General features: G+C 44.7%; 1 long non-coding RNA gene across 1 annotated transcript; it reads right to left on the reverse strand.

Annotated features, from left to right (window-relative positions):
* Positions 1-64,778: 64,778 nt before the first annotated feature.
* Positions 64,779-108,958, reverse strand: LOC144817952 (uncharacterized). Its single transcript, XR_013607009.1, has 2 exons — positions 108,822-108,958; positions 64,779-65,136 (listed from the first exon to the last, which is right to left on the reverse strand). It is a non-coding gene; the product is annotated as an uncharacterized LOC144817952 (long non-coding RNA).
* Positions 108,959-121,896: the final 12,938 nt, after the last annotated feature.

Genomic DNA, 121,896 nt, shown 5'->3' on the forward strand with positions numbered 1-121,896 from the left:
ACACATGACAGGTGATCGTCTTAACTCCTTCGATGCTGATTACGGAACCGCTCCGTCATCAGCTGCGGTGGCGCTGTGCTGATGACGGAGCGGTTCCGTCATGGCCCGCTCGGCACGCCTGCGCGGCGTGGATTCCGCGCCTGCGCTGAGCGTTCTATTGAGCGGGGCGGGCCATGACGGAACCGCTCTGTCATCAGCATAGCTCAACCGAGGCTGGTGACGGAGCGGTTCTGTCACCAGCATGCGGCCGCCGCGCGGCCGCCCCGCCCCCTTAGCGCTGCGGCGGAATAGCCGCCGCAGCGAAGGAGTTAAGGAATAAAAGACTGTTAAGGCTGCTACATCACTCCAATTCAAATGGGGAGAAAAAATCTGTCTATTTATTGCGGAAAAGTTGCTACACTGTAGGAAAAGTGACGCGCTGTACGTGAAATGCCATACAGTTTATCTAATATGGGGAAGTGATCTCATGTGTTAAAAATGTATGAAATGCTCTGAGGTGGAGAGACCAGGGCCTTGCAATGGCATTAGTTCATAAGACAATACTCTTGCAAATACTTGTTATCGCCGTTATGGCGAGTCTCGGTTCCCGTTTGGGAAAAACAACAGCGCCTGATAGTGAAAACAGTTCAAATGCGAGATGTTACATGATACAGGGATAGTTGTTTACGTTACATTGAAATCTTTTCTTGAAACCGCACATGTTACAGAGATAAGCAGTCATTATTTGGTGGAGTGACACACAACATAGTTCATATCCGGAGGGAAACATTACAAAAAGGATTGAGACAATGTTTCTGATTAAAATAAAATAAAGACATATCGTAACGGAGGCATGTTTCGTATCTCGGAAACAATTGCTCATTGTTGCCAGAGCTGGTAGTGTATCTTTACAAGAGAAATTACGCATTGCTGTGTATGTCATTGACCCAATGTAGATGTATGTTACAGTGGAACTGGTAAGTTTATTTAAGCGTGAGACAGGCTAATTGGGGGTGACTGACCTCAGATTTGTTAAGGCCGTTCTGTATGGAGTCTAGGAGGGACATCCATTTGCATTCCCTTTTGTTGAGAACTGCTGAAATGTTTACTTAAGCGTGAGACAGGCTAATTGGGGGTGACTGACCTCAGATTTGTTAAGGCCGTTCTGTATGGAGTCTTGGAGGGACATCCATTTGCATTCCCTTGTGTTGAGAACTGCTGAAATGTTGCCCCCCCTAGGGCCAAGGGATGCCTTCTCTAGTACCACCCATTGCATGTCATCTGGGCTGTGGTCTGCAGTCTTAAAATGTTCCACTAAAGGTGTCCCTTGCACCTCACATCTTATTCGGCTGCAATGTTGGAGAATGCGTGCCTTAATTTTCTGCTGTGTTTGACCTATGTATATGAGCCTGCAAGGACATATGATACCATAGATCACATTGTTCTTCTTACAGTTTGTAAAGGATTTCAAAGTAATCTCATGCTGTTTTGTATGTGAATTCTTTGGTTTGGATAGTAGTTTGGCATGCCTTGCATTGGCCACACTTGAAATGGTCTAGTGTTGGTGGTAGATTCCATAGAGATTGAATCGATGGCGCATCAGGATTATCAAGAAAGGAACATACTACATGGTCTTAATACTCTTAGCCTTCTTGTAGGAATGCATGGGAGGATTGTTTTGTTCAATGTCATCTGATACCAGTGTCCAATGTCTATTGATCACTTTCTTGATGGCGTGGCTTTGTGTTGAGAAAGTGATGGCGTATATCATCCTTTGTACAAAACCATCACCTTTTTCTTGCTTTGTCAGTAAATTCTCACGGGAGCTGAACCAAGCCCTTTTCTGTGCCCTCTTGATCAACCTCCCTGGGTAACCTCTCTCCAACAAGCAGCAGAGTGGAGGCTCTCCCCGCACCCATGGCAGAAAACCAAGATTAGCGCTTAATTGCTTAAAACTGGACTCCTGGAGCCTTCTGCGAATTGAAAATTGAAAAGATCTCTGACCTGGCATAATAACGAGCACGGATGAATGGACGAACGGATGTGGCGGCTTCTCAACATTCGGATCGGTTGGTTGCTGCAGGCAGCGCGGTTGCCTTCATGGAGATTGGTTGGCCGGTCGGCGTTTGACTGGTTGGGTCTGCTGCTTGCGGTCGCTCCGGCCGTGGCTCCGGTGCTGGAGGCTGAGACTGAGGCTGTAGTACAGAGGAGGATGGCGCCACCAAAAACTGCCCCGAGAAACACCCGCACCGGCATGAATGCCACCACAGGAGAAGCAGGTACTGAGGGGATATGGTGGAGAAACCAGGTCAGACGATCAGTAAGCCGCTAACACACATGCTACAGTAAGGGAAAGTAGCAGAGCTCCTTGCTAGTAATTCGGGGAAAGATCTTACTGGCAACAAAATTACTGAGGCTCTACTCGCAGCGATCCCATCTTGCAACATTGTCGCTACTGACATTGAGACTGCTAGGGCTGATATGACTTAAGAGGCAGATGAAGCTTCAAATAATGGCAGTATAGATTTGGGGGATCGGAATGGCGCTGTAGTGGCAGAGACTCTTACCCTCACATTAGCTCAGACAGTGGTTATGTTGGATATACCTGGCAGGAGCCCGTCTAGCTTACCTGATCCTTCCGACATACTTAATGCATCTAGCCATATAAATTTGCCAAATCTGGGAGTTTGTTCCATTGATACTCTGAGAGCTGATGAAGTGGCGAATTTGGGGGCAAAGGTCTGCGTGGCTATAGATGGCATGCTGGAAGAAGCAGGTGCAGGTGATGAATCGGGCTCAAACCAAGATTTTGAGGCGCTAACGGAGATTGCAACTCAAACCCCTGTGGACATGGGCAAAACAACTGGGGGTAAGAAATGGAGCGGGAAGTCCAAAAATAAAATAAAAAAACAATTGGTGGGCAGAACACTACAACTCCACGTGGGAAAGCCATCTCTGATAATAGCCCTATAGGTAAATGGGTGCAGGCAAAGGGCGGTGTCAAGACTATGGCATTATGGCTCTCGGGTACTAGTCCTACGGATGGAAATCTAACGAAGGCTCATCTCCCGCCCATAACAGTAGCTGACAGCTCTAAGTTGGGCTCCCCAGATGGGAATTAATCCATACTTTCAGTTTCCAGAGTGGTTCATACTATAGAAAGCATTAATTCGACTCAAGTGGCAACACAATCAAGAGATGGGGCTACGGATAATCAGGAAGATACGACATCATCATTGTGTCTGATATTACAGTCTCTAAACGGGCAAAGACAGGAAGCCCAACAGCATTATCTGCAGGTACGAGAAGATAACAGCAGAATGCAATATTCCCTGCAGGAGATGGCGGGTAAACTTGGAGGACTAACTCAAGAGATCTCAAAGCTGCAGCAGAGAGTCGCGGGCACTGAACAACTGTCGGCTTGTACAGAGGTTCTTGCGAAGAAACACGAGGCTCAGATTTCAAGCATACAGGATAAGCTGGAGGAAATGGAAAATCGCAAGCGGCGACAAAATCTTAGACTTTTCGGAATCCCTGAAGGCGCAGAAGGGTCAGATCCGAGGGCTTATATAGTCCAATTATTCCAGAAGGCATTTCCTGACCTCGCCGACTCGGACTGGGATTCGTAGCTGCAAAGGGTCCACAGATCACCGTTAGTGCAGAGGAATAAGGGGGGTCAATACCCTCCGCCATTTTTGATCTACTTAGGAAACTTTTTATTGAGGCAGGCTGTTTCATTGAAGGCCTGACCTGACTCTCCAGTCTCAGTAGAATCTGTTACCTTTTTTGTGAGGTCAGACTTAAGCAAAGCCACAATGGAAAGGCGTTAGAAGTTGCGCCAGTTTATAAATCCAATTAAAGCCCTTGGTGGTCAAGTTTTTCTGCAAGAACCAGCACGTTTAAAAGTATTTAAGAGTGGCCACACATATCTCTTCACAGATGAAAAAGAAGCTGAACAGTTAGTGGCCAAGTGACACGTAGAAGCTGTGAAGTTGTAAAACAGTGGCCTGTAATAATTACGGACATGGTTAAAAGATTACTTAATGTCTGAGGGGTTTTAGTCAAATCAAGTGGAGTTGCTAGTGATTTCTTTCTTATCGTATATATCTTATATACTTTATTAGGAATAGGTTACATTAAGTGCAATCTTTAAAACTGGTAATGTAGAACGAAGAGGTGTGGGTCAGACCACCATGGCTGTGACTCTGTATGGCTGCCCAGACAGCGGCATCTGGTTAAAGAGGGGAGTCCTCCTCTATGGGACAGGGGAAGTAGGGTGTGAAGGCGTGGGGGGTCAGGGGTCAGGTGGGTTCACGGGCGGGGGAAAACATTAAAAAAAATAACATGAGGATAATGCGCATCAAGAGCACCAATAGTAAGATTATCTTGGATTTAATGAACAAGGAAGGAAGGAAAAAATTACTAAAATGGATCGGTTGAGATGCTTAGCCTGGAATGTGGCAGGTTTGAATAATAGAAATAAGACAGAACTATGAACTCAAGAAGGAAACAGAAAAAACGATTGCAAATATACTTAAAGTAAAGAATCAAATGGCTGAGGTGCTACTCAGATGTAGAGGATCTGGGATACACTTTGGTTGACCTTAAGTCTGCTCTAAAAAACACACTCAGGGAAAAAAGTATTACTAAGTTAAACAAATATCATCTATCCCAGTATGAGAGTGGGGGAAAAATAGGGAAGATCCTGGCATACAAAGTAGCAGACGACAAGGCTAAAACTAATAACTTGGTCTATGATCATCCCAATCAGATACTGGAATATTTTCTAACTATTATCGAGAACTCTATTCCCCGAAGAATCGGCCTGAATTGGCGCTATACATAGATACTTGCAAACTAGCTCACTAAAACGTATGGAGGATGAAAAATCTGACTCACTAATTGGGGATATCACAATGGCAGAAATTAAACTTGCAATTACTGCCTTGCCGTCGGGCAAGGCATCGGGAGAGGACTCAATACCCCTGGAGGTATATAAGACATGCATGGATGAGTTACTCCCACTGTTCAGTCAGGTAGTTAGATTCATTGGAGCAGGAGGAAAGGCCCCTAATTCATGGAATACTACACAGATCGTTTTCTTTAAAAAAAAAAAAAAAACAGCTGACGAATGTGGGTCATATCGACCCATATCGCTCATAAACACTGACGCAAAAATATTTGCAAAAATATTGGTGACTCGAGGGGGCGTGGCTTCGCGAGCGGCGATGGCGGTTGCAGCTTACTAGAGCTCCCGCCGGCCCGTTATCCATCCGGCAGATTATCCTGGCCCCCGAGCCCATACACCACAGCCCATGTGAGGCAAATATTGCTGAGGGTGCCAGGGATCTTCCGGTGCAGTCAGCGGAGCTCCCGAATTGTCGGGCACGACTGGGCAGCGGTGAGAAGAGTGCGGCCTAGTGCGCGGCAGAGAAGCAGGGGCCTTGATTTTGGCGCCTCCCGGCCGGAGGGTGTCTGCGTGGGTCGGCCGACCCGTCGATCGCCTTGCACCTGGACTGCCCTGAGGGCCGGAGGGCGGCTAGCGCTTTCCTCCAAGAACCCCGCTGGAGGTGTAGAGATCCTTGATGCCGTGAGCCCGTCCGGCCGGAAGCGGCGGCCTTGTGGACCCTGCGCAGCCGGGGCCTCGAGTTTCGTGGTACCCGCCCGGGGATCACCACTGGCCGTTGCCACAGCTGGGCCTCGACGGTGTTTGGGAGCTGCGATCGTTTGGAGGAGGTCCCGGCGTGGAGTGCAGGGTCTTCCCTGCTGATCATCTATAGGTGGAAGACCGGAGTGTGGCTGGACGGTACCCTGTGGGCCGACCCGGTTCTGGCTCTGCCCCGTGACTGACGGCGAACTGTGAGTACCTCCGCCTGGGTCCTGGACATTTGCAGGAGTGGTGGCTGGTGCTGGGGGCGGGTGACCGGCGCTGCCAGGCCAGCAGCACACGGAGGAGAGGCACGGTCCGGCTAGTGGAGTGTGAGACACGAAGGCCGCCGACGACTGGGGTGTGGATCCCGGGGCCTGCCTCGGCCTGCCCGAGGGACAGTGCCAGGCCAAGGATACAGGCGTCCGAACCCCGCGGCGGGGGGAGAACTGCTGTGTGGGTCCCTACTGGACTTTGCAGATGGAATAGAGGACCCCGTACTGCCGCGACTGTCTCTACTATCAGTGGCCCACGGGCGGTCTGCAACCATGACCAGAGGAGGAGGTGGCGGCCTCACCAAACAGCCGACCATCGATAAATTCACAGGACCCGGTGGGGGCCCCGGACCCTCGGGAGGAGGACAAGGAGGGGGGCCGGACAGCGCAGCGCTTATGGCAGCCATCACCCAGTCCAGGGATATGCTAGACGCCAAAATAGGCGCGGTGGGCGCAGATGTCACCTTGTTACGCCAGGACTTGCGGAATGCAGTGGCGCGGATTACGGAGGCAGAATCCAGAATTTCGGTGGTAGAAGACGACGTGGGCTCCCTAAAGAAGAGGATGGCGGCAATGGAAACTGCGCAAAAGGGCCTGGCGCTCCGGGCCGAGGATGCGGAGGGGCGCGCATGTCGAAACAACCTCCGTTTCATCGGCTTTCCGGAACGATGTGAGAAGGGGAACATGGAACAGTTTCTCACTCAGTGGCTGGTGAGCTGGCTGCCCCCGGGGGCTCTATCCAACTGCTTCGTAGTTGAACGCGCACATCGTGCCCTGACACAGAGGCCGCCGGAGGGTGAACGGCCCAGGGCAGTGATAGCAAGACTATTGAATTATCATGATCGGGACGTCATTTTGAAGGAAGCAAGAACCAGGGATGCTATTCTCTACGAGAACCGAAAGATCATGATTTTTCCGGACTATACCAAGCTCGTACAGCAACAGCGCCAATCCTTCATGAACGCAAAGGCGAAGCTGCGAGGCCTGAATCTTCAATACTCTCTGCTGTACCCGGCTCGTCTCAGGGTGATCTTCCAGTCAAGAACGCTATTTTTCGACTCTCCGGAGGACCTCTTTAAATGGACTGATGAAACGGTGAGGATCAGGCCGAATGCCCAGCCGGGACTGAACCCGGGCCCTTCGAGTGGGTCATCGCAGGAACGAGGAGACCGAACGGCCGAGAGCAGGAGGAACCGGAGGTCTAAATCACGGAAGCGGTCAGCCTCTGTCACCGGTACGCAAGATAGCGGCAGAACTGAGGACTCGGACCAATCTGGGAAAGATCACTGAAGGCCTCAGGAACTCTGTGCTCCTCGTTTGGTGGTGTAGATCCCGATTGTTGGGGACGGTGCGCTTGAGACCCAGCGAACTGAATGCATTATCGATGCCTCGGCGTCAATTCAAGACTGAGTTATTGAACATGAGTGGGGTGGTGGAGTGTGGCTCGGGGACGGCCTATTAGGGGCTGCCATTCTCCTACTAATGTGGGAGTTGTTAGGGGAGGGGGATGAGATTACTGGGTTTCGGGGAGTTGGGATCCATTGGCATGGTTGGTCTTGGACCCTCCGTTTTGGGCTCGGGGCTGCCCATGCCGCGACAGGTACTTCATAGTTCCATGAGGTATAGGGGGGGGGGGGTGGGGTGCGCGTAGCGGGGGAGGGGAAGGTTGAGGTGGGGGGGATTTGGGGGGTGTGGGGGAAAGCAGATGTTGCCTTTCTTGTTGTGTTCGGGTCCTGGGGTAGGTGGGGGGGAATGCACGTGTTGTTTACAAAGGTGCTGAAGTTGGTGCGCAATGGGTGGTGTTGGCGCAGAAGGCCTCCTGGTGGGTCCCACTTGATTATGGCTGATATGATTCATAGACTCCCTGAGGAGTCCCTGCGAGTGATTACATGGAATGTCAGGGGGATGCTGGACAAGGTTAAACGTGGGGCAGTCTTGCGCTGGGGGAAGAGGGAGGTCGCAGATGTGCTCTTGCTCCAAGAAACTCATATGATGGGATCAAAGGTGCTCAGTCTGCAGAGGTTTGGTTATCATCAGGCTTTCCACGCCGGGTTTTCCAGGGGGTCCAGAGGGGTTGCTATTTTAATTCATCGCAGGGTGGCCTACGTCCATGAGAAGCAGTGGGTGGACCCGCAGGGTCGTTATCTCTTTGTCAAGGGAATGGTGGGCACCGAGCCCGTGGTCTTTGGGAGTGTCTATGCCCCCCCCCCCTCTGCAGTGGGCCCTGGCCGAGAGGCTGTTCACGGTGTGGGAGGACGTCCCGGAGTCCTTAGCGGTGGTTGGGGGGGATTGGAACGGGGTGATGGATGTATGTATGGACCGTCAGAGGCGCCAGGAGATGCTTGGACTCCCCCCCCCACTAGGTTGCATGCTATGAGTGAAGGAATGGGCTGGGTGGATACGTGGCGACATATGCACCCTACAGCGCGCGAGTACACGTTTGTATCTGCTGTGCATGGCTCCTTCTCACGATTGGATTATGTGTTTGTGCCCAGAGTATGCCTATGCAGGGTGAGAGCGGCAGAGATCTTACCGAGGGGACTGTCCGATCACTCCCCGGTGTCGGTCAGGGTGGAACTCCTTAGAAAACGTCAACCCTTCAGGTGGAGGATGTCCTCGTGGCATCTCCAGCAGCCTGGCTATATCCGACATCTTCGGGAGGCAATAGACCATTATTGGCGAGAAAACCCAGTAGATGACGCCGACGCAGTGGTGGTGTGGGAGGCCTTGAAGCCCACTATACGGGGGGTAGACATCGCGTGGTGTACTGCGGCCCTTCGAGGGCGTCGGGAGACAATCAAGGCGGCCGCGCTGGTAGAAACCTTAGAACGGCAGAGTCGGGGAGGAGGAGATGAAGTTGTGATTCGGTTGCTTCTCCAGGCACAGCAATCCTATGCGTCGGTCTTAATGGATGAGGCCAAACAGGCGTGGCTGGCCACGCGGAGTAGAATATACCAGTGGGGGGATAAATCATGCACAATGCTCCATAGACTTTGTCAACGCAGCCTTCAACCCATCACGCTGCCAGGCCTTACTGCTGAAAACGGGGTGGTTATTACTGACCCGAACGAATTAGCGGCGAGCTTTGCTAGCTACTTCACGACACAATATGCCCCGTGTGACCGTCTATCTGTAGACGAAGTGGCTAAATTCATAGATGATTTGCCGCCTAAAGCGGTGTCCGATGAGACCAGGAAGGCCCTTGATGCTCCCCTCACAGCGGAGGAACTGGGGGAGGCCCTAGGACAGCTCAATGTAGGTAAGGCCCCTGGGCCGAGCGGCTACCCATGTGAGTTCTACAAGAAATTCCATGTACAACTAGGATCCCATTATCGTTGTGCACTTGAGACGGCGCGTACACGGGGCAAGCTGCCCCGGATTGGCGTCATGCCGAAGTGGTGGGTTTTCAGAAACCAGGTAGACCCCCAGATAGACATGACTCCTATCGCCCCATCTTCTTACTTAATATAGAGGCCAAAATACTGGCAAAGGCCCTGGCGAATCGATTGCTCCCATATGTAACAGACCTGGTCCACCCGGACCAAGCTGGCTTCATGCCTCACAGGGCAACGCGACATAATATCCGGCACGCACAGGCCGCGGTAGATGCCATGGGGGCCACGGGCGAACAGGCGGCTTTGTTGCTAGCCGATATAAACAAAGCCTTTGATTCGGTGAGCTGGACATACCTTTTTGCGCTCCTGCCCCGCCTCAATCTAGGCCCGATATTTCTGTCATATGTCAGGCTACTCTATACTGATATCACGGCTGCGGTGCGAGTCGCGGGGGCGGTGTCAGAGACGTTTCACATTGGACGGGGGACCCGGCAGGGGTGTCCACTATCCCCTTACTTGTTCGCCCTCGCCATGGAGCCTCTGGCCACTTGGGTGCGCATTGATGCACAGATGCGAGGCTTTGTGTGGACCGGGGACCTCTCTGATAGAATCGCGTTGTACGCGGACGATGTCCTCTTCTTTCTTACTGACCTGCGACGCTCGGGGCCACGGGTGTTTGAAATAATGCGGGTCTTTGGGGAGGTCTCGGGCCTTTACCTGAACCTACGCAAGTCCACCCTGTGGGTCCTTGGGGGTGGACCTGTGACGGACCCCTGGACGTCGGGACTGCAGGTAGCTGCCGGCGGTTTGAAATATCTGGGGGTGTTCCTGTCGGAATCGGTGAGCCTTACCTGGGAACGCAACATAATGCCTGTTTGGGAGCGGGTTCAGGCAGATGTGAAAACGTGGTCTCGGATGCCCCTCACTATCTTTGGTAGGTCCGCGATTTTCAAAATGGTAGCGCTTCCACGCCTCCTATATCAGTTGCAGAATTATCCCCACCCCATCACACCCCAGTGGTTTCGGCAGGTCAACTCTGTCTTGGGACGCTTCCTGTGGGCTGGGGGAGCTGCCAGGGTAGCGCTGCGTACGTGCTTCTTATCTACATATTGCGGAGGACTTGCCACCTCGGTCCTCCTGTCCTATTATCAAGCTTCCCACCTGCTCATCCTAAATGACTGGTGGTACAGTGACAGCAGCGATCCGGCTTACGCCCTAGAGCGCGCATTATTGGGCGACAATACGCTCCACACGATCCTCTACTCAGCCCGGCTGCGGCGGACATTGCCTAGTGTTACAAAAACTGTCTTTGCTGTGTGGCGACAGGCGTTACGTCGCATGGGCTGGTGGGGTAGACTAACTGCAGAAACACCGCTGTGGCATAATGGACGGCTCCCCGAACTTGCCTCGTTGTCAGGATTTGACGGCTGGGACACAATCGGGATCTCGTTGCTGGGACATGTGATGTCCGGGGCTACGCTCAAATTGTTCCAGGAGCTCAGTGCAGAGTTCCGCATGCCCCAGACCCAGTTCTTTCGCTATCTGCAATTTAGACATGCACTGGCACCCAGCATTGCCAATCTAGACTCACTTCCTGAATTTAGTCCAATTGAGGCGAAGGTCTTCATGGGCGACCTCGGGGATAAAAAGGTCTCCCTTATATACCAAACGATGGTCACTCACTGCTCCTCCACCCTTCTTCCCCTGAGGGTGGCCTGGGAGGCTGACATTGGCCCCCTGGATGAGGATGATTGGAGGGAGGCCCTGGAGTCCCCGCGGGGGACTGCCATTGCAATACGGCTCAGGTTAATCCAATTCAAAATTCTCCCTAGGGCTTACTATACCCGTGAGCGGCTGTGGAAGGCGGGACTGATTGAGTCGCCGGAATGTCTGCGCTGTGGGGCGGCGGTGGGTACACTGCTCCATACGGTATGGTCGTGCCCTAGAATAGTTGGTTTCTGGAGGGGTGTATGGAGCTGCCTGTCTGAAGTACTGGGTTGGGACCTTCCACGCACTCCTCACCTAGGGCTACTCCACATCCTTGAAGGGGTTGGTGGGAACATATATAAACGCCACTTGTTGCTGTTGGGGCTAGTAGTGGCCAAAAGGGATCTGGCCCGTGCTTGGAAGGACGAGAGGGCCCCTCCCCTGTGTGCATGGAGAGCCGGGTTAGACTTTTGTATGGGTCTAGAACGACCAGTATTTGAGGCACGAGGATGCCCCCGTAAGCACTTCAAGATATGGAAGAGGTGGGCTGACTATAGGGAATTGACACTGGATCCCCCAGCGGAACCTGAGGAAGATCCCTAGGCACACACTATCAAATGGGCCTGTGAACTGCGTCATATCTGCCATACCACGACCGAGCACTGATGCTCTTTATACACACGTGCACAGGGTTAGGGAGGGATAACGGGGAGGTAGCAGGGAGGTTGGGTAGTGGGAGTTTGGGGGGGTAGGGGTGGGGGGGGGAAGTTCCCATTGTTCGTGTTTTTCTATAACTCTTGATTGGACTCTGGCCCTGTGATGTAAACTGTATCAAGATGCCTGGTGGTTTTCTCCTGATTGTGGGGTGCCACATTTATTGCTCTGCCTAATTCAATCAATAAAAATCTGTTGTGAAAAAAAACAAAATGTTGGCGACTCGTCTGGCACCGATAATGCCTGGCTTGGTGTCCCCTCAGCAACATGGGTTCATCTAAAGAAGGGATACCACGGCCCATGTAAATATGGCTGTGAAAGCATTCGATGTTGCTAGGACTAAGTCAACCCCACTCAGTATGATATTATTAGACGCTGAAAAAGCTTTTGACCGAGTGGGGTGGGACTTTCTTCGGGCTATGTTATCAGCATTCGGTTTTAAAGACCAGTTCTTACAATGGATACAAGCTTTATAGGACCACCCCAGCGCCAAAATCAGCTATGCGGGGCTGCAATCTTCTACGTTTTTAATATCTCGTGGCACTCGTCAAGGGTGCCCTTTGTCACCTTTATTATTTGCACTATCAATGGGGCCATTTCTTTCGGCTCTGCAAACCCAACACCGAATAATCCCTTTTGTCTCTGGCTTGAATTCTCTTAAAATCACTGTATATGCAGATGACATTGCAATATACTCAACAGGCATTGTGGAAGCAATGAAGGGGATAATTCAGGAGGCAAGGAGATTTGGGGCTATCTCAGGCTACAGACTGAATACTAATAAAACCCAAGTATTGATGAATTATAAATCTCCGGCTCCAATACAGGGAGTTTGTAGTGTTGCTACTTACTTAGGGGTTAGAGTTTCTGCAAAAATAGATGAGATAGTTTAGTTAAATTATGAGGTATTATTGAAAGAAACAGTTATGTCACGAAAAAAAGTGGCACAAGGTGCCCCTAGGTATTAGCGGGCGAATAAATCTAATAAAAATGAAGATTTTGCCTACATTTCTTAATTTGTTCCGGTCCATCCCTTTGCGTGTGAATAATTCCTTCTTTAAACGTCTAATGGGATTTTTAGCAGTTTTATTTGGGGCTATAAAAAAGCACGTCGAGCAATCGTTTTATTAAAGCTTCCATTTAATCATGGGGGGCTTGATTTCCCAGATTTCAAATTATATTTTTAGTCAGGTTCTCTTGGTCGTCTTCGCAGTCTACTAAACCTTAGTAATATTTTTTTCTCATATATTTATGCTAGGGGAAGATTCTAATACGTTTCTTTTTAGAACTAACGACCCAAACTACTAAAAGCGGGTCAAATTCAAGACCGCGCGGGATAGTGCCACCATTTGGCGTGCTATTCTTACTAAGTGCGAGACATCATTTTATCATGCTAAACTTCCCTTGTGGGATAATCAAGGCCTCCCAGAAATCTTCCATGATGGGGTTGGTAAGCGATGGTCTAGTTCGGGCATAAAAATCCTTGGGGATCTGTATGATTTTAGTGGGCTTATGACATTTGAAAGACTGAAGATTTTATATAATCTCTCAGAAGGCATGCGGTTCAAGTACTATCAGATTCGCTATTATTTTATACGTAGTATGAATCTTACAGCTGTTCTGGATTCTGATATATGGAATTGCTTATACGCGGTCAAGGATAAATCATTGATTAGTATCGGATATAAAAGCTTAAACTCCTATAAGGAGGATGATTGTACGAGATTAGCTGAGTGCTGGAGCCAAAGAATGGGGGCTACTATCACAGCTAATATTATCTCGTCAGCTCTCAGCAGTATTAGTGAGTCGGTACATTCATCTAATCTGAGATTGCAGCAATATAGAACAATATGTTCGTTATATTACTCACCCGAAAGGATAGCAAAATGGTCTCCAAATAATTCTACTAGTGACCGGACAAAGTGCCCAAAATGTGATTTATTGGCAGCTGACCTGAAACATATGTTTTTTCTCTGTCCGGAATTAGCAGAGTTCTGGCGAAGGGTCGCTTAAATTCTGACTCAGAAACTTGGGAGATCTATATCACTTACAGTATTGGATGTAATGTTGGGCGGACAGAATAGGAATTCTAGCTAGAAAGATCTAATAACGATCTTATTGGCCTGTGCCAGACTGACAATAGCTTGGGTCTGGATCTCGTGGGGTCCACCATTGGTTCTGGAGTGGTGGGTACTGGTTAAAGAAACATATGATATGGAATTTGCACTAGTTAAAATGAGGGGGATTCGTTCATTATGTAAATTAAAAAAAATCTGGGGTTCATTTATTTAAAAAAAAAATTGGGGGACATTCATGTATAGCTAAAATGATTTTTGGTTATTTTCCTATTTATTGAGCTTTAGAAAAGTATTTTTTTTTATCTATACTGATGATATGTATTTGCTTATTGCTATTTCCTCATGTTGTCAATAAAAAACAATTTTTAAAAAAAAGAAACATTGTCACAATCCATTTTGTAATGTTTCCCTCCAGATATGAACTGTGTTGTGTGTCACTCCAACAAATAACGACTGTTTATCTCTGTAACATGTGCGGTATCAAGAAATGCTTTCAATGTAACACCAACAACTATCCCTGTAACATGTAAGATCTCGCATTTGAACTGTTTTCACAATCAGGCGCTGTGTGTTTTTCCCAAACAGGAACCTAGACTCGACATAACGGCAATTACAAGTATTTGCAAGAATAATGTCTTATGAACTAATGCCATTGAGAGGCCCTGGTCTCTCCACCCCCGGAAAATTTCATAAATTTTATAACACATGGGATCACTTTACCATACTAGATAAACTGTATGGCGTTTCACATAAAGCGCGTCACTTTTGCTACAGTGTAGCGACTTTTTGGCAAAAAATAGATTTTTTCCTCCCCATTTGAGTTGGAGTGATGTAGCAGCCTTTACAGTCTTTTTTCGCTTACGACAATCATCTGTCATGTCTGACAGGCAGCGAGGGTCTGCACAGTGACGTCACGCTCGTGGCCAGGAGGTTTTTAGGTCGAGCGACCTATCTCAATGCGCATGCGCATTGAGCGGGAGCTCGATATATAGTGGCTTAAATAAGCTTTACCTAGACTGGCGATTGACTGGCAATTTGATGCTGTGCCCCTGCGCTTTTAGGTCAATGCGCAAGCGCATTGACCTAAAATGCGCGTGCACATCATTAAATCGCCAGTCAATCACCATCAGCACTCCTCCCACACCTTTGAAGTGAAGCTTAGCTTCACTTCAAAGGCCCCTGCTGCTTCACACCCTCATGCCGCTCTCCCCGCTCGGCCCCCTCCCACCGTGTCGCATTTCTCCTCCCCACAGCAATGCCCTCCGCCGTACTTTCACTTTGACGGCCGCAGGCCGTCTCTCGTGTCTCTCCTTGTTTTATTTACTGACCCCCTCCAACCCCATATCCCATTTTTGCTATTCTTTTTCTCCTCTGTTTCTCTTTTTCACCTTTCCCTCTCATTTTCCACATTTCCCCCTTCATCTCAATCAGTCCTCACTGTTCAATCACCTCTCCTTCTTATTTACTCTTATTACTATTTTCCAGTGTTCTTCACTTTTTCTTTATTGTTCAAACTCTCCGAGCTATGTGTTCTGATTACTCTTCTGACACCTTCTCTTTCCATCACGTTCTCTTTCCCATGTTTCTTTTTCGTCTCTCACATACGATCTCCTTATTTCCTTCTTTCCTTTTTCTTCTGCCAGTCCCTTTTTAATGCCCGCATTTTTGTCGCTCTCTCTCCCGTGCTCTGTCCCCTTTGTTGCACTGTCACTCTCTTTATCTGACGTCCTTTATCTGTTGTCCTCTCTAACTACATCTCTCTCTGACTTCGGATCTCTTGCTGCCTCTGTATTCTTTTTCTCACTCTCGCTTTTTTCAATTTGTATAGCCTCTTCCTTCTTTTTCCTTCCCGATTTCTCTCGTCTTCTCGCCTCAGCATTTCCTTTCCTGTCGTTCTCCTTTATTTGCCATCTCCACCCGTCCCTCATTTTCCTCTTCTCTCTCTTTCACGTCTCTCCTCTTACATGCCTGCTCTTTATTTTATATGTCAGAAATAATCTCTTCTCTTTTAATTTTTTTCATTGTGTACCTCAATTCGTCCGTTTGCAGTCCCTCACCTTGCATGTCTTCCCGTACTCCAGTATTACGTAAACAATACTTGAAATTCCTTCTCCCGCTTTCTCCCTGGTGTTCTTTTTCTGTGTCCCCATTCCTGCCTTACCCAGTTCCCATCTCATTGCCTCCTCTACTACCTGTTCATATGCCCCTCGTTTCCTGAAACATTTACTCCCTCCTCCCCCTTCCCGCCATCTCTCGCTCTTGCATATGCAGATTTGTCACCGTCAGCTGTGATGAATACCATTATTTCCCCCCTGTCAGTGTACAGTTGGCGCGCACACAAGTCCCTTCATGCCTTTGCCTCTCAGGGGGAACGCTGGAGCCAGCCTGGGAATGGCATCTTTAATAATGACAGAAGTTCCTATTGAAATATAGCTTGCCACGTCGCCATGGCTTTATATCCTGGGCTGGCCCACTGAATTAAAAGTAATATAACACAATTGCCAAGGCTGCAAAAACAGAAGTGGCAGAGGGGAATGGATCTTTTAAATAACGCGAAGGGAAAAGAGATTAATCTTGCCCATTAGTGCCCAGGACACAAAAGGATGGTTTAATACCCTGATTGCCACAATCCTCTCCTCAGAACAGCCTGTTATTAAGGACCGGGTGTAACCTGCCCCTTATATACCAGTGGGAGAGTGAAACCATGCAGGCAAGCAAAACAAGTAATTTAATGTAATCGTTCATGATTATAATTGCCGAGAAAAAGAGAATTGTCAGTGCTCACAGTGTCTCCTACAGCGTGCGGTTGCAGTCGCCATCTCTCATCAATTTACTGGCAGCTCGTATGGGACTTTAAATTGTTTTACCAGGAGTCCTTAATAAAGCATAAGGCGTCCAAGGATCAAAGGCCTAAATGCCCCGGTTACTTACCGGTAATCTTCATTACTCCGAGTCCATGTCTTCCTCGCCACAGTAATATACATATGAGCCTCCGGCTCCACACAGAACTCCAAGTAAATTAAAAGAGCAGCGCTCTAGTCTCCCCTCCCTCCTCCAATATGGCCCCAGAGGCTTCCTCCAATCACATAAAAGGACACATAACAAGCAACTCAGCCTGAAAACCAAGCCGCAGACATGAAGCCACCACCAGGGCCGGGAGGGAAGGGAAACTATACTGTGGCGAGGAAGACATGGACTCGGAGTAATGAAGATTACCGGTAAGTAACCGGGGCATTACCTCCTCGTCCTGTCTTCCTCGCCACAGTAATATACATATGAGCCGATACCAAAGCAATCAGCTTCATGTAAGGAAAACAGACCACACCAACAGTGCAGCGAAACATATTTTAATATACAGAGGCACAACAACCCAAAAAATGGACAACCTCTTAAGGCACCCCAGCAGTCAAAACAGAAGAGGCAAACGAAACAGAACCCCCACCCCCAATCTGGAGGCGGTAATGGGACATGAAGGTATGCGGAGAAGACCACGTAGCAGCCCTGCAAACATCCTCCATAGACACCCCTTTGAAAGAAGCCCAGGATACAGCAACAGACCTGGTGGAACGACCCTGAACAGGAAGAGATGGAACCACAGAGACCGAAGCATAAGCCAAAAGAATGGCTTCCTTAATCCACCGACTGATCGTGGACAGGGATGGCTTCATACCCTGACGCGACAAACCATAATTTACAAACAAGCAGTCAACCTTACAAAAGGAAGAAGTGCGAGATAAGTAAATCATCAAGGCACGCCGAACATCTAAGAGGTGCAAAAGGGACTCCTCAGCCGAGGAGGGATCAGGACACAGAACCGGAAGAACCACCTCGGCAGACCGGTGAAAAAAAGAATCCACTTTAGGAACAAAAGTGGGATGAGGGCGCAAGACCACACGGTCCGCCAAAACCAACAAAAACGGGGCAGAACGAAGGAAAGCACCCAACTCCCCCATACGCCTGGCAGAGGCAATCGCCACCAGAAACACCACCTTGAGAGTCAAAAACTTCAGGTCCACAGACTCCAAAGGCTCGAAAGGAGCCAACTGCAAGGAACGCAAAACTAAAGGAAGGTCCCAAGGAGGAGGACACATGATAGGACGTGGGCGCTGGAAAGAAAGAGACTTAAAAAGTCGAGCAACCAACGGAGAAATGGAAACCAAAGGCAGGACATGAAATGCCCGAATGGCGGCCCACTGAGCCCGAAGGGTCGAAATGGCCAATCCCAACACAAACCCATCGTTCAGAAAGTCCAGAATGCGAGCCGGATCCAAAGAATCCAACGACAGCCCATGATCAACACACCAAGAAGCAAAATGATCCCAATGCTTGGCGTAAGACTTAAGCGTAGAAGGCCTCCGGGACTGCTGAATGACACCAGCCACAGCCACCGAACAACCCTCACGCATCAGAGACTCCCTCTCAAGAGCCAGGCCCGCAGACCCAGGGAACGGAACACAGGCAGAGGAAGAAGAGGACCCATCAGAGGATACGGCACGAACGGCAAGGGCCACCCCGGAGACACAGCCAAGGGGAAACCAAGGGCGACGCTTCCAACAAGGAGCAATCAGAAGCACCAACGACCCCTCCCTCTTGATCTTCTGTAACACAGCTGGAAGCAGGGGAACAGGGGGAAATGCATACAGCAGACCCTCCGGCCAAGGGAACGAAAGGGCGTCCACCCTCCAGGCGTCCCGGCAAGGCATAATCGTGCAAAAACAACGGGTCTGGGCATTGTCCTGGGAGGCAAACAGGTCCACAATCGGAAAGCCAAACATCATCTGCAACCTCCTGAACATCCACCTCGTGAGAGACAAGGATCCCATGGAAGGAAACACCCGGCTCAGACAATCCGCCACAGTGTTCTCCGCACCAGGCAGGTAGATGGCAGACAGGGACTCCAGATGCACCTCCGCCCAAGAACCAATCCGACGAGCCAGGCAACTGAGGGAGCGAACCCTGCACCCCCCTTGATGGTTCACATAAGACATCACAACCTGATTGTCCGTCCGGATTTGCACGTGGTGACCCTGAACAAGATCTGAGAAGTCCAACAGACCCAGAAGGACGGCCTTCAGTTCCTTGTAGTTGGAGGAACATGACAAAACTGACTGAGGCCAAATCCCTTGAGTCGCCGAAACCCCCAGAGTAGCACCCCATCCCAGCAGGCTGGCATCGGTAGTGACCACGCGGGTGGGAACAATCAGAAAAGGGCGGCCCTTGGACAGATGACCCACGTCCAACCACCAACCCAGGACCACCCGAACCTCCTCCGACATAGGAACCAGAACATCCATATCGAGGGAACAGGGGTCCCAATGCGATAAAATGTGGGACACCACCGGGTACATATGGAGGCGAGCCCACGGCACCGTCAACAATGAAGCCGACATCAGACCCTGAACTCGTAACCACAGGCTCACAGGATGAGAAACCCCCACCAACAGGGAACGAACAGCAGACATCAGGGACAAAACACGGGGAGGGGGCAGGAACACCATCCCCAACTGAGTCTTGAACAGAGCCCCAATGAAAGTCAATTCTTGTGCAGGAACCAGGGAGGACTTCGGCACATTCACGAGGAACCCATGATGCGTCAGGACATGGCACACCTTCTGGACATGTAACTCCGCCTTAGGAAGAGAAGAAGCAGAAATTAGAATGTCGTCCAGATAAGGAAAAACACCAACTCCCTCTCCATGCAAATGTCCAATAAGAGGAGCCAGAATCTCAGTAAAGATCCGGGGAGCAGAGCAGAGCCCAAAAGGCAATACCTGGAATTGGTAATGACGACCCTGCACACAAAACCGGAAAAACTTCTGAAAGTCCGGATGAAGAGGAACATGAAGGTAAGCATCCCTCAGGTCGATTGATGCAAGGAAATCCCCCAGAGAGATCAGAGGAAGGATCAAGGGAAGGGAAACCATCTTGAACCGTTGGTGAGGGATGAAAGTATTCACCCACTTCAGGTCCATCACCGGCCGAAGATCCCCGGTGCGCTTGGACACTAGGAAAAGTATCGAATACACCCCTTTCCCCAACTGATCGCTGGGCACAGGAACGATCGCCTTCTTGACCAACAGGGACGTAATGCCGTCCAAAAGCGCCAATCGTTTCACAGGATCTCTTGGACAAGGAGTGGCCCTGAAACAGTCTGGGGGTGTCCGGGCAAATCCAATGCGCAAACCCTCCGAGACCACCTGAAGCACCCATTGGTCCGACACAGTCTCCCGCCAAGAGTCCAGGAAGCAAGTGAGTCGACCCCCAACCGGACCCACACCAGGAGCGACCCAGTCAGGATTTGGAAGCAGGAGCGGGGGAGGCAGAAGCGCCGGAGAACCGGGATTTATCAAAGGAGGGAGCACCCCGGCCACGGCCCCGTCCACGAAAGGGCTGACCAGCCCGACCCCTCTTCGAGGCACCAAAAGACCGCTGGGAACCAAAGGCACGGAATCTGCCAGGACGGTCAGGAGCAAGCAGTTTACGGTCCTCTGCCGTCTTCTTCACCATGTCGTCAAGAGAAGAACCAAAAAGCTTAACCCCAGAAAAAGGTATTTTCATGAGCAAGTTTTTCTGTGCAGCATCAGCCTTCCAGGAACGGAGCCACAACTGACGCCTCGCAGCCACAGAGGATCCAGCCGCAGAAGCAGCAGCCCCCAGCGAATCAAAGGAGACATCAGACAGCAGACGAACCTGCTGCTCCATCATCGCCAGGGTAGAAGAAACAACCTCCCCCTGGTCCAACAACTCCGACAGAGACTGAAAATCCTTGAGCAAGGACTGGATAGTGTAAGACGAATAGGCCGCAGCCCTGATAGAAAAATTGGCAGCCGCAAAAGTGCGTTTCACAGCACCATCCACCTTACGGTCAACCGGGTCAGCAGGAGAAGAGTCCTCCGAGACAACGGACCCATGTGAAGACATGCTCGCCAACAAAGAGTCAACCTTCACGGAGGCAGGGTACTTCACCGCAAAATCCTGAAGAGGGTACCTCTTACTCAAGAAACGAGGAAAGGAACCTTTGTCCACATCTTTCCATTCATACTCCAGGACCTTCAAGACAGAGGAATGGAGAGGCAAAGAATCAGGCTCGGGACGACGATATTGCGAGAACAGATCGTCTTCCAGAGGCACCACAGAAGCAGGGAACACCAAGTTTTCGCGAATGTGGCCCAGCACCTCCTTCAGGTCGGCACCTTGCACAAAGCGACCCCTGACATCAACCTCCTCCTCATTATCAGAATCAGCATCAGCAGCAGCGCCATCAACCCTCGCCTTCTTAGGAGGAGGGACAGGAACATGATCCTGCAAAGCAGCAGAAACAGCAGTATTAATCATCTGCTGCAAAAGTTCCATAGAGGGAACATGCACCCCCGAACCGGAAGCCACATCCAAAGGATCAGGAATATTCATATTAGAAGAATCCATGACCGACAGCCAAGTGAAAGCAAACCAACACAGGCATCACGAAGAACAGCCAGGTAAAATAGGACCCCAGGTTGCTAGGCAACGTAATAAACCCCACCCGGACCGAAGCCGAAGGTAATAAAGCAACCGGAAGAGCCGCGCGCCGCAGTAGGAGGAGGTCCAGACCGCAGCGCGCCAAGCTCAATCAGCCCCAAACGCGCCTCCCGCTCAGCAGGAAACGAAGAGGCAAGAAAACGCCGCCGCCGCGAAGACCGGCATCAGGTAAGGCCGTAGACCGGCAAAATTACTCACGGAAGCCTTCGGCTCCCATAGATCCCGCACCCGGCCGTGCAACGTCCGCTCAGCAGGACGCGCGGCCGGGAAAGGAAAGCAAAAAATGAAACGGCAAATGGGCAAACACAAGCGTCCCGCATAGGAGAAAAAACATACAAAACCAGCCGACAAACCAAACCACGGAAGTCCGCTTAAGCAGGACAGGAGGTAGCCAGGCAATAGCAGGGGGAAACAAAACTTAATAAAACGAAGGTGACAAAGTATGTAAAAACCAACATTAGGCAGCACACAGCAAACTAACAACCCCCAACTAGATACCACAGGACAAGGGGAACCGCTAAAGCAGGAACCCCGTCCCACTCACCTGACCAGCAGGGAAACCACAGCACTCGGAGAAGTGCAGAAAAAAAGAACAGGCTGAGTTGCTTGTTATGTGTCCTTTTATGTGATTGGAGGAAGCCTCTGGGGCCATATTGGAGGAGGGAGGGGAGACTAGAGCGCTGCTCTTTTAATTTACTTGGAGTTCTGTGTGGAGCCGGAGGCTCATATGTATATTACTGTGGCGAGGAAGACAGGACGAGGAGGTAATGTAATATTACCATCAGGTATCGTTTCATTTTTTTATTTGGCAACAGTGCGTGTAGATTGAATCAATAGCGAGTATGTATTACTAATAAACCTCTGGGTGTGATTTTTTTAACATTTCAACCGTTTGCACGTTGTGTATCAGGTGCTTGTACAGCAGGCACCCAGGCGGACTTGCAACACTCTGTTTTGCATAAGTGCCTCGTGCAGCCTCACACACAGTTGCACACTGTACTATTTGTGTAATGTGCTTAGTGCAGCAATGCAGATATAAATACATAGGGAAGTCAGCCTCACAGAGTGATCACCGCTCCCTTGTAAGGATCATGTGATTAGGGTAAACAAGATACAGAGCTAGCACTGCACTATGTGTAACCTGATGAGCGTGGGCAGGCTGCAAACACTGCAGGGTTTGTAGCATGTGATTGACGTAGACGAACACGCAGCATTATGTTTGCATCATGTTAGAATAAACGCAGCTTAACTATTAGTATCATGACGTTAGTGTAAACACATCACTGTGTGTCTCACGTGCTTAGTGCAGCAAGGCACATAGACATACTTAAGTCAAGCAATCACACACACTCAGTGCGGGCAACCTCACAGCCTGTGTACGGTTCATTATGTCTACCCTGTGGTTATGGAAAGCAAACACGTAGGTCACCCCAAGGACAACATGTTTGTAGCATGTGATCACATAGACTGATACACAGACAGAATGTTAACACCGCACTACTCGCAGAAGGAGATATATAAAAGCACTCTTCATAGCATTGGCATGTGGTCCGCTGACAGATTCTAAATTATCTGCTATGTGTGTCCATACTGTGCTCAGGTTGGGTAGACCTACAGGCCTCCTCCTAAAACGGCATCATTTATGCCATATGCATAATGGAGACTGGCTCACAGACCTACATTTAACACTGCCCTGTTTGTATTATGTTCTCTGCTCATGCAGACACACAGACAGGCTGTAGGCTGCAAGCAGTAGACTATTAGATCATGCACTTTTCATATCGAAGCAGCACCTGCCACAGCCACTGGGCTGAGGCGGTAGCAATAGAAACAGAACAAGCATTGGCATAGCCAATAGGTCTTGCCTTTGGGACCTTATAAGTATTTAATTCTGCAGAACAATATCCTTGGTGCAGCATTAACTGTTGCATGGCTAAACACTTATAATGTCCCACAAGCGAGACCTATTGGCTATGCCAATGCTTGTTTCCATGAGTCAGCCTATTTAAACCATTTGGTTCAGAGCCTCTTCCCCCTTCCAACATACAGGAAGACGTTTTTCACGCTTTGCTTTATACCACGGACTGAAATGTTTCACAAATAACGGTGAGAACCTTTGTGGTGTGCTGACACAACACTTCTACAAACCCAGAGCGTGTTACGGTTCGGTTTACTAACCGCAACTTTGTTTTTATTCTTTTTAGATCAGAAGACATACAGAGTTGTTTCACCCAAGTAGCATAACTTTCCAGATATCTTGCCGCTTCCTTAGTGGATAATTTACAATATAACCCTGCATTGTGGCCACACCGGTACTTTCACTGCTTTCCCAGTAGATGGCTTTAATTTTAATTTTGCAACCAATCTAACAATGCAGCCATAATGGTGGCTTTTAGATCGTACTGAACACCCCGCATTCCTCTTTCCATTTAGAACAGATTTATTCCGAGGCTCATCGGCTGCGCCGGGCAGGACTTTCCCACTCGGAACATTTTCTCATACAAGTGAGTGATGTTCCTCTGCCTATTTGGTCTACGATTTTACGGAATTCTAAAGGGTCCTTTCTGAATTTGCACCTTACTTCCACAGGTGCACTCGCTCCTGCCTTGATTTGGTGCCTATGTGCCCACACCAATCCCTCCAACATCTGTGGAGTGATTTTTCATGGTAAATTTTGAGGCTCTTGCCCCCGCGTTTCTCAAAAAGACCCCAATGCAGAATCCAACACTAAGGTCATTTTATGTTTTATCCCCAACACATAAAAACGTCACCTCCCTTTCTCCCCTCTCTACTCTAGGGGCACTTTGGAAAACAATTGAATAATACTATATACGTATATACGCCCAGTGTGATTAAATAACACTGTGTCAACTAAAATATGTGTTTTTGAATAATTGCCTTTGATTGATATACTTTGTGTATTAAACAAAGCACAGGTGCACCACAACAGATCATTATCACAAAAAACCTACTGGGGCATTTGCCAGGGGTCGGGGGGTTCAGAGAGGAAGAAAAACCGGAGTATGTCCTCCCTAGAAATATATTTACACAAAAGATACTCCAATTACACTATGATAATGCGTGTTGCTAAATAGTGTGTACTCTAAAGAAAAAGATGTCAGTAGTGGTATGGATTACGCACTTTCCTACCTAGGGTATGGGGATCATGCTAATCATGCCCGTGTTTGTTAAGGGGGGAAAAACCAGTTCCTATTAGTTACCCTCACACACCCTAGTGGTGTCATGCTTCATCATCGGGTCACCACGACTCCTAAAAGTCGAGGTGGGCTCAACCACAGTGTTGGGTAGCTCTTTAGATAGATGAAGGGCGGGGACTTAAAGATAAAATACCTGGAGCTGACCCCTGGTTTCCCTTTATTTTTGGGTCAGATCCGGTTGTTAAAATATAAATAAAACGGGTCTTTTCTGGATTTTAATGGTTCTAAGACCCTAGTGCCGACATGTTTCAGTCCACGGGGACCGTAAAGGTCCAGGACTTTCTTCAGGGCGGTTGACAAGATCCCACTTTTATGTGTGGAAAATTACAGGATGGAAGTCCCTATCCTATTCGTGTTAAGAGGGAAGAGTAGCTTCTCCTCATGAGTATTAAAATGTCTTGGTATTGCCAGGCTCCATCTGTAGGGCAAAAAAATACACAAAGGAACAAATTATGTATCCACATGGTGATAGTGAATAGGCGCGTAACCCATGTATGTGCATGCTACATTCTGTGTGCATGCCATGAAGGTGGGGTGCTTGACCCCACTCAGTGCCAGTCATCCATACGTGATTGTGACAGGCTCCAAATAAAACGATGTTTTCATTGAATTATATTCTGTGTTCTATTGTAACATCGTATCTAACAATTAGAGATTTGTGAATAAACCGTGAATTAAAACCAGTGGTCGCAGTCTCAATTGCAAAAAAGACACATTCCTTGTAATAAGCGTACAGGTAATACTATACTTTCACCAGGGCTCTCATACATACATGCCACGTGCACGCTCGAATGTTAACTGTGCTGTCAATAATACATTCATGCAGGTATGCCATGCATACTTTAGTGCTATTGTTGGCACTTACCCAAACTATGGGGGCTTCGTGCGTCTCAACGGACCAGGATGGGCAGTGTGGTCCTAAGAGTTTGACAATTACAAGGGATGATTGCCGATAATCGTATTCCCAGATTACTAAGACGGAGATCCGTCAAAAGAGCAGGAAAGCCGGGGTAAGTGTAGGCATCCGGCTGACCATGCTCATGTCAGGGGGAAAAAGGATGTTGCGATGACTTACTCAGTTAGACGTCTCACCAGTCTGCTGCATCTAGCGGTATCCCGGTCCCCGGCTCTTCGAGAAAAGAATGACCGGGATATCGGACTTAAAAGTTCTATTTGCTAGGTGTGTTCACTTCCGGGAGTGACGCTGTCAGAGTGCGTGAACCGGATGTGGTCGGCGCATTTAATGATAGTTTAACCCTGAATTTCCGGTTCTGAAGTGAAGATTCAAGGGATAAGTAGTTCCACAATCACATCGTTGAAGAACCATATAACTTTATGCATAAATGTGATGACCGGAACGGATAGTTAATCTCACGTGCAGTCATTCATGATTAAATTTACAGTTTGATGTACTTGGTCTCTATTTTTAAGGTATCGAAAAAAAGAGAAGGAATTGATAATGACACTAGTCATGTGATGTCATGGGTCATCATCAAAAAGTGATCATGGTGATGGCTAGGACTACCATGCAGATTGTGTTGTAACACTGTTATGATATAATCATCTTTTTATCTGGCCCCAAGTTATGGAGTCATTTAATCCAACTTCATGAGTCTTTAACCGGTAAACCCATTGTTGTTCTTTCTCCAATAGTGTTTTCTGTAAGTTGTTGGTTACCTTCACTTTTTCAATTACAGTCCATCTGATATCAGTGTCCTTGTGGTGTTTTTCGACATAGTGGGCTGTCAGCCTGGTCGCTGTAATAGCTCTTCTGATGGTGCTCCTATGCTCACAGATGCGGGTTTTTACTTTTCGTGAGGTCATCCCTATGTATAGTAGGTTGCACGGGCATCTGATGAGGTAGATCACACCACAACAGATGTCAGAACAGTTTAAATAACGCTGTGATGAGAAAGTGGAGACACCTGTGTCCTACGACCCTAGGACACTCCTTCTAAGTCATGTGATCTTTCGAGCACAAACGGCGGCCATCTTAGAAGGGCTAACGTATTGTATACAATAATAGGGGATAAGGAGTCTTAATCTTTGTAAGTCATTGCCCATGTATTTTACCTGAATGACAATCCATTTAATGTCCGGTTTACGATCAATCACAATAAGCAATCAATTTATTTTCTGGATGTCACCTTCTTCAGATCTAACTGAGGAACCTCTACTGCGGTGACTTATTGGAATCTGGACTTTATATTGATCTTTATTGAGCTATATTTTGTGGTGCACCTGTGCTTTTTTGTTTAATTGACTGAGTTCCCGAGGGAACAGGCATTGTAACAGTGGGTGCTAGTCGGTGTGCACACGGACCACTGTGAAATCAGTTGGGGTAATATTACTATTTGGGGCTATTTTATGTTAGGTGCTGACTGTGAGAAGGCCCCACTGTTAGGTCTAGTTTTGTTTGTATATTTTTCCCTTCATCAGCACTAACAGACTCTATATTTGTAATTTGGATGAACAAGGTTGGGTATCGACAAACCAGATTGCAACTCAACCATGGCTAGATTTAAAGACAGACGGCAAAACCAGCCCAGGACCTCTTTGCAACCGGTTCAAAACCAGTTGGCATAAATATTCCAAACACAGAGGGCCTGAAAGCAAAATTTCAAAAACTAGAAAAATTGAAAAAACATGAAATGTCCAGATGGTGGGATGGTACCACCCTGGAAAAATATATAGAAAATTAAAAGACACCTTGTGCCCTCAGAATTCTAATTTTCCCCACTTTTGAGGATCTTGATAAAGATCAATTAGAGGACTGGGAAGGAAATCTTCGGAACGCCTCTTTTAATATGATGTGAATCCTAATAAAGAATGCAGAGAAAAAGGGGGCTAAATTGCAACAGGAAATTGAGGAGCTTGAGAAGGAAATAGAGATGTCAGAACTTAAGGAAACTGTTAAGAACAATTATGCCATTTTAGATGAGATTCTTGAAAGTTATCAAACATACCTAAGGGACAAGAAGGTCAAGAAAATTAAAAGAGATGACAAGGACTACAGAGATGGGAGGGTTTATACTTTCTCCCACAGGTATGACAATGTCAGGATACCTGGCTAAGGCAAAAGGCCAAGAGATAATACTCTGGAATTAACCTCAGCCAGTAGTTTAATTTCACTTTCGTCCGCCGTTAGCTTAATAGCTACGGAAGACTCTGTCGGAACAGTAGAGACTGAAAATAGGCCCAATCATTTTTTATTGGAAATGGAGAGATTGAGATTAGGTGCACGACCAACACCCAAAGACCATCAAAAACAAGAAGGGGGGGAGGAGATGGCAGGAACGTAAACAAACACAAAAAAACAAACGCAGAACCAGTGGGACAAATGACCACATCCAAGAAAACAGGGAATCAGTAGGCCTTGATCATGTAGGTGGAAATTGGGGTGGAAATGCCAATGATTGTGAATTTGTCAAACAGGGCACCATCAAGTGATGAAATGTCGGTCTTAAGTAGGGGACTGGGATTCTGTCCGAATCAGTTGGGGGGTGATGTTGATTTATGTGTTGATTTGTTGAAATTCATCAGATTGTTAAAATTGAAGGACCATTTCTTGCGAAACCCATCTACTTGTGTTAATACCATGACTGCAGCTGCCCCCTATACAAACTGTACAGTGATTCAAGCAATGATGACTGTGGAGTTGGAAACATCTGTCGAAATTGAACTTATCCGCAATTAATTGGACATTGTCGAAGATGTGTCGGTTGACAGTGGTTTGAAGCCAAAATCTAAATTCATCCTGTAGGCACACACCCTAACATAGATATATTCAGGAATAGGGTGACCCAGGGGTTTCATCAACTTCTAGAACACCCTATTCGTCCCAACCTGCGTAACCACAATTTAACCGCTAATGAGGATGTGGCATTGAAAAGACTGCAATCCGACCCCACCATTGTCATCCGTGAGGCTGACAAGGGGGGAATGTGGTTGTAATGGAGAAGGCAAGTTACATGGGGGAAATAGACCGACATTTAGCAGATACATCGTGCTATACCAAACTATCAGGTAATCCTATGAGGCCCTTAGTGATCATAATAATATGAGACTTGTAGAATGGCGTGAGGTGGGTCTATTAAGTGAAGAAGAATGTAGACACCTTGCAGATGTAGAACCATCCTTTCCCTGCATCTATGTCATACCCAAAATCCATAAGGGCGGCCCCTTTCCACCGGGCCGCCCTATCATTTCTGTGGTTAACTCGCCTACGGAAAAACTTTCCGAATATGTGGACCTTTATGTACAGCCTATGGTGCAAAATCTTCTGGCTTATATAAAGGACACAAAGGATATCTTGGGCAAATTAAATTTGAAGGCTTTAATTGGTCTGATTACTTGACCTTTGTTACGTTAGACGTAACAAGCCTCTACACCTGCATTAAAAAAGAATTTGGTGTGAAGGCGTTGCAATTCTATTTGGGCCAAAGGATGGCAGATCATTTCTTACACAATGAGGTTTTGCTGGAAATGACAGACATTATTCTATCCAAAAACTTCTTCCTTCATGATTCCAATTGGTTCCACCAAATACAGGGCACAGCGATGGGCTCCAGGTTTGCTCCCGCTTATGCCGAACTCTTTATGGGCTGGTTTGATTGGGACCATGCCTGGGGCCGACACGCGGCCACATGGATAGAACATGTTATTTTCTGGGGCAGGTACATCGATGATGTTATCATGCTCTGGGATGGATCTGCCCCAGATTTAATGTCTTACTATGCCTACCTGAATGACAATCCATTTAATGTCCGGTTTACGATCAATCACAATAAGCAATCAATTGATTTTCTGGATGTCACCTTCTTCATACAAGATAACCATATACATAGTCACACTCACAGAAAGAACACTGCCTGTAATAGTACATTACACTTTGAAAGTTCACATCCCCAACATGTTAGTGATAACATTCCCTATGGGGAAATGATCCGCATGCGACGGAATTGCAGCACAGAGGAGGTTCCTCTGTCTCCCTCAAATTTAAGGGAGACAGAGGAACGCTTCCTGGATAGAGGTTATCCGAAGAACATTCTGAATAAAGCACATAGAAAGGCAATGAAAGTACCAAGAACAGCAACCCTAGCCACAACTTCACGCAAAGAGCCTACAAGAGCTCCAATTGCTTTTAGCACCCAATTTAACGATCATAGTAGCAGGGTGTACAATGTCGTCAGAAAGCATTGGCATTTACTGATGGACATACCTAGTTTACAGGGCACTTTTGCCACAAGACCGAAGATAATATACAGAAGGGGCAAAAATCTATGGAACATACTGTGCCCCAGTTATGTTACGACTCCAAAACGATCAACCTGGCTTACCCCCACAATCAAAGGTTTTTACACATGCAGAGAGTGCAATGTGTGTAAGCTAGGAAGAAACAAAACCAAAGACTTCTGCTTTAATACCAAACGTAAATACACCATAGAACACTTGATAAACTGCAACTCCAAATATGTGACGTATATACTGGGCTGCCCATGTGATAAAATCTACGTGGGCAGCACCAAAAGGGCTCTAAAAATAAGAATACAGGAGCATGTCCGGGCACGGCGCAATGGGGATTTTAAATACCCACTCACGTATCATATGCAGAAAAATCATACAGCGGAAGAGAATCTTTGGTTCATTGGAATTGACCATGTGCCTGCCCACCCAAGGGGTGGAAATAGGGAATTGGCCCTGAGAAAAAAGGAAGCGGGTTGGATTTTCAGATTACGATGTGTTGAACTGGGTCACAATAGTGATAATGAACTACACTATTTACTAGATTAAATCTAATAAATATGGGTTTTCTTGCCTTCTCTTTAGCCTCTGGCCAGTATGGTGTCTTTTTCAAAGCTGAAAAAGAAGCAACCTAGTGACTAGCAAGAGGGAAGGGAGCAGTGAATTGCTGACTTTAACTGCAATCGAGCTATTATAATAACATAGACTCCCTACGTCCATGAACCCTTCCACCTGCATTCTGTTTTGCGATTGCATGCACTCCCCTATGCTTATCTGCTAACAAATATGGGACTATGTTTGTATTTTGAAATCTCCACTATGCATGTGGGTGACCCAAATCTCGATTCTGTGTAATGTTTTCTATGTGTATGCTCTATTATGAGCATTGGTGTATTCCATCTAAATCTTGTCTCTGTGTAATGTACTTTATGTGTATGCTCTACCATGAGTTTTGGGGTATCTCACTAATCTTACCTTGCCTTCCCTATAATTCTTTCTCCTGGACCTACCCGCCTGAGCCTACCCCTCTTAAGTCTACCTCCTTTGATTCCACCTCCCTCTGGTACACTTGAGTATACCTCCATCGAGTTCTGCGTGACAGTCGGGAATACTTTGGATCCCTGTACCACCTAGATCAAGTAAGTACCACAATATAATATTTTTCTGTGCACCTACATATCTGGGTGATTGATTCATCAGGATCTCCTCTTGTGCCCGGATTGATATACTATTGACTACAAGATGCCCGCCGTTCTTTCACTTTGTAGACTCCATTCCCTGGGGGGGAGGGGGGAGGAGGGAGGGGAGGGGCTTTTAGCTCCTCGCTGACACACTGTAGGCTAATGATACAGCTTTGATTATGAGACAGTCGGGTCTTGTCTGACTAGTGTTTTATATACGGTAAAATCGAATTATGATGCGCTGTGTTTTGGGGCATGCAAACACATGGTTGATGTATTTATAAAGACCAACATTCTTTATTTTTTGATCATGGGGACAGTTGACCATTATGTCATACCCATTTATGACATGTTGTGACTCGGAAATCTAAAATACATGGGCAATGACTTACAAAGATTAAGACTCCTTATCCCCTATAATTGTATACAATATGTTAGCCCTTCTAAGATGGCCGCCGTCTGTGCTCGAAAGATCACATGACTTAGAAGGAGTGTCCTAGGGTCATAGGACACAGGTGTCTCCACTTTGATGAGAAAGTGGAGACACCTGTGTCCTACGACCCTAGGACACTCGTGTCTCCACTTTCTCATCACGGCATGTTATTTAAACCGATCTGGAGAATCTGGTTTCACAGATTGCTGGAGGACTCTTTGTTGTCGCTGCGTGTCGGATTGTTGGTTGGCCAGCCGTAACTATCACTTTACGGTAAGCGGGACGCTGTATTGTTTACCAGAGGCTATGGGGGGTCTTTAATTGTTAGCATCTAACTTGCCAAACCCCTCGTTTTAATAGGTTTGTTTCTATTGGGAATACCGGCATTTATTAAGTTGATCTTGGCATTAGCAGAGAACTGGTGTTTTGGGCGTTATTAGAGCTCCCGGGGAAATCCGGGGCAATCATGCTGTAAGTTTTCAGTGACATTGACTTAACAGTGCACCACGCTGGGAGAGGTGTGATTGAGGTGTTTAATTGCATTCCGGATTGATAATATCTCTTTTCTTTGATAATCAAGTTTATTACATTTTTATACAAAGAAAACATTGGCAAGAATACACATTTCCTTTGGAGAACAAATTCCCCCTCTCTTCCCCTCCCTCATTAACAACGTCACACCCAATAATCACAGCAAAATAAAGGAGTAGACCATGAGGACCAGCAACTGGGCGGAGTGGTATCGCTTACGGTGGCAACAAGCCGAACCATTTGCCCCACACTTTATTGAACAGTTCAGGGCAGCTCCGAGTCTCAAAGAGGGACTCTTCTTGCACCCCACACCAATCCACATCCCTCCGCCATTTCTGCAGCGTTGGCACCTCAGCCTGTGACCAGTGGCCCGCAATATCTCTCTTTGCAACCGCTAGTGCCGTGCCCAGGAAGCGTTTGTCTGCCCGGGAGCCATCTAATCCGTCAAACACCCCCAACAACAAGTGTCTCGGGTCATGAGGAACTACCGATCCCAGGGCCTGCGTCAGATCACGCTCCACCCCCTCCCAGACCCGGCCCAGGGCCGGGCAGAGCCACACCATATGATAGAAGTCTGCCGGGGCGCCGGAGCAGCGTGCACAGTCCGGGGAGGCTCGTAGGCCCGCATGGAATAGGCGTGCCGGTGTGAGGTAGGCCGCATACAAGTAATAGGTCTGGACCAAGCGCAGTTTCGAGGACGTGGTAAGGGTTTTGGGTGCCATAAGGGCATCGCGCCAGTCCGCTTCGTCCAGGGGAACCACCCACCCCACCCATCTCTCCCTAAGCCGATCCAAGGATGCAGGGCAGTTGTTCACCAGAGCTCGGTATATTCGGGATACTCCTCCCTTCCCCAGGTTGCCCATCAGGACCTGAGCCTCTAGGGGGTTGAACTCAGGGAGGGACGTGGGGGTAGGGATGTGTATATGGAGGGCATGACGGAGTTGCAAATATTTGTAGAATTGGGAGTGTAGGAGAGTGTGATTATGTTGTAAATCAGTGAAGGAGCGCATGTGGTCACCCACCCACACATCGCCAAGCTGCGTTATCCCCTCCAGATCCCAGTGGCGGAAGCCCTCCAACGAGGAGACCTCCGTCAGCCAGTTGCCGTGCCAGAGAGGCGTCTGTCTGGTTAGCTTCCTGTCCCACCGTACCAGGCAAAGGGCAGCGCGCCAGGCCGCGAACACCGCCCTGGTGATAGGGGACAGACTCTGTGGCACTGGGGAGCGTAAAGGAGGCCTAGAATGCGTGTGAAGTCTAGGGCTGCAAGTTCCACCCGGTAGGCCGGATCGGACCAGTCACCCGCGAACCAGTCATGAATCACTGAGTTTAGTAGCTAAGTAGTAATAATGGAGATTGGTGACTCCCATACCGCCATCGAAGGGGGGTAGTCGGCAATGGGACAGGGAGATCCGCGATCTTCCGCCCCCCCACAGAAATCGAGTAAGGGCACCGTCCAGTTCACGGAACCAGCCAGCTGGGAGAGGGATCGAGGTGTTTCGCAGAATATAGAGAAAGTGGGGGAAGACCATCATCTTGAAAAGGGCATTCCTGCCCAGTGGGTTGAGGGGGAGTGATTGCCAGGATCTAAGGTCAGATTTCATGCGGTTGACCAGGGGGTGATGTTAAGGGCCCATTCAAGTTCTGGCAGAAGGGCCACCCACACTCCGAGGTATTTAAAGGACTGCCTCTGAAGGGGGATCGTGTCCTGCCAATCAAAGCAGTCCCAGGAGAGGTGAAGGGGGACCAGGGTGGACTTTGCCCGGTTAAGGCGAAGGCCTGAGACCCGTTCAAACTCGGAAAGGGAGGCAAGCGACCTGGGGCCTGAATACGCCGGGTCGGCCAAGTAGAGCAGGACGTCATCCGCGTATAACGCGATTTTGTCCTCTTGGATAATATCTCTTAGTAGGTTTAGTTAGCATGTGGGATGGCAGTCGAGGATATTGAGTAAAAGTAGTATTTATTGACTTTTTAGATTCGAGCATTATATTTGCAAATGGACTTGGCATGAATATCTACGCACTGAAGGACTACAGTCTAGGATTGTACGACAGATAGGTAAGCAGGTACGATTCATATGAATACCAGGGGCACCTATTCGGGTCCAATAAAGGTATTACGGGACCGTCCCAGTTTACAGTAGATGAAATAATGGCTGCGTGGGTTACTGTAGACATGCAGAACTCCCTTCAGATTCTTATGCCCACCTTGAGCTATTAATAAGGTTTCTTTGTGGGAGGATTCGTTGCCGCACGATTGCCTTGGTCTTCGTTTTTTTAAGTATGAGAACCTACCGGGCATTTGCTCCTCTACATGGTTTGGGAATATATGTATGTGTAGCAATTGAACAACACCGCTTTTTGACCTATTACCTGCAGGTTGTGCAACATTCCATTCGGGACTCTCCATGCCTATATACTTGGACGGCCCCCGAACTCTATTTGTACTTGTAAGTGTGATTGCTCTTAGGAATATGATCCATTGACTTAGTTAACTACACTGGGCTATATTGAAAATATTGATACTGATAAGGGGCACTATTAATGGCTTCACCTTTTGCCCACAGATTAAAATTTAACTTTGTGAAGTTGTCAGACAGCTCAACCTCATATTTTGGGCCAGTATACATAAAAACCCGTTTGAAACCAGCAGAGATCGGCACTGGGACGGCTCTTAAATTACTTGAGTTGTGTAAGTGTTACTATCTGTTTAGAAATGAACATAACTGGACCCCAAATATTGTTGATCACGTTGAGGAACATTGATTCCTTTATTATTGTTTATATTATAGATCCGGAAAGACGAGCTTCCCCTCTGTGCGCAGTATCATACACATACCTTTGCCCACTCTTGGGGGTACTTTGAAGTTTCTTCTTCGTTATCTTAGAATCTCTTATACTTGCCCTCCCCCTTGTCTTTGCCTGAAATATTATGCTGTTGAAATAATACACACAATGAATGTACAATCAGTGATGGACACAGATGCCAAGGTATTGTTCCCGAACTTGTTCCCTGATGGTGAGATTCGCGAAGTATAGATGGGGGATCCAGGCCTTGTTCTCTCTCCCTTTTTCTGTATTCATACTCCCTTGTGCATATACTTCTCCCATCTTGGATTATATAAATCTAGCCACTTCTTGTCCATATCAGTTTTTCTTTCCCCTTCTCTCTTCATTCTCCTGCTGATCTTCTTCTCCACTTTTCTTCTCTCTTTCCTCTCTTTTTCTCACTTTATATCCAGAGACTTTCTGATGTTCAGACTATGTATATAATGAAAAAAAGGGGTTTTGAAACTCTATATACAAATGAAATATGGAAACAGATTAGTTCTGTTCTTCCATTGCTCAAGCTGTCTGTCTATGTATGTTAATATATGTTAATATATTAACAGACCTGACCAGAAAAAGATAATCAGTGGTTCCGTTGGGTAAAAACTGATTGCTTCAAACTTTCAAGATTAATTCTTACAATGATTTGTCAAGTTGCAATCTTAATCAATCTGTACCAAACAAATGCAAATCCAAAAAGAAGGGTATAAACAAGTTATTTTATGAATTCAGTTGCATTCATAAGTACCCTGTCTCAATATATACATTACAAAATCAAGTATATACAGAAAACGGCAAAAACGGTTCACATTCCATTATCTGTAAAGTTTCCTGCTGTTTGCTCTCATTATTTTGCTATACTCATTTTATTTGTATTTAAATGGTTGCCACAACCTAAGAACAAATGTAAAAGTAAAAAGGCAGTAAAATGAATAGCTTGATATCCCCAATTTCATTGAATGTCAAGCACAGCGGTAAATTAAAAACCATGCATTTAACTTTTTTATTTTTTTATTGTATTTGGGATTGTTTTCTCCCCAACAGGGATGCTGCTCACGTACCATCACTTTGTTATGTATACACAAATTGCACTATATAAACTGTTATGTTAATGCTATGATGTATCTTCACAGCCCTGATGAGTCACAGGTATCGCCCTGTTGATGAAACACGTGTCGGCTGGTGTTTGTAAAATCTGAAAGAAAAGAACTACATAAAGCTAACGTGCTGGTTTTACCACATCACCGGTGTCAATCGTTTTTGTCTTTGACTACTGTATTATCAGAACTATTGACCATACGTGTGCCCAGTACTTGTTGTATAGAATCAAATCAAAGCTTACTATTGTCAAGAATCCACACAAGTCAAGTCTGGGTGCGCCCCCTCTGGGTCCCCAGAGGCGACATCACTCCTTTTCCCATCCCTCAGTCCTGATGAAGACCCGCTTTGACCCGCGAATCGGGCGTTATTAGGGTCGAAACATCGACGGCACAAGCCTTGGACCAACAGAAAGTATTCCATAGAACCTGCCAACTGTAGTGGCACAGAGGAATAACTGTAATTGAATACCGCTGTGGCCAACATCCTGCTCTTCTTCCCCTTCACTTGTATATAAGTCACTAATTTTATATCACTGCTGCACAATATATCACTGCACACTCAATATCACGATTGTCACAGTCCAGACGGTCAGGCACCCCTTTAGGTATGGAGTTACCACTAACCTGTCTTTTCTTGCCCGCGGGGACCACAGTCAGAAGAGACTTTCCCAATTCCCTTAAACGCCAACCCTCCCAATGCGATATACACACTGGAGACAGTTAGCACTCTGGAAGGCAAGCGTCCGCGGGTTCAGCTGACAGGCTCCTGTTAGCGGGAAGGCAAGCGTCCGCGGGTTCTGCTGACAGGCTCCTGATAGCGGGAAGGATCGGGTATTGGCTCGGTATCCGGGAAGATTGACAAGCACCTCCTACTTCCTGGGAGGTGCTTTTATGCCCTTCTCCCTGTCGCCTGTTCCGGACTGCTAGAGCTCAGGGCTTTCTGGGAGTCGTAGTTTTACTGCGTCTTCGACGCTCCTCCTTATGCCATGTGCTCAGAATCGCTACAGAACCCCCTCTCGAGGACTGCCGACTCGGCGGTCGACCTGGCTTGCCTGGCTGGGCCTGATGGTACTGAGCCACTAACTCCGGACAATGAAGGTTCTGCTCTGGCTCCCAGGACCTGTCCTCGACTCCAAACCCTTTCCAACTCACTAGGTATTGGATCCGTCCCCTATAGATCCTAGAATCCAACAACTCCTGCACTTCATACTCCTCCAACCCATCTACCAGCACTGGCGGTGGGTGGATGGACAATCTTGTGTCTACGGGACAGGGCTGGAGTAAAGACACATGGAAAACAGGATGGATGTGCCAGGACTGAGGGATGGCAAGTCTCAGCGCTACAGGATTGATGATCTCCACCACGCTATAAGGCCCAATGTATTTCGGTTTTAGCTTATTGATGCCTTTCAGGTGAATGTTTTTGGTCGACAGCCACACCTTGTCACCGACGTGATATTCTGGTTCCGGACTACGTTTTTTGTCTGCGAAACGTTTCTGCGTTTCTTGTGCAGCCGATAAGTGGCGGACGGCATCAATGCGGACCGCCTGTATGTGTGCATGATGTTCCTGAATACTAGGAAGATTGATGTCAACAGGCCATTCGAAGGGAAGGATGTTGGGGTGGTAGCCCAACAGACAGAAGAAGGGTGAACAACCCAGGGTTGAATGATTTGAGTTGTTGTACGTGAATTCAGCTAGCCATAAGAGCGTTACCCAATCTGTTGCGTTTTGTAAGGAAAAACAACGCAGGTATTGTTCCACCGTTTGGTTGAGGCGTTCTGTCTTGCCATCGGTTTGCGGATGGTAGCTCGAGGATAGCCTGGCGTCGATGTGCATGGTTTTACAGAGGGCCTTCCAGAATCGGGAAGTGAATTGCGCCCCTCTGTCGGTTATGAAGACGCTCGGAATCCCATGGACCCGGACTAGATGTTGTAGTAGCACCAGGTCAAGGTCCGCCGAGGTAGGTATCTTGTCTAACGGAACGAAATGCCCCATTTTTGTTAAGTGGTCGACCAAAACCAAAATCACTGTTTTTCCTTATCACTCGGGCATCTCCACTATGAAGTCCATCGAGACGGTATGCCATGGTTTGGGAGGAATTGGTATGGAACGGAGGAGCCCCGTTGGTCTGCTGTGTTGCGCTTTTCCCTGAACACACACAGCGCAGTTCCTGATGTATTTCTTAGTGTCGTCCCTCAGTGACGGCCACCAGAAAGATCGTTCTATGGTGGAGATGGTTTTGTACACCCCCCAATGGCCTCCTAACACTGAGTCATGAGCCCAAGTTAGCACTTGAATCTGTAACTCTGGGTCCGGTACGTACATGGCATGACGATAGTACAGGAGGCCGTTTTTCGCTGATCGCCACTGGGGTTCTTCTTGTAGCCAGGTGTTGTCATCTATCTCGGCTACTGATACCTTGAGATCCTCGAGGAAATCAGAGGACGTGAGCAACGCTATTGTGGGTTCTGGAAAGGCTTTTTCGGACAAAATGGGTGGCGGTTCTTGGTCTACACTCGGTTGTTGTGGATGGACGTCAGGACTCCTAGAGAGAGCGTCAGCCTTCCCGTTTTGTGGCCCCGGGCGGTATTTGATGACAAAATCATAGTCCGAGAAAAAGAGTGTCCAGCGAAGTTGTCGCGGTGTCAATGCCTTGGCGGTTTTGAGGAACAATAGGTTCCGATGGTCCGTGTAGATTTCGAAGGGGTGACGGGCCCCCAATAAGTAATGCCTCCACTCTTCGCACCCCCTCTTTATAGCCAGCAATTCTTTGTCCGTGATCGAATAATTGAGTTTGCTAGGACTGAGTTTTTTCGAGTAAAATGCCACTGGGTGGATATGTCCTGTCGTGGGATGTCTTTGTGAAAGGACACCTCCCAACGCATATTGAGATGCGTCAGTTTCCAGTATATAAGGGAGACGAGCATCCGGATGTCTCAGAATCGGTGCCTGCGTGAATCTTTCTTTCAAGTATCGGAATGATTGTTCGGCTTCTTCACCCCAGTGGAAGGGCACGTTTTTCCTCAGCAGTTTGGACAAGGGATGGATGATCTTGGAGAAGTTTTGAATGAATCTCCTGTAATAATTAGCAAACCCCAAAAAGCTTTGTATGGATTTGACACACCGTGGGGTTTTCCACTGTACTATGGCTTCCACCTTTCCGTCCTCCATCTGAAAGCCGTTAGCATTGATAACATATCCCAGAAAGGGGATATGAAAGATGCATTTCTCAAGTTTGGCATACAAGTCATGCTGCTGCAATCGACTCAGTACTTCCCTGACGTGTTCCACGTGTTCCTGTAAGGTACGGGAGTAGACGAGGATATCGTCAATATATACCATGCAGATGGTATCGAGCAGGCCTCTCAGCACTTCGTCCATGAAATACTGGAAGGCCGCCGGGTCGTTGCAAAGCCCAAACGGCATGACTCTGTACTCAAAAAGGCCAAACTTGGTCCGGAAGGCAGTCTTCCATTCGTCTCCTCTTTTGACTCTAACCAGATGGTAGGCCCCTCTTAAGTCCAGCTTCGTGAAGTAACGTGCTCCGTGTAATTGGCCCATTAGGACCGAGATAAGCGGTAGGGGATACCTGTTTTTAACCGTGATGTTATTCAGGGCCCTGTAGTCAATACAGATTCTTAGTTCCGCACAATCCTTCTTCGGAATGAAAAACAGGGGCGAAGAAGCCGGGGACGTGGAATGCCGAATGAAACCAGAGGCCAGGTTGTCGTCTATGTAGTTTCTTAAATAGGTGTTTTCGTTTTCCGTGAGGGCATAGACTCTGCTGCAAGGAATGGCCGCACCAGGTAACAGTTTAATACAACAGTCGTAGACCTGATGAGGAGGTAAACGAGTGGCTTTCTGTTTATCAAACAGAGGCCGGAACTCCGCGTAAACATCGGGCAGGGTGGTGGCACTACAAGTCGGTTCTGTTGTGCATGCTACTGCCAGGAATCGCGCACGAGGAGTCTACGTCCCTTGCCACTGAGGAACCGGGGAGCGGATGACGGCAATGTTCCCAGCAATAAGCCGAGTCCAGGGATACCGTGCGTGCAGCCCAGCTCACGGTGGGGTTATGTAAGGTCAGCCATGGCATTCCGAGGATGAGACGGAACTGAGGAGCCGCGATGAGGTCAAACTGGATGCGCTCAGAATGTTCTGTCTGGACGTGCATTTGCAGCGGCCGAGTATGCCTTACTACGGGTCCTGAGGTTAACGCGGAGCCGTCCACCGCTTTCACGTACTCCGGTTCGTCTTTCGTTTCCCATGAGATACCCAAGGAGCGTGCGTACTCGATGTCCATAGAGTTACCGGTAGCCCCGGAATCCAGCAGGGCATCCACCGTGATGACTTCTTCGTCTGTCACCCACAAAGAAACTGCTAAGTTGAGGTGGGCCACAGCTGGCATCAACGTATTGGCGATTATCAAGGAGATCGGTGTTTTTCTTGCGTCCAACCCAGTGATCTCGATCTGGTTCGGACTCTTCAGTTTTACGATGTTTCTTTCGTTCCCAGGGCTGCTGTTCGTCGTGGCGCTGGATTTCTGTGTGGTTGTTGAGCCCTGGCCTTGCACTCTCTGATGAAGTGCCCGCTCTTGCCGCAGTATAAACAAAGTTTCATTTTCCTCCTGCGTTCACGTTCTTCAGTAGTAAGAAGGCCTCGAATACCCCCGATCTGCATAGGCTCGCTGCTTTCGGTAGACTTGGGGTTTTCGTCCGTAAGGGGTTTTGGTTTGGGATACCAGCCCCTTATCTCGCCCTTGTTCCGATCCCCTCGTCTTTCCACTAACCGATGGTCCAACTGTACAGTAAGATCGATCAACTCCTCGCAGGTGGCGGGTAGCTGAACCACCTGGGATAGTACATCTTTCAATTCTCCTCTGAGGCCTTGGTAGAACAAGGAGGTTCTTTTTTCCTGTGGCCAGTCAGTTTCAACCACGAGGCGATTGAAGGAAGTTATATAGGATAACAAGTCCTGTGATCCTTGTCGCAGGGTAAGAAGTTCCTTGTCCAGGGTCAACATGTGGGATTTGCGATAAAACAGTTTCCTTAAGGCGGTACAGAAGTCACCGAATTGGTGTAACATCGGATCGTTCCTTTCCATTAGAGGGATGGTCCAGCTGGCTGCATTCCCACCCATATAGGACATCATGAATGCGGTTTTCGCCGCATCGTCTCTAAACACCGTGGGTTTACAAAGGTAATGAAGCCTGCACTGGTTCAGGAAGGTCTCGAACTTCTTGGGATCGCCATAAAACCTTTCGGGAGGGGCTAGCGGAATACCCTGGTTTTGGATGACATGGACCGTAGGGGTTTGGTCTGTAGATATCGAGGGACCTGCGGCAGGAGTAAAGAAACCACCCCCTACAGCCCCCTGGGAGGAGGGAGGGGGTGTGGGGTGTCCTGGAGGAGGGAGAGTGGCCTCTCTAATGTAGGACACCGTTCCAGGGCCTTTGCGCGCTAGACCTGCGAATTCCCTGCGCATGGTGTTCATGTCCCTTTTCATCTCTTGATTTTCTACTCTAGAGGCGTGCACCTCTTGCTGTAGCGTGTTAAAGCTTTCGAGTAAAGAGGCAAGGACTGCGCTGGTATCCATGGTCCGGGCAGGGCAACTGTCGTGGGCTTGTCAATCTGTCACGGTCCAGACGGTCAGGCACCCCTTTAGGTATGGAGTTACCACTAACCTGTCTTTTCTTGCCCGCGGGGACCACAGTCAGAAGAGATTTTCCCAATTCCCTTAAACGCCAACCCTCCCAATGCGATAGACACACTGGAGACAGTTAGCACTCTGGGGGAAGAGGGAAGGGTCTGTATCCTGGGGAGAGGTTCCCTCTTGGTCTGGTCTAGCGTGGTCTTTGGAACTATGAATATAAAGGACACCGTTACTATGTTCAGAAAGAAAGGGTTAGTCAACAATGAGAGGGTACTTGGGGAACCACTCACTTAAGTCCCACAGCGTCGAGGTCTGGTCTTTGCTAGGAAAGGGTCGGGACACTGTGACGATGCTCCTCAGGCTGTTACAACACAGGATACTGAGAAAAGCACCGTCGTTCCGGAGGAGTCCACTAGGTGTCACTGTGCTTGCTGAACGTTCGTCAATACACAGTTACTAGTAATTTGGGGATGGCAGACCGGGAGAGGAACTTCAGTGTTAAGGAAACAGAAGGTTCAAAAAAGGGAAAACAGAAATAGTCACACAAGGTTTGCACAGCCGTGCTAGGTCTTACCTCCACTCAGCTAGCGGGAAGGCAAGCGTCCGCGGGTTCAGCTGAATCCTGATAGCGGGAAGGCAAGCGTCCGCGGGTTCAGCTGACAGGCTCCTGTTAGCGGGAAGGCAAGCGTCCGCGGGTTCAGCTGACAGGCTCCTGTTAGCGGGAAGGCAAGCGTCCGCGGGTTCTGCTGACAGGCTCCTGATAGCGGGAAGGATCGGGTATTGGCTCGGTATCCGGGAAGATTGACAAGCACCTCCTACTTCCTGGGAGGTGCTTTTATGCCCTTCTCCCTGTCGACTGTTCCGGACTGCTAGAGCCCAGGGCTTTCTGGGAGTCGTAGTTTTACTGCGTCTTCGACCCCCCTCCTTATGCCATGTGCTCAGAATCGCTACAACGATCACCCTGATTTGATGCGCCATTTTCTGAATATACTTGATTTTGTAATGTATATATTGAGACAGGATACTTATGAATGCAATTGAATTCATAAAATAATTTGTTTATACCCTACTTTTTGGATTTGCATTTGTTTGGTACAGATTAAGATTGCAACTTGACAAATCACTGTAAGAATTAATCTTGAAAGTTTGAAGCAATCAGTTTTTACCCAACGGAACCACTGTTTATACTAAATAGCATTGCCTAGGTTCTGAGGGATACTGGGTTACCCCATAGTAACTTACCAGAAAAAGATAATATCAAACCAAATGCTGTATAATGAACTGTGTTTTTTTTTTAAATATAGTGTCCTGTTTTTTGTATGTTTTTATGATGTTTATATATATGTATTTCTATATGTTCCTTATATCTGATTGTTTATATGTTTGTATCTCAACAGCCCTGGGACGAAACGCGTCGGCTGTATTGTGTTCTATTTTTCTAATGAAATAAAGAGATCTAACTGAGGAACCTCTACTCCTGTGACTTATTGGAATCTGGACTTTATATTGATCTTTATTGAGCTACATGTTGTGGTGCACCTGTGCTTTTTTGTTTAATTGACTGAGTTCCCGAGGGAACAGGCTTTGTAACAGTGGGTGCTAGTCGGTGTGCACATGGACCCCTGTGAAATCAGTTGGGGTAACATTACTATTTGGGGCTATTTTATGTTAGGTGCTGACTCTGAGAAGTTCCCACTGTTAGGTCTAGTTTTGTTGATATACTTTGTGTGTTTACTTATTTTTTACTGGGATCATTGTTCCTATGTAATGACGTTTCTTCTGGCAGGCCACCTTTGTTCTCTTTGCAAGAGGCAATGGAGTTGGTTCCACATTCCAGAATCTCTCTTATTAGAGGGGTTGTAACATAGGTATCCTGGCATTTATCCGCTTGCCCTGTAGAATGTATATTTCCTTCTTTGTTCCTTGAGATTATAGGACAAATTTTGTGTTCTGTAGTAAGAGTCATTAGTTGTCAGCTTGCATGTATGTTGTTTGGTATGACAATAGCGATTCGTGTCTTCCACAATTTATATCGGTCATGATAGAGCATCTTAGTGGATCAAGATGTAGGTGTTCATGTGGGCAAGTAAGGAATAGTCGTGGGAAATCTCCTACGGCTGAGTTAGATTGTTGCTGCTCCGGGTTGCTTTGTGCCCGTCTGGAAAGTTTTTGTCCTTCTTCGTCGCACTCTGTGTACACACCACTCCTCTTACATGTGACATGGCTACTGCCAGGTACCATCAAGATTTTCCACCTTCCTGGTGGGTCCTAATGCATATAGGAAGTGCTTCCATTCTTTTGAATGATAACATCTTCGGTCAGGGAAGCATAGATCATGTTTTCAGGGTGTTGGAACTTGATGACTTTATCTTTTGGACTGAGCTTGCAAGGTATTGTTGCCTGCTCTTCATCAGACCAGTTTGCTGAATACAAGGGCAGAGAATTTGTTTTTGTTGACTTTGGTGACATTTCCTTCGGGAGAATTTGTATAGTCTCCACTGTGGGACAGCTGGGAGAGTTCTACTGATGGAGCGAGATTCAGAAATGTTTTCATTTCAGCTCGTGAAGTCACACTTCCATAACTAAATTAATCATGCTAACAATTTGTGCTGTATGTGTATTAATTCAACCTAGTTTAAAGTTGCATTACAGAAACACGAGGGTTATTAACATGTGTGCTCATAAACGTGCATTATGTTGCATTTCCTTGTATGTGGAAAATAATAAATTAAACCTGTCTATTGTTGTGTCATAACTAATTGCAGCTGTTTAAAATAAATGGCATGTGCTTATTTTGCTTTTCTGTCTATGTGGTGTTACTATACTCTTTACAGGTGCATAAAGAATCCCACTGGATTAAAGGAAGAATGGTAGATATAAATGCTGCTTTATTTGTGTGCCACAGCTAGGTAATTTAGACTAATGGCTTAATTATTAGCAATGGAGGGTGGCAACAGAACGAACTGTATTTCTCGCATTAATTATTCTTTTGTGTTTGTTTATATAATAGTTTTTCGGGAAAAAGTGGTTCTGGGCCTAGTGCATTTGTGTTTGCTAAAATTCTGCTCGGAGCAAGAGAGAGTCCATGATGAAAGAATTTCTTCTGCTGAAACATTTTGTCGTGATGAGCTGACTATCCTTTAGTCGAGCACAGCCAAGGCCGGGAACCGGCAGAAGAACGTGTGACAAGTTTCATATCCGAGGAAGCAAATGATCCTCTTTTGGATATTGTTGCTAACTGGAGGAAGCCTCTTTGTTTGAAAGCTAGAGACAATGGACTCTAAGAAAGTGACGGAACTGATGTTCTAAATAATGTGGTGACGATAGCCTGTCACTTGACAGGCCAATGGGACTCCGACTTTAGCAGAAAAATTGTACTTTTACTTAGATTAGCTTAGCGTAGAAAGGTATAAAAACTCTTCCCCGTGGAAGAGAGGGCTGCTTCTTGCTGACCTTTGGATGGGTGTATCGTGCTGATGAACATTTCTTGGAGAACGTAAGAGACACAAAGACTTTTTATTCTTTATACTTTATTATAGCAAGTGTAGTTAGGGACTTAGGATTTTGAATAATGTCAAACCATTATTTTCTAATTAATTCATGCTACTGAATTTTACTTAAAACATCATTACCTTTAATAAAAATGCTTTAATAAAAATATCCAATGCATTTCCTAACAAATAGATAATAAATCTTTACTTGGAAATCAAGCTGGTCTTGTTATTTCATGAGTTTAGGTTACCATTAGCAAGATCTTATCGCCACAGTGGCTTAATTAATTTGTAGGTTTTGTTAAGTATAATGAAATTCATTTACCGCGGTTGTATATAAATGTATATATTTGTGAATAGGTTAATTAGGTCACATGATTCAGTCGGTAAAAATATGTCATATGAGTTTATGGGCCTTGTGATTGATATATGATTAATGGTAAATATTGTGAAGTTGGGTAGTGTAGTTTATGACATATTTCCTATAGCCCGCTGGATCAATTTCCTGGTAGCAGACTTGATGGTTGCTATGGTAACCAATATGTTATATGGTAGTTACATAGGATCGATGATTAACATATGTTGAGTTCGTTCTCTTGTTACATGTAGTCGAAAGTTTTTTTTCCTGTAGTGTGAAAAATCCTGGTTGTACCGGTACAGAGTGGTGTGACAAGAGTGAAGTCACACAGTGCATTTGATCGGTTTCAGAATAGTGGTATTTGGATATATCACAAGTGTTGTGGTCGTACAACACGTGTTAGGGATATAGGTGTGTTAGATAAAATGTATGCATAGTGAGGATTGTCTATGAAATCGTAGCTTTGAGTATAGGGACAATGAGCCCGTTCTAAAACTCACTGTGAAAAGAGTAATAGAATATATTCAAGCTTGAGTGAAGGGTAAAGTAACGTCGTTTATTTTACTGGCGATTCAGGTTATCTATGGCTGGTTAGAGTCCTGCCAGGATTTCATGTGTGTATGATTAGGGATACTTTCCGTTTGAAAGTGCGAAAATGATTCTGTAATTTCGTTCGAGTCAAACTTTGAATTGTTACTTTAAGTACATTCGGAGGGAAATGCGTTCGCTATTACCTGTTTGAAGGGTAGAGTAAAAATTTACTTTATCGACAAATGTATATTCTGTGAGAATAGCGTCGTCTATTCCACGCAAAGAATTTCTTGCATGACTGTAACTGACACTTTATTTAGAGAAACAGACAAATGGTTTGTTCTTTGTGTTGTTATTTAATCGAATTTCAATGAGAAAAGCGTTCTTAAAATGGCGCTGTGAAAAGGTTTTGTGAAGGAGGGGTGAGCACTGGAGTGAGACGCGAGAAAGCGAAGCGGCTGTGTACGTTACACGGTCCGCGCTGTGATTGGGTAACATACGTCACAGCTAGTACTCTGATTGGCTCACGTGGTTTTGTCGAGTTAGATGCTGATTGGCTCTTGCATAAAGCTCTGTTTCTACTGGTCGAGCAGGATGGTGACATAGCTCGAACCTGATTGGCTTGTTGGTGTGTTTCGCGCACGGATTAGCTGGTGTTGCGGAACAACCAGGAAATATTTACGATCATTTCTGACTAAGCGGATTTGATTTAAAAATGAGTTATTATTATAAACATGTTGGGAAAAAGACTACAATGCTTCAAAAAAATTTAAATTTTATTTCACCCGACACGAAAATACAAACACGAGGTGGTAAATTACTTCATAAGTACAAGACACCTGCAGCGTATATGGAAGGAGAATATGGTTATCATACTGTTCTGATGTTTGGAAAAATTATACAAAAGACAATGGCGTATTGGTTTGGCCGGATGATGGTTCATTTAATGTGAAAGTTTTAAGAAATCTGAGAGAAAAGATGCCAGCTCTTGTACCAAAGCCTAGACCAACACAATTTGAAGCTTTAGTTGAATGGGAGGATGAAATGTTTCAACTTCAGAAAGAAGCGAGTGGGATAAAAAGACCTCCAAAAACACCGAGTTACAGGCGAGAAACGCATGAGGATAGAATGCGTATGTGGAGACAGGCAGATATGTGCGATGGTCTTTATTTAATAAGAGAAATGGTTTTAGGATCTCCAGGTGAAAAAAGAACTGAAAAGAAAAATAATGCAGTCGTAGAAAGTGAATCTGAAGACGCAGTCTTAGAAGAAATTTATACGACAAATAATAAGAATGCCCCATTAAGACCGCCTTGTTCATGGTCCACTCCAATGGTTTCTACAGGAACCACACCAAGTGCACCCCTATTAAATGAATCACCAAAATTGTACCCAAATAATTCTGAATCTTTTGAAACTCCAGAAAGATACGAGACAAGAACAAATTCTAGTGTTTTTAATGAAAACAGAAATTTTTCTGAATTTCCAGCTGAAAGGGAAGCCCCTAGAAATTTACCGAGAGCTGCCAGAGATGAGGAAGTTGCAAAAACTTCAGAATACTTACGATCAAAAGGGGAATTAATTCGGCAGTTAACAAAAGGGATGGAAGCTGTGACAGTTCCAGTAACTATTGGTCCTGTTCAGCCTGTTTTTGATCAGGGAGAAATTAAACAGCCAGGTTTGACAATTCCATTAAATGCAGAAATCCATAAGGTAGCTGAAAATTTTTATTCGGATTTGTCTGAAATTCATCGTGAGAAAGCAAAAATGCCTGATTTAACTTTTAATCAAGGTTCTTTTAACCAGTCACCAATGGGTGCAGAATCGGATGTTGAGACTCCTGAAAAAAGAGAGTCAACTTCAAAACTTGATGTTGCAAAATTAAAAGCAGATTTGGAAGAGTTAATAATTGGCACAATTGGTCCGGACAGTTTGAAGTATTATCGAGATGATGAACTTCTGTTCATCAGTAAAAACATTCAGTGGAAAACAAAAAGTAAATATGATCAATTGGAAGAACTGGCTGCTGAATTAGAAATCGATCGGAGCAGACAGAAAAATCTGGGAAAGCATTACAGATTAGACTTTACTGAAAGGGACATTGGGAACTTCAACACAATGGAGAGAATTTCGCACATAAAGGAGTTGATTTTATACATCAAAAAATTGGGTGACTTGAGTAAATGGAGAGTGAAATGGACCAAAAAGAAGGAAGATGAAAGGTTGGATAATCTGTCTAAACAGTTTCCAATGAGAGAAATTGCAGGTGGAGGATATCTTCATGTCCCATGGTCAAGATAGGATATTTTGCTTTTCACAAACGATTTTCCTCGGCTGAGAGAAAAGCCTGTGGAATGGTACCGTCAGGTGGACTGGTTTATTAAGGTTTCAAAAGTTCTGTGGATTGATCTGGATGGATTTTTCGACATAGTTGTCCCATCAGATCTTTGGACAGAATGCAAAATTGCTGTGAGTTGGCCCAAAATAGAGCCAGACCGAATTAAAGAAATAGGAGCTCCAGCACCAGTGGTCATGGATCTTTATGAAAAAGTGATTTACTGGTTGAAAAAGAAAATTGCCCCAAAAGAAGTTGATAGGGTAAAAATAGACAGGACAAATCAGGAACCAAAAGAATCAGTTCATTCATTTTATGAAAGGTTATTATTGGTTTTTAAACAGTACAGTGGCTATGAAAAATTAGATGAAAAGGACATGAGTCATTTTATCTACAGATTTGTTTATGGTCTTAGACCAGAAATTGGAGAAATGATCAGGAATAACATTGTCGGATGGCAATCGAATTCAGTTGACGATATTTTGAGAAAAGCAAAATACTGCAGTGATGAATTTGAAGTGAGGCAAAAGAAATTAAATGAGAAAGCAATGTGGACTCAGGTGAAGGTGGCTGAGCAACTGATTGCAAGCCTTGAGAATAAAAATTTGAATTTTGGTCAAAATCAGAATCAGTTTCAGGGTCAGGGAAAGTTCAAAAATAATTTCAACAAGCCAAGATTTAATGCTAATATTGAAGAGTTTAAACAGAAATTACCTTGTTTTAAATGCGGCAAAATTGGTCATTGGAAGAACGAGTGTAAGAATCCGCCCAGGAAATTTAAAAATACATCATTAAACCCACAAATGCAGAATGATGTTGATCTGCAGCAACAGCTACAGCTACAGCGTCAACTGAATGACCTGATTCTTCAGCGACAGCTACAACAACAGTTAGTACAACAACAGAATCAGATTCCACAGCCTCCTTTTCCTAGTTGTGGGGGAGGTCAAAAATATAATCCAGGTACTGAATTCAGTGGAGGTGATCAGGTAATAAGAGCTCAAAGTCAAAATGTGCACAATGCATCAGGACAATTTTTGTTGACAGGCAACCAAGGAAGTGATTCAGATGACTGCTTCTGACGGTGCCCGAGAGAGGGGGAAGAGTGTGTAATTGGAGCCACTCTTGAGGTTGACCTGTCTGGTCCATTTGTAAATGGAAAAGTAAATGATGTAGAAATTACTTTTCTTGTGGACACTGGTGCTACCCGTTCTACTGTTAGATCAGTGGAAATTGAAAACCTACCTCTCTCTGGGGATACCATCCAAGTAGTCGGAGTAAGTAATCAACAAATCAAAACGATCTTACAGAGCCTGTGAATGTTGAAATTGGCAGTTTTAAAGACAAACACAGATTTGTAGTTTGTAACAGCAGTCCAGTGAATTTACTGGGGAGAGATATATTGTGCAAAATGAATTGCAGAATATATTGCTCACCTGATGGAATTGAGTTGCAAACCATGGAAGAAGTTGGATTGTACAGATTGACAATGCTGTTGGTTGAAGCAGAAGAAACAAAATTGTTTCCTGCATTTGATAAAGAAAATTTGCAAGAAGAATTAAAAGAGACAGTCAAAGCTGAAATTTGGGATTTGACAGGAAATGCAATGGGTCTGATGAAACATGTCGATCCAGTAAAAATTACAGTGAAGCAGGGAATAGATTTTCCAAACATTCTTCAGTATAAAATGAAAGATGAAACTATTGAGGGTGTCATTCCTGTAAGTGAGAAATTCATTAAGCAAGGTGTTTTGAAAGAAATTGTGAGCAGTCCTTGTAACTCACCGATTATGGGGATCAAAAAGCCAAATGGAACGTACAGAATAGTTCAAGATTTGAGAAAGGTTAACCAAATTGTTGTTCCTTGTTGTCCAGTTGTTCCAAACCCAGCAGTCATTCTTTACCAGATTCCGCATGATGCTGAATGGTATACTGTCATTAATCTTTGCAATGCATTCTTTACTGTTCCATTGCATCCAGAGAGCCAGGAAATCTTTGCTTTCAGATTCCAGAGTAGGACCCTCGCATGGTGCAGAATTCCACAAGGGTATACAGAGAGTCCTTCTATCTTTAATGAGCTGTTAAAGAGATTATTGGAGGATCTAAATTTGCCAGGTCGGTCAACGCTAGTGCAGTACATCGATGACCTTTTGGTCGCAGCAAAAACAAGAGAAAACTGGGGAGGAGCCAAGCTCGCGTCCGAGATTGCCGCGTTTTAGCTCGGCTCCGTTCACTCTCCTGTCTGCAACAAATATCCTGTACTTTATCCTGCCCCGGGAAGTATTCCACGATGTGCAGTGGAACGACGATAACTCACAGGCACTTACCGTTTGCTCCGGTGATTCCTGGGTGTCACGGATCCTGAGTTACGCCCCTGTCTGCTTCGGGGCCTCCGGAGCGGCCGTGCCTGGCACTCCTTGGCGGCGCCCGGGCTGGACGGGGCGCGGTGGCCGGCCCTCGGTGGTGGTGTGGAGTCGGTCGGAGGGGCCGATGTGATAATAGACCGATTGCGGCCTCCCGGTCCTGGTCCGGCGGTCCTGCGGCCTGGTGTTGGGGAGCTGACTTCCATGGACGGGGTTAACCGTACATCTGGCTCGTCTCCCCTTTGTTCTCCGGCCCGGCCATTTTGAGTTCCTCCGCCCGGACTCGGAGAACGGTGCCGGCGGCGTGTGGGGTGCCGGCGCATCGCCTTCTTCTGGTGGCTCCCCTTCCTGCCCTGGTGGCACCTCCGCTGGTGGTTGCCGGTATCCTGTTTTGCCCCGCTGATATCCGGGCGGGGGTCGGTGTTCGCTGCGGCCCCGCCGGGCTTCTAAGATGGCGGCCGGCCCCGTGACTCTCGGCCTTGCGGGGACCGGCGATGCGGTTCCGCCGCGCGGCACGTTTGCTGAATACTGTAAAGGTGAACCTACGCTTGGCGACATCCTCACCGCCCTGCGCTCCTGGGGGGCACCCATGACCGCACCGACCGCTATCCTGGAGAGGGGTCCCTTTGTTGGGCCTGCCGGACCCCCCTCGGTTTGTGCGGCTTCATCTCTGTTGTGTGCTGCTGGAACTTTCCTTGGGGTCGTGGACCTGGAGGCTGCTGTTGGTGTGGATGTACGGGAGTCCGCTGCCCTTCTTCGTCCTGTGCCTCCTTCTATTCCGGAGGTTCCCCGGCTGGATCCCGTCTGGACCGACCTCGATGGGTCTCTTTTTCCTCTTTTGCCTCACATGGCCGAACGAAGATCCTGTGACGGCGGCGCTGGACCGGCTTTCTCCGTATTCTCATCGGATCTTTGCCTGCATTGCCTGAAGTGGTTATTGTACTTTATGGATCATCCGGGTCGCGATCGCTATAACTTGACTGTATTTTTGATTCGACTCCCTGTTACTCACCTCCGGTTCCATGTGATCTGGTTCCTGGTGTGTTGGACGACTACAGTTTGCGAAAAACGAGGACAGGGTTGAGCTGATCTTGCCTCTGTGGACTGTTATTTTGTGGTATGGTTTGGATGATCCGTTCATAATTGTATGATTATGTTTGATACGTCTTTACGTTCCTGGAGCTTATCCGTGTGTTTACTATCTTCCCGTGGGCTCTGAGTATTTTCGGGCGGGGGGGTGGGAGCCGAAGGGGTTTTGATTATGTGGCTCCTCTCCCGCTGTTTTTCCCTGTTTTCCCTTCCCCCCCTTTTTAATCTAAGTGATTCTTTCTTTCTTATATTTCTCTATATTTCGGGTTCTAATTAGGGCGACAGGCACGCTGCTGGGGGGTAGGCCATAGCCTTCTGCAGGGGTGCAGGGTGGGCTGTGCGGGGTGGTGGGGGGGTCTGTTTATTGTATCTTTCCCTGTTCCTCTTTTTGGTTCTATGGCTCTTATGTATCCCCTAATTTCGTGGCGCGGTGTCGGCACGTAGCCCCCCGGGGTGTTTGTGCTGGCATGGCCCTTTTGGTATGTCTCCTGTCACGGTTTACTACGCATTCATTTTTCCTGTTGCCACTGGTTCCATGTGCCGAATTAGCGTTGGGTGCTTTGTTAGCCGTGGGGGGCGTGCACTGACGCTGCGCCCTCACTTTCCCCCTCCCTTTTTTTTTTTGATGTCTTCTTCCTCCCTTTGTTTTCCCTTTCCCCCCCCCATTTTCTTTTCCTCCCTTGGGTTGTTGTAACGGAGGGCTTTTAGTTTTGTAAGCGTATTTTTCGCTGTTTTATTATTATGTGCCCTGGAAGTGGTGGGTGGGTGCTGGGCAGCGATTGTGATTGTTCTTGATGTGGGACTCACGTTCTGCCTTTGCCAAAATGTACTGTTCTTTTGGTCTTTTCCTGTATTCGAGACTTCGGCTTGCTCACGGCCCACCACGGCCCTCTGGACTTTACAGATTGTCATTATCCTGTGACACCCCTTTTTTCTATTATAAAATTAACCTATTTTTATCCTGTCCGTGATGGCGACTCAAGGACTTGTTGCCTTTGCCTTTCATATGAGCTATTTAGAAATCCTGTTGTCTCTCCTGTATTGCCTCGTATGTCTCTTTATTGTGGTGGCCGGCCCGGTGGGTTGTAGGCCCGTATCTGTGAGCGCCTTCTGTACAATAAAGGTTTTCCAAAAAAAAAACAAAATAAAAAACAAGAGAAAACTGTGTTACTGATACGATTACTCTCTTGAATCATCTGGCAGATGAGGGACATAAAGTGTCTCCTGCAAAATTGCAGTTTTGTAAACAAGAAGTAAAATACCTTGGTCATAGAATTGCAAAAGGAATGAGACAAGTGACAATTGAGAGAATTAAAATGATTCAGGGAATGCATCCTCCAAAAACACAAAGGCAAGTCAGAATGTTTCTGGGAATGGTTGGTTACTGTCGTCAATGGATTAGTGGATTTTCAGTAATTGCGAAACCACTACAGAGACTGACAAAATCAGACATAAAAGATCCAATTGTCCTTACTGAAATTGAGTTGGAAGCCTTTGAAAAGCTAAAAAGAAGTTTGTGTGAAGCTCCAGCTCTGGGCATGCCAGATTACGAAAAAAGTTTTGAGCTGTATTGCAGTGAAAGGGAAGGATGTGCATTGTCTGTGTTAATTCAGAGACATGGAAATTTGAGAAAGCCTATTGCCTATTTCTCAGCAGTCCTTGATCCAGTTGCAAAAGCATTACCAGGTTGCTTAAAAGCAGTTGCAGCTACAAGTGTTAGCCTTGAGCAAAGCGAGGGAATCGTAATGGGATTCCCTGTAAAAGTCTATGTTCCCCATTCAGTTGAGATTCTCCTCACAAGGAGCAAGACCCAACACCTGACAAGCAACGGGTTGACAAAATATGAGAAAATAATCCTGGGATCAGACAATGCGTCAATAGCAAGGTGTGTGAATTTAAATCCTTCCACACTGTTACCTGATACTGAAAATATTGATGAAAATGATGTGGAGCATGAGTGCTTGGATGTCATGGATTACTGTACCAAGCCAAGGCGGGACATTAAAGATGTACCATTGCCTGAGTCAGATTATGTCTACTTTGTAGATGGCTCCTGTCTGAGATCAAAGGGAGGAATTTTAAGAGCAGCATACTCAGTTTGCACAGTGGCAGATGTTGAAGAAGCATCATGTCTTGAAGGAATTCGTTCAGCACAGGTGGCTGAATTAATTGCTTTGATTCGTGCTTGTGAATTGGCAAAGGATTTGAGGATCACCATAATTACGGATAGCCAATATGGGTATGGAGTTGTGCAGGATTAGGGACAACTCTGGTCTCAGAGAGGCTACATGACATCAGCAGGTTCACCAATTAAAAATGCAGTGTTCATTAAAAGATTAATTGATGGCATACAGATGCCAAAAGAAATTGCCATAGTTAAGTGTTCGGCTCACAAAAAAGGTGAGGATTTTATCACCAAAGGGAATGCTTACGCAGATGAGATTGCAAAGTATTGCGCAAGAAACAATTATGCGCTTAATCGGGAGAAAAACAAAGAATTTGTTTCGAATTCACTAATGCTAACATCTGTTGTTGAGACATGGCAGGAAATCAGGGATTTGCAAAATGAAGCTAATGATGAAGAGAAAAATACATGGTTGAAAGCAGATTGTAGACAGAGAGATGAGGATGGAATTTGGACTTACAAAGATGGCAGAGTAGTTTTACCAAATTGCATGATTGCTGATATGGCCAGAATGTACCATGGTCCTGGTCATATTGGAAGAGATTCAATGATTAGGCTTTTCAAAGCAACTTGGTTTAATACCAAGTTCAGAACAATTGCAGAATCTCTCTGCCAAAGGTGTTTGATCTGTCAGCAAATGAACCCAAACAGGAAATCAGTTGTGGGGACGGGAACCATAGGTCGGGAGGGTGGTCCTTTCACCAGATTACAAATGGATTTCATTGAGATGCCCAGACACAACTGTTTGCAATATGTTTTGGTGGTTGTGTGTTTATTTTCAAGGTGGGTAGAAGCATTCCCCACTCGTCACAGTGATTCAATTACTGTAGCAAAGTTGCTTTTACGAGAGATTATACAAAGGTATGGTTTCCCTGTAACTATTGAGAGTGATAGAGGAGGACATTTTGATAACAGGCTGTTGAAATTGATTTGTGAAGCATTACACATTGAGCAGAAGTTACACTGTGCATACAGACCAGAAACATCTGGAATTGTGGAGCAAATTAATGGAACTATAAAAAACAGAATTGGGAAAATGTGTCTTGCTACAGGCATAAAGTGGACAGATGCTCTTCCACTTGTTTTGATGACTTTAAGAAGTACACCAGATAAAAAGACAGGTCTGAGTCCTCATGAAATTCTTATGGGCAGAGTCATGAGACAAGCATTTGTACCAGTAGGAAAACTGTTGAGCATTAATGACAGTGCAACTTTGGAGTATTGTAAAAGGCTTTCTGATGTCGTGACTTCTGTGTCTAATCAGGTGGGAACTGAAGTACAGTCAAAAGACAAAGTGCAGACGCATGATCTGAGACCTGGAGACTGGGTCAGAACAAAAGTTCACCGAAGAAGAAATTGTCTGGTGCCGAGGTGGCAGAAACCAAGGCAGGTGATACTTGTAACAACGAATGCTGTGAAGTGTAGAGGTATAAAAAGGTGGATTCATCCGAGTCACACAATTCCGATACCTACACCTGAAAATTCTGATGAAGAGAGTGATACAACAGCTGATTCAGATTCTGAAGAAGAAGCTGAAGAAAATCCAGATACTGAAGATCGACAGAGGGGTCGACATCTGGAGAAACCATCTGTAAATGGAGAATTGATTGGAAAAGACTTGAAAATAATTGAAGTAGATTCTGAAGATAAAGAAGATCTGCTAGAAAAAGAATCAGCAGAAGAAACTGATAAAGAATCAGGAGAGGTAAAAGAACCAGATCAAGCCAAAGAAAAAGAGGCAGAATCAACAGAAAATACTGATCAAGTTCAGAAGCAAGACCAGGAAAGTATCGAAAAGCAGAAAACAAGCTCTGAAAGAAGGAACAAAGAATCCGGAACTGGGAAGTTAAAGGTGATTGAAGAAGTGGAAGAAGACGAATTACCGAGTACCAGTGATGGGAGAAGAAGTACTGTTCCTAACGGAGTGAAGTTGCCGATTAGAGAAGATCCTGAGTCAAGAATTGAAATTTCTGACAGTGATTCTGGAGAAAGTGATGAAGAATGTCAGAGGGAAAGAGTGAGGATAAGATCCTGGAAAACAGAATCTAATGTGACTGAGCCAAAAAGAAAATTACTGAGAAAGGGTGATACCTGGCCAGAAGAAAACGGAGGGTTGAGAGTTAGGTTAATAAAAAGATCAAAGGAGCAGGTAAATGAGATTACAAGTCAGGAGGATCCTGAAAAGAAAGCAGAAAAAGGAAGGAAAATAGAAATTGTCTCTAGGAAAACAAAGAGAGTTTTGAAGCCAAATCAGAAGTATAAGTCTCCTGAGTGGGCTTATATTATAATACCACCTGTAATTGAAATAAACAGTAGCAGTCAGGAAGAAGTAGAGGACAATAGTGACAATGATTGAAGTACTAATCTGTTAAAATTTAGGTTTCTGTTTTTGGCATAAGGCTGAAGAAATTGTGTTAGGTGACACAAGGTCAAAGAAATTGTATTCAGTTGGAGAATAACTTGTGACGCAAGGTCGAAGAAAAGTTGTTAGAGGGTTTAAAAAAAAAAAAAAGGGGTGTGTTTTAAAAATTTAGGTTTTAAGGTTTTACATTAGACATATTAATTTGAAAAATTTTGTTTTTCTCTTTCTATAAATAAGGTTAAAAAAAAATGCCTTCTGCTATGACGCGTGGTACTTCGAAATGTTCCATTTTAAAAAAATGCTGTAAGATGACTGATATGTATGCTCATATTAATTCTGCTCTGGTTAGTTTTAGCTGTCATCTTTCCTTTCGGGATCGATAAGGAGAGGTACAAGGTCAATATGACAAGCAAAGCTTCAGTTAGTCAAAACAAACATAGTGCAACAAACAAAGTTAACAAAGTTATTGATCACAGACCAGAGGCACATCAAGATAGGTCTGTTGGTGATTTTTCAATCAATACATTTTCGAGGCTTTTGAAGAGTATGTTAAGGTTATGAGTGTCAAAGATTGCTATATCTGTGTAAAGTTGCCTGCTTCTGTTTCTGAGGGAGTGACATACAATATGCTTCCTCTTACTTAAGGCATAACCTGCAGTGTGATAGCTAGTTTATTTTACCAGACTGGTCGCTTAGAGTACTATTACTCAAACTATGATGAGATGTTTGCTAATCTGAAAATTGAGAATGCTTTAAATAAACACAAACAAGCTAAACAGATGAGGGAATTCTTTTTGGTTACTAATGAACTCACCTATGAGTATGCTTACAGAAATAATTTAACCTGCAAATTGAGAGCTGAGGAAAAGACTTTCCTGAACCTTGTTGAGGAAAGAAGGGCGATCTATAAAAGAAATGAGATGGTCAAACAGACCAAATCAACGTTCTGGCAGAAAGAGGATGAAAAGATTAATGGCAAGTCTTTTGACAATGTTGCAATTCACATAGACAAACCAATTAGTGGTAAGCTTTGCATTAGGAGAGATAATACACTTTTTGATAATTTCTTTGTAGGTGCTAGCAATTGTGAGGACACTTACCAAATCATGGGGGGTTGGGGATTCAAAGGTGGCAGAGATCCAATTTTTCCTGGGATCTATTTTGTCTGTGGAGACAAAGCTTATTATAATCTCCCGGACCATTGGTACGGGACATGTTTTGTTGGTCTTGTTTTTCCAAAAATATTTCATGTTGACAGAAATGCAGAAGGTTCATTTGAAATCAGTAATCATCTAAACAGGTTTAAACGAGAAAGTTTCTCAGAAATTTTGGGAGACATTTTTGAGGCAGTGATACCTTTAGTAGGTATAACTCTGAATGCAGGAAGAATCAGAAAATTGTCCACAATTGTTGACAGATTGTCCACTGATACAGCAGGTGGTTTCCAATTAGTGGATACCGAGGTCATTGCGGTTAGGTCGATGGTGATGCAAAATCGCCTTGCACTGGACATACTCCTAGCAAAAGAAGGAGTCTGTGGAATTTTACATGTACAGCATTGCTGTACTTATATCCCAGATGAGAGCAAGAATATTGAAATGTACATTAGAAACATCACAGAAATGCATTCAGAAATAGTTCCCTTAGAAGAGGATGATTTTTCAGAACGTCTTTCAAAAAGATTTCAAGCTATCAAAACCTGGTTTCAAGAGATTGGTGGTTCAGTTCTTGGCAAGATTCTAACACCTTTGTTTGTCATAATTTTTGTGATAGTTTTGACAAAGATCAGTTGCATGTTACACAAGAGAAAGAAGCACATGAGGGAAAAGAGAAGAATTTACAAAATCAGGAAGGAACAGGAGAGGGAAGTGGAGCTAGAGGAGTTACGCAGAGCTCAATATGAGAGTTGCAAAGATTTTGCTGAAACAAGTCTTTAGAAATACTAACACGGTGAAATCGAAACATATTCGTTTGAGAAAAATTTTACTAAATTTTTTGGTGTGGTGTGGTGATTTAGAAATCACCAGATGAGGGAGTTGATGGAGCGAGATTCAGAAATGTTTTCATTTCAGATCGTGAAGTCACATTTCCATAACTAAATTAATCATGCTAACAATTTGTGCTGTATGTATATTAATTCAACCTAGTTTAAAGTTGCATTACAGAAACACAAGGGTTATTAACATGTGTGCTCATAAACGTGCATTATGTTGCATTTCCTTGTATGTGGAAAATAATAAATTAAACCTGTCTATTGTTGTGTCATAACTAATTGCAGCTGTTTAAAATAAATGGCATGTGCTTATTTTGCTTTTCTGTCTATGTGGTGTTACTATACTCTTTACAGGTGCATAAAGAATCCCGCTGGATTAAATGAAGAATGGTAGATATAAATGCTGCTTTATTTGTGTGCCACAGCTAGGTAATTTAGACTAATGGGTTAATTATTAGCAATGGAGGGTGGCAACAGAACGAACTGTATTTCTCGCATTAATTATTCTTTTGTGTTTGTTTATATAATAGTTTTTCGGGAAAAAGTGGTTCTGGGCCTAGTGCATTCGTGTTTGCTAAAATTCTGCTCGGAGCAAGAGAGAGTCCATGATGAAAGAATTTCTTCTGCTGAAACATTTTGTCGTGATGAGCTGACTATCCTTTAGTCGAGCAAGGCCAAGGCCGGGAACCGGCAGAAGAACGTGTGACAAGTTTCATATCCGAGGAAGCAAATGATCCTCTTTTGGATATTGTTGCTAACTGGAGGAAGCCTCGTTGTTTGAAAGCTAGAGACAATGGACTCTAAGAAAGTGACGGAACTGATGTTCTAAAAAATGTGGTGACGGTAGCCTGTCACTTGACAGGCCAATGGGACTCCGACTTTAGCAGAAAAATTGTACTTTTACTTAGATTAGCTTAGCGTAGAAGGTATAAAAACTCTTCCCCGTGGAAGAGAGGGCTGCTTCTTGCTGACCTTTGGTTGGGTGTATCGTGCTGATGAACATTTCTTGGAGCACGTAAGAGACACAAAGACTTTTTATTCTTTATACTTTATTATAGCAAGTGTAGTTAGGGACTTAGGATTTTGAATAATGTCAAACCATTATTTTCTAATTAATTCATGCTACTGAATTTTACTTAAAACATCATTACCTTTAATAAAAATGCTTTAATAAAAATATCCAATGCATTTCCTAACAAATAGATAATACATCTTTACTTGGAAATCAAGCTGGTCTTGTTATTTCATGAGTTTAGGTTACCATTAGCAAGATCTTATCGCCAGAGTGGCTTAATTAATTTGTAGGTTTTGTAAAGTATAATGAAATTCATTTACCGCGGTTGTTTATAAATGTATATATTTGTGAATAGGTATATTAGGTCACATGATTCAGTCGGTAAAAATATGTCATATGAGTTTATGGGCCTTGTGATTGATATATGATTAATGGTAAATATTGTGAAGTTGGGTAGTGTAGTTTATGACATATTTCCTATAGCCCGCTGGATCACTACCTCTTGGGTGGCACTTTGGCTCCGATTCATACTTTCTTGTATTCTTCTGTTTCTTTGTCGTCAGAGGAATCTTTGTAATTTTGGGGGCAGGTGATCTTTTTTGAAAGGAGACGCATTTCAGACAGACCTGTTAGTCTTCTATCTGTGTCTTTCACTACCATTTATGATAAATCTCCTCTGGTTGAGGACAAACATGTTCTTCATTCAGTCTGTTAGTCATGGCTATATCAACTGAACTAGGACTCCGTGACCTGGCTATGTGCTTTGCACCTGGGATCTCATATTGGTTGCATGCTGCCCTTCCGTAGCAACCGCATGACAGCAACCAGATGTGTTTTTTCATGTGCAAATAAGGAGGCAGCTTGCCTTTGGCCAGGGGCCCCTGTTGGTATGGTTTGAATTATCTTTGAACAAGCATAGTTTTGCTGGTGCTTGTCTTGTTTGCTTTTGTTCAGCTGAATCTTGTGTTCTCTTTTTGAACAATTACCAAACAAGACCTTGGCAGGCTTGGCTTGGTAATTGTTTCTAATTGAACCACAATGGTTGCCTTTATGACTAAGCGACTTGATGCCTGTATATTTTTGGTCTTCTAGCTTATTTGATATATTTCAGTGTTAATGATTTAGTGGGTGCATCTAACCTTTACTTTGTTATTCATGACAGTTTGATGCTACTACTGTAGGCTTTTAATATTTTCTAGCTTTTTCAGCCTCAGCCCCAGTACAATCCTAAAGATCAAATGTGGGTTGCACTACCCACATCTTACTGGCACTTGAGTTTATATTGTGGAAGCTTAACAATGTACTGATTGGCCTTTTCTTATTTTGATTTGATTTGGTGAGGTATAAAGTGCAACTGCTAGTTCCTCAGAAGTCTTATAGCGATATCGCCAGAAGGGAGAAAGAAATAGCTGAATCAATAACACATGTATATGAGCTTCTGGAAGCAATAAACAGATACTTCAAATGGATACCATAGCGATAGGGAGCATGGTGGGCGAGCTATGGACTTTAGTCCAGCCACACCAAAAAAATAAGTGCTCTTGATGATATTCAAGTAAAAAGCATGTATTTGCTGTTGTCCAGGTGTGTTAAGCTGTGATGTGGGACTCGGATCACACTTTTGCCGGACATTAGTCTCTGCCCTGGACTTGAAGTACAGACGCTTCAATGTGCCTGGGTCACAAGTTCTTTTTTACTGTGTTATGTTCTCAGATCCATCTCCTGGGGAGTACTGCTTTTAATAAGGTTTCTTATGGTGAGGATCTGTAGGTAGAAACAACCATCAGTGGAAAAAGTTATTTTCCTTTGCGAATGATCCTTCTGGTGGATACTCTATTGGCAGATTCTTCACCAACCAGCCAAACCTCCCCATTCTGAGGACTAATCTTACAATTTTTATAGGGCTCCTAGTTAGTCTTCTGCACTGCATTTCAGCTGGTTTATAAAGTTTTATGTCCAACTCTAAGAGCATGGAGTGGGAAACTATATGGCTCTGGCATGTAGCATCGGGGGAGGCAAGGAATTGATCTGATTTCATGGCATCATCTGGGGCACAAGAGAGCTATGTCAATTTTTCAGATCCACCCTGGTGCCTAGGGAAATTCCTGAGGTGAGGAATCTGCAGGCAAATAGAGTATCCACCAGGTTAATCATTACCGAAGGTAAGTAAATCATGCTTACAGGCCACAATCATATTTATTAAATTTCCAATAATCTAATTTGCTGTACCTGAGCACAGATTTTAGCAATAGACCGGATGACATAATGTATGCATAGATCCACTACCCACCCAAAGTCCAGTGAGCTGCACTGCCCCACAAAAAAGTTTCTCTTGCCTTTTTTCTGAGATACATGGTACCTGATTTCTCTCGGGTTGTTACTCAAGTGAGTGCACTTTGTTTTGACTTTTTTTGTAGGTTTCCAGTATGTCTGTTGATTTAAAATAGTGGCATGTTGATCCCCTCAGAACAGACTGTCAACAGAAAAGAGAAAAATACAATATATTACTTCACTGATGGGTTAAAATCATTGTAGACAAGGGCCGCAATCAGTTTTTGTTACAGTGAGCTGGATACCTTAACCAAACAAAGAACTCTTTGCCCCTGCCTTGATGTATGAGTGTAAACACAGGATGTCTGGTTTGAAGGGTTATTCCATAAGATAAGTCAAAATCAAGTTAAGGTCCTACAGATCTATCACAGAGGAAGGCAGTGGAAACCTAATCTGTATCCCTTTAAGGAATATGACGGACAATCAGGATCTTACAAAAAGAACTTAGATCCAGGAGGAAAAGTAAGCAGGGGTGGCTGCTCCTTGACTTTTGATCATGTTGATGATTAAACTTTTTTTCAGTAGTCAAAGAGTGAACTCACATTACACTTGGATTTCAGAGGGTCCTAGGACTTGACATCACACCAAGAAATGAAGATGGGCCCCACACTGGAGTAGAAAACTCTTGTAGAACAACACTTAGCAGACACAACAATATCAATGACCTCGGTATCCAATGGAAATTTAGTCAAGGTCAACCACTTAAGATCCAAACATGAATATTCAGAGAATTAGATTGGGAAGAAATATGTGATTGTGAAACTAAGACAGGGGGTCTTCCCGACCAGTAGCCTCTAAGGCCTGTATTGCACTGGTTGCGGCATGTCAGAATACCAAGGTCTTTTGGCCCAATCTAGTGCCACAAACAGTCCTGGATTTGTGAAATCTTATCTTTTGAAGAATTCTTTGCATTAGCAGAACTGGTGGAAAAGCATAGTGTAGATTAAACGTCCAATAGAAATTAAAAGTGCCCCACAGGGAGCCTGGAATTGACATCTGTCTCAAGCAAAGGAGATGACATACTCTCTGTTTAATCTGCAGAGATATCTAACTGAGGTGTGCACTACCTTTTGAAAATCTGGGACATGATCAGCTGTAACTCCAATTTGAGATTTGAAGACATGAGATACCGGTGGTAGTCTCCTGTCTCTTCCTCTATGCCAGTCAGATGAGCTGCTGACAGACCATCTCCCATGCATATGGCAAACGGCCAAGGTTTTCTTGCCTCCTAGTGCATTGCACACTTGTCTGTCAAATTCTGTACTTGTCTGTATCAGACTTTAGGCAGACATAAGGCAGGAACACTTCAGAGCTAGAAGAATCACTGTCAGTTTCAGCAGACTTAAATATATTCTGATGTTCTTCTGCGACCATAGTACATTTAAAGTCATGGTGTCCAGGTGCATTTCCCACCCTGTCAGCGACGAATGTGCCCATATAGTAGTATTAGGACAAGGAGGATACACATTCTGCAGTGATGTTCACCATGCTAAAGTGTGAATCAACTGGTGGTCTGAAAGGGTTATGTCCTGCAAGTTCCCATGGAACGCACTACAACGGCCACAAAGTGCCAACAGCAGTTTTCTCATATGAACACAAGCATCTGGAACTAGGAAGACAAAATATGCCTGAACACCCAGCAAGCTCTGGCTGACTGAGTTGGAAAGATTGAAAACTCAGACACCATGTCCTGAATATGAACCACCTGCTCGGGAGGAAAGAAAGTTTTAATGTTGTGAGGGTCTAGGATCGCTCCTTTGAATTGGAGAGTTTGGGTTCGGTACAGATTGGATTTATCTTGATTGATGAAAAATCCAAACATTGCAAAAGTGAGGCTGTAATTTCTAAGTTCTTCAGAAGGAAAGCTTGCCTTCAGCAGCTAGTGACAGATACGGACAGACATAAATAGCTTGATGGTGTAGGCATGGAACCACCACAGCCAGTACTTATATAAATAATCAGGTTGGTAATGTTAGCCCAATAGAAACACCCTGAACCTTAAGTGCAGGTCTCTGGCCATAAGGCGACAGTATTGTCTGTCTAGCAAGTCCAGAAAAACACATCACTTGTGTGACTGAAGAGCAAACAGAATATGGAGGTGTCATCATCTTGAACCTTCTAACTTATTTATTTTTTAATTTGTTTAAATACTTGAGATACAGAAATGGTTTCAACCCCACTCCTCATCTGGCAATGAGTAAGTGTATGTACCAAAAACATTGACTCTCTCTTGGAGAGGGGCATTAGCTTCACCGCTTTCCATGCCTGGAAGAGAGGGAGAATCTTTTTCATCAAGATTTTTGTGTGGAAGGAGGAAGGGGTAAGATTAGTAAAATAAAAGTAGGTTTCTTCACAAATGATAATGCATACACTAACTGAATGAGCTGCAGAACCCACCGGCATGAGATTACTCTCAGACACCAGGGAGAAAATTGAATAAGTCTACCACTGAATGGGATCATATGGTGCAGAACACACAAATCAAACTTGCTTACTGGTCGGTGCACAAGAGGGTGAAGAGGAGTAAGGAGGTTGCTTGTTCCTATATGGGCCTTTGCCGTTGTCTGCAGAAGTATTTATGCTGTTGTTGCAATGAAGCCTGCATCTGTTGGAACTTATGTGACTTCACACATGACCATAACCACTTATACTTTTAACTCTTGTACCCTGTTCAATAATCACAAGCCTACGCCTATGCACATATACTTATGAGAAATGCTAGAATTCACTTCTTTTAAAAAAACATTGTGGTTGCCTCTTCTGTAAGCTGCCCTCTTTCTACTGCTTTTAGTAAGCAGTATTCACATTCAGATTCAAGAAATAATTTCTTGGGAATAGTACTCCAATCTACGATTTTATAACTGAGGCATAATCTTTATTTTGACAGCACAGTTTTTGAAAAATATTGGGTACAAAGGCCAGAGTTTGGGCAGTTTTCAACAGATACACGAGAAATGTTGAAATACCAAATTGCCTGGCATATTACATAGGTACATTAAGTAGCAATAGCAACAAATTATTTGCATACAAGAAAATTATATAATTTACAAATTAAGTAATTCTCTAAAGAGAATGACTTAATTTTGGGGCTAAATGAGTTTTAGCTCACCAAGTCCTGTGGCTCGCTTGGCGAGTCCTTCTTGACTCCAGAGAGCCAAGTCATTGTTCCAACTAGAAGGCAAATTAATTTTTTTTAAACGAGATTCAAGAGTTATCTACAGTACAGTTGAAGGTACATTCATAATTCACAGATAAATAATGTTCATGAACAAGCTACAACACAGCAGATAATGATAACGTTTATTTTACATTTACATTTAACTTAATAAAAATACTTCTTAGAAGTAATATTGTAGCAGATTTACAATTAACTTAGATGTGTCTTAAACAATATGCATGAAAACTTATGCAAGAACTATTTGTATGTTTTTGACACTCTATTAACACGATGTAAAGGCATTCACTACAAAAGGCATTAACATTATTCAAGATCTTGTGTAGGGTCCTTTGCTGAACCAGGCAGGCGTTTGTAGATATAAAGCATTTCTTTATTGGGACGTTTGCACTTTTTCTGTTTGGTGGGGTCGTAGTCCAAGTAGTTCAGTCCGGAGTTCACCAGGGTTAGGAGGAACATCAGGTATGCTCTGTAAGACACCAATTATAAGCTAAAATTAACACGTGCCAAGGGGAAAATAAAGCCACAATATCATACTAGCCTAGCAAAGGAAATATTATTACCTGGGAAGGAAAATATTTCATGTAAGTGAATAAACAAGCACCTATTGGTATTAGCAAAGTGTACTTCGGAACTATCAATGTTGGTAACTCTTATGAGAGGTAGATTTACTGTCCGAAGCAGAAAAAATGATGTTGTACAGCTATGGAAATAATTTCTAACTATTCAAGATTAGTTCATTCCTACTATCTTGGTGTTGCAACATTGAACTTTTCAGGCATTAACTGATATTTGCAGAAACATCTATGGCCAAGAACTTAGCAGATGCATTCACTCTATGGAAAGATACATTCTCCTTTGTCTTTTGTATTCCCTTAACCTTGAATGGGTTTGTCAAAAACATTATACTATTGTTTGGCAAATTATTGAGTCTGACTTCTATGTTCTGGTGATGCAGCTAATGAAAATGAAATGGATAAATAATACCATTTTGAAAGGGGAAGGTGAATCAAATGCCAGTAGTGGTTTTGTCAAGGTTATCCAATATATTTTTTTAAAGAAGAGAAGCACAATGTAAAACTAAATCGGATGCAATTTCGGTGGCATTGAAGATTTTAATATTGACATGCAAGGATATAAACTTTTCTATAGAACTATGTATATATTAGCGATTGTGAATTAATTACTGTTATATCTACTTACTGTTATATCTACATACATCTCACTAAAGCCTTAGCAATAACACACATTAATATGTTTTAAATGCACAGCAATTTTGTTATCCAATATCTTTTTAAAGAAGACAAGAAACCATGTACAACTAAATCCAATGCAATTTAGGTGGCCTTGACGAGTATGAGATTGACATGTACGAATGTAAACTTTTATATATAACTTTACTTGTATTAACAATAACAATTTCATTATTGTTATACATGCTTAAATCTCACTAAAGCCTTAGCATAAATGCACATTTACATGTGTTTTAAATGCACTATTTTGTTATCTTGTGTTGTACATAGCACATTTTAACCTAAATGTTTCAGAAAAGCGTAGCCTTGTACTGAAGTTGGTACAACGAAGCAAGAACTGCAGAATTTAGTGATGCCAACTGTTTTCCCTACAATACTGTATCAAGCAGTCATGGTCTTCTTGCAATGTAATCACCACAAGAGCCAACACCCTCTCATTAGTGCCTAGCTGTAGTTTCATTATGCCACTTGATGTTTGCTGGCTATTTTGCATTAAACATATGTTAGACTTCTTTGCGCTATCCAGAGTGCCTTTTGTTTAAACACAGACCACTTCCCCCAGAAGTGGAAACATGCCGATAGGAAGCTTTTGCTGATAAACCATCTGCGGACCCAGGAGAAATGAAGAACTACTGTGCCAACTCGCTGCTTCCTTCCCTGCCAAGGTCATCGAGAAAACAATCAACATCCAACTCACCAGACATCTGGAGAAAACATGACCTTCTGGGTCCCTCTCAATCGAGCTTCAAAACAAACCATAGCACTGAAGTCGCTGCCACAGTTGACATCCAAATGCTGCAAGACCAGGGACAAACAGTGGCCTTTGTCCTCCTCGATCTCTCTGCAGCTTTCAACACTGTATCCCACCACACACTGCCTTTGTCCTCCTCGATCTCTCTGCAGCTTTCGACACTGTATCCCACCACACACTGATCATCAGGCTCCACCAGATCGGAATCCAAGGAGCAACCCTCAAGTGGATTGCAACATACCTTACAGGAAGAACACAGAAATCATCCTCTCTCCCTCCATACATGACCCCCCTGGCTAACATCGTCAAAAGCAATGGACTCCAATTTATCTCCTACGATGATGATACCTAACTCATCCTCTCTTTGACTAACAGTCCAAGAGCCATCAAAGACAAGTTCCAAAGATGCATGTAAGAGCTTGCCAATTGGATGAACAACTGTCTCAAACTCAACACCAAAGAAGACAGAAGTACTCCTCTTCGAGAAAGACAAAGACACACACTGGAACATCGAATCGCTTGGCCCACCTTCGATACTCGTAGAACATGCATGCAACCTAGACATCCTCGACATCCTCCTCGACCGCCAGATATCCATAAGGAAGCAAATCTGTGCCATCTCCACTGTCTGCTCATGAAGGTTTTCAGATGGCTCCTAACCAACACCAGCGAACTATCAGACAGGCTCTTGTCACCAGCTGATTTGACTATGACAACTCCCTCTACATAGGAACAACAACCCAACTCATGAAGAAACTCCAGACGATCCAGAAAACAGCTGCCAGACTCATCCTCGACCTCCCCAGATGGATGCACATAACCCCCTCACCTCAGGAAACTCCACTCGCTACTAGTCATGAAGAGATGCAAGTATAAGCTACTCATCCACTGTACTGCACAATGAAGAAGCTGCACACCTCAACCAACATGTGACTTTTCACCAGCCCACCAGGAAACTCAGATCTGGATCCCTTGCCCTAACTGCCACCTGTCGCATCCACTGGACAAATAGCAGATGCCGCTCGTTCTCCCATCTGGAGGTCAAGACCTGGAAGGACCTCCTTTTGCACCTCAGAACCTCACCATTGCTCCAGCAATTCTGGAAGGACCTCAAGACCTGGATGTCAACATATAGGAGAATGCTTAGCATGACCCGACAGCGCCTCTAGACCCTCTCAGGTGAAGCAGCTGCGCTCTACAAATCCTGATTAATTGAAAGTAGTAACTAGAGTGTTAAATAGCTGGGAGTGCTTAGCATCAGAAATACAGTTTTCCGGCAGAATGTATCTATTCATACAGAGCAATTTCTCTCTTATCCCACATAAAAAGCACTATTATGACACTGGCTGCACAAGGCAGAGCCAAATAATTTATTATGAAGCAAACTTCAAGCCTGCACACTCAGGATTTCACCTGGAGTTTATCCACAGAAAGGCGCAGAACTAAAAGTGCTTACAGAGGTTGGTTGGCAAGGTAAGATGGTGGCTGCATTTTAAGCGGGTTCCCATTGGGACCGTTATTATTTCTTAGTAAAAGATCATGTTCCTTGCATATTTAAAGCAATGCTATCTGGTTTGAAGAATGGCTCTTCCTGTGCTGCGGAAGCTGCTCGGGCTCACCACCAGAGCACCAACATTTACAATAGGCCCAGACCCGGCGGTGAGCAGATCAAAGCAGCGCAATGCTGTGAAGGGCGTTGGGGCAGCCAGGGGTCAAGAAGCAGTGCTGGGTTGTTGGGCATAGCGTTTTGAAACACAGGTGTTGATTGAGCCGGTCCCGTTGGTTAAATATTGGACTGATTTGTTAGCATGAGCTGAAAGTGATTTTGTATTTCTGGCAGCCATTTTAGTTAGCAATGTGCTGCCATGTGCTCGCCATGTGCTCTGTCCTCCCTCAGTGTTGACTGCTCTTGTAATCTGCCTAGAAACGAACTATATTTAGCATCTTCCACCTTCGCACATGCCCAGAAGGGCCTAGCTAGTAGAATGCACCTGCTTCTCTAGTATAACTCTCAGGCTATTTTTGCTGCTGTATGGAGAAGTAACTGTCCTCCCACTTTGTTGAGCAAGCAGATCTTGTATGCCCATATCAGGTTAATAAAGATGCTCTTTTATATTTCAGCTTCTGTGCCAATTTCTTCTTTGTTGGTTTAAAAGGACCAAGTATCAGTGGGACCCCTAAGAAGGTTTCTTGATTTCTTCAAATGGCGCTCCAACGTGGACCTCATCAGAGAAGTGGCTATCTAAGGGAGTGATCTTGTCAGGAGACAGAAATCTACTGAGGAGGACAGGACAGGATTCTACTAACGAGGTACTCTGTGCACGGAGATTCTGGGGATTCTCTGTCTCTGCAGCCCAGCATATTTCTGATCTTCCTGATTTTGATTCTGCACATGATGTCACTCTTGACTGAGAACCTTTTTGGCGTGAGTATTCTATAAAGACCGTTAGGTCATTCAGAACTTGGCAGTTAGAATTTGGACAACCATTTGTTTGGTAAGAGTCGTTCTGCGGCACTTGCTGTTGGTTTTGATGCATTTGATTGGTAAGGTAGTTTAGTAACGCTTACTGTGGCTTTGGAATTTTTTAATTTGTGTTGGCCAACTTTGGATTTATATGAGATAGATATACGAATTGCAATTTGTGTAGGTAGGTAATGAGGAGATTTTTCTCTGCTTGAATTTGTTTGAACGGCGCAACGTACGAAGAGTACCTTAAGCACTACTTTGATTATAATATTTGTATATTCTGCAATATTTTTGGCATGCCTGTTTCAAGCACACACCGAAGAATGTGTTGCTTTTTGGAGGTACCATAGTGAGATGTGAAGTGAATTAGCCGGCTCCCCTGAGGGAATAGCTAGATAGGTTTAGGTATAAAAACATATTTCTTCCTTGGTGACTTATCCCCAGGGAATTAAAATATGACAAAATACAAACAAGGATCCTTTTTCTGCGGAATTTTTTGAATGGAGAAATGAAGAGCGATTTTTTTGGTGTTCTGCCAGCCTAAGCTAGTGAATTGAGTGTATTTTGGCTTCTTGGAAATAAAACAGTCTGTTGGGCTTTTTTTTCAGTCTTTTGGAATACTATTGAGAAGCTATTCTTGTAAATATGACTTACAACTAGTATTTACAAATGGTTTGGTTCAAGTACAGTCTGTGGGCTGTCCTTTGTTTCTGTCCGGGTTAAATGTGTGTTTAAATGTCTATGTGATTTGTGGTTTTACATTGCAACTGCTGTAAGTAAATAGCGATTGCGCTATTTGTGAAATAATGGCTCTTGCGCGCACTGTGTTGTGTGATTCTGAGTGTATGACCCCTTCTGTATATGTCTGGAATGAGCTCAAGGTGTGTTTGTGTTTTCTTGCTGTCATCCGTCTGTTATGCAAAATGTCATTTAATAAATGTTAAAAAAACTTAATAAAAATCCAGAAATGAACCATATGATATGCTAAATAATTATATGTTACTATTTAAATTATAGAGTAAGCAACTATGCACATGTAAAAACTGCTAATGCTTAAAAGATAAAATTAGAATTCATATTCAATAGGAATAAAATAGGCCTCAAAAACGAAATTGTGTGTTTTGTAATAAATAAACAATTATAAAGCATTTTCCTTAGATACATTGTATTAGATATTAACAGGCAAACACATCATCTGAGTAAATTGGATTTTGTTGATCTAAACACATATTATAGAACATGCATTGAAATGCCTCAGTTATAGAACATGCATTGAAATGCCTCAGTTTTAAATAGACTGTCACCGTGCTTACGTTTCAACGCTGAAAAAAGCTTTCCTCAGCTGTGTTTTTACTGCCGCTAAGCAAGCAGCTGTTGTTTTTGTAGGCCACGGAGAGACAGGGATGTTGATTCGGTCAGGATTTTGTAGTGCTAGCATGGTGTAAAATCCTGCATTTCAGACTGCTGTTTTCAAAAGTTACAAAAATCAGGTTCATTATTTTAGATACCAGGAAAACATTTAAGGTAGGGATTTCCATTCTTAAAGCCTTTTACATAAACACATTCTTGGTTCTGATGTTAAATAATGACTGTCCTTTTAAAAAAGTGGCAAAAAACTTTTCATGTTGTATTGTATTGTATTGTATTGATGATTTGTAAAGCGCGTTGGCTACCCAGGGGCGTCCCAGCGCTAGTTTCAAGTTAGGCTTCTGTGCTTAGGCTTATGAATGAATGCGTCTAAATATGATAGGCAAGGAATGAAGCTTGCTTTTCCTGTGTGGAATTATCAAAATGATTGGTTTTATTATTAAAAAATAAAATAAATAATTATTAATTATGAAAAATTATTTTAAAAAATAGTGCTTTTAAATTCGTGTTTTAATATTTATAAAGCTTAATACTCACACTGTAACCTCCTAGCATTAAAATTAAATTTAAGTTGTGTTGTACCCCATAATGAGGATATTTGCATATGGAATTTCACTCTGCGCAGGCGTAAAAAACTCATTTTTATATGGGTAAACATGAGATATTTCTGATGTCCCATCTCTGGCTATCTAGAGAACGGTCTGATAATGAACATTATGCACAAAAATGATAGGATATTAATTTTTAAGTGTCCCAAATATCAAAGTCGAAATTGGGTATTTAAACAGCATTTTTTCCCATTCCGAGCAGCTTTTAAAGTGTCTGAGGCTTCAGTAAATGCATACATTTAGGTATAATACAAATAGCTGACTTCTATATTGTTAGACAAGTATATTACACACTGCTTACAATTGAAAATATGTATAAAAACTAGCAGCAGTTATTAAACTGACAAACAGGGGAATGGGTCAGCTTTCTGTTTTCAGGGTGACTTTGAATAGGGAAAGCTGCATGGAATACTTTGCACACAGAATAGGACAGCTGGGAAGAGTTAAACGTCAGTTCTATATTTAGAAGCCTGGCAGGGCCACCAGAGCAAGATCTGCTTTGACAGTTTGACTTCTGAAACTTTTTGAAAGACAAGATGGCAGCGCAGGGAAAAAAGAGAAGTTTTACCTTTTTTGTTTTTGGGCAAAAAACAAGCACTTTATGCTCTCATGTGATAGAAAACAATATAATGGTATATGTGAACTTTGATTAACAGATAAGCTCTGCCATATTTATACATGACTAATACTTAAAAGCTGAGGCAATGAAATTTAGTTTGACTTCATGTGCCCTAATGTTACATTTGTACATTTGCTAAAATGATTGGGGTTTGGGTATTCATGTTTTTTTTAGCTCTTTCAAAAGTGCTATGCACCTCCTATAACTTTGTTTATGCCCAGTTGCTACAAATGGTTGATAGTGCTGACAGAAGTGAAACCTGTTTCAGGTTTCCTACTGTCAAAATGGGGGAAGGAGGCTAGCTCCTCTACAAATTAAGGCTAGGTAATATGTATGTTGCTCTCTCCTTTTCTCAAAATTTTTAGCCTGTCTAAATTGTCTGTGAAATAGCAATCAGACATTTAATTGGCTATTCAGTAATACTGTTTTAAACATTATTAGCATTAATAAAATTAATAAAATATATATATGTTATGTTACTGCCCATCCTGTTTGATGAAATTGTGACAGGTTCAGTAGTCTAGATTGTTGTTCCCTTATTTTGACCTTTAAGGGGAGCTAGATGTGGGTAGTTTTTGTTCTATAATTCTTAGGTGATAACACCATTATTGTATGTTTTACCATGCTACATAGTTTTGCAAGGGCATTGCTAGTTTTTTATTAGCTAGTCTGTGTAAATAAACTGACAGTCCTTATTAGAGCTGATGTTGCATAGTCTGGATCATGAAAAGTAGAACGCAGAGAAGATGCCCATGTGATCCTTAGTAAAAATGTTTTGAAGGAAATGTTCTTTTATAGATAAGAACCCTTTTAAATTAGCAGTTTTAGATTTTCCTGCTGCTCCTATAACATGAGAGCATGGTCCTAAAACGTACAATGTAGGTGCTTTAATTAAGAAGAATCATGTTTAGAAGTGTCTGCAGTCCTGTACAAGTAATGGAAAGTTTATGAGCAAAAGTGTAGAACATTTCCTTTTTTTGAGGGTTTTCAGATTAGTACACAGGAATACACCAATGTAAGGATTTAGAGTATGTCTGTGTTGTTTTTCTCTTTTTCCCCTGAATTTAGTAAATTTATACAGACTTCCTTGGTTGCTGGGGATTGGGTGATGTATTACTCTTGTTCACCAAAGAGTTCCTTTTATACTTGCCAGTAGGTCCAGGCTGTTGTTTTTTTTCTTTCTTTTCTCTCTCATAGATAGATGAAAGTGGTTCTTGGGTGCCTTGCTAATATATGGGGCGTCCCAAGACTAGGACATATTTTTACACTATCCTCTCTGTTGATAGACTGTTTCTGTACCTTGTCTAAAGACCTTTTATTCTGTCCACCAATAGATTATTGCTGCTTTACAACCATTGCCAGAGGGGCCCGGACATCAGATTCAGCCTGGAGAGTCAGCGTCAGCTTGAAGTCAAAGTGAAGGTAACCAGCACAGGCATTGCTGGCAACTAGGACCTCAGTGAAGGCGGAAACCCTGAAATGAAGTGTGTACCCCTGCCACTGTCTTGGACGAAAGACGAGGCCACAAATCAGAAAGGAGAATTCAAGGATCATGCCCAGCTGAGAGTCACAGACTGACCAGAATGGCGAGGAGGCTTTGCTTGAGGCGACCCCTTTTGAAACAAGGGTTGCTTCAGAGACCCTAGCATCAGGCCTCTGAATCCTGGTCCTAAAGTGAATGCAAGTTTGCTCCTTTGTTTGCTGGTCAAGAGATACCTGGGTACACTGGATGCAATGTGTGGCCCCAACGAATGAGCAGTGCGCCAGCAGAGCAATACAGGAGTTAGGGAAGGACTTGAGATTAGGGTACAGGTGCTGTGTCTCTGGTGCCTTTTAGATTGAAGTGAAGAAAACTGGTGCACTGCCTGAGACACTGGACAGGATCACTAAGAGCATTTGCCTGGTGGGTGACTGCCCTATCCTGAAAGAAGAGACTTTTCCCTTGAAACTGGGCTGTGATTCTTGAGTTGCGAGTTGTGCCGCTCCACCGTGGAAACAACAAGAGCCTGCCTGTGAGGCTCAAACGGACACAGGAAGAAGACTCCCCCTCTGGCTTGGATGTACAGCAGCTTCAATTTCCCCAAGGACTTCTTCTTTTTGTCAATAATGTAACCCTTTAGTCGTCTCATTTTTGAGGAGGTGCAGACCTTTGCAGCTCTTCGTTCTAATTCCTATGGCCCTGTGTGGTCCTCCTGGTCCCTTGGAGCCAGGATTGTTTTTGTAATAATCTGTTTAGTAGCTTTAATATTTGCATTAGTTATATTTATTATGCACGAAAAACATTTTTCTGAGCAATTGAAAAATGTGACTTTGCCCTTTCCTTGAATGTATTAAATTGATGTTCTAGCCCTCATAAAAGGAAAATGGAACAGTCTAGGGAAGATATTTTTATTAGAGATGTCCTGTTAGCTATTCTGAAATTGAAATGAATAGTCACTGAAATGCTTAGGAGCCCTGAAAATGTTTACTAGATGATTTTAGGATTTGCTTTTGCTTAGGACTAGGAAACATAATAATTCTGTTTGTGATAGTGGTCATTACTTTCTTCTGCTATCTGAATGTTAATTATGACCCGATGCTTTGTTCCCTTTGTATTCCTGCTTATGCTTATATGTACCTGCTTAATGAAATGTTTAGAATGGAAAATGCCCACCTAGCAATGAATTAGGATATTGATCAATTTAAGAAAATTAATGTGCAAATATTTTCTATGTTCCTACTGGATCATAGGAATGTCTTTAGCTCATGCTAAAAGGAGCATCTGTTAAATATTGGACTGATTTGTTAGCATGAGCTGAAAGACATTTTGTATTTCTGGCAGCCATTTTAGTTAGCCATGTGCTGCCACGTGCTCGCCATGTGCTCTATCCTCCCTCAGTGTTTACTGCTCTTGTAATCTGCCTAGAAACGAACTACATTTAGCATCTTCCACCTTCACACATGCCCAGAAGGGCCTAGCTAATAGAATGCACCTGCTTCTCTAGTATAACTGTCAGGCTATTTTTGCTGCTGTATGGAGAAGTAACTCTCCTCCCACTTTGTTGAGCAAGCAGATCTTGTATGCCCAGATCAGTCATTTTGCATGCTTACATGAGCCAGGACTGCCCCTTGGTCTTATGCTGAGTATGTAACCCTAAGCATATATAAGGCCTCTGTTTTCTGTACTCCTCAGACTGCCTCATTCAGTTGCTAAGGCTTCTGTGTGACGTAGTTTCACTCATTTGAGGTTAATAAAGATGCTCTTTTATATTTCAGCTTCTGTGCCTATATCTTCTTTATTGGTTTAAAAGGACCAAGTATCAGTGGGACCCCTAAGAAGGTTTCTTGATTTCTTCAAGTTGACATGCTGGGCTGTTGTAAAGAAGCGGTATGGGACCCAGATTGCAGTTTTGCCCTGTTCGGCTTTGCACTCTGAAGGAGGTGGTGCAGCGAAGGCAACCAATGAGCAAGTGTGGGGCCTCCTCCTCAGCCTGAGGAGTAGCCACTGAGCCAGGAGGTCCCACCAAGAGATGAAATGAGAGGCAGTGCACTGTGGCGACGGGTTTGTGTATCCAGATGAGCTGACTGTCTCCGATGGTCAGTGTGACAGCACTTATTGCAAGCTGAATGAAGAGCTGTGGCCCAAACAGCAGTGGTGCAAGGCAAATATGTAGCAGGATGTGAAAAGGGGTGGTCTGTGCCAGCCTACGATAGTGTTAGCAGTGAAAGTTGAGAACCAACCTAGGTAACTATAAAATCAAGTCTTAGACTAGTACCCCCTGGCTTCCTCTATGGTGAATTCAGTGGGCCAAGCATGAGATCTTAATATTGCAGGGCTGAACCTGGCAGTTCCAGGTGTTGCAGCGAGGGAATCTGATTCCAGATATCATGTTACTTCAAGAGACTTAGCTAATGGGCCACACTGCAAATTCTTAGGCAGCTATGATTTTTACAAGGCTTCGCATGTCAGTCCTACCAGGGGCCTGACGGGAGTTGCTGTCCTACTATGTACTGAAAGAAAATTTCAGGTCAGCTGCGCTTGGCATATATATCTTATGGTAACAAGGACAGTGCAGGGACCTGGCTGATAGTTCTGAATGTGCTTGCTGTGTTCCCACTGTCAGATCCCTACCCAAAGACAATGGGTTCTGTCGTCCTACATACCAAATCTAGATTAACCATGACTGAAGTTGATTTTGACAGAGTAGTGGATGGATCTTCAGACCTCAAACAGATGTCTTGCACTAGCTGTACCCTTCTAACTGCTTTTATAATGCTGTTTTGCCTAGGGAATGTCTGGCATCAAAGACACCCTGCAGCCCAGGAGTAAACCTCCTTTTCAGGAACAAACAAGCCTTTCTCATGTTTGAATATTTTTTATTAGGTATTTCTCATGACAAAACATACCAAAGTGCATAAATGATTATCACCTTTTGCAGTTTGAATACAGTTAAAATAAACACACCTTACGTAACATACTTGAAAAGAATTAAGATAAATTGTACATTATATAGTGGGTGTAAGATTGTTATTGAGTTTCCCTCATCTGACTGATCAGAGTACTGCTGTGAGCGGCCAAGAGAACACTTGGGTATCTCTGTCATTATGTAGTGGATGTAGTATTTCTGCATACCATAGGCAACATGTTTGTCTTGTTGGGCATCTGCTGTGCATGTTGTTAGATGTATCTACAGTGGGTCTGGGAATTTTCCCACACATAGAGTAATTCTCAGGTTAGCCAATCACAAAAGGTTTGCCAGGAAAGGGAACTATATTTCTTCCAATTTTGAAATTTTGTCATTCAATTCATAAATTGTTCTTTCATAAACTGCTAGAGTCGCAATCGTTTCAGGCCACTCCAGTAGTGTCGGAAGTGAAGAAGACTTCCATTTGCCAACTGTACATATTTTGGCCATAGCAAACGATGAGACCAGCCACTTTTAGGAATGGGGATTCATTTTCTCCACCTCTTCTGTGTCAGGCAACTGTGCTAGTTTGATAGATGGTTGAATAGTACATAGACTCGAGTGGCCGAGCATCCTCCAGATTCCATCCCAGTACATTTGGAGATGGAGGCAGGACTACAGGATATGGATAAGGTTGTCTCCCGATTAGTGGTAACAGTTCATGGTTGGAGCCAGCCCTGGCCTGTTGAGCTTGTTTGGGGTCCAATACCAGAGGTGAAATATCTTAAAATATCCAAATTTCAATCACGCATCTCTCAAGCCTGAATCGTGGAGGGGGGTGGGGGGGGGGGGTGTTGCAATAGTTATCAGCCTTCTTTGGGATAGTTTTCTGGGTGAGAGATGACGATTTATGCCAAAGTTGACTTCTCGTGGATTTCGAGTAAATATTCTCCATGACCAAATTGTACAATCCTGATATTAGTTTCTTATAAGTGCCCCACTCCACTAGATAGTCGTGGATGTGGGAGGATTGTAAACTATTGGGCATGTTTCTATTTTAACGCTAATACAGCTGCTCAATTGGGTATGCCGCCAATATTGATTTATCTCTTCACGCATCGTGGAGAAGTTATTTCATTTTAACATTTGTTATGATATGGTGGAGGTAGTGAAAGCCTTTTGAGAACCATTCTGCCAGACAAAAGGGCATTGTTTATCTTAAGGTCACCATTTACCTAAATGGGGTCCGAGGTTTAATGATCTATTCTGTTTGAGTAGGTGGTGTAGCGCCTCCCAGCATTTCACCAAGGAGCTCAATATTAGGTTTGTGGGAGCAGCAGACCAGTCATTCTTCCTGTATAAACCTGAGTTCCTGTCACTCCTTTCTGGAAATGTCTTTCTGTTAAAACCCAATAAAGAGTTTTCAATTTTTCCTGAAAGTAATATGCTAATTGCAAAAGTTGGTGGGTGTCATGATACTGTCCCATTTTGGGAAGTCTTAGTCCTCCATAAGGCATGTCTGCCTGAAATTTCACCATGGGCACTCCGGGTTTGGCCTCTCCTCCACGCATGTGCTTTATTCTGTCCATCTATAAAGCTCAATAATGTGCAGGGGACAGTCAGTGCTAGCATTCTGAATAGGTAGTTAAAACTGGCATTACTGTAATCTTGACGGTTTGAAATCTGTCACACAGGGAGAGTTGTAAGCGCTTCCATCTCTCGAAGTCCAGCTTTTGTCGCGCACCTTGCAGGTAATGTGACTGCTGATCAGAGTGCCAAGGGACTTCATTTTACATGAGACCCACTTAAAGGGAAGGCCACTTAGCGGTCCTGCTGTAGCAGGTGTCGCATGGAGATGGCTCTTCTCTTTGACCAGTTTATTTTACTGCTGGAGAATGGCTTCACTGTGGACATCGGTGCTTTTAATGATGATACTGGAGAAGAAACTTTTTAGAGGACATCATCAACGTAGAGCACGAGTTTCATTTTCCAGCTGGAGTCATGAGCCCAGCGAAGCTCTCATCCCCCTTTGTGGCGATTGCCAATGGTTCTAGCGCAATAAGAAATAGTAGGGTAGGTGGACAAGAGAGCATCCCTGTCTGTTCCCCCTTCCCTATTGATATTGTATTGGAAAAGAAGCCTCCAATTAATTTGTGCCATCTGTTTATTGTAGAAGGTTTGAACAATCCTTAGAAATCACTGTCCGAATCCCAATCTTTTCATGGTTCTAAAAAGGTAGTTCCACTCACTCAATCAAAGGCTTTCTTCATATCGAGGTAGAGGGCCACCGTCTCATGTGGGTCGCTCCTGATATGCCAGAACAAATGGAGAAGAGTCCTGAAGTGGTATCTGGAAGATCTGCTTGGCACAAAGCCAACTTGATCTTTGTGTATAAGTGGTATTAATTTCTTAAGTCTGCTCACAAATATATTTTCCCAAATGTTTATATAAAAATTCAGTAGTGTAATGGGTCTATAATTTCAAGAATGGAGAAGGTCCCAGTCAGTCTTCAGAATGAGTGTTGTGTATACTTTATTGAATTCTGATTTTAACTTTCCCAAGTCTGTGTCGTCCTTCTAGAACAGTGTTAGCAGGTGTATTGTCATCCTTACAGTGGTGTTCTAAAAAGTAATGGGGAAGAAGCCCGCGCCGGGCCTTCCTTAATGGCATTTCTGTAAGACCCTTGGTGACCACTTCACAAGGATAATCTTTTTTTTTTTTTTTATTATTTTTATTGTTGCATCAGGCGGAACATGGGTGCAGGAGACAAAAACAATTCGGGGGAGCGTCAACATTCCGCTCTTCCCGATATTCTGCAACTTTTCAATGTCAGGTACATAGCTTTCATCGTGACGAACTTGTTTTTCATTTTCACCCCAAACTCCCTCCCCCCCCCCTTAACTCCTGATAAAGTCAGCAACTGAGAAGCCTCTATCAAAAGCCCCTCTTCCCGCCCTCCCACTCCCCTCCCTTTTCTGCAGCATACCCCCCTTTTCCGCCACCCCCCTCGACCCCCGAGTCTCTCGCATCCTCTAAGTCTTGACACAGTATATAGGTAATTCAACGACCCAAACCCTCCAGAAACAACTATGTTGGATTCAGTGACAAACGTGCCTCCCCGGCTGTCTCCCCTGCCACCCGCCCATTCTCCCCGGACAGTCCTACTCCAGTCCATGGTAGCGCCTCCACTTAGTCCATATTTTTCGAAATTTCCGAGGGCACCCTCTAGCTTTGTAGGTCACTCTTTCCGCCGCCATATACATATCTAAGCCCCTCCTCCATTCATCCAGGTTGGGTTTCCCAGGCGCCCCCCACATTCGTGCTATGTCTCTTTTTGCTACTACCAAAGCCAGCAGCAGGAAAATGAGCAGGTATCGTGTGATGTCTACTTCCGTCGACATGCCCAAAAGCGCCAGTTTGGGATCCCTAGGAATCTCCACCTCCAATATCATACTCAGTTCCCTGAATACCTCACCCCAATATTCCTGTATCACTATGCAGCCCCAGATGATGTGGAAGAAATCGCCTGTCTGACGCTGGCATCGTATGCAAGAGGTGTCGGTCACCCTCCCCATCCGGGCAAGCCTCACTCTATCGAAGTAGGCCCTGTGAAGGATCTTAAACTGTATGAGGCGAAGCCTCGATTTTATGGCCACTTCCCTCGGGTGCATGAGTGCTAGTTCCCAATCCAGGTCCTCCATCGTGCCCACATCTGCCTCCCACCTCTCCCTGAGTGTCCGCAAGTCTCCCAACATATTATTTGTCAGTGTTTTGTATGTCATAGAGATTGCCCCCCTCTGTATCTGCTCCTGTAGTAATCGGCCCTCAAGTGGTGCAAACTGGGGTATGTCTGTGAGCGATATGTGCTGAGCTCCCCATGCATGTCTCAACTGCAAGTATTTATAGTATTGGGTGTTCTGGAGGCCAAAGTCCTGCTGTAGCGCCCGGAAAGTTTTAAGTTCCCCCTTTGCTATGACATCTCCCACCGTGGAGATGCCAATGTCATCCCACCTGTGGAATCCCTTCAGTTTATGTAGCTCTGTCAGCCATCTACACGACCATAGGGGTGTCTGTCGGGTGAGCCTTTCATGCCAGCCCATTCTAATTGTCGCTCTGCGCCACGCCGTCAGGGTGATCTTCGTCGCTGGTAGGAGCTGGCGGCCCCCTTTCCCACCATACAAGAAGTGTAATACCGTCTTGTTGCCCCATTTGGATCTCTCTAAAGCATAAGTGGGATGGTCAGCCGGGGCGTGTAACCAAGCATTGATCGGGGCAAGGTGTTCTGCCCAGTAATAGGCCTCCAGATTAGGCAGCGAGATACCCCCATTGTATTGGTGGCGCTGCAGGGTCGTGAGTGCCACCCGGGACTGCTTCCCCAGCCACAAGAAAGAGCGAAGGTCAGCATGGATTGTCCGCAGTGTCGCTTCTGGTAAGGGATAGTACTCATTTTGCAGGGCATATAAAAACTTTGGTAACAGGATCATTTTATACAGGGCGGCTCTGCCTAACATGGTGAGCGGTAGCGGTCTCCATCTATCCATCTCCGCCTTCGCTGCCACCACTACCCTATTTACGTTGTCTGCGTATGAGCGCCGCCTATCCCTGGTGATAAACACCCCCAAATACCGGAAGCCTTCCGTCGTGTGAATGAGCAACTCAGGCAGGCACTCCCCCCGCGGCTCACCTTGCGGGTCGTAGAGAATCGACTTATGCCAATTTATAGTGTGTCCGGCCACTGCCCCAAATTCGCCCAGTTCCTTGAAGAGGGCCGGGATCGTCCTAGCCGGGTCCGTCACATATAGCAGCACGTCATCGGCGTACAGGGAGATCTTCTCCTGGTCTGTTGCCGAGGCCCCCCAGTGAAAACCAGTCACCTCCTGATTGAGCCGGATACGGATCGCCAGGATCTCAATCGTAAGGGTAAAGAGGAGTGGGGACAGCGGGCACCCCTGACGTGTCCCCCGCTCTATCGCGAATTCTCTCGACATTCGCCCATTAATCCGCACTCTCGCCCTCGGGTTCGAGTAAAGAAGACTCACCCACTGTCGGAACTTGGGTCCAAACCCAAAACGCTCAAGCGTTCCCATCAGGAAGGGCCAGTGGACCGCATCGAACGCCTTCTCCGCGTCCAATGAGAGAAACCAGTGTGGCTCCCTTTTGTCACAGACTTCCTGGAGCCAGTTATGGGTGCGCCGCAGGTTAAGTTTAGTGGCCCTGTCCGGCAGGAACCCGGACTGGTCCGGGTGCACTAGGTCCGCTATGACCTGTCGGAGTCGTCGTGCCAAGATGGTGGCGAGGATTTTATTCTCACTGTTCAGAAGGGAAATAGGGCGATATGAAGAACAGTCCTCCCTGGGCTTGCCCTCCTTATGGATCGGGATTATGGTGGCCAGGGCCAGGTCCGGCGGGAGACCTCCGGAGTCAAACGCCCCCACATAAAGTGATTTCAAATGACGTGCCAGGAGGTCCCCCGTCCGTTTGAAAAACTCCGCCGGGAAGCCGTTAGGTCCCGGGGTTTTCCCAGGTTTCAGGACTGCCACTGCCTCCGTAATTTCTTCCAGGGATAGGTCGGCGTCCAGAGCCTCGCTATTTTCGGGGGTCAACTGCGGCACTTCCATACTACCCAGGAACGACTTTACCACCTCGCAATCTCCGAGGTCCCTAGCCTTGTAGAATTCTTCAAAATAGTTCGCAAAGGCCTCTGCTATCGCGACATCTGTTGATGCTCGTGCCGAACCCGGGAGCCCAATCCAATCAACCCATCTGGCCGCTTGCTCCCGCCTGCTCAGCCATGCCATGAGTTTCCCGGATTTGTCGCCTACATCATACAGGCGATGAAGGGTGGCCAGCCCCTGCGTGCGCGCTTCGTCCGTGAGCAGTTCCCTGTATAGCCGTTGAGTGTCTAGCAGAATCCTTAGATGTCCCTCCCCCTTCGTCCTGTGGTATTCAGCTTCTTGAGTCAAGATGTTGGCCTCCTCCTGCGCTATTTCCTCAGTGCGTTTCCTTCTGGCCTCCCCCACCCTGGAGCTGAAGCGGTCTCTCAACACGGTTTTCATGGCTTCCCATAGCGTAACTCCCGATTGCACCGACCCCTCGTTTTCCGCCACAAAGACTTTGATATCCGCTCTAATTCCCCCTAGAATTCCAGGAGTCTGGAGATCCCACGGCGACATACGCCACTGTGCCTTTCCACTCCCCCTACCACGTCCTATATGTACAAACAGCGGGGAATGGTCCGAGACACCCCTCGCCCTATATTCTGCCAAGTCCCCCGTCGAGAGTTCCTGCCTCGTAGTGAATATATAGTCCAATCTAGAAAAAACCTTGTGGGCCCCTGAGTAAAAGGAGTAGGCTGCCTGTACAGGATGGAGCCACCGCCACACATCAGTGAGACCAATCGCGTCCATTCTACGGGCCAAAGCAGTCACTGCCGTCACTGCGTGAGAGTCCCCCGATCTATCACTGGTCGTGCACATCACATCGTTGAAGTCCCCTCCCATAATCTGTGTCGTGTCAGCAGTGGCTAGCAGTATGTTCGTGATCTCCTGCATCGTCCGGTTTTGTAATTTGGGTGGAGCATATACTGACAGCAGCGTGTACCTGCGCCTCCTCCATGTCCCCTGTACCCCTGCAAACGTGCCCTGCGGGTCCAGCCATGTGTGTGTCACCGTGAATGGCGTCGTTTTCCTTATGAGTATTGCTGTGCCCCGTGAGCCCGTCGTGTATCCCGCGTGTGCTAAGACTGTGTACTGCCCACGTGCTAGAAAAGCACAATGGTTCCCCCTCAAATGTGTTTCCTGGAGGAATATGATGTCTGGCGCTATGCGTTTAATATAGGCATTGACCAAGCCCCTCTTAATTTTGGAACCCAGGCCGTTTACATTCCAGGTTAGCGCCTTTACCCCAGCGCCCTCCCGGCTAGGTTCAGCTAGTGTACCTGCCATTGCACTTCACACTGACCACTGAGTGCCCGATCCCGGGTCCAGGGCAGTAGCAAGGGTAAGTTCTGCTGCTTCACTGACACCACCCCCCTCCCCCCCCCAACTCCCCAACTCCCCAACGTGAGGAAACAACAGTACCAACATGCCCCCCCCCTCCCCCACCCCACCACCCTCCCCTTCTAGCTGCGCCCCAACATGGGACCAAACCATCCATGGGAGTAGGTCATTCGCCCTCCCGCACATCCCTCCCCAGATTAAACTGTGTTCAGTTCAGACACCCAAAAAAGAAACTGTAGGGGGTGTGCCAACTTGCGTGCTCCTTGATGCCGAGCTGCTATCACATCCGAGCTGCATGTTCCTGCCTTCAAGAATGAGAGTCCTGAGTATCTACGATCGGGTCTTGACCCGAGGAGCCTTGCTCTAACTGGCGGATCTCCTTAGCCAAGGGGTGTAGCGATTCGCCCAAGAGGTCCATATCTTCCTCGCCGGATGAGGGGCCTTCCGATCCCTCCACGTCATCCCCCTCGGAGCGTACCCCTCGCCTCAGACTGCTGAACCTTGATCCCGCCACTGGGTCTTTGCCTGGGGATTCCGATCTGCCTCCCCTGTTGTTGGCCGATCCTCGGGTCCTATATGGCGTCGCCGCGCTCGTGTGTTGGGTCCTCCGTAACCTCCGTCGTTGCGGCTTCGGCCGCTCCCAGCTCGATCTGTCCCTCACCTCTCTGTCCATTGCGTCCCGACTGGCCGCCTCCCTACTGTTCAAGATAGGGCGCTCCTCCAACCACTGCCAAGCGTCTTCCGGGTGGGCAAAAAAGATAGACTTGTCCTTATATATCACCTTCAGCTTGGCGGGGAAGAGGAGCATGTATTTAAGATTCAGGGACCTCAGTTTCGCCTTCACCGCGTCAAAGGAGCGGCGTTGTTTCGAGACCTCCTGGCTGTAGTCCGGGAAGATCATTATTGTAGTGTTCGCAAGGCGGATCTCTCCCAGGGCCCTGGCCTCCCTCAGAATAAGGTCCCGGTCGGCAAAGTTCAAGAAGCGCGCTATAACTGGCCTGGGTCTCGCGCCCTCAGGTGGCTTGGCCAGAAGCGCCCTATGTGCTCTTTCAATAATAAAGCATGTAGAAAATGGCGCCTCGGGGAAAGTAGCTTTCAGCCAGGTCAGGAGGAAGGCGGCCATGTCCTTTTTCTCAATCCCCTCCCTAAAACCTACAAAGCGGAGGTTATTGCGCCTGGACCTGTTCTCAGCATCGTCCACCTTCCATTGGAGGTGACGGTGCGCAACCTGTAGCTCTGCCATGTCTTTCTTGAGCGTAGTGATCGCCTCCCCGTCTTCCTTCACTTTGTCTTCCACTGCCGTTACTCTTTCGGTCAGGTTCCGGAAGTCCTGGCGCAGAAGCGTCACCTCGGCCCCAACCTCGCCAATCTTGGTCTCTAGGGCAGATCGCGATGCCTGGATGTCCGTTCTGGACGCTTGGATGGCCTCCAGTAGCATGGCCGTGTCGGTGTGGGGGCCTGGATGGTCTGCCATGGACCGTGGCGCCGCGAAATTGTCCATAGGTCCCTGGCGCGGGGGTTTGGGTGCCGGGTTATTCTTCCCCATCTCCTCACCGCACAGCCGCCCAGGAGAATATGCCGGGATCCCTGCTTCTGTATGGGAGCGCCGGTCAGTGTGTGAGCCGCCGGATGACGAGAGCGTGGGTAACTGCCTCCACGTCTCCCCCCGTCCAATAGTCCCCCAGGCCCTGGGTCTCTCCGCTCGGTTCACCTGCAGGGTGCCCGTGACAAGATCAGCCCCCTCTCCTGTGGGCCATAGTCTCGCCGCACTCTGTGAGCCGTCCCCGTCACGTCGCTGCTGATCCCAGCGCCCCCGGGCCACTCCACCATCAAGGTGGCTCCAGCCGGTGTCTCAGGGGGGGGGGGGGGGGGGGGGGAGAGGGGAGAAGAGGGGCCGCCGCAGGCCGCGGCGCCCGTGGAAATGGGTTGGTGCTCCGGCGAGGGTCGTCCCCCCCACTCCCTCCGCTCACCGTAGGTGTCTGGTCCACCGCCCTCAGTGGTGCGCCGCAGCAGGAGCCGGGTGTCTTCTCCCGTCGCTCTATCTCCCGCCGGCGGCCATCTTGGTGCAGGTCACCGATCACCGCACGTATATCTCCAACTGCCCACCGCAGGCTCTCGGTCTCCTCTGAATGTGTGTAGGTCTCCGGATTCACCTGGCGGAGGGCGCCGGCTGTGGACCCGCCGGTCGCGGCTCTAGTCAACCCGCGGTCCCTCTTCCCTCGCGGCCGCCATCATGGCCGCCGTCCCCTCGCCGTCAACTTCCTCAGACGCGATCCACCGGCTCCGGAGGGCCGAGACTTCTCAGGCAACTCGCTCCCGTTCTCAGAGTATGAGAGGTATGCTCTGGCAGCGCTGCAAGGTCGGTTTTGACGGATTACAGGCGGAATACGGGGCAGCTTGGCCGGAGTTCCGGTGTGGCACGTCTAGTCAGCCATACTGCCCGCCTGAATGTCACGTGGTTTGTGAGGGTCCCGGGGCCCCGCCGGTCTCCCTCACAGTGGCTGGAGTGTCATCACAGGCGAAACGGCGCCTGCCGTGCCTCTGCACGTACCTTGCTGTTCCACAGGGGTCAAAACCACGGTGCGACTCGACTGCTCCCCACCGTCATGCAGGCCGTGTCTCAATGTAGTGGGCGGGGCCAGTCCTCCGTTCCCCGGGTGTTCCCGCCGTCGGTGGAAGGGTGGCTCACAACGCGGCCCCCAGACTGCTGCAGCGCCCCACTGGGTCCACCGCCGGAGTCAATCTCCTTATGCCAGGAAGTCGGGGGACCGAATCGTGGCTCTCAGCGCCGCCGGCGATCCCTCACTACTCCGGGCGCCATCTTGGTGTAGGTCTCTCCGTGGTGGCTGCTCTCCGCCGGGGATGGGAGGCAGATGCAAGCGCCGGTCCAGGGTGTGCAGTCTCACAGCATTGCCACCCACCTTCCGCAGGTCCGAGCAGTGGGGCCAAGATCCAGCCTGTACTTCGCTCGGCTCGCTCTGTCGCCGGCGGCCGCCATATTGGTGTAGTCGGGCGCACAAGCGGATGATTTCGGAGTGATTTTTCCGTTCTGAGCGCCAATATATTACTCGTTTCTCGCCCTCCGCTGGTGCAGGACACCATCAGGTTCCCAGCCGTCGTTTCGGGGATGGTACAGTTTCGGAATTTTGTCGGATCTTGAGGCAGCTCGGCAGGAGCTCCGCTGTGGCACGTCCTAACCGCCCATGCTGTTGGCCACGCCTTCCACAAGGATAATCTTGATCCATGTCAGATTGAAGGGTTGCGGTTATAAATGGCAGAGGCAGTTTATTAGGAAAGCAACTTCATCCAAACTGGCTTTCGGTTCCTCCGACGAACATAATTGAGTGTAGGAGGATGCCAATTCTTTTGTGATGGATATTGGATCCGTTATCAAAGAGCCAGTGGTAGTGTAGAGCGCTGGTATTGCCAATGCCATTTGTCTTTGCTTTCGTTGCATTGACAGGAGTTTGCTGGTTTTTTTGCCATGTTGATTCTGTTTGGCATGTATCCTTTGCAACACTTTTTCTGTTTCGAGTGAGTACTGTGTATTCAGATAGTACTTTATTTGGGTCAGCTGTCTTAAGTTGTCATCCGATGGGGATAGCTTATAGCTTTTTCGGTGGCCAAAACGTCTTGCTTGAAAGGAATTTTCCGAGCCTTTGTCTGTATCCTTTCCGTGCTGGCTTCCTGAAAGAGTATGCCACGCAGAAATGCTTTTCCTGCTGCTGAAAGGGTTTGTACAAATGAGACTGAACTCTCATTTAGAGCTAAGTATTCTCTCATTTGGTCACAAAGCTTCATTTCTTTACAGATTGTTTATGATATAAGGTGTTCATTCCCCATGTATTTGCTTTGGAAATGGTTACCTTAAGATTCAATGTGATTGTTATGGGTGTGTAATTTGATATGCCACATGTAGTCACCTTTGGAAGTAGTCTGGTTTTGACTAAACAGAAGTCTATTCTCAATTCTGTTGTATGGGGGCATGAGAAATGTGTATTTTCCCTGTCCGTGGGATAGAGTAAGAGCTATGGATCTCTTAAGCCATGATCATTCAAGAAGTCTCTTAACATATTTATGTCTTGGTTGTTACTAAGATCTGGCTTGCCAGACCTATCCAAATGTGGTCTATTGCCACATTCCAATCCCCTCAGATTTACAGCTGGGTTTAGTAAAATTCTGCTCATAATTGGTTAAGTTTGGAAAAAAATGCTCCTATTTGAGTATTTCAGAAAGAGAAATCTCCCCTCTTTGCCAATCTGTGTTTTAAGAACTCTTGTTAGTAACCACTTGTGTAGTAATAGTGTTACAGCTCTTTTTTAGCAGGAGGTGTGTGTTTGAGATGGGTTGAGTTGCTGGCTCGGTACTCGGGTCCTTGCTGAATATATATCAACTTTCCTAGCCGGTCCCTTATGAGCAAATCCAATTCTTCCTTGGTCAGGCACGTCTCCTGCAACTGGACTATGTTAGGTCTCCTGTATGCTAGATAAGTTAACATTTTGTTTCATTTGATAAATGGCAATGAGCCATTGACATTAAGAGACCAAATGTGGAGGTATTTGGTGGTAGTGGCCATGATACAGTGAGTTTGCTTCGCTTTGAGTGAAACCTCTACTGTTTTCTCTTGGCTGTGAGTTTTATGATGTACATGCAATGCAGTTAAACTTTGAGGGAGATACTGGTGATGTGTAACTAAGTGGTTTCTGTTTACTCATGAACTAAGGGGATATAACTAAACAACGGGCAGTGCTCGTAACAAACTTTAATCTAGTGGGCTCAACTTCTGTGTGTTACTGCCCTTCGCCAGCCGTTGAGCGGTATTTTCCATGTGCCTTGTAGTTAAAGATAATATTTAGGAGACACTGTGGACTTGGTGAGTTACAGTTTTAGTGGTGACCGAGACTTGTCTCTTGGTGTTGTGGGTTCCGATCTTCTGAATCGCCCCTCTGTTGTTCGCTGTGGTGCAGCATTTTCTGCTTTTAGGCCTCCAGAGTGTGGTGAATCAAGTGGACATTTCTCATGTGGGCCTTTAGTCCTCTGCTGGACATGGTGATTTCCATCCTGCAGTCAGTGAGGTTCATAATGAACTGCTCTAAGTCCTCTGGGTCTTACAATTAGCTGATTTTGCTGTCTAATGTGACCACCATCAGTGCTCTGTCCGACAAAACATATCTAGCTTTCATCTTTTTCAGTTGTGGTAGTAAAGCTAGGAACAACTTCATGTTATAGGATTAATCAGCTTAGATGCGTATCTTATTGTTATCCTGGCGGTACAGGCCATGTGTCTGTAAACTGCCAGTATAAGTTGCTTATTCTGGTGTCTGATTCGGAAGACAATGACAGTTTGAAGGGGTTTTGTTAGAGAGATGTGGCCACCTTTTGAGATGATGCGCTCTCTGAAATTCTAGTGGAGGACTGAAAGTTATGCCCAGTAAGTTTGGCAGCAGATCCCTTAAAAATTGGATCATGTCAACCTCCTTGTCAATTTCCGGAGGCCAAACATGTGAATATTATTCCGTCCACTTCTGTCTTCAAGGTCATTGACCATCTTCTTGAGGTTCCATGTTTCCAAAGCCCAGGTGTAGTCATCAGGCTTCTTTCTAGTTCATCAATGTGTTTTTATGCAGACCGTAACTGGGTTTTTAAGCCTGCCAGTTCCTTGTGTATCAATTCTAGATCTTTATTAGTGGCTGTGGTGATTGTCTCCACTACTTCTGTATGAAATCTGAAGCCCTTCAGTCCTGACACTACGGTCTTCAGAGTTACTGCGTCCATATTGGCCCCTGAGGTATTTTTAATGGAGCACAACTGGCAACTGCCTCTGAAAAAAGAAGCTGACACAATGCTTTTTGCATGGACATGAATTGGTGATGCACTCGGACAGTACCAGACTCCGTCTCTGTGAGGCACTTGTGAACTAACTATGTAAGCCTACTGTGTGATATCTCTGAAAGTCAGATAATTGTAACACACAACTTTGAAATTCCCAGTGCAGGTATGAACTTTTTAAATGCAGAGCAATTGAGATCGGTTCGCTATAAGTAATTCGGTTGTGAGGACCAGGGAAAGCAGGAATTCTCTGTGGTTTATAGCAGAAGGCTCTGTTGCTGTGTTTATGAGTCCTCTTTCCTTGTGAAACATCAGATACCAGCCTCCATTGGGGCACCCAACACCGTCTAAGCATGAGCAGCGTGATCCAAAATGGCTGCAGCGCAGATCTGAAAAAACAGGGGGCCCTGCGATACTCTGGTCTTGAGGGGGTAGTCCAACACAAGGCCCCTGTTGCCACTAAATGCAGACCACTAACCTGTCAGAACCAGGTGAATGCGCAGGTTATCTGGAGGAGTTGCATCTTAAAAATAAAATGTTGTGAATATATACTTTCCTGTTAGAAAACGGGTTCACCACTGCTGGAGACAAGTTAAGGGCAAAATGTATTGGTACAAAATAAGAGGTATAACCCAGTTTGTGACGCTGGACAGTTTACTTGTAATGTCTGGTCTGAGAGAAAATAGGCAAAAGACATAGCCCTGCGTTCAGAGTCATATTCACAGAGTGTAAAGAAATGGCCTGAGGGGCCACCTGCCACTGTGCTACACTTTGGGACTTGGTGTGCTATGTGGCAGCCTTAAAAGTGAAAGCACAGTTTCCCTCTACATGATGCTGTACGACTACAAAACCAGTTTCCTTTGTATTTATTTTCGTTTGTAAAAGAAATGGCATGAAGTGTTTGGGCAGCAGTGCTGCTCTATGTATTATTAAACCAGAACGCTCAGTTAAAGAAAGGTCACTGACTCATTGTCATCTTTCTCAAGCAGTCAGATCTGCAAATGTACACTGTTTTCTCTAAGGAACAACTTAGTTCAACATTGGTAGCAAGGCCTAAGCAGAAAGGGGTTGCGGAGAACTCAAGTGTACTGTGTGTACATCTGCTAACCAAATAGCAATGCAGTTAGGATATTAAAAACTTAGAGGTTCACACAAAGTTTTGTTACAAAGAGATAAACATTTAATGCAACAAGATAATTCACCCACTAAGGAAAAAGCGATGTTAAAAAGTTTGCTGTAAACTTACAAAAATCCCCTAAGAATCAAATGGTCCAATAGTTCCATGGTCTCAAAGTACAGTTCAAATCAAATCATTGAACCTTGCTACCGCCCCTGTGGACGTTATGTCAAATCATAGTGAGCTAGCATGAAGTTATACGCTGCAGCAAAGCCGCACTGGCTCAAGGAGTCTAACAGCTGATGAATAGGTGTTGGGATTCTTGGTTTGAAATGAAAAACCAAAGCGGTCAGATGTTTTCATGGTTTAATATAAAGACTCAGTAAGATTAAATGGTGGTTTAAACCATGGATTGAGGTGGGTCTCCCACTCGGGCTGAAGGCTTGTGTGCCTGGTGATTCTGTGAGGAATTCTGACCAGGTGCATGGACCTCTTATAATCACAGCCTGATGCAAGTTCAAAGGGCAAAGTTTTGGTTTATCGTCTGCTTAACATTTAAGGCCCTGGCAATTTAAAAATACAAATCAAAATCCAGGTATATGTACAAAACCCACAATGTAAATTGTAGATTTTATCAGGACTGGCTCTACTGAAACCAATCCCCTTTGTCCGTCTCCCACAGAAGCAGCTACCTGTGGACTTAGAAGCTTCTCAATCCTACAGCACCTTGGTTTCTCAGAGTAAGTCCTTTGCAGTCTCAGATCAACAACGTAAGTACAGGTCAATACCTCGCTCATCTCTTGTACTTTGTGTGAGCACCCTTCGAGGGTCGTGTCTTGCTGGAGAGCTGAGTAATTATCAAGAGTGAAATGGTGGGAATTACAAACAAAAAACACAAAGCAATGCCAGGAGCTCTGGGTGGTTCCCAAGTTTAGTTGGAGAGCTGCTCTTATTTACACTCTTAAATACTCCTAGGAACTATGTATGCGTTGGGTTCCGTTCTTCCCCTGTTTCCAGATTTCAGTTTACAGTATGGGCGCTGCCTGGTGAGCCGGAAGGGGCCGCAGCAGCCTTGGGGCTACAACTGCCACTCCCAACATTTAGAACTGATCTGGGTTCCCCGGTTGGGCTGCTCCTGCCAGCAGCCGGTTTGGGTGCTGACTGGGCTGCCTTCACAGGCGCCAACACATACCATGTTGTGGGTGCCTCGGTGGGCACACATTAAAACAAGCATTTACAATGCAATGGTTTTGCCTTTTGAAAAGTTTGAGCTATTGGCATTGTAAATGACAATTTTTATTTATGTGTTGGTTTTGAAAATAAATGGCATTGTCATTTACAATGCCAATAGCTTAATCTCTCGCAAATGCGAGACCTATAGCATTTGCAATGCAATAGGTCGCGTATTTACGCGAGTTTGAGCTAATGATATTGCAGATAACAATGCGTTTTATTTATGTTTCATAAACCAAAACATAAATAAAAGGTCTCTCACACTGCTGTCTCTCACACACTGCTGCCTCTCACACACCATGCTCTCCCACACACCATGCTCTCCCACACACCATGCTCTCCCTAGAAGACTCACACTGCTGCCTCTCACACACCATGCTCTCCCACACACCATGCTCTCCCTAGAAGACTCACACTGCTTTGTGCTGGATAGTGCGAGTTGATAGCCTGTAGCTATAGGATCTGGTTACTTCTAGATAGGGAGCAGATGTAGCGATCTGATAGGTCTGCTTGCGCAGTTAATTGTTGGCTACAGAAAACTGTAAGGAGGGGGGTGGAGATGGTATGGCCAGAGTGTATAATCATGGCACTTAAAGTACTGGACAAACTGTGATTGAGTTAGTGTCGACGGGAAGCATGAATCGGGCAGAGCAATTATTTTTGCAAACGACACCATGCACAATTAAGCTATTTTACGTTTTGGCTACAAAAAAGAGGGCCCTGCCATCTACATGTTAACAGCTGTTTTGTATGTAATAGGAGCATGTAGAAAACACTTAGTTTATTTTGTTAGTCTCCTGAAAAAATACCTTGTATCCCAAAGACATGATCACCAGTGTCACAATTTTGAGAAAGGCATAACCTTATACAGCCATAACCAACAAACTTATAAAACATCATTATCAGCAACAAAACACCAACTATCCTTACACTTCTTTTACTTACCATAATACAAAAAGAACGATAGGATCTTGTAAACCAGGGAGACGAGGTGTAAAACCCGATTTGTACTGGGAGGCCAAACTAGCTGCACAAAATCCAACATACGGCTATACATCACGTAATACAGATATTCTAAATCTAACAGGTATATTTCGAAACAAATACCATTTTAATGCAGATGACTGCTACTTATATCTGGTGCATGTGGCGTTGTTAACTTTTCAACTAGGAAGGAAATACGAAGTAGCACAGGCCTGTACAGTTTAATCGGATGCCTTTCAGTTTGGAGCACGCTCATTGTACAAATCTGGACCGATAACCTGTCCCTATTTGGCCAAGCAAAATGAATTCAGCAGGTGGTCTAGCCCTGGCCTGGTGTTCGGTTATGGGTTGGGGCATAGGCCATGTCGGGTTCTATAGAAACCGTTGGTCCTTACCTAAGTGAGGAACAGGAGGCTCCAAGGGCTTCAATGAGCAGTCTTAACTTGTGCTCCATTATAAGAGCCATGTATGTGGTATGAAACAACTATCCAGATGGTCGTGGTTGCATGCATAGATTGAATGAACGTGCCGAGTAGCCAATAAGAAAGCTTATCACCGTCGTCGGTGTCCGGGGACTCACACTTGTTCGTGTGAATGTAGGTCACGATAGGTACTCACCCAGCAGATTACGAGCCTTCATGGGGAGGGTGAGCTCTGTACACATCTTCCCCTCCACACGGACAGCGGGAGGGGGGGTGGGAATGGACAGCGGGAGGGGGGGCGGGAACACGAACAGCTGGAGGGGGGGGGCAGGAACGGAAACACGAACAGCGGGAGGGGGGGCAGGAACGGGAACACGAACAGCGGGAGGGGGCGGAAACGGACAGCGGGAGGGGGGGCGGGAACACGAACAGCGGGGGGGGCAGGAACGGGAACACGAACAGCGGAAGGGGGGGCAGGAACGGGAACACGGACAGCGGGAGGGGGGGCAGGAACGGGCACACGGACAGCGGGAGGGGAGCGGGAACGGACAGCGGGACATCACACAACCCACCCCTGCAAACGACACGTTAAAAATGGCCAACACAAACATTTAAAAAAAAAAAAAAAACATCCGCCCACCGCCGCATGACGTGCTAAAAGGGGCAGGATGAGAAAAACATCGCCGGAACGCCCACGAATCGCCTCGGACCATGACGGACAGATCTCACTTCCAATGGCTAGCCTCCATTTATGGAGCTAGCCAATAGAAGTGAGAGGCTTGACAAAGGCACCATACTCTTCTCAAAAGTTTTCGCCAGCGCGAACGCTGCTGCGCAGCGGACGCCAGGCGAAACCTAAAAAGTATGGATACTGCAATGGGAACGGGTCAGTGACTGCGGAGGCGGAATCAAAGGCGTGGCAACTATTCAATGAACTTTTACCATCCAATAACTACATATAAAATAATTCACACCTCACCTCAACTGAAAAATAAATTAAAGTTGAACTAATCCGTGGGAAATGCACTATTTTATGTTATGAAACCTCTATTGGTTAATGGGAATAACAACCAGCAGCCCATAGAATTGAATCCGGTTTGGTGCAGCAGAGAAAAGTGACTTCTGTATATTCAGTGCTCTGAGGTCCCTGAAAACACTGCGAATGAGTAACTCATTTTAAACGTGCATTACACCGAGTATAATCAAGGGTGCCATAAATTGCACATCTGAATTAATGATAAAGATGAAAAGTGCCTCTAAAGTATAGATTTCAAGAATGCGAAAATTACACCTAGTGTAAATTTTGTGTACAGTCCGTGAACATTACGGACACGTGGTCGCCCTAACACGTAGCACCGACCAGATTGGGCTTGGGGGCGCAATGACCGAGTTTGGGAGGTACGCCACAAGCAGCTTGCGATCCATAAACTGACGGAGTCTCGCCGTGAAAACCAAACAAGCACTGGCTAACCACAGAGGTTGTGCTGAGGTATGCAAACACAGATATACACCACTGTGCACACACTATATGTGTCACGTTACTGCTCAACCAGCCTCTTAAGTCTTAACATTTTTTACTTCCCTAAACTTCCGGTTTGCTCAGTGGCACTGGAAAAATAATCTGTGCATGCCCATGTTTACATTAAAGTCAGACCTCCACATTTTGCCAAAACTTGCTTGTATAGGTGTCCAGTCTGAGCAGAGCCGGCCTTTGCTCCAAGAGCGCCGTGGGCAAAATCAAATTTGGCACCAGCACCCTTCAGAATAAAGAGTTTAAACACACGTTTCATTGGCCCCACGTGGTAGGCAGACTCCTGCGCCCTGGGCGGGAGCCCTGCTCGCACATGCCGGAGGCCGGCCCTCCTGAGCGCAGCTCAGCTGGCATGCACAAGAGATCCTGAAGATGTGCGGCAGATTAATTTCAGCCTGAAACAATACTTATCCGTACACACCGGAAGCCATAGAAGGGGCCACGGAGGCAGGGCCGACACCTGAACTTCGTCTGCGGTTCCCTAACTTAACCGCAGGGACGGGTGTATGTTGTTAGAAAAACATTAAAGACATTTCGTCTGTTGACATGGCAATCATGGTTACCTTGTAACACGAGGTACACGTCAAAGTGCAAGAAGATTATTAGAATGATGCTATTGCAATACCGATTTCAATCGTGATTTTATAGTGCCAAAGGTTTCTGCTTTATTATGGATTGTAAAGGATTGCTTCGTTGTGGCCAGATTAATTTTATACTAAAAATGTCTCAAGATGGCTTCACAAGGTAAATGCCCGTTCCTGATATCTGCCAACACTAGCACAGCCTTTCATCCTTCTAAGGTCGAAATATAAAGGATATTGAATTGTATCCTACAGTTTAGTATCCCTCGTTATTTACAATCATAGCAAAAAAAGGGGGAGCATGAACGGGAACACGAACAGCGGGAGGGGGGGCGGGAACACGAACAGCGGGGGGGGGGGCAGGAATGGGAACACGAACAGCGGGAGGGGGGGCAGGACGGGAACACGGACAGCGGGAGAGGGGGCAGGAACGGGCACACGCACGGACAGCGGGAGGGGAGCGGGAACAGACAGCGGGACATCACGCAACCCACCCCTGCAAACCACACGTTAAAAATGGCAACCACAAACATTTTTAAAAAAAACAACAAAAAAAAACACACGCCCACAGCCGCATGCCGTGCTAAAAGGGGCAGGATGAGAAAAACATCGCCGGAACGCCCACGAATCGCCTCGGACCATGACGGACAGATCTCACTTCCAATGGCTAGCCTCCATTTATGGAGCTAGCCAATGGAAGTGAGAGGCGTGACAACATACTCTTCTCAAAAGTTTTCGCTCTGCGCGAAAGTCTGCTGTGCAGCTTTCGGCGAGGCGAAACCTAAAAAGAACAAAAATAAATAAAAAATATATGAGTGCCAGGAGCCGCTCATTTATCATTCACTGATGCATGCAAGCAGCACTCCATTTTTCTTTTTAAACATCTTTATTTGCATATTTATATATAAACAATTTCATACACAGAAGAGGTAGAGTCCCTCCCCCCTATATATTACTCCCATCCTCTCAAGCCCTGCCCACCCCTTAGTTTGACTTATCCTGAACCTGGGTTGTGGTGTGCTCGAGTGTGAGTGTCTGAGTTCGACCCTACTGCCGTTAACGAGGGGTTGCTCTTGATTTCCCTGTCTGTAAGCTTCAGCTCCGCATCATTACATCCCAGTATTGCACAATGGGATATTTACATAGACCAGCTATTTACTCCCTGTGTAAGGACATACTTTCTGCAATGCAAGCAGCATTCCAAATGCCCTTGGGCTTTTTTTGTTATTATAATGTGTTTTCTTTGTGTTGCCCCTAGAAGGGGCAAAGGCACTACCAACCATTTTGTTTAATGTTGTGAAGGGCTGCAGGGACACAGCAGCCTGTCAGAAACATTTAATGAAAATGCAGTAAGTCTCCTGAGTCTATGAATCTATGACCCCAGCAAAGCTTACCATATTTTTTAAAGCACTTTAACCTTGAGCTGTATGCTCTTGAACTGGATTCAGGGCCTGGTGTTGTGGGCTCTAGAGTTGCGTTTTGTGGCCTGACATTTTTTCACAAAAAAAGACTCAAAGGCATGTTTATTTATTTTTTTAGTATGGCTTTATAGAAAATATATAATGCCAATCACTTTTATTAAAATTTGTAATGTGTGAATTTATCAAATATACATTTGATTATCATTTTTGGTGACTATATTGACAAAGACCAATGGCCTGCTTTATATATGTTGATGTTTTGATCCCTAAATAAAGCCATTAGGTCTGCTTTTTATATTTTGGTGTTCTGATCCTTTGACAAAGTTGGGTGGTCTGCATTATTTAAAACAACACCCTTTAAATTGTTACATCACATAGTCAGCCATGTGCGTGGGGGGGAGGTTGGGTAGGGTGCCCAACCAAAGTGTGGGTTTAGCAACAGCACAGGGTTGGGTGAAGGGCCTGAAGCGCATGCCAGACTCTCCCCTTAACCCCACGTAGCACACAGCCAAATGCTGTGCACTGCGAGTGGTAGGGAGCACGTGAGGGCTGAATGCACGGCTTGGACCTGTGCCCGATCCCATTCATGTCGATGGACATCTTTATGTTTACAAAAACATAAAAAATTCACTGAAAAAATAAAGTTTAAAGTAAAGTTAGAGTCAGGAATTGTAATATTATCTTACTTTACATTATAAAAGTTTGAAATTACCTGAAAAAAAGCAAAGGTTAAAAGGATGTTATAGCTAGGGGAAATTGCCAGGTAAACATACAGTTTAAAAAAAAACGAAAACACTGAAATTCACCAGTTATAGTTTATATCAAGTAACTTTAACTTGTGCCCTAAAGTAACTATAACTCGGGCTCCCGCCATGCACAATGTTGTTACCAATTATGTTATTTCAGATGGTGCAGTGATATTATCAGTAATGTGATGGAACATGCCACGAGTGATGTAATATGTGAGGTATTTACCAGTGCATGGAGAGGAAGCGAGTTATAGTTAGTTTAGGGTCTGAGCTATAGTTACTTGTGATAACTATAAATGGTGAATTTCAGTGGTTTTGCTTGTTTAAAACTGTATGTTTTAACTGACATTTTCACCAGACTACAACATCCCATTTAGACTAGTGGATATGGTATCTTACGGGAATAAATGATTACAAATGTAATTTTCACCGTGAAAATTTAAACTAGTCACTGGTGATGTATTTAATTATACAAAGCATTATTTATTCAGATTTTTTAACAAGCATGGCAATCTTCACTCCGGGTACGGGTACCTGAAGTGTGCATAGTAAAACACTCTTGACAAACAGTTATTCATATATCACACAAGATGAAAGAGAAAAAGAACAAGTGCTGTACATGGTTTGAATTTACAATTTACATAGCAACTAGAATCTTTCTTCAGTCTTCCAGTTGTTCTTACATACTATGGCTGTGCTTCTTAATTATTGCACAGCCATGCAGGAGGTAGTCCATAATGGGAACACACACAGAGGACAAACTCGCCCTCTGTTTCCCAGTGGGTGTCCACAAATTATATTTGATGGGTTTACAGATCGAAAAAAGGAGACTTCTCCAACTGGGGGTGTCAACGTGTTTCGGCTCTTTATGATTTGGAGCCTCTTCAGGACAGTAGAAGAATGAACAATCAGAGGGAAACTGGGCTTAGGACTATGAAAAAGTGTGGGCGCCTCCACTGGGGGCAGATCGTGAAGGAATCGGCTGCACAGGATTGAGGACTGCCTGGATGCCGAATGGGTCCCAAGTTGGACGGAGGAACTTGCGGTCCTCTATGGTGCATCAGCAGTGATGCAGGTAAACGCACCTGGGATGGAGCTAAGCTTTCAGTTGGATCCAGAGTTTCAAATCCTATGGTGTCTCGACTGGGGAAGCCAGCTAGGATGGTGTGTGGGGCCGCTGGCATCCTCCAAAAGGTACAAAACATACAACACTGGGAATCAAAGCATAAATGCCTGCACAAGTTCAAAACGTCCCTTATCTGTATTTAAACAAACACAGAGGTGCAACATGGGCTGGAGGCACAATTCCCTATACCCCCTCAATTCAGAAGCTGATTCAGAGAACCTAGCATTCCTCAAATGTACATAAATACGTTAGCCCAGCACACTCAATACACAGAAATCAAAAGGTGTACAGTCAGTAATGCAGAAATTTTTCGATGGCGAGTCGATGTTGTATTTCAATTCCTTCTTTATTTTTCATTCTTTAAAACACTTTTGAAACCGCCAACGCGTTTCGTCCCTTCCAGGGACTTCTTCAGGGCTTGAAATGTAAAGTGAGCGTATTTCAATAATTAATTTCTCATTGAGTCAGGACAGAAGATTTGTCAGATTTAATACACTTCCTTAACTATCATATTCCATGTGGTTTTGGGCAGGAATTTTTTTTCTTGTTTTTATCAGCACAGTATCCCGGACAATGTAGTCCCAGTCCCGCACACGTCCTCGACAAGGTCCGTCCTATCGCAAATCCGGAAGCATATCAAAAGGTATATCATCCCATTAACCTTTGTTTTTTCACTGAATATACATGCATATATTATATTTATATGCACTGTGACTAAGCTCAGACAAACAATATTATAGATCTTTCAAACAGCTATGGTAAGTGGAATCTTAACAAGTGATCCTCACAGGTAGAGATATACAGCGAGTATTAATACTACAGAAATGCCATGAGGGAGAACAGAGGTAGCAAGTGGGTAAAATGTCTTCTCTGTCCTATTCTTAAGTGATATGATATTCTTTAAGTGAATGGTAGAAGATTCAGTATGATATTAAAGTAAGTTGTATATAACCAGGAGGGGGAGAGAGAGAGTCAGTGGATTCGATCTCCCTAATTAATATGATCAAACAAAGTGGAATCCACTCAAGAGAAAGTGGTGGTGGTCCCTAAAGTGATGGGGAGCACACAGTGTTGTTTTAAATGCCCCTCACACACCAACAGGCCCCTTGGTGTCATGCTTCATCATCGGGGCCTTCGCACCCCTCTACGGGATGCGGCGTGCTACGACTCACGGATACGCAGGAGCACTTGATAGTGAACTATGTGTGGGGGTGTGTGTTGACTAAGGGAAAAATGTGAGTGAAGTGAGGTGAGAGTGAGTTAAAAAATACCTGGCACGTAGGAAAGAATTATTTATTATGTCCCCGGCTGGTATTATTAAAAAGGTGCAAAGGTGGGTTGTCTAAATACGAATTAGGGTATTTACAACCAGAGTGTCCACATGTTTCGGAGCACAAAGGCTCCTTCTTCAGGACAGGGATATGCACTATATCCTCACCTTACTCACATGGAAGTGTAAAAGTGTATAAAAACCTTTTTTATTTAAAAAAGAAATGTGTAATATACCTAACAATGTTAAATGTTAAGGTGAGTTCAGTTGCGCCCAATTGGCGTTGCAGAGAACCTGTGAAAAGAAGACACAATAAACAAAAATAGTCTACTGTACAAAAACTCAGGAAAAAATGGTTCCTTTGAGTAAAAAAGGGTAAGTAATACAGAAAAATTACAAAAACACATACACAAGAACACATACAACTGTAATTGTTCTCCCTGTTAAGGTGGTAAGGAGGGAGAGGAAAATTGGTTCAAGGCTTACTTAATGTTCTCAGTCTGATCACCTCATGAGCCTATGCGTAGTATTGGGGGGATCCTTCCATACTGCTCAGTGAAGCAACCTAGGGGATATTCAATAATGGGCTTAAGTAGTAGAAAGGACAATGTGCCAAAAGTACCAACATGGTCCCAGTTACCAAATTAACTCACGGTCACTGCATAGCAAATCGCCTGCCTTCCCCTCAACGCTGCTCCGAAGAAGTGCGGCTGGGATATGGCGGTTTTCTATATATACCCCTCGTAGCAGACCAATTAGTGTAGACAATTGGTTGATTAAGAACGGAAAAGTATGCCCAAATACGGAGTAAATCCGCCTTTCTATTCCGGTACTGCGCGCCCGAGCCGGTGTAGTGCCGGTAGGAGACGCGCATGCGTGTATTCGGTAGCGTTGACTGCGCATGCGCGACCTGCGATACAGGCGCGCATGTGCAGAAGAATGACACTGCTCGCGAGGCCACTACAAAGCGCTGGACGGGAAAAGCGCATTATAAAGGCTAGAGTTACCTTATCAAAAACAAAGGAAAGCGCAGATATAATACTGGAACTGTGCTGTGAGCAGGTATATAGGGCTCAAACATTGAGTTTACATTTAAATATTACTGCACGGGAACTAACCGGAATAGGCATATACTAAAGGCTATAGGTGTTTGTCAATCAGGTTACGGTGCTGACTTTATGAGCAGGTATATAAGGTCAATCATAGAGTTTATAAATTGCTGAAGGGGTTATTCATGGATAGCTGCAATTGTTGTAGGATGTGGACACATGACTAATGTTAGGTCCAGGGCTTTTCCTCAAATTGAAGACTGTAAACGCTAGATGTTAAATGAACAGGTACTCATCGTAAAAGGTTCCATGGAATGGAATCGTTGAGGCCGATGGTATCGGTCCCCAAACGGAACACCCACCGTTGCTCTTTTTCCAAGAGTCCAACCTCTGAAGGTAACTGTTCGATCACTGTCCATTGCAGTTCGTTAACACAGTGTTGGTGGTCCAAAAAATGGGTTGACATCTTGGTAGTAGCCTTCTTACAGCGGATATTGCTTTTGTGTTCGTTAATCCTTATTCTTACTGACCTCGTTGTCATTCCCACATATTCCTTGCTACACGGGCATGTGATCAAGTACACAACATTCTTGCTATTGCAATTAGTGAATGTACGCTGTTCCCAGCTAGTGCCATTGGAAAAAGTCAAGGTTTGGCTTTTTTTGGTGAGATGACAGTTGTTGCAATTACCACAAGGGTGATGGCCCTGTATTCCTTGTAGCCTAGTCTGTTTCTCTCTGATGGGCGTGGGTCTAGTATGGACAAGCATGTCTCTCAGATTCCTGCCTCGTCTATGTGCAAACAAAGGTTTGTCCAGTGATAGAGTGCCACTTGAAAGAATGCTCCAATGTTTGTTAACCAATTTGGTAACCTGATTGGTTACAGGGCTGTATGTGGTAACACAGACTGTTCTGTTTACCTGATCGTCTTTACGTGGGTTGTCTTCCAAAAGTGCCTCTCGGTGATTATTCCTGGCTCTCTTCATAGCTTTATGGATCACTGGGTCAGGATATTTTCTTTGTCTCAGTTTTTGACTCAGGTCCTTCGCCTGACTTTTGTATTTTGCTATATCACTGCAGTTCCGACGTAGGCGGAGGAACTGCCCATATGGTAAATTCTCCCTCAGGTGACGTGGATGAAAACTGTCAAACCTGAGGAGACAGTTCCTGGCCGTTGGTTTAAAGTGGGTCTCCGTTTTCAAAAAACCTGCCTCGTGATATATTTTCAAATCCAGAAAGACCATGGTTGTGTTAGACATTTGGTGGGTGAATTTGAGGAACAAGTTCTGGTCGTTGAGCCAGTGCTTAAACTCAGAGATCGACTTCTCATCTCCTTCCCAGATCACCAAGATGTCGTCGATATATCTTCGCCACATCTGGATTCTCCCTCTGTAGGGGTTGTTGGTGTGGAGGATTTTGGTAGCTTCCAAATGATGGACATAAAGTCCCGCCAGGCTAGGGGCAAAAGTGCTTCCCATGCTGGTCCCGTGGCTTTGCCAGAACAAAGTGCCTTCATACTCAAAAAAATTCTTTGTGAGCGCTAATGAGATACATTCCATCACTACATTGCGGGGAGTGTGGTATTTCCAATTGGTGGAATGAAGTACTTCCTCAATGATCTGTAGTGTCTCATCATGTGGGAGACTCGTGTAGAGGCTCTCCACGTCAAGGCTAAGTAGCATTTGGGAATTTGGATCAAAGGTCTGATTCTGTAGTAGTTGTAGTACTGCTTTTGTATCTTTCAGGTACGTATCAGTGGCCTGTACCAGGGGTCTTAAAAAGGCATCAGCGAATTTGGACAGTGGTTCCAAAATAGACGAGATGCCGGACACAATTGGGCGTCCTGGTGGACTCTCAAGGTTTTTATGCACCTTTGGTATAGTGTAGAAATATGGAACACGGGGATTTTTCTGAACCAGAAACTCTGATTCTTTTTTCGTGAGCCAATCGTGTGCAAGTGCCTCCTCAATCATCCCTTCTATTTGTATTCGCAAAGACTCAGTGGGATCTTGAACCAAGACCTGATAGTTCCTATTGTCCGCAAGGAGTCTTCTGCACTCAATGTCGTAGGCTGTGGTGGTTTGAATCACCACCGCTCCACCCTTGTCTGCAGGTTTTATGGTTAGGTTTTTGTTACGTCTCAGTTCATTTATAGCTTCATTCTCAAGTCTGCTAGTATTCTGGAACACCTTGTGTTTGGTGTCCATATTCTTGAGTTCTTGCATGATAGCTTTCTCAAAAGCTAGTACCTCCACTGGAAGTTGGTTATCCAGTGGTGTGAAAGTCGACCTAGGTTTCAACCCTGTGTCTGATTCTTCCAAAGAAGGTTCTTTATCTTTGAAGAAGGCCCTTAATTTGATAGTTCTTATAAAGTCCTGCATTTCTTTATGTAGTAGGAACAGGTCAGGTTTGTTGGTAGGGACGTATCCTAAGCCTTTGTTCAGTACCCTTTGTTGTAAATCGGTGAGGGGCCATGGAGTAATGTTCCAATTCCCACAGTACCAATTTGTCCCTCCACAAATGGGACAGATGTACCCCCAATGGGTTCCAGAACAAACCGATGTACCCCAAAATGCCCAGCCTTTTTTATCCTGGGGCCAAGGACCCCGCAGAGGGAGGAACAAGAGGGGCAACAATGTCAACTGGCAACCCACAGAGGAAACAGACCCGAGGGTCCTGACGAGGAGCATGACGGCGAACCAAGCGTCGACGAGCAAGAGGGGAACCTAGTAATTAACATTACTCCATGGCCCCTCACCGATTTACAACAAAGGGTACTGAACAAAGGCTTAGGATACGTCCCTACCAACAAACCTGACCTGTTCCTACTACATAAAGAAATGCAGGACTTTATAAGAACGATCAAATTAAGGGCCTTCTTCAAAGATAAAGAACCTTCTTTGGAAGAATCAGACACAGGGTTGAAACCTAGGTCGACTTTCACACCACTGGATAACCAACTTCCAGTGGAGGTACTAGCTTTTGAGAAAGCTATCATGCAAGAACTCAAGAAGATGGACACCAAACACAAGGTGTTCCAGAATACTAGCAGACTTGAGAATGAAGCTATAAATGAACTGAGACGTAACAAAAACCTAACCATAAAACCTGCAGACAAGGGTGGAGCGGTGGTGATTCAAACCACCACAGCCTACGACATTGAGTGCAGAAGACTCCTTGCGGACAATAGGAACTATCAGGTCTTGGTTCAAGATCCCACTGAGTCTTTGCGAATACAAATAGAAGGGATGATTGAGGAGGCACTTGCACACGATTGGCTCACGAAAAAAGAATCAGAGTTTCTGGTTCAGAAAAATCCCCGTGTTCCATATTTCTACACTATACCAAAGGTGCATAAAAACCTTGAGAGTCCACCAGGACGCCCAATTGTGTCCGGCATCTCGTCTATTTTGGAACCACTGTCCAAATTCGCTGATGCCTTTTTAAGACCCCTGGTACAGGCCACTGATACGTACCTGAAAGATACAAAAGCAGTACTACAACTACTACAGAATCAGACCTTTGATCCAAATTCCCAAATGCTACTTAGCCTTGACGTGGAGAGCCTCTACACGAGTCTCCCACATGATGAGACACTACAGATCATTGAGGAAGTACTTCATTCCACCAATTGGAAATACCACACTCCCCGCAATGTAGTGATGGAATGTATCTCATTAGCGCTCACAAAGAATTTTTTTGAGTATGAAGGCACTTTGTTCTGGCAAAGCCACGGGACCAGCATGGGAAGCACTTTTGCCCCTAGCCTGGCGGGACTTTATGTCCATCATTTGGAAGCTACCAAAATCCTCCACCCCAACAACCCCTACAGAGGGAGAATCCAGATGTGGCGAAGATATATCGACGACATCTTGGTGATCTGGGAAGGAGATGAGAAGTCGATCTCTGAGTTTAAGCACTGGCTCAACGACCAGAACTTGTTCCTCAAATTCACCCACCAAATGTCTAACACAACCATGGTCTTTCTGGATTTGAAAATATATCACGAGGCAGGTTTTTTGAAAACGGAGACCCACTTCAAACCAACGGCCAGGAACTCAGGTTTGACAGTTTTCATCCACGTCACCTGAGGGAGAATTTACCATATGGGCAGTTCCTCCGCCTACGTCGGAACTGCAGTGATATAGCAAAATACAAAAGTCAGGCGAAGGACCTGAGTCAAAAACTGAGACAAAGAAAATATCCTGACCCAGTGATCCAGAAAGCTATGAAGAGAGCCAGGAATAATCACCGAGAGGCACTTTTGGAAGACAACCCATGTAAAGACGATCAGGTAAACAGAACAGTCTGTGTTACAACATACAGCCCTGTAACCAATCAGGTTACCAAATTGGCTAACAAACATTGGCGCATTCTTTCAAGTGGCACTCTATCACTGGACAAACCTTTGTTTGCACATAGACGAGGCAGGAATCTGAGAGACATGCTTGTGCATACTAGACCCACGCCCATCAGAGAGAAACAGACTAGGCTACAAGGAATACAGGGCCATCACCCTTGTGGTAATTGCAACAACTGTCATCTCACCAAAAAAAGCCAAACCTTGACTTTTTCCAATGGCACTAGCTGGGAACAGCGTACATTCACTAATTGCAATAGCAAGAATGTTGTGTACTTGATCACATGCCCGTGTAGCAAGGAATATGTGGGAATGACAACGAGGTCAGTAAGAATAAGGATTAACGAACACAAAAGCAATATCCGCTGTAAGAAGGCTACTACCAAGATGTCAACCCATTTTTTGGACCACCAACACTGTGTTAACGAACTGCAATGGACAGTGATCGAACAGTTACCTTCAGAGGTTGGACTCTTGGAAAAAGAGCAACGGTGGGTGTTCCGTTTGGGGACCGATACCATCGGCCTCAACGATTCCATTCCATGGAACCTTTTACGATGAGTACCTGTTCATTTAACATCTAGCGTTTACAGTCTTCAATTTGAGGAAAAGCCCTGGACCTAACATTAGTCATGTGGCCACATCCTACAACAATTGCAGCTATCCATGAATAACCCCTTCAGCAATTTATAAACTCTATGATTGACCTTATATACCTGCTCATAAAGTCCGCACCGTAACCTGATTGACAAACACCTATAGCCTTTAGTATATGCCTATTCCGGTTAGTTCCCGTGCAGTAATATTTAAATTTAAACTCAATGTTTGAGCCCTATATACCTGCTCACAGCACAGTTCCAGTATTATATCTGCGCTTTCCTTTGTTTTTGACAAGGTAACTCTAGCCTTTATAATGCGCTTATCCCGTCCAGCGCTTTGTAGTGGGCTCGCGAGCAGTGTCATTCTTCTGCACATGCGCGCCTGTATCGCAGGTCACGCATGCGCAGTCAACGCTACCGAATACACGCATGCGCGTCTCCTACCGGCAATACACCGGCTCGGGCGCGCAGTACCGGAATAGAAAGGCGGATTTACTCCGTATTTGGGCATACTTTTCCGTTCTTAATCAACCAATTGTCTACACTAATTGGTCTGCTACGAGGGGTATATATAGAAAACCGCCATATCCCAGCCGCACTTCTTCGGAGCAGCGTTGAGGGGAAGGCAGGCGATTTGCTATGCAGTGACCGTGAGTTAATTTGGTAACTGGGACCATGTTGGTACTTTTGGCACATTGTCCTTTCTACTACTTAAGCCCATTATTGAATATCCCCTAGGTTGCTTCACTGAGCAGTATGGAAGGATCCCCCCAATACTACGCATAGGCTCATGAGGTGATCAGACTGAGAACATTAAGTAAGCCTTGAACCAATTTTCCTCTCCCTCCTTACCACCTTAACAGGGAGAACAATTACAGTTGTATGTGTTCTTGTGTATGTGTTTTTGTCATTTTTCTGTATTACTTACCCTTTTACTCAAAGGAACCATTTTTTCCTGAGTTTTTGTACAGTAGACTATTTTTGTTTATTGTGTCTTCTTTTCACAGGTTCTCTGCAACGCCAATTGGGCGCAACTGAACTCACCTTAACATTTAACATTGTTAGGTATATTACACATTTCTTTTAAAAAAAAGGTTTTTATACACTTTTACACTTCCATGTGAGTAAGGTGAGGATATAGTGCATATCCCTGTCCTGAAGAAGGAGCCTTTGTGCTCCGAAACATGTTGACTCTCTGGTTGTAAATACCCTAATTCGTATTTAGACAACCCACCTTTGCACCTTTTTTTTTTTTAAAACCTTTATTCATATAAGCAAGCAATACAAGCGCAGGCCTACAACCACAAGGGCCGGCCGCAAAATCAGGAGATCAAAAACAGAGCAGTTTAGACGTTTACGATCAGAAGCAATTACAGGAGAGCCGCAAGATGTGGTCATAACACAGGAAGCGCTAGGAGAAAAGCGGTTTCATTTTTATAATTAAGAGGAGGCAGTGGCTATACCGATCAATACGTCGTGCAACACAATCAAAGAATAGAAGACGGGGGGTATATCCCCCTATGCAATCAAAAAAGCAATAAAAATAATGGGGCCAAATACACCCTACGCCCACCGAATGTGGGCCAGAAGTAAAGGTCAAACCATAGCAAGCAATTTAGCAAAACGTCGTGTAGAAAGCCCCCCCGCCCCTGACAGTAAGAAAGGCAAATGCAGCCACCGGATAAATCAAGGAAAAGAGAAAGAGACACAGCCAACCCCCTTGAAAGAGAAGAAAAAGGGACCATAGAACAAAAGAAATTAAAATAACAAACCCCCCCCATCACCCGCCACCCTACATCACCGTAATGGCTATGGCCTACCCCACTAACAGCGTGTCTGTCGCCCCAGGAACACCCTAAAGAAAGGAAATAAAAGAAAATAAAAGAGAAGAAACGAAAGGGAGAAAAAGAAAGAAAGAAAGAATGAGGAGAGGAGCCGGCGATGGAAACACTCGGTCCCCCCCATCCCCGCAACAGAAAGCTTACAGATCGAGGCTAAAAAGAATACAGAGAAAAGTCAACGCACAGGGTGCAATCAATAATAGTCCACAAGACGAGTCCCGGATACGCCATTAACTAAGAGACAGTCCCGCCAGGAACCTTTTTAATAATACCAGCCGCGGACATAATAAATAATTCTTTCCTACGTGCCAGGTATTTTTTAACTCACTCTCACCTCACTTCACTCACATTTTTCCCTTAGTCAACACACACCCCCACACATAGTTCACTATCAAGTGCTCCTGCGTATCCGTGAGTCGTAGCACGCCGCATCCCGTAGAGGGGTGCGAAGGCCCCGATGATGAAGCATGACACCAAGGGGCCTGTTGGTGTGTGAGGGGCATTTAAAACAACACTGTGTGCTCCCCATCACTTTAGGGACCACCGCCACTTTCTCTTGAGTGGATTAAAGTAAGTTGACCATTTTGGCAGCACACTTGGAAACAGAAATCTGGAAACAGTGGAGGAACGGAACCCAACGCATACATAGTTCCAAGGAGTATTTAAGAGTGTAAACCAATATGTGGGTTGAGTCTGACTCCCAGTCATATATTATTATTAAAAACATGTTATACTGATGTTGCTTGTTGAAACAGCATCAAGGAATCCAACCTGGATATTTTATGAACAGCCCAGGTTATAGTGCTTAATTTGAACTGGTTGCGTCCACAGGCATTCATTTTTGGGGGCCAGCACTTATTTTTTCCTCATCAAAAGAGGGAAAGATAGAGGAAGAGAAATAGGGAAAAACAGTAAGAGAGGGAGTATGCAAAGATGGAAAAGAACATATAGGAGTGAGAAAAAGGGGAAGAGAGAGTCTGGTGGTGGATTAAAGAGTCATGAGGTGGAAACAAGACTAGGCAGCCTTGGTATTTGGCACCCAGAGTTTCAATAGCGTGAGCTTTGGTGAAAAACTTTGGGCCCCTGTAGTTAACCATTTACAAATTAAGCAGTGTCAGATTGCCAGTAAAATAAATTGGATGTCCATTGAGCATAACCTGGAAAGAAAGGGACTTTAGGAAAGTGAAACACCATTATGCTTGTTTTTTAATTTTGCAGAAGACCCTTTCGCAAGAGCAATATGTAGTAGGGTCCACCACTGGAGTGCCATGTTAATTAATTACATGTTTTGCTCCAGCATCTTTATTCTACGAATGACGGAAACAGAGATTTGGTCAAAACAAAAATAATAATAAAATTGTTCCCCGACATAATCAACTCTTTAATGGGCTGGTCAGAAAACCAGCTCTGTTCAGAACTGCACTGTTCAGGAATGTGGAAAGGTCTTTGGCCTGCAAAAGGTACAATTACAAATGATAAATAAACAATATGTAATTAGCTCGAGTCTCAGCATTATCCTGAACAAACTGATGACAAAACAGGTTTGTTGCCGTTATTCAAATTGCTTAATGATACATTAATTCACATTACTTACTAAATCTGGCCTATAATATCTGTGCACAACCTCAGCTCCCGCAAACATGGACAGCACACTTGCAGTAAGCATTTTCATGTATTGCATCCAAGACACCCCAGCCGGCATTGTAAAGGGGTTTTGTTAAAACTCTGCACCTGTGCAGGTAGAATGAAATTATACACACATTTAGATTTTGTACAATGAGTGATAATTAGTACTTCAAAATTGAGTCAAAAGAAAGAGAAAACAGCTGCATTGCAGCTAACTGTGATAAATACTTACACTTTCAATTATATGGCATCAAATGTAATTGTAAACCTATTATCCAGCATAAGAAAGAAATGATGGGTTAGAGGGGGGGAAGAAGTGGAAGAGGAAAGAGGAGGGGAGGGGAAGGGGCATGAGAAATATGTAAATTGAATGAGGAAGGAAGACATCCAAATGTATCAGAGCCCTTACCAATTGTACAGGGTTGTTACCCTGTACAATCTATTTATCTATCTAGGCCTCTGTTTAACAGTATTCACAGATATTTCGTCTTGCACATGTGCCATTTGAAATCGTATTCATTTACTGAAGTTCTCTTAAATTCCCTTATAAAGGGCAGAATCTTGTTTTTTCCCAGTTAATTTTATAGCCCGAAAGGGTGGAAAAGCTGTCAATAAAGAGCCATCAATGGAGGGAGCAACAACTTGAGGTCTGCCAAGGTTAGCATGATATTGTCAGCATACAGAATGAATTTAGACTCTGCTGGGGTGACTATACATTTAATGTCTCTGGCCTGCCTTATGGAGGATGGGAGGGGCTCCAGAGCAAGCAATGGCAAGAATGGGGAACAGGGGTAACCTTGTCTACTACCTTTACAGGAGGGGAACATTTAAGACGTAACAGCACAGTTTATGTGTGCTAAGGACTGAGTTTAGAGCCATTGGACTATGGAAATGAAATTATTGTCTAGTCCCGCTCTTTCCATTTTTATGAAGAAAAACCCCAACCTTTGCACTCAAAGGCGATTTGCACATCATCAAAATGGCAACTACACCTTTAATATCGCCCTTCACCTGCCATACGTTAGAGTACAACACAGTTTTGGCATGATCAAACAGGCCCAAATTCTCCACGGCAGTCATGGATACAACTAGGAATCATTCCATCTAATGCATTTGCAGTACCTTAACTAGAATCTTCATGTCTGCATTTTTAAGGGAGATTGGACAGTAGCTGGCAAGGACTACATATTTTGATCCCAATTTGGTGTATTGTCGAGGCGGCTCACTTAGTTTTCCAGTTACTTTTTCCATAGTCTTCACTTGTTGAGTGAAAGGAGCAAAATACAATTGTGTAGACTTAAATACTGCTGACACTTCTCCAATCTTTTTTCCGTTGGCAAAAGAGACGCATGGCAAAACATTCATTCATAAATGTTGCAAATTACATTGGTCTTGGCCCCTTGATTTACCTCTGTCAAAAATGTGTTGTCCAGAGATTTTCATTGTCGATTTGTGTTTTTGTATCATTAGAGAAGTAATTTAGCTTGGGTAGACATTTCTAACCCGGGCCAAATTTTTCTGGGCAGATGTGTGCAGGGATAATGTAATATTTTGGGAACTGTGAGACCTATATACTTAATTTTGGTGTCAAAACATAGCAAGTGGTCTTATAGAGACAGAAAATAACTTCTCAGATTTTCCAAAATGGTGTCTCTATAATGATGTGTTTTAGCCATCATATTGTTAATTTATTTTAATATTATTTTTGTTTCAGGTTTTCCACTGATAATTCGTTAACATGAGCAAAGCAGATGGAAGCATAGGATCTTTACCTCCTGACAGAGTGTTGCCAACTACAAAATCTGAGAACTTCTTCAAAAAAGTTAAATGTGTCATATGCCAAACTAATCCGAAAGAAAATCGAACATCAACTGCAGACGGACAAAAGAGAGTTCAAGATGCTGCAGATATACGGCAAGACGCAGTTCACAAAAGATTGAAACTGATGGGTGAAGAGGATCAAATATTTTATCGTTGTAACAAGTCATATACAATGGAAAAAAATTGTCAAAAAAAGCAGAAACCAGTGAATCATAACATAAATCTGAGTCTTCTCAGATAGCGACGACAACCAAACTCAATGTTCATGTACTTAGAAGATCAATAGCTACCCCTCATTCACCTCCAACAACTGATCAGAAAGCAGAGGATCTTCAATTTGTTATCCGGGTTAAACCAAAACAAAGGTTACAGGGCTTGACGAAAGAACAAAGTACAGAGTATGTGAGTCTCAAAGGGCAAACATGATTTTGTCTGCAGCTTATTTCTTCCAAGATGGAGTTTTCAGCCGAGTAGCTGATTTAAACAGCGTGTATTTGCAACGGACTTGTATGCCCACCCGAAATGCATGAGAAAATATTAATGTACAGTAAGCTCCCAGCAGCACCAGACAGCCTTCAGTTAGGTTTGCACTCTCTGGAAAAGCGAATTAAGTTTTAAAGCCCCTTTGGGTGTTGGCTACGGGTTCACACTCAGTGAGATCAGAGAAATAATGGTCAACATTGATGAACTGTATTGTTCCATATTAATGGAATAAAAAAAGTTCTGGTGAGAATGTACAATGACAGAATTTGGTTTTTTCATTTTAACACAAATAATGAGCCACTTCTGAGTTCTCAGCTGATTTTGCTCCAGGAGTTCTTGCTGCCAAAATAAGATCAAGGGATACAGTAAAATCAGCAGGAACCGTTTTAAGAAATGTCCTAAAAGATTTAGATTTTGGACTTAATGATACATTTTGTGATGCCGCAGAGATCCGCAAATCATGAGAATCAACAAGAATGTCTGATGTTGTCCTAACCTTTTTTACATCATTGTTTAATATCAGCAAAGCAAAACTGTAACAAACACAGGTTCTTGAGTTTGGAACAGAAGCTGACAACACTAATCATGGCTTTGAAGGTATAAGCAATCCCATGAACCGGCAGTCTTATGCTGTGCAAATGCACGGTCTTTTCCAAATCATGTTTTATGACTTACATTACGGCAAAATAAAACTCTGCTACACATGATGACTGCCCACGCAATCTATGACAAGTGCAAACGTGGAGAGCTAATCACTTCAATGAAAAAGATTGATGTATCATCAAATTATAAAGACCTAGTACGGAACAGGAACTTGTTAGCAATTCATTCAATAAAATCTTGTGAAGTCGGCGACACACCACTTTCATGTCACTTTACCAGAAAAAGAGTTACAATTGGTGCTCTCTTCTTTGTCTGGAACATCCAGCAGACATGATACTGCCAAGGTGCATTTTCAAGACTATACCTATGAAGTAGCTGCTGGAAAACAAACTGTGTCAGCAGTAGGCACAAACAAACCAAGCTGCAAACTTATAACTCAACTGCTTTGACAACATGTGCAAAATCACTACAAGCCATCAACACGTCCCAGTCTACGAGAAAGTTTCAAAGTGGCTGAGGACATGAATCTTTTTCTACTTGATGCTGCAGCCCTCAAAGCTGATTTAACTGAATTTATCATATCACTTATTTGGTGCGAACTGAAGGAAGATGAGAAGCCAGATCCTCAGTGGGCTGAAATTCATGCTTTGATCTCCCAAAATACTGTCCCACTGAAGAAGGTTGGGTTTTTACCAATAATACCATCTTCAGTCACAAAATACACAACAGTATACACAGCTCAAAATAAATTCCAAAATGTGCATGGTCAGCTTCAAGATCAGCCTATGGTGCCGATTTTCTGCTATGAAGAAGTTTTCTGTGTTGTAGCTGACATTTTTGGGAGTAGTCAAGTAGAATTTGATGATCTTTATCCACTTATGGCTGTTTTCCACATGAAGTTAGCATAGTGGATGTGGCATACATCATACACTTATTGGGGCTGAAATCTTTGGAAGCAAAACTCTCCAGTCAGCATTGAGTGGACTTGTTATGTTAGTTTGTTACACTGTATGCTCATCATAATAGAGGCCATAGAAACATTGCATTGAAATACTTTCTGGACCAAGAATGACAAATTAGGCTTTGCATATCTTACCCGGGAAGTGAACAAGGCACAGGGTGCCCTTCATTCAAAAGACATAATGCAAAGCCAGGCAATGTTCAATACATTCAGCTGAAAATCATAAAACTTGAAACCCAAATTTGTAGAGTTTGTCAAAGAATGTAAAGAAACTTCACAAGTACTGGGGAAATGTTTTACACATGATAGCTCTAGTGAAAAACTGGATACATGCTGATCGGGAAGGTGATTGGAATCTGCATGTGAAGACTGTGGAGTCACTGATTACTGTGTTTCGCAAATTCGATTGCATAAACTCCCTGAGATATCGGGTCTGGTATTTGCAAAACAGTGAATAAGCTGGAGGTGGAAAAACCATACCGCTACAGAAAATTGACCCAAAGACATTTTGTGGTGAAAGACAGAGAGGGAAGGTTCAATACTGTGGCCCCAGATATGAAGCAAGAACAGACTATTCGGAGATTACAGAAAAGCTCCAAGAGAATGGTTGGTCAGACAAGTAAAAGTGAATATGTTGCTCAATGGCAGCTAGTTTACCTTGAAGTCTTTTCTACTTGCAATGTTTTCATTGAGATGCCAAATTCAAAATTAATGGACCATCGTGAAACTGTTCCTCGCTACAAACTTGTGGGAAAGACAGAGGAACGCTTTAATAAACATGTTGACAGCCTTCTTTATGTCATGCAGCAGCAAGGATGCCCCTATACAATGACCGAGCCTGTGCGACTACACAACTTCGTGATTAAACAATATGTGGATACTGATATAAAGATACGTCTACTAGGTTTCCTGAAACATGGATCAAAACTATACACAAAACTGAAGCAGGAGAGATTTGTTTTGAAAGAGATAAATAAAAGCAGTTTGACATAATCACTTAAAGCTAAACTTCCACACTTTAATTGCTATAGTAAGAGTTTTGCCCAACCAACTACTACAAAACAGGTTACCAAAATAACTCTACTACTTTCGCAAGCACATAGGGAGATGGATGTAGTAAAAGAAAGGGGCGATTTCATCAAGGACATTCTCTCGCATGATCGTCTTTCAACAAACACATTATTTGATGGAGATGTTGCAACCAAACGAGTGAAGACAAACTTGTATAAGAGCTTGAAAAAGAGCTTTAACCTGAAGAATTTCAATTCAATAAGGTGTCCTCACTGAAAACTGCTGTTGTTGTGAACTCCAAGACACAATTGCAAATGGTCAAGATTTTAGCTATGCAAAACTTCAGAGAGGTCGTTCAGACTGCTCTACAGATATCAAAGTCAGTGTGCAGCTTGCAAGAACTGCACATTGTCTTTCATAATTACCTTCAGCTATCTGTCAAAGAATGTGAAAGAATCAGACAAATGTCTACAAGTGAAACAACAACTGACCTTGCCTGCATCAAAAATTTGACACCTTTACCTGTGCAACTTGATAAATTCTGGTCATCAACATTGAACAAGATGAACTTGGAGATGTTAACTTGCCAAAACATTGATGATGCTTCAGTAAACACTGAATTTCCAATTATTGCAAGTGGAATGATTGTCAATGAGGTGCCTGCAGAGTTATATGCAAAAGGTACCGGCCATGTAGTTCAAGAACCTACAGCATATTGGAGGAAACTGATCTTCGACACGGTGAACCATCTTCTACTAGTGGAAAGACTGAAGAAGATAGGAGTGATTGGCCGTGCACTACAATAGCTTCAGTCCTATCTGGAAGGTCGACAGCAGGTGGTAACTTTAGCACCTTTTTCCTCTGGTAAATCCTCAGTTGCCCATGAGGTGCCGCAGGGTTCTGCAATTAGCCCTATTCTATTTAATGTCTACTTGCAGCCCTTGTTTTCCATCATAAAGTCCTTCGGAGACTGCTTAGTCAATTATGCTGACGATACTCAACTGGCCTTCTCCTTGGAAGGGGACCATGCAGTATCGATGGACTTGTTCCAGCTATGCATGCGGCAGACGACGGACTGGCTCAGAAGGAATTCTCTGCAATTTAATAGCGGAAAGAAAGAGGTAATGTACTGTTCAGGATGTCTGGACAACTGCCTTTTGATTTCAGACTCTTACCAGAGGAGGAATCGCTAACCCCGGTCAGGAAAGTTCGCAATCAGGGGGTGCTGTTTGATGACGACCTCCAGATGGAATCACAATAAGACCGCTAGCGTGTGCTTTGTCCTTATCCGCATGCTACGGAAAATACTCCCCTTACTACCTAAAGAGGCACGTCCTCTGGTGGTAAGTAGCATTGTGGGAAGCAGGCTGGATTACTGTAACTCTCTATATTTGGGAGACCCTGAGTACATCTTCCAAGGACTGCAAAGAATCCAGTCTGCAGCAGCCAAACTGGCCCTTGGTAGGCCACGGAGCTCTTCTTCTTCCATGCCTCTGAGAGAGCTACATGGGCTGCCCATTAGGGAAAGGGTCCATTTTAAAGCTATGTGTATGGTTTTTTGAGCTGTGCACGAGCTTGGTCCTGTTCCCTTACAGGAAAGGTTCATGTGGTATCATCCCACAAGGCAGCTTCGCTCTTCTAGCGCTGGCCTGTTGACGATCCCCCGGTTTAAACGGACCAGGCTTGGAGGAAGGGCTTTTAGCAGGGTTGGTGCTCGTTTATGGAATGAGCTCCCTCAGAGCCTCAGATTAGTCAACTCTCCGTTAGAGTTTCGTAGGAACTTAAAAACCTGGCTTTATCCCATGATTTAGGTTCCTGCTCCTCTCCCCTTCTGCTGCGACCCACCTCTACTCTGGTCATATTTAGTTCTTTAGTCTGAAGCGCCAGGATACCCGTAGGGTGACAGTACGCGCTATATAAAAGCTGAAATCAATCAATCAATCAATCAATCAATCTTCGTGTTTTATCACATGTTGAGGGGGCTTTTTGAAATGGTTCCAATCGAGTCATTGTACTGTCGAATGACACAGCTATTATTGTGCTACTTAGATTTGTTGCAATGGTCATACGTCAAGGATTGTCACAGTTATGAATACGTTATGGAACAGGTGAGAAAAGACACTTAATCCCGCGTTATATTCTGTACAAGATACTTGACCCAGAGATGCCCTGTGCTCTTATCAAGGCACACAGTCTTAAGGGTGATGACACTTTGAGCAAAATTGCAACAAAGCTAGGAGCTCTAGCTGCTGAACCTGTGAAGTTCCTAAAAGGATTTGCTGAGACAGAAGAAGAATGTGACTTCAAAGAAGTAGAAAAATACCTTGTGCGTGTGTGGAAAAAGTTTTGACGGTCACAAGTTTGACAGTCTTTGGTACAGTGAGTTCAAGAGATCAGTCCCGCTAAGTGGCCTTATACCCACGTCACATTCTGTGCATGGACACATTAAATGAGCGTTCTACTTCATTAGAAGATGCGTAAATCTTTTGAATCATGCATATGTAGAGAAAGATATGTGTGAATTTGGTTGAGAAGATATTGATGGGGTGCTAAAACATACTAAATTATTAAAGCCTCTACCCTCAGAACTTAACTGGTGCTACAAAAAGATGTCCCTGTCGATATGCTGGTCTCAAATTTTCAACATTCTGCAAACGTACCACGAGCAATTGCCAAAACAAATGAATAAACTGAACTATGAGAATATGTCTAAAACAGGAGTGATAAACAAAATACAGCGTTGCTCTCGCACACAAACAATATAGGGTTTGCAATTGGTAAGCAGTTACACAACAGTATCACAAAAGGACAGATGCAGATTCTTGAGTGTGTGTTTCAAGATGGGTTGTTTAATCGGTCCACAATCAGCCACAATCAGCAGACACATGTTTCGTCGTGTGGATGTAGTTCACAACGACTCTTCAGGGCTGGTGACAGAAGATAACAATGTGTGTATAGATTTTGTTGATAATTACAGCACATTTCCAATTCAAATAGGTGACTGTGTGTGACTATTTATACCCCCATGCCGTGCCGGTCATCCCCAAGAGTCAAGACTGTGAGAGGGTATTGTATGTGACTAGGGTGACTGTGTGAAAAAAGACATTTGAGTTGTATTTACACATTACATGACATCTCGTTAATCATATTAATCCTATTGGGTCATGTATTATCACATAACTTGGTGTGGTAGGTGCTGTATTAACAACCAGCAATACAATCAAAAACGTTTATCCAGTCAAGAACGTCTCAGAGTGAGTATGTCTCAATGATTGTTATGTGATTTGCATGCAAGAAAACATGGTGCATGCAAGGAATCCAGAAAGAAAATAACCCAAAGTTGACTGTGAGCAGGAGAGAGAGCCTACCTTGTGACCAGCCTGTTTGTATACAGGTCTAGAAGAGTAAATGCTCAATGTGGACATCAATCTGTATAAGAAGACAGAGAGACATAAGATAAAGGGCAAAAAGTTTCCTAGGTGAATTCACCGTTGTGGAAGAAGGGATTGAAAACTCAACTTACCAGAAATCGCTGGGAGTTGGAAAGTCGTACGCAGGGTATGTCAGTAAGAAAATGCCAGAGAGCAAGTGTGTATGCCTCTGTTCCAAGCGAACACGCCGAGTTGTCGGTTTGAAATGTGTATGCTGTATAAAGAAAACCAAGTGTATGGTATGAGTGGTAGGGTCATGTAAGTATAACATTTTAGAAATATTTATATATCTATCAACATTCCCAATGGCCATAAAGAGCGACCACGTAAAGAACACTGTACCTTAATACGTGTGTGTATTAGGCAGTAACCGGGAGGGGATCCATAAAAGTTCGTTCGGTTGCTGTACATTAGTTAACGCTCAGTCTCGGCGTTTCGTTCTGTGAAATATAAATAAAGGAAGGGATCACTACGGTGATCAAGTCAGCAACTTTAATGCTGTCTTCTTAACAAGGTAGAAGAACGTAAATACGAACTTCTGTACCCTAAACAGGCAAACTGGAAAAAGAGCGTTCTTACCCGATACGAGGTATCCCTCCTCTGTAGTTTCCCTGTCGCCGTTTGCCGAAGAACGGACACGTGACCGGGAAACAGGAAGTGTATTTCAATTATTGCGTGTGGGAGCACTAGAACGCGAAAGTACCTTGAGTCCGCCATGTTGGAAAGTATTCTTACACTGTGTGCACAAACTATCGGTAACCAATGATGTATTAATAGTTGAAACCATTCAATTAGTGAGCTAGAGTCAAATGATTTAAGATGAGAAATATTGAGCTGTAATGATAAATTAAAGAGAAATCGAAAAGGAAAACGGTAGTATCCACAGTATTCCCAACCATATCTATTGAAGACAAGGTAAAATATAATTGAAGAGGTCCGTCTTCCAGTATGTCGATCTGTTCAAGTATTACCTCGACTAAAGGAAATGTACTAGCATTTAGGAAGTCAATGAGTACATGACTTCCTGAAAGTTATCATTATCCTCCTTAGTTCATTTGTAGTCTGAAGATCCCGACCCAATGTGTTGATACCACTGCATTGGTCATAAAGGTAACTGAAAAAGTAGTTTGCTCTTATAAGATGCATGGAAGCAAAAAATAGATAGGAAAACAATTGAAATTGTTAGAGAATCATACGTGCAGTCTGTGATTGCGTAATTAGCATAATGTAGGGTGTCGTCGTATCATAAAGTGCCTAACTTCTTTGCGAAACTGTGATCACATGCACTGTAACTGTGCCTAGTGGTGCCAATCATTAAATGGTAACATTCCTCAGTGGTCTGTGACTTAGTGCATGATCTATGTATTCATGTGTATACATATTGCAGGACAGAAAAAATATACAAAGAATGCATAACTATTACATTTTTAACTCCCATACATATCATGAGTTTGTTCATTTTGTAGATTCTTCAATAGTTACAAGGTTGTAATCAAATCCGTACATTATATCGTAGATCCCTGGAAATTTTATTTCAAGACTCACTCGCCCAAGAAAAATTGCATCTCAGGGTCATAGTTAAGCCCGTGTTCCACGCACTGTAAGCGCATGATCCACATGGCTTCCCTTCTTCTCAGTGTTAATTCTCGGTTGCCACCTTTAATATTCAGTGGGACTACATCAATGCCGTAGAAGCGTACTTTGACGTCATCCTCCAAAGGTTGGCATTCTGCAACATGTAAGGCAATATTGGGGTCTCTTTTTTGAATTGCTCTCATATGTTCAGCCAGTCTATCCTTCAGAGCCCTGATGGTACTGCCAACATAGAATTTGCCGCAATGGCATTCAATAATGTAAACTACATACTTGGTCAAACATGTGATGTTCTGTTTGATTTTGTATGTGGTTTTGTCAAAACCTTTGAAAGTTAAAGTCCCATGTTTACCCCATATACACATAGAACAGAAGCCGCATTTGTAGAACCCCAAACTCTTGGTAGTGAGCCAATTATGAGCTGTGGTATTGTGGGGAACAGTGGGACTAAGTATGTTCCTAAGTGTGTGACCCTTTCTGCATGTAATTATTGGTCTGTCGGGTACCCATTCTTTTAGAACAGGATCCGATGTCAGAAGATTCCAATGTTTGTTGAGACTTTTTCTTAATGTATGGTGTAAGGCATTATATTCCGTGATTAGTCTCACTGGTTGTTTGGAGGATGTAGGTCTGGTGCGTGTCATTAAACAATCTGGTCTTGTGGTTCGTTTGACTCTTTTCTCAGCTTTAAGTATGGATGCTCTAGAGTAACCCCTGCGTAGAAATCTAGTGTTCATGTTGGTAATGCATTGTTCAAATTCAGTTTGTTCACTGCAATTACGTCTGGCCCTAAGGAATTCCCCATACGGGATAGAGCGTATCTGGTGTTGTGGGTGAGAACTAGTGGCATGCAGAATTGAATTGCAGGAAGTAGGTTTTCTGTATAACCTACTATGTAGTTTATTGTTACTGACATAGAATTCTAAGTCTAGGAATTCCATCTTGCTGCTGTTGTGTTGCATGGTAAAGCTGATTTCCCAAGTATTTGAATTTAAAAATTCGAAAAAGGAGTGAAGTGCTTCCTTAGTTCCTGACCATAACAGAAAACAATCATCAATATACCGACCCCAGTACACTATCGAGTCGATATATTGCGCTCCCTTAGTACCCCAGATGTATTCCGCCTCCAATGCTCCCATAAAGAGATTGGCAAGGAGGGGGAAAATTTTGAGCCCATGGCAACGCCCTTCTTCTGGCGGTACCATTTCCGGTCAAAAATGAAGCAATTGTTGTTCAAAATGATATCCATCATCTTTAACAGCATCTTCGTGTGAGCCCATAGTGATGCCGGTCTATTGGATAGCAACAGGAGCAACTGACCAGCATAGAATCTTTAACAGCAACCTCCCCAAAACATTCTAAACTCTATTGAGTGAACATTCCACAGAACCATAGAGACCTGTGGAGATATGCTGAGAACCAAACCATAGAGACATGTGTTAAGGCATATCACAGGATAATATCACCACATCTCCCTTCTTCCCATAACCAATACAATAGCTATATACAAGATCTTTAAGTCAGAATACAAACGAACTTCACGGCTGGAAAGTAAAATAATATTCAACAGCATCAAGCATTAGACATCTTGGAAACTCATTGCTTTTGTGATAGTTCTGTTACTTTTAGTGCACACATTTTGCCAACCTCTTCTGAACACTGATCATCATTAGATAAGTTACGATCAGATAAGCAACCAGGATTACTCATACAATGGTTTTTGCAACCCCCTTCATGTTTCACAATTCATTCCCATTAACACGTACAGCATTCCTAGATACAGCTTCCATTTGCACAGGGATCTGAACTTGGACAACCCTTTTGTGACATGAGTTGGTTCTTTGACGCGTACTAGATCGCCAACCTTAATCTTGATTTGAACATCTTTTATGTTGTGACTTGCATCATATTGACACTTAATACTAATCTAGGAAGCTTCAAATCTATGTCTAATGATGCTATCAATCTTCTCATGACTGGTTTTAGTGAGAATGTTGTGCATCCACAGAGGACAAAACTTACACACAGGCGCACACCCTCTCATGGCTTCAAACGGACTAACACCTGTAGTCTCATCAGGACATGACCGATGTGACCACAGCATGCTTTCAACTGCTGTTTATTTATCTCAATCTTATTCTGCAACACCCATTGGACACACTTAACTAGGGTGCAATTCATTTTTTCCACGACACTGTTAGCTTGTGGGTGATAAAGAACAATTCTCCTGTGCTTAATAGAGTTTTTTTTCTAAAAATTCCTTCATTGTTTTGGACACAAATCAGACACCATTGTCCAAAACCATTTCCTTTGAGCACCCTTTTCTTAGAAACACTTTCTTTGTGAAACTAATGATTTGCTAAGCATTTGCTTCCATGAATTCCACCTCCCACCACTTGCTGTAATAGTCCACCATTACACAAGCAAACCTACATTTCCGTGATAGAGAGCTGAATGACCCAAAAAAATCAATAGCTATCTTTGACCAAGGCCATCAGGAATTTCAGTGTGTTGAAGTGGAATACACTCAGTTGTCAAACATTTGGCACTATTAGCACAGACAACACAACACTTAACCATATTGATAATGTCATTGTCCATACTCGCCCACCAACAGTAAGCTCGTATTTTCCTTTTAGTGATGGTTTGGACTAAATGCCCTTCAACATTGACAAAATGTTCACTAACATCAACAGGTGAGAGTGAAAGTAAATCAGCTCCAATATTTTTCCCACCAGGGATTTGTTCAATTTAGAACTTGTACTGGAGAAGTTTCGAAGACAACCTAGCTATTCTGGAAGTGTGATCTTTAATCACAGTGCCATTAAAAATGTTGACTAAAGGTTTATAGTTTGTTTTTAACAAAAATTTCCTGCCCCACATGTAGCACTTGAAACGTTCCACAGCCCAATCAATACCAAGCCAAAAGCTCTTTTTCAATCACCGAAATTATTTTTTTTCTCATTCTCTCTTAACGCTCTTGATGCATAACCAATAGTCTTCTCACTGCCATCTCCCTCCTGCGCAAGAGTATCTCCCAGATCCTCATTGCTCACATCCACTGTGATGATACACTCCTTGACAGGATCAAATGGTGCTAAAACACCTGCACCAGCAATCTCTTTTTTAATTAAATAAAT

Source organism: Lissotriton helveticus, chromosome 1_1 (assembly GCF_964261635.1).
Source record: "Lissotriton helveticus chromosome 1_1, aLisHel1.1, whole genome shotgun sequence".
NCBI lineage: Eukaryota > Metazoa > Chordata > Amphibia > Caudata > Salamandridae > Lissotriton > Lissotriton helveticus.